The 144,179-nt window shown below is 44.6% G+C and overlaps 2 protein-coding genes and 1 long non-coding RNA gene across 5 annotated transcripts; 1 reads left to right on the top strand and 2 right to left on the bottom strand.

The window, feature by feature from the left end:
* Nucleotides 1-31,741: 31,741 nt before the first annotated feature.
* Nucleotides 31,742-81,332, bottom strand: Adar (Adenosine deaminase acting on RNA). 2 transcript variants are annotated; one of them, XM_075693061.1, is made up of 6 exons: nucleotides 80,907-81,332; nucleotides 78,721-79,912; nucleotides 76,810-76,977; nucleotides 68,753-69,053; nucleotides 44,846-44,866; nucleotides 31,742-35,200 (listed from the first exon to the last, which is right to left on the bottom strand). In XM_075693061.1, the coding sequence occupies exons 1-6, from the start codon at nucleotides 80,980-80,982 to the stop codon at nucleotides 34,868-34,870; spliced, it is 2,091 nt and encodes a 696-aa protein (XP_075549176.1). In that variant the 5' UTR covers nucleotides 80,983-81,332; the 3' UTR covers nucleotides 31,742-34,867. The 2 variants fall into 2 exon arrangements, with proteins under 2 accessions (XP_075549176.1, XP_075549177.1); XM_075693062.1 differs by lacking the exon at nucleotides 44,846-44,866 and having other exon boundaries at nucleotides 80,907-81,330.
* A 57-nt stretch (nucleotides 81,333-81,389) lies between these two features.
* On the top strand, nucleotides 81,390-139,977 carry Med (Smad/Smad4 homolog Medea). 2 transcript variants are annotated; one of them, XM_075693063.1, is made up of 13 exons: nucleotides 81,390-81,806; nucleotides 81,892-82,066; nucleotides 82,373-82,402; nucleotides 85,830-86,009; nucleotides 96,817-97,086; nucleotides 114,384-114,452; nucleotides 117,194-117,289; nucleotides 118,505-118,657; nucleotides 124,079-124,141; nucleotides 125,931-126,114; nucleotides 134,010-134,178; nucleotides 134,836-134,974; nucleotides 139,665-139,977. In XM_075693063.1, the coding sequence occupies exons 1-13, from the start codon at nucleotides 81,561-81,563 to the stop codon at nucleotides 139,874-139,876; spliced, it is 1,986 nt and encodes a 661-aa protein (XP_075549178.1). In that variant the 5' UTR covers nucleotides 81,390-81,560; the 3' UTR covers nucleotides 139,877-139,977. The 2 variants fall into 2 exon arrangements, with proteins under 2 accessions (XP_075549178.1, XP_075549179.1); XM_075693064.1 differs by lacking the exon at nucleotides 114,384-114,452.
* LOC142582928 (uncharacterized) lies at nucleotides 97,080-108,605 on the bottom strand. The gene is made up of 3 exons (XR_012828521.1): nucleotides 108,468-108,605; nucleotides 107,309-107,360; nucleotides 97,080-97,314 (listed from the first exon to the last, which is right to left on the bottom strand). It is a non-coding gene; the product is annotated as an uncharacterized LOC142582928 (long non-coding RNA).
* Nucleotides 139,978-144,179: the final 4,202 nt, after the last annotated feature.

The following is a 144,179-nucleotide window of genomic DNA, read 5'->3' as shown; positions in this document are numbered from 1 at the left end:
CCCTGCAGCGTAAAACGTCACGTATGCCTCGTACGTGTATCTATAGACGACACCGCGAGGACTATAATCGAAGGTTTATTTATTTATTTATTTATTTATTTATTTATTTATTTATTTATTTATTTGTGATACCCTCAAGGTACATAGTTGTACATTGCAGAGGGTAGGGGCGAGAATGCATTCCAAGAGTAAAAAATGCAGGATTAGTTCTAGGAATTCACAGTGCAGGGAACAAAAGAGCTATGAAAAAATGTATTCATAACAACCGAAAAAGAGACTTAAATAATATGAAAATACAGAGAGAGTACACTTTACCAAGCAGACAATGTTCACGAATAAGTACATAATTATGCCAATTGCCACCATACATTATTTTATGTTGATTAGGGCATTCTTAAAAAGAGTGCGATCACTGATGCTTACTAGTGATGTAGGTAGATTATTTCAGTTGATTGAAGTCCTAGGAAGGAATGATTGTTAGCACGCGACGGTGTTATGACAGGGTACGTTAACTTTATGTACGTGATCACGACGAGCCGAATGATAAGGCGCAGGGTGGATCCAAAGAGGGCGAAGAGATGCGTTGTGGTAGTAGATTTTATGAAAAAGGGAAATGCGTGATCCCCTTCTGCGAAGAGATAATAATGGGATTTGAAGAGTGCTCTTCAATAATGTAACACTAACAGTGCGATGGTCGTTATCTAAGATGAAACGAACAGAGCGATTTTGCACTGATTCGATTTTGTTAATTAGTGTGATCTGATGAGGCTCCCAAACGGATGAGGTATATTCTAATTGGGGTAGGACGTATGTTGTGTACAACAGCCGCTTTAGTAAAACAGGCGCAAGCCAAAAATTTCTTTTCAACTATCCTAAGGAACGGTTAGCTTTAGATATTAGATGTTGTACATGCTGCTTCTGAGAAAGATCGCTAGTTATATGAATGCCAAGATAATGGTAGCATGTAACGGACTGAAGGGGGCAGTCATTGAGGGCGTAGGTAGGGCAAGTTGTGTTAGAAGGAGAAATCCGTATAGGTTAAGTTCCATGCACCAAGTGACACACCAATTACATGTGATATTTAAATCAGATTGAAGGGTAGTTATCTCAGAGGTATTAGTTATTTTTCGATCTATAACACAGTCGTCAGCGAATAAACAAATTTGCGAGAAAATGTTATCAGATAAATCGTTAATATATATTAACAATAAAAGAGGACTAAGGACAGACCCTTGTCGAACACGGGATTCCACTGGAGCCGCGTTTGATGTGGAGTCATTAGTTTCAACAAATCGGGAACGATACGAAAGGAATGATTGGACCCAGCTAAGTACTCCCGGGTCAATTTTGAGTGCGCTTAGTTTGTGCAGTAGCAATACATGTTTGACCTTGTCAAAAGCTTTCGAAAAATCCAAAAATATGCAATCAGTCAAAAAACCGCTATCAAGATATACATGTAAGTCATTAGTGAAAGTTAAGACGCACAAGAAAAGAATTTGCGAAAGCCATGTTGTGGTTGCCGAAACAATCCGACCCTCGGGCAAGGCGATCAGCTAGCCGCGTTGCCGCTAAGTCCAAAATCGGACTATATTCCATTTGGCAGCAGAGCATTTGGTAAGCAGGAATTTCGCAAGGAGTTAACTTGTCGTTGAGAAAGCCGCGCGGCAGGCGTCGCATTTCTGAGTGACCATTCGTGAGCATAATCTGTAACACCGCCTTAGGAATTCCCATGTGACAAGATGTCTTTCATCAGTAAACCAGCGAAGCACAAAAGAACACGAGACGAGAAGACGACACCACAAACAGCAGGATGCAAAACCAACAAGCCCAAGCTGCTATTGGGGGCGAGGACTTACGGAGTCGCCATCTGTCGGAAGCGCCGCCCTTGCGTATAGGATGAGGGAAAACGCGGCGCGCTCCTCATAGGTTCGGTTTACGGCGCTCAATAAAAACACCCCGCGGCAGCCCTCCTGGACATTTCTGTAAGTACTCTCAAAACGAGGGAAGTGTTTTACTGTCAAAATAATAATTTTGGTCAAACTGAAAGCACAGAATCGTTGACAGACGCTATCTCTTTACCGAATACGTACAGTGAACGCCACTGCGCGCGTTCGCCGCGATGCAGTCTCCCAAACCGGCTTCTTGCGTGAAAGGTAGGCAAACGCTGAGAGTAAACTACGTGAAATATGTTCTTATAGTGGGCTGTCTGTATAACCAAATGGGGCATAGCAGGATGAAGCCTTAATGCAGCGATCGGACGGGTTCGCAGCGACCGACTGCGCGTATGCAAGTATGTCCGCGCACAATGTTTTGCTTTAGCTGTAAGCGCGTTTTCCCATCGTGCCGTGAGCTTTAGGCCACAGCATATGAGCATTTGACAGTGCAGTAGCAACCACTGTTGCGTGCACGCCATCAAAACTGTTCAAAAATAATCTCGTTTTAGACTTCGACGCTTACGGCGACTGTGATGTGCTGTCGCGCCGATTCAATCTTTTTTTGTCCTCTAAATTCTTGCACATTTCAATATTATTTCTCAAGTTGCGTCGCAATGTATGTTTATCGGTCTTCTCAGTGTGCGATTTCCCTCTGCTTCTTTTTCGTAATCCCGTGCATTAATTCATAACACAAACATGATCATATGGCATGCCTTTCTTTAATGTGCGTCTTACCACTCCCTTTCCGTTCCAGTGAACTTGCCAGTAACTTGCATCAACAAGTTCATAGACCAGACCGTCATGACATTAACGAGCAGCGGGCGCGCGCGAGCGCCTCAGTGCGCGTTTTCTGCTACTCACCGAACATCGCGCAGTCCCGGCGCCGTAGCAGGAATCTTCCTCGCATCTGTGCTTGCTGCATACCCGAGCTGTAGCCGATGGCTGTATGCCGGTTCTAAGTTTCACCAGCCAAGCTTCACGCAGCTCCTTGCCCTGCGGCTACGTGTGAATAAGGCTGACACCGGGCTCCGTTGCGTACGCCCGGCACTGCGGCACCGAGCAGTAGCTTACCATGCTGCATGCCCCCAATGGCAGACACTACCTATTATAGTACTTTCAAATGTTGTCAAGCAGACACCCAAGGCGGTAGACCTCACCACTTAATCAGAACCGCGGCGCAGGTGGGACATTAAACTTTCGTTTTCAGCTCGCTTCGGCGCTTCCGGAGCAGCCGACGCGGCCGCTGTGCCCACTTGATTCCTAATCCAGCTTTTCCAGTGGTGGAGCTCGCCCCCTCACGTTGCACCTCACGTTGGCAGTGCAACCGCATCATTTGTTCGTGTCGTGTCATCGTGCCATGGTATTTGCAACACTGCGATCAGAAAACATTTTAATGGCACCTTCGGCTCGCTGTTTCGCAGCACTCTAGACGGCTCTCGCGAGCGGCGTTATCTTCGGCTAGTTGAAAGGAGGTGCGCGCCTTTCGTGCGCCTGTCTTTTCGATCGCTGTCCTCCATCTTCGAGCGCTCTCATTCGCTTCGAGCCTTGTCGTCGGAGCAGTCATCAAGACTGAAGCGTTTTCCGCAACGTCATCATAGCACAGCGTCGCCGTTGTCGGCGACGATCCACCGTAACCTAGGCAACCTAGGCCACTGCCTGCTGGCGTCTCGGCGAACGCTCGTCCCACCGGCGCAACGCATCCACCGGTTTTCCCGGCAGCGCCGGCGGCTTTGGATAGGCGAAACATCGGACGTTGGGAGTAGTCCCGTGGTTTCGTATCTGCCATTTCCTCCTCCGAGAGCGAGGCACACGTTCGGCTTGCGTGCTTGTCCTCTACTTCTGAGTTCGTGGAACGCCGGATCTGCCCGAATCTGCTTCGGGGGATAGAGGCGACCAGTTGAAGATACCATAAGCTAACTCGTGCTCGTGCATAGGAGTGCTCGGTACATCAATTTCTCTTCGTACCTCGGGACCGAACCCAAGTTTTCGACATGGTATTCGCATGACGCCTCTCTAAGTCGATGCATGTTCATTCTACGCTGTGCGATAGCCGTGCTTCAACACTATATATATACTCATATGTAATCGCCGATTAAGACAAGTGCTCCGTGGTACGAATTTCATTATTAATTGTACATTCGACTGGTCGCTTTCGAGCATTCTAGAACGCTCTCGTGAACGATTTACATTCGGCTGCCCGAAATCGAGTGCTCGGAACACGTTCGCCGGTTCCATTCACGGCACCGACCTCCTCCAGATCAGAGCGCTCGGAGGCGTTCTCGCCTTTGAGCTGGAAGGGCGACCGAGACTCGACAGAATCTCGATCACGTGGCTACTCCGATTGTTCCGGGAGCATCCAGCACGTTTGGCTGGTGCAGGATTTATCTGGCTCCAATCTCGAGAGGGCTACGCGTCGCTGTAAACCTATAGTTCGAGCAACCAGTAGGATGTATTATAAGAGTGCGAATGCACAGCGTTACCGCTACCACTGCCCCACCAACCACGCATGCGCGGCAAAACCCGCATACGCAGGCGCAGCAGGTGGTATCGGTAACGGTAGTGCTAAGCTAAAATTAAATTAAAATTAAAGTACCATACTAAAGCAAAGTTTGCTTACTTTACCCAATTTAGCGCGTCGTGTATATCTGCGCACGGAGGAACCAGCAAAGTATATAGTGCCATTGAGTGCACCGCGGTTCTGTTTTAAAGAATCAGCGCATCCCACGCTTACATGCGAAGCAGTGTTAAGCGAAACTTCCCTTGATGTTTCCGTGAATGTTAATTTACATCTTATGCAAACGTAACGCTACTGCCAGAAATATTTGTATAAAATGACAAATGAAATGTTATTTTACGCAAATACAATGCAAACAAAAATATGTTTATCGAAACGAATTGCGATCAGCCAAACATAACGAATCAATTGTTTCTCAAACACAGATTAACCTTGATTTTCTTCGCGTTAAGCCCAGTCGGGAATATCAGTGTTCGTAATCGCCCAATGCGCGTTCAAATAGCACCATTTTACTCGGTTGCACGGGCGTTCTGTCATGACTGCAGGGGAAGCACCGAACGAACACGTGGCTTGCGTCTCTTCTAGTCAGTCCTTGTTATTGGTGTTGTTGACCTTGCACAGAAAGTGAGAAGTGGCGCGTGCATCGAGAAATACTATGCATAGATGCACCAACAAACGTTCAAACTCTCGATTCCCATGGTTAACACGTTGTCAGACGTGCCACGCAAGGAGCAATGACTGGCTGAGGTGACAGCTGACGAGACGGACACCGAAGATGTCTTCCATGAAGGCAGATCATTACCGATTTTCCAGTTTTCATAGGTCACCATTAAAGCATCCCGTGAATACAAACGGAGGCGCGTCTCGTCGTGTTTGTTGCCGTAGCTGAGGATCACTGCCTTGGGCGCATACTTAACAAATCCAAGGCGAAGAAACTTTTGAGTTCCTTTTGCGTTGCCGATAGACTGACATAAAGGAAGGCCAACGCAATTTCCACATCCCCACACCTCGGCCGACGCAAGGCGCGGGCTGATTACTACGCCCAACGTTATCATAAACGCGACCACGTCCTCTGTGTCGACGCCGCTGTCGGTCAGCTCGAAGGAACGGTCACGGCTGCTGCCATGACGGAGGATGGACGCATTAACATCTCTGCCTCGATTAAAGCACAGTGCCCCCACGTGGCTGAGGGGGTCGCATTAGCCCTAGCAGTGGCGCATGCGGCTGCGGATTCTACCATTACAGAAATCTGCACCGATTCCCAAAGTGCATACTGTTACTTCCTTCAAGGCGCAGCACCTAAGACGGTCACACGTTTTTACAAAACCTCCCTTCGCTTCCCCACCCGGTGACCATCCCCTGGGTGCCTGGGCATGAATGTGTCCCCGTGAACGAGCGCGTTAATGCGCATGTTCGAGGTCTTTCCCTCCGGACCCTGGACGACCACTCACCCAGCCTCATGGAAAAACCAGGAGAGGGGATCTGCACCTTACACCAGATTACCACGTATTACAGGTAAGATAGACGAGATTTACCTCCCCCTCACCATTCCCTTACCGCCCATCAGAGTTCAATCTGGCGCCAGATCCAGACCAAAGCATTTATTTAATTCTCCCTATCTGGCACATTCATTTTACTCTGGTCTCCATAATCCACAATGTACCACCTGCCGAGCGCCCTGGGCAGATCTTTTCCACTATTTGTGGAGCTGCCCCAAGCCCACGGTGGTAGAGTCTATTCCCAATCTTTCCTTTTCCTCGTGGGAGGCCACTCTACGGGCCTCCCACGAGGAAAAGCCTCAAAAATGTTTAGCGGGGACCTCCTCCTAGAACTAAATGACAAAGATCAAGCGGAAAAGCTCTCAGAACTTACCAGTATTGGTGACGCTACAATGACAATTTCACCACACAGAACACTAAATACAAGCAGGGGTGTGATATTTGAGGAAGACTTTATTGGCTTAAGCGATGAGGAGCTGCTGGAAAGTTTCCAGGAACAAAATGTTACCAAAGTCCGAAGAATTTTCATCCGCAGGAACGACCAAGAAATACCAACAAAACATGTTATACTCACTTTCGGAACAAATGTAATGCCTACCTCGCTGGATGCTGGGTATGTAAATGTAAACGTGAGACCATATAACCCGAACCCCAGACAATGTTTCACGTGCCAAAGGTTTGGACATGCCTCACATGCATGCCGAGGCCAAACAACCTGTACGTGCTAAATGCAGCTCCAACGATCATCAATCTGACTACTGCACTTCTTCCCACATTGCATTAACTGCAAAGGAGATCACCCACCTTACTCGTGGTCTTGCCCTTGCTGGAAAAACGAAAAAGAGGTAATTGAATTAACTGTTAAAGAAAAAATCTCGTTCTTTGAAGCAAAAAAGCGATTGTCATACCTTTCGCGAAGAAGTTATGCCGATGTGACGCAGGCAGGGGCAGCGTCACAGAGGCCTCCGGAGTCCTCCGAGCCCAGGCGCAGTGGTGCCGCAGTGACCCGTCTCGCCCCCGTGGTGAAAGCAGCCAGTACTGCTCCACCCTGCATGACACCAGTCCCGCAGGGCCCTAAAATCAAATGAACCCCAAGGCCCGAGACACGTGCCCAACTCTCGGTCCTCCAGCGCATCAGACAGAGCGATGGAGGTCGACGCAAAAACCCCGGAGTCATCGACGCCGAAGGACAAGTGCTCTCTCGAGCGCGGAAAGAGGGACAAAGTCCCAATAACCACTTTAAATAAGAAAGCGATAACATAAAGGTTATCGCTCCTTCGTATCAACCTTCTTTAGATCTGTGTCACCTAACATCTTTCTTATTCTTATTCACTTTTAATGCCATTTTTTACCTTTCAATTTCATAATGGCTTTTATTATCCACTGGAATTGTAGAGGTCTCTTATATAACTTAGGTGACATCAAAGACCAGTTATTTAACCTCTCTCCTGTGGCCCTGTGCTTACAGGGAACAAACTTAGGCGAAAAGCACAAAACATTTTAAAAGGCTTCACTGTTGTACGGCGCGACCGCACTCAGGCGAATCGGCTCTCAGGTGGTGCAGCCATTGTTCTGCAGAGCGGTATAGCAGCTAGAGAAGTTGCCATTAATAGCACATAGAAGCCTTTGCTGTCACTGTTTTAGCACAAAAAACTATCAACATTCGCAATATACATTCCACCACATTCACATTTTACTGTAAGAGATCTGGAGGTAATTTTATACCAGCTACCTGAACTTTTCGTAATAGCAGGTGATGTTAAGGCACATAACACGTTATGGGGTAGCAGAACAATTGATACCAGGGGACAAACACTTGAAGATGTTATACTTACAAATGACATATGCCTTCTAAACACTGGTGCTGCAACATACTGCTCCCCAAGCACAGGAGCAATGAGCTGTCTAGATCTGGCGCTGTGCTCCCCATCTCTCCTTATCGATGTTAAATGGGGTGTTATCGAGAATCCATGTGGTAGCGACCATATGCCTGGTATTATTAAAAGATTATCTCCTTTCCAGACAATACCGTCGAGATCACCTCTTTGGAAATTTCATCCACCAGACTGACCTCTCTTCAGCGAAAAGGCCAGTCCGGATAATATATCTGCCGATCTAACAATAGATGAAATGAACGAAAAGATTACTGCCTCTATACTTGCTGCAGCAGAACAGACTATCCCGCAAACCTCCGCCTTCTTAGGAAAAAAATTAAAACCCTGGTTGACATATGAATGCGCGAACACTAAGAAATTTCAAAACAAAGCGTGGGGTATGTTTCGGCGATACCGCCAACGCAAGACAATCTACTGTCTTTCAAAAAAGTAAAAGCCAAAGCCAGGTACACACGCAGACAAGCCGAAAGACAGTCGTGGAAAAACTATGTATCGTCAATAAATAGCTCGATAACATCCAAAAGAATGTGGGGTCAGCGCCGTAAGTTTAGAGGTGACTACGGTTCTTACACTATCCCCATACTCTCACCTCCAGGCACACAAACAAACGTAGAAGAGCAAGCAGACATATAAGGGCAGCATTTTCATAACATATTAAACTCAGTAAACTATTCCGCTACATTCCTAAAATATAAGCAATCAGCAGAAGAACTAAAGCTTCCGACCACAGGAAGTTCAGAGAGATCGTACAATGCCCCGTTAACACTACCGGAAATGAATAGAGTACTCACCACTTAAAAAAACCGCACCTTGTCCGGACAGAGTACATTATGCAATGTTCGCTCATCTATCTCCTAATGCAGTTGAAACCTTGCTTCGCTTTTTTAATATAATCTGGCAAACGGGGTAAATGCCGAATGAGTGGAAGCAAGCCATCATAATCCCTTTCTTGAAAACTGGAAAAACTCCCACAACAGCAACCAACTACAGACCTATAGCACTGACAAGTTGTTTTGCAAAGTCTTATGAAGCCATTATAAATGTAAGATTGACACACGTCCTTCAAACGGAGAACCTGCTAGATAACCATCAGTGTGGGTACAAGAAAGGTTGCTCTACAACGGACCACATAGTCCGGCTAGAACACGAGATACGTGCGGCCTTTCTACACAAGCAATATTGTCTCACTGTTTTCTTTGATCTATAAAAGGCGTACTACACAACATGGAGGTTTGGCATTTTAGGGACTTAGCAGATTTAGGAATCCGTGGTAGAATGCTCAAATGTCTAGCCGATTTCATGTGCGACCGAACATCCCAATTGTTTAGGAACGACGCTGTCACGTGCATTCATTCAAGAAAATGGTGTGCCACGAGGATGCGTATTAAGCACAACACTGTTCGTGGTGAAAATGAACTCGGTCCGTAATGTAATTGCATCCTTTGTAATGCACTCATTATATGTGGATGACCTACAAATTGCGTGTCGGGCATCGAACCTGGCAACCTGCGAACGGCAAATTCAAATTATGTTAAATAAACTGACGCAGTGGGCATCTGAAAACGGTTTTCGCTTCTCAAGTGAAAAAAAAAAAACTATTATGGTTAGCTTTACACAAAAAAGAGGCCTACAACCAGATCCCGTCCTTTAGCTACAGGAAGCCATACTACCGGTAAAACAAACACACAAATTTCTGGGTGTTCTGTTTGATAAAAGTTGAACTTTCTCGCGCACATAAATAGCCTTAAAATTAAAGCGAACAATGCATTTAACATCCTCAAAGTCCTGTCCCGGAAGCGCTGGGGCTCTGACCGTAAATGTCTGCTACACATCTACCGCACTTTAGTACGTAGCATATCAGACTATGGCAGCATCATACATGATTCAGCCAGACATTCTTACCTCCGTCGACTTGATCCAGTTCATAACCTAGGACTACGACTGGCAAGTGATGCTTACTGAACATCACCTGTCCAGAGTTTATACGTCGATTGTAATGAGCCTCCTTTACAGCATCGCAAAACGCTGCTAACTTTTTCCTACATACTCAAAATCCAGTCCTCCCCACAACACGTATGCTACAACATCGTCACACAGTGCAATTCACGATTACACTACACAAATAAACTGAACATGATTGGACCTCTTCTTCTGCGATATGAGGGATACTGTCGTGATTACGACATTCCTGATGAGCTCCTACAGGTTGCTAAACGGCCACGACTACCTCGGTGGGGGGAATTCATGCAGTTATGCGACTGTGAATTCGTACCTTTAAAGAAAAATGACATCCCGCACGAACACATCATACAAGAATTCTGCGCTCTTCAAGAGAAATGCAAAAATTGCGTGGAATATTACACTAATGGCTCTAAAACAAAAGAACACGTGGGCGTGGGGGCCGTGACAAAAGACTGGGAAAGAAGTATTCATTTGCCACAGCACGCCTCTGTATACACAGCTGAAGTCTATGCAATATGGAATGTGGTTAAAAAGATCATCGCTGAAAAACACGAAAACTCAATCATATAGACTGGTTCACTAAGCACACTGAAGGCTCTTCACATGAAATCCGAATGTGAGCCCCTGATAGGGGATATTTTAAACGTGGTAACACTAAACAAATACGGCAGGTCAATTAGGTTTTTCTGGGTACCAAGCAATGTTGGTATACCGGGTAATGAAGCAGCGGATAGGTGTGCATCAATGGCAGCGCACAAATACAAACAAACACAACGCTTTGATATAAGGATAGTTTCACTGCGATTAGGAAGGCCTTGATGTCAAAATGGCAACAAGAATGGGACCATTGTATAAGCAACAAGCTACATCTTACTAAACCCGTAATTGGTGAGTGGAAATCGTGCACTCATCAGCAGCGGTTCTATGAGGTGATCCTGTGTCGATTTCGGATTGGACACACACACATCTAACACACAACTTTCTCCTCCGAAAAGGAAACCCGCCGACTTGCGAAAAATGCAATGAACCTCTTACAGTAATACATATCCTTAAAACATGTCCACACTTTGAAATACAGTGACGGAAGCTTTCACACGACCTCCTATATAATTTACATATACCTTTACACCCTGCCCTATTACTGGCAGATGACCCGCTAGTGCCATTTACTAACCTGTTCCACCTTTTAGAGACAACTAGTTATTTACAAGCACTATAGTGCAATGCAGGTTTACCTGCTCTAACTTTGCGTTTCCTTTTGTCTTGTGACTGGCGCAGCATGGCCTTTGTGCCATTAAGCCCAAATTAACTAACACCTGGCGCAATCACGGTTCTAGTGACACACTCGCTGGAAATCAATCGACCCCTGATCCGCATTCCACGTATGCGACAGTGGACATCACATCCGTCTTGGACATCACATGATCAGCTTCGATGTCGGGAGCGTGAAGACTCCGGACGTTATAGAAGATGATGAATACGTGTCGGTTTCGAGCTAGATCCACAGTGTCGATGCACTGGCCGAAGCACATAATCAGTTTGCGTTGCTTTAGCACCCATGTCGTCTCCTAGGGCTCGGTCAGTGGCACCGTTAGTGTAGAACACAAAGTCGTCATTTGCGTTGCTGAGTTATGATCCTTCGAGAGAAGGTCTATGCGAGGGTGCGAAAGCTTAAGGGCCAAGCTCCTAGGCCACTCCCATTGATATATAATCTAGGCAACACACTGGAACAACCAGCTGGCACATTAGGTTAGCATTTTGAAAACATTTCTTGTTCACTTCACTATACGAAAGAGTTTTTAGCGCACAAGAGACAGGCTGAACGCAGACCACTTCTTTCCTGTAAATAAACAAGGGCTCTAACAGCGCTATAACAATACACCAACTAAACATCGCTCTAAACAGCTGCTGAAGTTCAGCTCCGGGTAAGGAACTGATCAGTTACGACGTACTAAAGAAACTGTGATGATGATGATGATGATGATGATGATGATGATGATGATGATGATGATGATGATGATGATGATGATGATGGAAAGAGGCAATCGTTATACCGATCCTCAAACAAGGCAAAGATCCCTCCATGGTTGCAAATTATTGGCCAATAGCTTTAACTAGTTGTTTATGCAAAGTGTTTGAAAAAATCATGAATCGCCGCATTACACACTCTTTAGAACACAATGGTATACTAGATCCGCTACAAGCCGGTTTTCGTGCAGGTAGAACAACAACTGACAACATGGTCCTCCTCGTATCGTACATACAAGATGCCTTTGTCCATAATCACTACTGTATTTCTGTATTCCATGACCTCGAAAAGTCATACGACGCAGCATGACGGTATGGCATAGTGCAAGACTTGACCGCATATGGGATAAGCGGAAACATGCCAAAATCATACGAAGCTACACCTCCGATCGAAATTTTCGAGTCAGGATAGGTAACAGACTATCTCGAATCTTTGTGCAGGAAAATGGTGTTGCCCAGGGAGGTGTACTTAGTTGTACGCTGTTCATTGTAAAAATGAATTCGATTCGAACTTTTTACCGCCAAAAATTGCCTATTCAGTCTACGTATACGATCTGCAAGTGGACTTTAAATCTTGCAATTTATGCATATGTGAGCGTCAAGCTCAGCTTAGTGTAAATAGACTATCGAAATGGGCAAATGAGAATGGTTTCCGCTTTAATACAGAAAGAACAACATTTGTACTATTTACAAGAAAGAAAGACATGCACACTGATCCATCCATTGAAACAAATGGACACAAATTGACAGTCAAAAGCGAACACAAATTTCTAGGCATCATTTTCGATAGCAAACTTACATTTACTCCACACAACAAGAATTTGATACTAAAGTGCCTAAAACCGATAAAAGTCATGAAGAACCTTGCTCATTATTCCTGGGGAACTGACACGCGATGTCTCCTATCACTCTTCAATAGCCTTGTGAGGTCCGAAATGGACTATGGCAGCGTAGTATTTCAGTCAGCGTTTAAAACAACGTTAAAGATGATTGACCCCATATACCACTTAGGCATTCGGCTAGCCACTGGTGCTTTTCGGACCAGCCCTGTTCAAAGCCTCTATGCAGAGTCCAATCAATGTATCTTGGAGTATCAGAGGACGTACTTAGGAATACTTTGTTAAGCGCAAAAAGACAGACACAAGAAAGACGACAGGACTTAGCGCCTTGTCCTGTCGTCTTTCTTGTGTCTGGTTTTTTGCGCTTAACAAAGTATTCATGGATTCGCACCAACTAGCCCGCCAACGCATTGTGCTGAACGTACTTAGGAATTGCATATGCCCTCAACACAACAGCTCAGAGGGAACACCCGTGCAGAACACTAATGGATGATCGAACATCGGAACATCTGTACGCGAATAGGCCATCACTAGCTCAGCCGTTTCCTTTGGCTGTCATAACTGTTGCCGAAAAACTTGGGCTTAGTTTCTCAGATCTCCACACAACTGGACCTAGTTCTCCTTGGTGCTCCATTGCTCCTTGGTGCCTCCACCCAGTTCTGCGTGACATGTCCTTAAAGCGCTTGACAAGAAAAATGTGCCAGGCGAGGCTATTATGCAACATTTCTTATCACTGGAATACAAGTACAATGCAACGTCCTTTTTTTTACGGACACTTCAAAGATGGTTAAGGCAGTCTCATGTGCTGCACATAGTCACTGCTATAATATTTGAAAAACTCTCAACAGAAACTGCGGAATAATTATTGCCGAAGTATATGGTATTCGACTGGCCGTAAATCATATACGACAATATAGCATACAAACACACACAGATGCACACAGATGCACTAATTGTCACAACTTCATTAGCCGTGGGAAAGCTCGGGCATAACTCTGTTTAAATCACCTGCTGAAATCCATTTTTGATGCTTACAATGAAGAACTTTCCCTCGTGGTGTGCTGGGTACCGGGGCATTGCGGCATAACAGAAAACGAGGTGGCAGACAGAATGCTAGAGAAGCTGGTCTACGTGATGACATTGAAGTTACTAAGGTCCCTAGTCGAGATATTGAACCTTACGTCCGTAACCGGCTACGTCAGCACTGGCAACACCAGTGGGATAAAAAAAACAGAAAACAAATCACATGAAATAAAACTACAACTAGGCACATTTTTCCAGCAATAAGTCACTAACAGAAACCACACTGTGCAGGCTACGTATAGGACGCACATACGTAACACACATTTACCTATTAAAAGGCACACAACCAGCCATATGCGCAAAATATGGAGAAGAACTCACAGTCCGGCACATCTTAATTCCATGTCCAAGACTTCCCCAAGCAAGAGTACATTTTCAAAAACTTTATATACATAATACACCATCTCACCTTGCATTATTTTTATCCCATGACCCTATGTTTAGTGCCAGAAAAGTTTTTAAATACCTCGCCAATGTCAATTTTTTCAACAGTGTATACTACAACCCAAACCGCCATGCTCCATCACAAACGTGAGGAGCCTGGGATATTGAATGCCTATGATATGCCTATATGATATTGAAGCATATGAGATACACAATGGACAGCATCATCCATAATTTTACATCATGGATTTCCAAAAACTCTTGGTAAATAAAACAATGATAAGTACAGTGATGATAACATTACTTAGTCGTTGCTGACAGTACTGTTTGGCCAGCAAGTTCAACAAATTTGTCAAGTGGGCTGTACGGCTACCGTCTGGGTTAAATCATTCCAGTCGCGAACAGCTCGCGCGAAGAACGAAAAACTAAATGTATTGTTAGCGCAAGAATATTCTTGGAGTGTAAGGTGATGCTTGTGACGGGTTTCTCTGGATGTGTTATAGGAAATATATGTGTTAGAATCCACATGAACCTTATTATGCAGGATGAGATACAAAAACTTCAGTCGGTACAGCATCGCACGACTGCTTAGTGTATGGAGGCCGATTTCGTATGGCATCTGAGTAGGCAAGTCGGTGCGCTTATATCTGTTACAGATAAAACGCGCGGCTTTTCGCTAGACAGCCTCAAGAGTAGCTACTTGATTTTGGGCAAAGGGAAACGACACCACGTTCGCATATTCTAACACACGACGTATGATTGTCACATAGGCCAAAAGCATGGCTGCCTTCGTAGAGTATCGCAGGGCCCGGTTTAAGAACATAAGCTTTCGCATCTCTTTGCTTGCTACGTGCGCCACATGAACCGACCATCCTAAGTCTTATGTGATAACGCCCAAGTACTTATACTGAGTGACAGTGTTAAGTATAGCGTTATCATAGCCGTATATAAAAGTAAGCTTGGATTTCTTTTTTGTTACTGACATTGAAATTGGTTTATCAAAGTTGATGGCCATTTGCCAGTTTTCACACCATTGGGCTATCAACTAAATATCCTTATTAAACTAATTTGATCTTGTCGGTTTAGTACTTGTCTATATGGGACGCAGTCGTCTGCAGATAACCTAATATTGGATTCAACCTGATTAGTTATGTCGTACGTTTATGAACAAAAGGAACAGGATAGGGGCCAAAACGGAACCCTGGGATACACCAGAAAGTACTGGCACATTTTCATAAGTGTGGGAGCCTAACTGAACAAACTGACGGCGGTCAGATAAGTTATTGCTAATCCAACGAAAAATTGGCCCATCTCCTAGTATATGTTTAAGCTTTAGAAGTAGTTTAGCATGGAAGACACGATCAAAGGCCTTTGAGAAGTCTAGGTAAATTACATATATTTGTTTCTGGTCGTTAACTGCTTTGGCGAAATCGTGTAGGATCTCAACAAGTTGGGTAACGCTAGACAGACCAGTCCTGAAGCCATGTTGGTAGGGATGCAGGACATTATTTACCTCAATGAACTCTGTAACGGATTTTAACATAATATGTTCCAAGACTCTACAGCCTGTACATGTGACAGATATAGGCCTATAATTTGACTGACAAGAGATATTACCCGATTTGTAGACGGGCACTATTTTAGCAATTTTCGATTCTGCTGGAAGGCATTCTTCGGTGATTTATTTATTGTACATAAGGCATAAATATTTGCTTACCAGGCTCGGCGTAACATTTCAGAAAACAGTTCGCGATTGATATCTTTGTCACTAGGAAATATTTGCCCCTTTATATAGCACACTTCAACATGCTGACCATTTTGGTCTCATTCTTGTATCTATATTATAAATCGTTGAATATATCCATTTCTATTGTATATTACTAATCACTGATGTTCAGTGCTCTTTTTATGCTTTTCCGTGTATTGTATTTTCCCACTGCTGCGATAGCCATTCGGGGCTGCAGAATGTTGAAATAAAAATAAATAAATAGATTTGGCGCTCTTTGGACAAAGATGCCCTTGCGCCACTAAAACCCATCAATTATTAGCGCGCGAGAGTACCATGCAAACGAGGCGCAGTGGGTACTTCTTGCCATTGTCATAAGACTGTATAACTGTGCGTATCAAGCGCCTCGCGACTTGTGTACAGTCACCAAACTGACCTGAAGACCGGGAAGCACAAGACCTCTCGTGAGTCATGTTGTCCCGTTATTGCAGAGCGTGACGGTAACGCTTCGTTTCTCAATGAGCAGTTGGGCACACACTCGAGATGTAGTCGGGATGGCGCAGTCTCGCATCCTTTGACTTCACCTTTGCGACGATTCTAACCAACACATTGGGAAACTTAAACCAGAGCCTCTGTCGACCTTCGTTTTTGATGGTCGATATGTATCCGAGCAAACCAATGTCGCCAGTGATCAAGCCATCGGACACATCTATGTTTGCGGAGATCATGCAAGGGTTCCCGACGCTCAATTCGATTTCGCTGGGTACACCTCAAAATTCGACGAGCTTAATTTTCGTGAATTGTGTCTCGTCGCATCTTTCCGTTATTACTTCCCACGTATCTACCAACGGTGGAGCACGACGTCCATCACCAGCTAAGCACAAGCTCCAATAGCAGTCGATGTCCGCGTTGCTGCAGAAGAGGCGAACGCCATCCGGACCGTGAAAGTCGCGCCGCCACTGCTCGCGTAACGGAACGACTCTCGATCGATCATTTGCCAATGACAGCTGTGGAACTTTAGTAAGCCTCTGAGCTAATCCTCCTGTGTGCAGGAGCCTGCAGCTATAAGGGAAAAACTCCGCTGCACGGCCATTTCGCAACCGCACGTGACAGCGCAGTTCTCAAGGGAGGGGGGAGGGGATATTCTGTAAGTATCCACCTAGTGGACATGTCCATTTCGCCTGCTGCTGAAGTGCTGATCAGCTGGGGACGCCTGTCTCCATCTGACGCGCACCCCAACCCAGCCAATCATAACTTCTGCAGCAGACGAAATGGATGTGCCCACTAGATTACAGCATACCCACTCCTCTCCTCCCCACTAGACACGTGTGCTCAAATCGATGCTTTGTGGATTGCCAGCTAGTTTCTACAACGATCTGTGCCGCATCGAAGTGGACCACGTGTTGACGGTGCAAGCGACTAGGGCCTCTAGGACCGGTAGCGACCAGGCATCATTTGGCAACGACAGCTTTGGAATGTTCAAGCCTCGAGCTGTTCTTTCTCCTGCGTGCAGGTTTGCTTTTTTTCTTGTCAATCTTTTGTTATTTCTTCATTTTCGCCACATTTCCGCTGGCAAGGGTTGTTGTGACTGCAGTTTCTTGCTACCATACATTAAAATACTGAACTGTCTCGCCAAAAAAAAAAAAAGAAAACGAAATGCACCGAAGGGTCGAGCAAATGCGAAACCGTGTTTCATTTTTCAACACTTTGTACGACGAAATGAAAAATAATCAGGACTTCTTGGCACCTGAAAATAAACCGCTGAAGAAAGCAAACGGACAACTGTCAAAGAAAGTGGCTGACCTTGAGCGATATTCAAGGCAAAACAATATATAAATTAAGGTTGCGTCTTGCACTGAAGACAAGGACTGTGCCACAGTCGATCAAAAAATCGCCAAGAACATTATCATGTCCCTTTATTCCCAGCGATATTGATGTTGTCCACCGCGTTACTTCAAAGCAGGGCAAAAATGTTCTCGCCTGTCTGTGCTCGCGGCTGAAAAAAAAAAAAGGAAGGAAAAAGGTGACTCTGTACAAGGCCAGGCGAGCCCGGCTGACAGCCACAACACTCGGTTTTCCTGAGTCTCAAGAGGGGCAAAGCTTTTCTAAACAAGCCCATCATCACTCAAATAGGCATCTGTTTGTGCGAGTCGTCACTCTACAAAAAAGGAAAGAAATATAAGTGCATTTGGACCGAGAACTGCCGAATCAAGGCTAAAAACACTGAGAACGGTCAAGTGCACATAATACATGATGACCATGACCTCGCTGTCATTTTTGAGTCCTCGCTCTTTGTACATGGATTTTGACAACTTATGGTACTATAAGACCTCTAAATTCACCCAGAGGAATCAAGTACTTTAACCCATCGTCTGAATCTGTCATACGCATGAACGCGCACTCCGCTTTAAAATAAGAGATGACATCTCACATTTCTTCAATCAATTTTCTTTTGAATTTGATATTTTACTGCTTTCTTAAACATAGTAAACAGCCGTTTGTAGAATGTTTAAAACCCATGATTACGGAAACCTCTTTCCTAACCGCTCCAACGCGGTGGTAGCATAGCGCTTCTTGTGACTAGACATAAAGGTTGAGAAGTTGATTAAGTATTTAAGACTAATTATATAATTAGGCGGAATGCAAAAAAATAATTCGAGTATCTCCAAGTGAGTACAGCTGTTAAACAGATGACTATGAGGTATTGACAATGCAGTATAATAAGCAGAATATTTATGCTGCCTATCGTTCTCCTGGTGGCAAGTTAATGCGTTTCATGAAATTCTACGAGTTCTTTCTAAAGTGTCTGCAAGCGTTAATATAGGCTGATATGCGGTGGCGACTTATATATTAATGTTTTAGACGAAAATAGCTCTCAGAACTTTTCTACCACACTTATCAGGTTGGTAGAATACATGCAAAATTGCCGCGTGACTGGCCACTCGAGGCACTGCGTTTATTCGCGGCCTTCTTTCACGCTCAGAAAAACACTTTTATGTAGCACGTATTGACCAACAGAAAACTGTATCGGGAGTTTCTTATGTTGCTCTACGATTTTCTCATTGACACTTTTCAACAATTTAGAATAATTGAGAAGTTTATTCATGAAGACTAATTATATAATTAGGCGGAATGCAAAAAAAAAATAATCCGAGTACCTCCAAGCGACGGCAAACAACATTACCTTAGTTCTGTCCAGCTACGTAGCATTTGCATATAATTTTTTCAGTTTGGGGGAATGGTAAGTGAAACACCCTATATGTCTTTCACTTTACGCGAGTCACCCACCATTAAGATTTCCTCCCAAACGGCAAGTCGAACTGCTGCGTGATCTGACGAAGTCTATTGTCTAGATTCAAAAGCAACTTGGATTTCCTCATGCTGATATCATGCACGGCGAGAGACGAACTTGCTGAAGGCGCACTGGTAGTAGAAGTAGAGCCTAGACGCTACAGGCACATACCCACTCTGAGGGACTGGGCGCGCTGGTAAATACGTGTTGAAATCGCTGTATCGGAGCTCATCGTCTTCTTTCATCGTAAATGTAGATGCAGAGCCTACTAGTTAGTGGCACATACTCACTTGAGGCTGGTCAAGAATTAGGAAGTTCAAAATGAAACAAGAAAAACTAAAAACAAGCCATACAGAATGAAAACACATAGGATGATTACGATCAAGGGGATAGACTGTGGATAGAGATTTTATGAAAAGGAAAGATTAAATGAAAGCAAAGAATAGAACTACTCGACCTGAATTTAGTCTGAAGATAATCAAATTTTATGGTCTGAACTTATAGAAATCGCATTGACTCCACACAGAAAATCCTAGATAACAGCGGAAACCTTCCCGTTGCTGTGCCCAAAGGTCAATGCTCCCAAGGATAATAATTTTGAAACAGTTAAATCTAATTCAATAAGGCGGAACTGTGTTCCTAAGGTTGTTTTAACAAGTGAGAATGTTGTTGGCATCGAAATCTTCAGCAACGAATGACGGGGCGATTTATCGTCTTTTTTCGCTGCCAGGCGTCGAGTATAATTTTATTTATTTATTTACAATACTGCTGCTCTCGTTTGAGAGCGTGGCAGTTGGGCAATACAGTATATCAGTATGCAGGATTTAAACATAAGACATGGTTAAAGAATATCTAGGCAGAACAGTTAACAACAACAACAAAAAAAATCGTCCAAGGGCAGTAATATAGAAAGGACGCCGAGTTCAGGAACACAAATGCATGTTTCCACATGACAATTAACATGATACTAAAAAAAGAGCATTGAGGAACACGTAGGTAACCAGCTATACATGAAATAGGAACGAACAGAAGTATAACACTTAATACGCCAACAAATTATACAGTCGGTTGAAGAGGTGCGCTTATAACACATAACACTTAGAGAGAGAGAGAAGAAATTATTATGGAAGGGAAAAATCTAGGCAAGGAATCAGCAGGAAAAATGGCAGTTACAACAATGATCTCAGGACTTGAAATAAAAATTGGAGGACGCTTAAGCTTCGCCTTCAAGAGTGGAACGCGACAGCGTTGCCGTCGACCCGCCAAGGGGTGAGACAATGCGCTCAGACAGTGATCACTTACGAGGCGCCCCGCATCGGACTCTGCGCCCACCTATCACGCGGTGAGCGTCGAGCAACGCAGCGTTCGGCGCGGCAACGAAACGCGCGCCTGAACAAACGGAACGAAGCAAAGAACTCGGTGTCTCGGAGGGGGAAACGATCTACGCCAGCCAAACGTCGTGATCGGCACGGGCAGAGAGATAGATAGATAGTAATCTAAAGAAAGGAACGGCGCTTGATTCTGCAACCCGTGTGGGAGCACGGCGAAGCGTCGTCAGGGGAGAGGGAGTCGGGTACGCGAGGCGCCTGGCACCGGTCCGCGCACAGCCCCAATGCGCGCGCGGCGCGCCACCTGTCGGGGCAGCGCCGTACATTGAGAGGAGGGGGTCTATTGTTTGCCGCAAGATGGCTCTGCGTGTGTGGTAAGCGCAGAAGAAATGTAGCGGAAACGTACTTCGCTATTCGTGTAAATGCGACTTCTGTAAGTTACATGCTCATAATTACCGATATACACCGCAGTATAACTTTCTACGGCTCGTTTCTAAGGCAACACCGCATTCACTAGACGCGCTTTTGTACCGCTTTCAAGCATCGAACTCGTGGCTGAGTGGTAGCGTCTCCGTCTCACACTCCGGAGACCCTGGTTCGATTCCCACCCAGCCCATCTTGGAAGTTGCTTTTCATTTATGAAGTGCCTGCCATGATTTATCGCTCACGGCCAACGCCGCGGACGCCGACGCCGACACCCGACACCGACGCCGACGACACCGGCTTTTCTGCGACACGAGCTCCTTAACGCTATCGCGTTAATACAGTGATAAATAATAATTCATTCTGGGAACCGAGCATGGCATATGTCTACACAACGGCAACCAAATAAAAAAGGGAAAAAAAGTGATGTACAATGTATACCAACACAATGTATAATTTGTGACGATGATTCATGCGATGATTCATGCGATGATAAGTGATTTTATTTATGCACTGCTGGTTCTACTTGTGAGGTAAATTCTGATAACGATTCGATGTTGGTTTAGCAGGAACAAGTCGGCTCCATTCGGCTACTGTGTGTGGGGCGAAGGAATACTTAAAACTGTCGTTGTTACATTTGTATTCTGTTAAAGTGTACGCATGTTTATTACGTGTTTTTAGTGCCTCAGAAAATGAAATGTACTTGGACACATCTATCTTATAGTATTTTTTTAGTAACTGCAACAAGAACTTCAGGCGAACCTCTTTTGCTCTGGTAGATAGCGTTTGCAATCCAGACTGCGTTAGATTAGTCGGTGAGTCAGCGCGCTTATATTCATTGCGAATGAACCTTCTGACTTTTCTTTGTATTGCTTCTGGTGTTGATGAATGTGGTGTTTTGTGGCGCAAGGGCCAAATGTAACCAAAGAGCGCCAGGTCGGTGTATTGCTTCTATTTTTTATGTTAGTCATTGAATGAGAAAACTAGACTGTGTTTGCGCATTCGAGAACTAGCCTAAGGACCGTTGTGCAGGCTAGTAGCTTCGTTGATGTGGTAGAAAGCGCAAAGTTTCTTTTGAGGAACAATTATTTGCGTAACGCTCCTGCGGTGATATTTGTAATATGTTTGTCCCACCTGAGGCCTGAGGTTAGTGTAACACTCAGGTATTTATGTTGTTCTGCTTTAGTTGGCGACATGCCGTTAATCGCATATATAAAGTTAGATGGCCTTGTTTTCCTAGTTATGGTCATGGTCACATATTTCTTAATGTTCATTAACATCTGCCAATTAGAACAACAAAATAGTAAGTAGCTAGAGTCTTGAGTGATGTATAAAGTGCGATGTGGTCGCTATAATGAGTGATTTCGCTATAAATAACGCAGTCGTCGGCGAACAGCTTTATATTGCAATCAATGTTAGCTGTGATCTAATTAATATAGATAAAGAAGAGTATTCGCCCAAGAACTCAGCCTTGGGGAACTCTGGAAATAACTGCGACAGTGTTAGATAACATTTTTTCGTAGATAACAAATTGTGAAAGATTGGCTAGAAATTCTTCTATCCAGGCGTAAAGGGGCCCTTTTGCAACACTTTCCACTTTAGCGATTAGTTTATTATGGGCATACACAATCGAATGCTTTAGATAGGTCAAGTAAAATCATGTCAGCCTGACCGCGGTGATTGACTGTAAATGCAAGAGCGTGGACTAATTCTGTTAGTTGGGCTACTGTTGATAAACCACTGCGAAAGCCATGTTGGTAGGGAGACAGAAAGTCAATACTCCCTAGAAGAACCGTGATGTACTTTAAAGATCATGTGCTCAAGTTTACAGGACGCACTAGTTAATGAAATGGGTCTAAAATTTGAAATTTCTGCTGTGTCACCTGATTTATGTATCGATATTTTCAATTTTCCAGTCGTTTGGTAGCTGTGAAGTCGTGACTGATTTGCGAAAAATTATGCCAAAGTATCTACTGCCCCATTCCGCATACCTTTTCAGAAAGTCATTAGGTATGTCATCGGGACCGCTGCCTTTTTTAGAGTCAAGATTAAACAGTAGATTAGGTATGCCGTAATGTCTAATTTGCTCATGCTTACACCCTGTCTGGTTAGGATAGGGGGAGTAATGTTATTGCCTGTAGTAAATACTGATTGAAAAAAAATGTTATGCTTATAATTATCTAATAAGGCGCAATACAAAAAGAAAATAAACCGAGTATCTCCAAGCGACGGCAAACAACATTACCTTGGTTCTGTCCAGCTACGTAGCCTTTGCACATTTTTAAAGGGCCCGCTTGAGATGCCACAAGTGTAACCGTTTTGCCAAACCTTGCAGCATAGGCGTAGCCGAGGCGAGGGGGAGTGGGGGGAGAGGTTAATAAGGACGTGCTTTCCTCCGACATTTCTGCGTACCAGGATGCCGCTTGCCCAGCCCCCTCCATCCCCGAAAAAAAATTCGGGTTACACCACTGCCTTGCAGTTTCAGTAAGGAGAAAATTTACGAACTGTAACCGGTGAGATTGCAAGACGTGTCCACTTCAAATGTATTTTCAGAACAACACCAGTTTCGAGGTATTCACCAAAGTGTGGGACTAGGTACACCGTCGTTCCAGTTAATTTTGTTGTCCAATGCATAAAAGAGAATTTTGTCAAAAAAGTCAGCGGAACATCAGTGCATTTTTGCGGCGAGTTTCATACACACATCTACAATCCGGTGTCATTCTGGAAATTCATTCCCGAGTTGATACGCCTTGCAAGCTCACTAGCTACAATTCGTAAATTGCAATATGTGCTGTAACGTAATTAATTTAAAGCTAATTAGTCATTTTTATAATTCGTTGAATATGTGTTGATTTCTCGTGCAAGTAATGCCCGCCTATCTGAGTAATCCATCTCAATGATTGGAATTATGTTTTCTGCAACAGGCGATTTTTAAAAATTCCGGAAAACTTATTGAACATGCCGTATATGTGGCAACAAGCATTCCCTTTCTGTTAGTGAGATGTGTCACTGCTTCTCTTGCTCAAATTGCTGTGCTCATCACAGGTCGTTGCATAACATAACTATGGCAAATGTGTTTTAAAGCGAAGGATTACTAACCGCGACTAGCCGAGTTTCGCTGTCGCTACCTATTTGACCTTCATTTGACCGCAGCTGCGCCGTAGCCTTGGCAACGGATCACGTGGTTCGCCGCGCCGATCTCCGCCGCCGGCTTGGCGCATGCACTCTCCGCAGCTGGGTCGGCGCCTCACCACGTGACTCCCGGCGCGCCTCAACGTAACGTTGGCGCGCCTGGCTAAAAGGAGCGCCGCGCTCGCCTAGTAAGCGCGAGCTTGTCCATGGACGAGAGCAAAGCCGAGCCGTCTACTCTGAGCGTTGCGCGGGAGGCTTTGAGCCGTCGTCGCCAAGCGGCGTCTGACCAAGCTTCACTGGAGAGGGTCCGGAATGCACTAGGCGTCCCACTGTCGAGATCGATGTAGCAACCGCGTTCGCGCCCTGTGCGTTTGTGCTTCGACACCGCGCATATTCGCGGCGTCTCTTTCCATTTCGCACAACAGGCGTCGCACCATCGAACGATGCGTCTCTACCGAAGCCTAATCTTAGACATGTCTAGCCACCGACCTAGGCACAGCCGTCATACCTGGCCTAACGATGATTGCATACCTAAGTATAATTAAAGCTGAATTAAAGGTTAAACAAGTGAGACAAAGATTTAACCAGGCTAAACCAAGCTTTCGCTTTGCATATCCAGGGTTATAATATATATATATATATATATATATATATATATATATATATATATATATAGCTGAGCTAAGCCGCAGCCAATTTTTCCGGCAAAATATTTAGGCACTACAGCTACAGTGCTTTTGCTTTTTAAAGGGGCCTAGAACCACTTTTCATCGAAGTGGAGAAAGGCATTTCAAGTGAAAACAGGCTATATCAGAATTACTTTGCCGCAAAAAAAAAAAAAAAAAAGAAAAGAGAAAAATGGCACTCGCGCTTCGGTACTGGTGTTCTATAGCTTAAATTCAGGCGAACGCAACGCACGAATCGAATTCGGAGGCAACTGTTTTCCATTAATTAACCAGTTAAATATCCTGCCACCTTCATGTTTGTGAAGTCATTACTTCCATTTTCCAAATCTAGGTTTTCAGGAATTTCGCCAAAGTCGTGCTCACGTGGCGAATCTATAAAGTCTACGATTCTGTGCTTTGGTGTGCGGTAATCAGTGATTTCTAATTACTTCTAATTATTTCTGACACTTCAGTAACTCCACTTTAAACGTATGCTCTGGTACCTATAATGAAACCCATGAATGTTGCACTGTACTATTATGTTTTTTCTGATTTATTTTGAATTTCTTCCCCAGTCGTCTCAGTGATTTATTCTATTCATTCCAGACACTGCAATAACTCAACTTGTAACTAAACTTATGCTCCAATATCATATCTGTAATGAAACCCATGAATATTGTACTGTACTATTCTTTCAATTTTTTACTGACTTATTTTGAATTTTCTCCCCGGTCGTCTCAGGAGGTGAACAGGAAGTGCTGCGCAAAGAGCAAGTGTCACTCGATGCTCGTGCCAGTAAAAAATAAATAAATAATAACAATAAAAAATAAGCTTCAATGCGTTCAGCAGAAGCGGAGTTATTGGCAAACACGACCTTCGTTGTGCTCCCGTTCTCTCTTCAATGACTTGCGCTTGCCACGGCGCAGTGGGGCGTCCCGAATAACGCTCCGCCATCCGTCACCGTGGCGCGCAGTTAAAGTTTCATTTGAGATGTTAACGTAGACGTCACGACTTCCGACTTTGGTGCCTACGATGCCCTAAACATAAGCCAAACGCGGTTGTCCTAAGCGAGCCGCAGCGCTCTTGGCCAATGGACTCGTGGCGGCACACCGCGGCGGCCGCGGTATCTACGCTATGTAGCCGACCGCAGTTCCGCTTTATTACGCAATAAAGCGTAACAACGCATGCCTCCTACAAAGGAGGCAAGCGTCTGTTGAAGTGAGTCTGAGAAAGACTTCGCGATCCGCTTGTGAGCTCCATGCACGGCGTACGACAGCAAAATTTAGCCGAGATGTTCACGCTACCCGCAGACTATATTATTTCACCAAGACCGAAAGGTGGTTCAGGGCCCCATTAAAATTTCGTGGTTTTACAAGCCACAACAACGTTTCGATTATGCATAGTGAGGGGCTTCAAAATAATTTTACCATCTGGGGTTCTTCACCATGCACCTAAACATAAGTGCACAAGCGGTGTTGGATTTTGCCGCTTTTGAAACTTGGTAGCCACAGTCGTGATCGAAAGCGCTACCTCCAACTTGCTTTTTGACGCTCACATAGTGTGTCTCTGCTAATGTAAGACTTTCTGATCACGTGCTCTTTATCATTCTTACCTTTCACACGCAAGACTTGTATCTCGACGGCTACAGTAATTTCAGCTATTCGTAACACTGCAGTACTTATTCATCTTGTTCTGTCCCATATCTTTTCATGGCAAGATGCAGCTAAGGTTTTAAGGACAAAAGATGCCTCAGTCCGTTCGAAGGACCTCTAAAACCTTCAGTGTACGCCATATGCATCAACTTTGTTTGAAACGAATTTGTTAGCGTAAGCGAAACTGCGGCAGAAATGACCAGTTATCTGCTGGGCTCGAAACTCATTCTAGTATTGCTTTACTATAAGCGTTCAACCTCCGTTTTTAAGGTGATATAGAAATATTGCAATGCACATAAGCATACAAACTGCAAAAAATATAAATGCTTACAATGTCACCGAGCGCGTAACCTAAATTCCTGCTGTTAGTCATAGCGTGCCTTTAAATGTTCCGACACAATATGGCGGTGCATCCAGACGCATCGCCATCCCGTCTGGAGGAGCCTGGAATCAAGGTCCCCTAAAGTCCCTAGGGGCTTTAAGGCTCTCTAGATGCTAGCATTACCTGACGGCGTGGATATTCAGATGCAAGAAAGGCTAGCTTCCTCCTCTTTGGCTTGGAAATGGCGTTGCGCACGGTTGGTCCGCACGTTCGTCGGCATGCTTTGGATCGCACAAACGCGCCTCTGTTCACATGACTGCACCCGCGAATGACTCCAACATGAGGCAAGCATATTTGCTCAATATCCTGGTTGCGTGAATCAAATTTCCTTGATTTGTCAGCATCCATCGGCATGTCCCATTCGTAGCATTATTTGGCTAGCTACTTAGTGTATTGGAAAGTGGAATAAATGACCTTTTATTGTTTGAACTACTGCGTGTTGGCATTCCTTTGTCCCAGGAGCACGATTGAGATTCCACAAATGTAAACGTTCTGCCAAACCTTGCAGCACGGGCGTAGACAAGGCAGGAGGGTGAGGAGGCAATTAAGCACCTGCCTTCCCCATTATTTCTGCATACTAGGATGCTGCTTCCCCAGCCCCCTCCACCCAGGAAAAAAATTCGGTCTATGCCATTCCCTTGCAGGTCCAATATGAAACACTTGCAACGGTTTGGCTTTGGGCAGTATGTGCGATGAATGACTTGAGTATGGCGATTGCTACTGTCTGTCAGACGCATGACAACAAATGCAGTAGTCATTTACACTCATGACATCATTATCAAACACCCTCACAGCAACGCGTGTGGTACAGCACTGCGCATCACATCCTGTCGACTATCTCTCTGTTCACTTGCTCAACGTGGACCACAACTTTCCTTCTTATGAGTTGTTGCTGTTCATTGTTCACGACGGTCCACATTGAGCAGTTCGCAATGCATGTCTTCGAGGACGTCGCTCAATATGTGTCTCTAATAATACTTCTTTGTCATGACGCTTTCCACTTGCATCTCGCATAGCACATCGATTTCATCCAAGATATTATGTTCATGTAGAATGAGACAGAAGGTGAGCATTTCCCTGTTAAAATTGGTCTCATCATTATGCCCCCTTCAACGTGGCTGTTTGCAACGGCGATATGCTTTCGGTGGCTGTTGCTTTTCCATGTAACATGCGACAAAGTCAGCGACACACCTGTGTTCCAAGCCATCTGGTTTGTCTTCGTACCTATCCATTATGTTCGTTTTCCACACTTCCGCCAACTCATCTTAAGAGTGCCTCATCGCCTTCATCATCTTGCAGATTCATGTTTTCTCGTCTCTGTCCATGGCAGGCATTAAGACCATCTGACGGCTGCACTCGGGACATTACCATGCTGAGCAACACCCAAGCAGCCCCTTGATTGTTATATCTCAACTCCGTTGAGCAAGTGGTTACCGAGTTCCACGATGAGCTTGCCAATGATGAGGTCTGGTCGTGGCTCTTGCAACTTCTTCAGGCTTTGGTGAAGATTTGACAGGCCGCAACTGCTCTTGTTCATCTAGTCAACGACCTATGCCGTGCATGAGTCAACGATGAGTTGGAGATACGTTTGGGTAGAGGTTAAAGCGCTGAGGCAAATGGATTTGCAAACTTTGGCGCCAGACATTCTCTGAGAAGTGCGCTTGGGTCGGATTAGCCACAACTTCGGGGCAGGCAGTGCTGTTCTCCTCACACTGTGCTGTGAGCCCAAAACTCAAATGACTCGACCGTCATCTCCTAGAGTTTCCGGTGCATCGCGGTTAACTTAGGGTGCCTCGACAGCAGCACCTCCATGTTTGCTTGTATCGTGCAATGCTCTTACGTTGTGCTCATTAATGTTGTCCTTGAGCGTTGGTGTGAGGATCCAGGTCTCTTTCACAAGCCAAAACGGTACTTTGAAATGAACCTTCTTGCAGCATGTGAATGTGTGTTCGTGAATCTGGCACTGCAACTGTTTGAAGCTGCGGGTGTCCAGTGATGCGAGAAAGTCAACGAGTGTGACAGAATCAGGCATGTTGTCGCAGAGCTGTTTGTCTGGGGCATCCTTCAATCACAGCAGCAAATGCGTATACTTGCTGTCTCTCTGTTACAGGATTCAACGCACTTGAAGAAACGACTACAGTCAACGACCGATTTTTCAGACCCTCTAGGGAACGTAAAAACGTCCGAAAATTCAGGCAGTCCGAAAACATGAATGCATGCAAAAAACGCACTTTTTTTTTCTTTTTTTCTCAAATCTAGAGGTAAAGGGCGAAGTACCAGGTTTCCGAAACCCTGCCAAAGCATCAGTGAAGTGGCTATAAAAAAGCGCATTCAAAAACTCTGTATGCAGCCCACTGCTGGTTTATTATGTATGTACATGTGCATCGTTGGGCAGCCGGTTTTATTGCTGCAGTGGCTTGAAGAACTTGTTGATTGTTGTTTGGACGGCGTCCCGGTTGCATGCGATCATATTCACCTCGATCTGAGGTCATGTCAGCACTATACACCAATGAAAGAGTCAACAGTGCTCGCGTCAACTCGGCGCTTGTAGGCGGCGCAGGCATTGGCCCTTCATTTTCAACATCGGAGTCTTCTGAATCCCCCACAACCTGACTCTTTGCTCCATGCCGAACTCCTTGCTCACGTCAGCCTGCGATGAGCCGCTCACGGCTTGCTTAATAATGGCGGCTTTCTTCATCGTTAACCGACGGTACTGCTTTCCGTGCTTCGATGCCATCGGCGAGGACGACGAAGACGGAGTGGGGGCCATCGAAGGCAAGCGAAATCCTCAAGTAGCGAACAGTGGAGTTCGCAGACGAGCGTCGAAGCACCTAGGCCTAGCGTCGCAGAGCACACTTGAGCACAACCACACACTACGGGTTGGAACGTGGCCTACCCAAACAAATGAAATGGCACCGCTCCGGAAACTCCGCCGGAGGCGGAAGCGGAAGTGCGGCGATGAACAGAGCCAGCGTGGCCAGACCAAATCGGCGTGTGACGGCTAGATTTGGCTAGTTGTGGTTCAAAGCGGTGATATGCTTCGGCTGCAAGTCGATTTCCTGCGCAAGGGCGCTGCGCGAGGAGCCAAAGGACCTTCCGTCGTGTCAAAAAGTCCGGAAAATTGGACGGCAGGGGGTTCGAGCGTCCGAAACTTCAGATGTCCTTATACATTGATTCTATGGGGCTCGTGGCGGTGCCGCGAAGACGTCCGAAATATCAGGCATGTCCGAAAATTCAGTCGTTGACTGTACATGGTGTGCGCCTAAGGGAGAAATCTTGTGGCGTTGCAGTAGTTTCATAATGCCTTAAACCAGTTTCTCAAATACAAGGCACAAACTACCGAGTCGTTAGTGAACAACTCCACCTTTGTAGATGGAGTGCATGTAACAAACTTCGCAGTGAAGGATTGGGTCTCGTTGCTGTTTAAGATCAGATGCTGGCATCAGTGACATGATAATGTGAAGAGCATGCCACTCCAAAGAGCCTGCCTACTTAGAGATTACGGAGGCAGGCTTCTGTTGAAAAGAATGTTTGAGAGAAAGGTGACTTCGCAACCCACTTGCAAGCTCCCCGCACTGCGTGCAGCAGCAAAACTTGGCCGAGACGCGCACAGCAATGTATGCTACATGCAGACTATGTTATTTCATCAAGCCCGAGGGGTGGTTCAGGGCCCCTTTAAGAAGTTGTGTAAAATTCCATTAAAAACCTGCAGGCTTAAGAATGGTCCTTGTAATGACAAGCATTTGAGCAAAACGACTAGTTGGCAAACAGCCCTTTGGTCACCATCGTCTGCTAGTAGGCGTTGATGTCGGGAAGCATAGGGTGAAAATAAATTTTCATGTTGGGAGCATGCATGACAGCCTTTATAAAATTAATTTTAAGGGAACCAGATAACTTTCGGTCATACCACTTGGCGCAGATCATGAGAGTGCCAAAGCAAACACATATGTAAATTTGGTACAGATCCACTGGCATAGAAAAGTTCTCAAAGTTGCCCTTTAACACTTTCAGGGTCAATTTTGTTCGCCATATGCAACCGCCCTCGGCCGATTTTATTATTGCATATTTAAATTTTTCAGAGGAATCTGTTCCGAAAAAATTTATCGTAATTTTTCTAGGGGTGACCGTAAAGTGAGAAAAATATATCTTGCGCTGGTATATGCGTACTGTTTATTCATGAATAACAACACTAAATAAAGGAAATAAACTTAAAAAGAATTTAAAATTTGATACATTGTTATATACATAGCTCAAGGCTTAGAAAATGCGTGCACGAGAATATTTCCCAAGTCTCAAATATTCCTGCTCTTACACTAATATTTACGTCCATAGCGTAATCGAACTGCATAGGTGAGCGCACTCAAGAAAACTGTGTGGTTGTGTGCCCGTCAAAAAAGTCAAACATGTGACAAACTTCCGCTAATCTTCATCTTATCGCCAACCAGAGGCGATTAGATTTCGAAAGTCTCAAAAAAAAAAAAAAAAAAGCGGGGGGGGGGGGGGAGCGCATGCACGGTGGCATCCTTCGTATGCGCACCCCTGTGAGCAATAAATGAGCACCTTTGAGCAATTAGTAACGAGAGAGCCATCAGTTTTGCGAGTGCAAGAAGCCGAAACCGCCCGTGGGTTAAAGACCCAAACTAACCATCGCCCGCCCGCGCGCCAATGCGCGAGCGGTAGTATATAGACGTGGCGGAGCAAACATACTAGTAGCTCTAAAACAAACCATGCAACGAAAACCGAGTGAGGGAGGCACGAAAAAAAAATTCCCTGTATTCCTGCATAGTGGCAGATCGCCAGGAAAGAAAAAATTAGGGAAATTGGCGCGCTTAGTAAACATCCAGAAGGCACCGTAAATATATGGCTTCAACCATTTTGGACTTGTTCGCGGCGTCGCATGTTTACGTCATTGACCCTGAAAGGGTTAACCGGATTCATGGTCAATATCCCACTGTGTTTACGCACCACAGGCATTCAATACAGCAACCACAATAAGACATGCTTAGATGACTTGAAGAAACTTTATCGTTGGTTCTAATGTGATAAAGTGAATTTTACAGCATGAGTACAGCCAAGCATTCCCAATATCTTCAGAATAAGACCAGAAAATTGCTGCGTGCATGCACGGCACCAGTGCCACAGTTCACAGCTTTTTTTGAGTCGATACACAAGTTTGGGAAGTTTACTGATTTGATTATGTGTTTCCTCAAAGTTATAAAATTGCCTGTCAGTCATGTAACCCACGCAACCAATTTTAATAACGCAGGCAAGCACACTATGATGAAATTTTACACACCCTTTTAGCAGTACATATGTACACAGTCGTATGCAGGAAGAACTTGGGGGGAAAAAAAAAAGAAAGCATGTTGAGCCCATTCTTATGTACACAAAAGTCGAAGGTCAAGCCACTTCGTCATCGCAATGACTGGACAAAAAACATGCACTCAAAAACAACAGGTATACTCCAATCTGTGCCCAATACAAACACTACAAAGCCAACAGTGTGCTGCTTTCTATACACACTGTGTTATGCAGATGACCACAAAGGGGGGAAAATGTATGTGCATAATGTAAACGAGTCTCAAAGCGGAGATACCTTTAACAAGACAGATTATGACAGCGCAAAAACAAGCGACTATAATAAAATAACAAAAATAACATCTTGCGAAAGAAAGAATGATTTTTTTTCCCCGGCTGTTCATAACAAAGCAGGAAAAATGCTGAGTGAGAGAGATCTACGCTACCTTACGTGTGTAAGTTTTTTTTTTTAAATATAGAGGCTACAAATGTGAAGACCATGACTATGGGCATCAGAGAAAGGCATCACTGTATGACAGCCTTGCAAACACTTTAGAAATGAGAATGTATTAGGGGCAAACTCCTCTTTCAACTAAGGTGTTTTAGATGCAATAGGGTTGCTCTATGAATGCATGTAAAATAGAAGGAAGCAGCCTTTATAACCAAGACGTGAAGGTTCAACTTTCAGAAGACACAGTCTGTGCTAATATTAGGATATATATATAAGCAGCAGGCAAACACACTTAAATGAAACTTGAACGAACATGCTTTAGCACCTCGCATACTAGAAATACAGAAACAAGAAGCTTCAGGGAACATTAGACCAAGTGATAAGTGACCATATGATACAAAAACATATCAGAAGAATCAGTAAGACACCAGCAGTTATTACCAATATTTGTTTTACACTAACGCATTACAGAGCCTTGCTGACCTGCAGAGAAGAAAGAAATATACTTTAAAACTGCAGAATATACAATACATGCCAGAGATGGCAACAGGAAACCTTTTATAAACAAACCATTTAGCCTGATGTGTTTATTTTGCTAGTTAAAAAAAAACAGTAGAAAGTGGACAAGAGTGGCAGTGACCTCTTCGGCACCCTGTCCAACTAACTACTTACTGCAGTTAACTATGCTTACTTGGGAGCTGATGTAGAGAGCCATTGGCAGTGACACAATCTCTATGAAAGCCCGTTTGGCTCTTTTTTTTGTCTTTTCCCCTTTGACGAGAGCATTTGCACGATGCAAAACCGTTTGCAATTCGTTCAGGCTGAGGACAAGCGTTGGAGCATGCTGCAACCAGTGCTGCCGTTCCAAGTGCACACCTGTGTTCAAAAGTATGCATCCCAGCGGTATGCGAAAAGATCCAACTCCCTCAATGTCTTGGCATGCAACCTGAAAGTGAAGGCCGCAGTTCTGACTTAGCATGGCAAACACTGCAGTAAATTCGTCAGGTTCAGGTGGTCTGGCTGAGTTGCCAAGAAAGTCATTTCTTTTGGCAGAACCACTGGCCTGCACATTTTTGATCATGTGTGTTAAGCCTGGCTAAATGTTTGTAACAAAGCGCAGCATAAGCGTCTCTCAACTGTTTCTCCCTACCCCACTTCTTTTTCTTGCAGTAGTGAATGGAATGATTTAATCAGTGCTGGAAAAATGAAAGGAAATGGGAAAAAAGGGAAAAAGCTTCCCAAGGTGGTATCATTGTGCGACAATTTGTGAAGGTGCAGAAGTCACTGTTGATGGCTGCATAAAATAAAAACAGACACAGAGAAATGAACTTCACAATGCTGCACCCTTCATACCTAAAACCTAAAACTCCATTTGCAAGGGTTCTACGCGCAAGTATGTGAATTTTCAGAGCTCAATCTCATGCACAGGGAGGCAAGGGATTTCCAACAAGGAAGCCAGTCACACCAAGCTCGCACAGTAAGTGCAATGCAGATCTTAGCCAAGGATGTGCGTGAGAAAGCAGTCTTTTTAAGACTTAGATTTTCCTGGCATCTAGGTTTCTACATGAGGTGACTGACCCCCACCACTTATTGAGAGTTATGTTCAATGACAAATAGAAACTACTGTAACATGGTTTCAAAACACCAAATGCAGTATGTATGACCAAGAAAGTAGTTGGACTTTGTAAGGTGACAATGATAATGGATGAGGCAGCCTTACAAACCCACATAAAACACGAGAACAGTGGTGAGAATGTGTGACATGTGTTGCCCGAAAAGCCCCAGGCAAGAAAAGAAAAAGGGAAATGGAAGTATGCAATTGAACAGCAAAAGAAAAAAAAAAGAGTGGTGCACGGTAATTCAATGTTCCAAGGCTGTACCTAGTAAGAAATAACTTTGTCAATGGCTCCTTGCACAAAGGTGTGGCAGCTGGCATGGGCCCACCTTGCGAAGCCCTCGACACTGATGCACTAGCCTTGTCTGCGAGTAAACTATATTAGTTGTGAATGCCTCTAGCCATAAGGTGAACTGTCAAACCTATAAAATGCCTACCCAGAACTGTCCTGCAAGAAAAATATAACTGAACGATTGAGATGACGTTAAAAAAAAAAAAAAAAAAAAAAAAAAAAAAAAAAACTCAGGGGAAAAGAATGGTAGAAATATGCTAGAAGAAGACAGACCAGGGGAAAATAACTGCACAAAAAACTTCTATGATAAAACCGAAGCAGAGGAAGCATGTGTACGATGAGTCCAAAATAATAAACAAAAGGTGACAAAATGGCCACTGTAACAGAAAAGGGTGGAGAAAAGAAAAAAAAAACGCTCAGCGTTTTCATGTGCAGCGAGGCACCTGCTTGATGGGCCACTCCTCCTTGTCGCTTAAAAGTCGAGCTCAAACTCGTCGGCCTCAATGGGCTTGGAGACCCAGGTGCCGAGGCCTCCGGCGCTGAAGGCATCGGTGACGCGCGTCTTCGCCTCCTGGTACAAGCCAGCAGACTTCTTGGCTTCTGCATAGAGCCGGGGCTTCTGGCTGGGGTCCTGATGTTCGATGGAGGGCACTTGGCCCCACAGATGACAAAAGCGGTCAAAGAGTGAGCGCTTGGACAGGCGAGACACCTGGCCTTCCTCCGTCTTGCCTGTGCTCGCATTGACCACTTCAGGGCCCTCACAACCAGCCGTCCAGTTGATGCTGAAGTTTGGAGACTTGTTTACCTGCGTGGGCAAATGAGGAGGAACAGAGGGAGGGAGGAAGAGGTTAATAGTTGAAGAAGAAAAAGAAAAACAAGAAAACAGCCTCTGCCAGGACTACAGTCTGACACATCTAGACTGACCTACGCTCATCTTATCAAGACAGAGGATTACAGTAAGTTGGAAGCATGAAGTGGTCAACAGTGGTGAAATAGGGGATACTGCTGCAGCCACCACTCGCACAGCAGGACCTGTTCATGCCAGGACAAAGATAAGTGTTGAAATATTGGCTCTTGCAAAGTCCCTTGTTTGGCCAGAGTTGATCACAGCAAGTCACATGTTGGCTAACCAATCTTTAGACCTTCAGTTTGAATTAAGAAAGATGGGGTCGGTGTTGAAACTGCCTTTAAATGTCAGCACGATAAGATAACAAGTGAACAAAAAAAATTAATTTGAACACTGTCCCCTCTTCCTCGCCCACTCCTGATGCTTGCTACTAGTGGCTTGCATTTACATTTAGTTTCTCTCTTTTTTTTTTTGTGTGTGTGTGTGTGTGTGTGTGTGTGTGTGTGTGTGTGTGTGTGTGTGTGTGTGTGTGTGTGTGTGTGTGTGTTTTTTTTACTGGATCTTCCACCTGTTATGTGCTGAACTACCAACCAGCATGGTTCCACCAGCACTTCTGACATAGTCCTATGATATGTAAAGTTCCAAAGAAAAAAGAGTGAATTAGAGCATTGAAATCTGACTAAGGGTACCACAAAGATGCGACTTGTGGCTCTGAGGGGCTTGCGGGATGGTGATACAGCTTGTCATTGGTCATTTTAATCAGAATGTGCAAACCAACCCGTCTCGTCCAAGGCACAAAGGGGTTAACAGGCAAGATGTGGTGATACAGAACACTTGCACCAAGTGTTGCAAAGAGTTAGTGAGAGGTGTTTTCAAACACTAGATTAATGCCAACATGATGAACGTGTTAGTGCATGGGTGTACTGGTATGGTCGCCTGAGAAAGGCTGTTTTCCTTCTGGTCTCATGGTACCAAGGCAGCCCATCGTCCCATAGGTGCCTGTCACAGGAGCTTACAACTAACTGCCACTTTCTTTCTGAAGACATTTTGTTGTAAAAACATTCAAGTCTTGCATAATACTGCACAGTGAACACAAACTAATTACGAAATATTAATGGCTGACATAATGTCCATGACAAGGGTGCTTTTACTTCAAACAAAATAAAGGTGAAGTCAAAAGCTAATGTCAATGCCTGTGCCTGAGAAGCTAGCCAAAAAGAGTTCACTGCTAGTGCGCTCTTGGTCCCTGCCCAAAATTAAGTGGCAGAACTACAGCTACAATGTCAGCAACATGACAAAGACAGAGTAAAAGAGCACTACTGCCCTTGGTTATATTTTGTTGAGAGCACTTTGGATGCATGTCAACAACCCGAGCTTCTTAACATGTACAAAGATAATGGCACAAAATATTTTTTTTGCATAGAGCCTTTGCACTCAGATCAACGAAGGCACACTTTTGTTTCTATGTTTGTTCTATGTTTCTATGTGGAAGTTTCTATGGTTCAGCAGAACTAAAAGCTACTTCACAGGTTCCTACAGAAGTCTTGGTAGATAAGCACCCTCTCACAAAGCCCTTATGAAAAAAATTCAGCAAGAGAGGTTTGGCAATTACAGAATCAAAATCAATTGGTAGAGATTACGTGGAGAGAAAGAGACTTTGGCAGAAACTGTACTTGGTGCTACCACCCATTGTCAAATAGCATCAGACATGCATGTTTAAGAAATTAGGAGTGTTCGAAAAGCAAAATTTCAGAATCAAATTAAATACATATTAGAGGAAAACAACCTCCAAATATCGAATTGAACATTTTCTTATTTCTAAACACAAGTGTAAACATAACAATTGTGTGGAGTTCATCTAGTAAAAATAGGGGATTAGATGCATTATTCCATATGTACATATTGCCGTTCACAAGTGGCTTTCCCGTCAACCAAGGAGCACGTAAGTGAGAAAAAACTGCTTCATGTTACCTAGTACACAATAATGAAACAAGGGACAGTAATGGTAGTAATGAAGCATGTGAACTGCACGTCACATAGAAAATTTTGTTCATTAAAGGAGGAAAGTGTGATACTACAGCACGGCACACTGCCTTAAAGGTATAAAATGTGGTGAGACTAGAGAAATAATAAATTGCTTTGCTTAAATTGGGCTATAGATTTCCAAACAGGCTATCTAAAGGCTGGGTATTATTTAATGCCTAGAAATTATTAAGCACAAGTTATCTGCCTCATGGTTTCGCTCAGGAACTGGTGCTTCTTGCACAACACCATGATACTCCTGCATCAAAATCATGAAAAACAGGCCTCCCTTGCATTGTCAGCCCCTCAAGAACCCAAAAGTGTCGTTATAGCTTATATTCACTAACATTTGACAATTTGGAATAGTCAATTCTCAAATCAAACAGCAATGAATATTCTCATAGTTGTATTTTCAAATACAGTTAAACTTTGATATAACGAACTTCGATATAATGAAATTCTCGATATTTATTTTTATTTACAAATACTGCAGGCCCTATTCGGGCCCAAGCAGGAATGGTTACATCAATAGTAACAAAACAAGGCTGGAAATAATAATTAAAAAAATAGAATACAGAACAATAATAAAGATATATAAAATATAATATACAGGAACATCAGCCTTTGAAATTTAAACTTATCAACATAAATACGATATAGGAACAACAGTTGTAGTTTGCAACTCAACAACAAGTACTGACAAACCATGTACACACAACAGGTCACTCAATTCAGCATTTTCACCTAATTTTATTACAAAACACAGACAATGATTAATTAATTGCTTTCCCTATGTGCATGCTATTAATCAAAAGAAAAATCATTCACAAGATGAACGATATAACAATGTATTTAACTTTTTATAACTTCTTGTCCATAGAACACCAGGTATTTCTTAGAACCCCAATGTAACAAAGTGTGCTTATACACGATTTCAATATAATGAAAATTCACTGCCGCCGCAAAGGCATGCTGGGACAATAAACGAAAACTTGATGGTCAAACGGTTGAATTACAAGCAGCCGCTTGTGAACACACCTCTCAAATCATGTGACCGTTTAAGCGACACAGCATTACGTTCTGTATAACATCTAAGTGCGATAAGGCACGCATTGTATGCTTTGGGTACGAGTGAAAGCATGCGAGGTTGAGCCAAGAAGAATGGTGGCTCTATGATCGCAGTCTTTTCATGCAAGCAAGCGGAAAGGGCAGGGGTAGAGGCAGGTTGCCACACCTGTCTTTTTCTAGTGCAGCAATGACTTCGCATGGCTGGCCACATAATGCGGCCAGCACACCCTGCTTTAGAGCTGTTCTGCTGCATGTGCAAAGAGTGGGCGAGATGGTGTGGCATTATGTGCACTGTCTCTCCGTGCATTTAGCATTGAAGGTTGTGTAATCTTGCGTATCGGAGATGCATATGCATTAAGGTGAGCGAGAGGCAGACCAAGCATTCACTTCCTGCTGCCGGCGCTTTTTATTATATAGTGTTGTCCCACTGCGAGCGACACTATCAGCCACAGGGGTAGAGCGAATGCCGATGGGAAGATATCGTCCACACGACATCAAACCGCATCTTTTGTTACCGACTCTCAAATTCAACAAAAGGTTTTTTTTTTAAATATGAAAATTTGCTCTATCCGAATGCCCGATAATTCTGAAAATTTTGCGAGCCCCATCGGTGTAAGAGAACTCCATCGGCGACTATACTTATACGAAAGAAAAGGTCATGTTTCAATATAACAAAATTTCAATATGAAGAATTGCCAATTTTACTGACCTCGTTTTGTCGAGGTTTAACTGTATTAGCATACTCGAAATAACTAACACCACAGCCCGCCAACACTACGCCGCCATCTTGTTTGTTTACAACAGAGTAGTGTTTCACACAGCTAAGATCCCTGTAATGTCCTGCAATACTAATTTGTAATAACGATGGGGCAGTGAGATGGTACAACATCAATACAATGCTGAGTTACCTGGTATCACTTTCATTTGTCACGAATGTTGTCATTGATTCACTTGCAAATAAGTGTAGTTCACTCCCGGGTGGTACTTTCTTATAATGATGCGCCCCTGATGTGTTTGGGAGCATATCTACAAACATGACAGTTGATGCAGCAGTTCATTCTGTCCTTTGCTAGACAGTCAGCGTATTTTGCTGTTTGCTGAGAACATTTGCATGTGAAAGGAGAAATGATTAAGTTTGTATCAGGCAAGGGTTTTCTTTTTTTGTCACAAAAGATCTAGGCTTTCCACATAAACTTTGTTAAATCGAAACTGCTGAAAAAAGTTATTTCACTAAATCACGGGAGAAGATGCATGGGGGCTTTAACTCCATTGGTATTGGGTTTTTTTTTTTTGGAGGCGACAAACTTTCAGCAAGTTTTTTTTTCTCACATACTGAAAGCAAAAACAATGGTTTGTTTCTTGGTTATGCAGAAGGGAAGAAAATGACACACACTGACAAATGCACTCATGGTATGGGCTGCACATTCCAATCTTCCGTTTATCCGCCACCTAGCATAATTTTGATGCGCGTGCTTCCGCGATGGCACCACAGCACCAGTGTCAGAATCTGACACAGTCGAAGTTGCCACGAAGTTCGGATGACATGATGTCATCTTCTGAGCCCGAGCTTGGCTCGTATTTGGATTTGAAAGAGCTACTGCTCCAATCAACAGCTGAAGGTTGTTGCTTCTGCTTCAAAGAGACTGTACAGCCATATTCAAGGAAGGAGCACTTTTCCCTTCCATTAGCGAACATGCATGCTGTGCAACCATCCTCATAAAGGGGTGCGTAAAACCGGAGGGAGACCAAATATGCTTCTTTTTTAGAAATACACAAAAGATGGTGGAACTACGTTGGAATTTGCCAACTTCGTGTTACTGCACGCATCGTGTCACTAATGTACCGGTACATACGGGTACATTAGTGACATGGTGAGACAGAAATGCAAAATGCAGGTAGGCAAATGACACTGAACGGGTTAGCAGAACTCATCATGGGGAAAATTAGAATGTTAAAACTGTGTAACAACGCTACCCAACACCTTGAGCATACAGCTGCAGCTACTAAAATGGAGAGAGAAAGAATGCACCCTAGCAACTAGCAGAACAGCGAGCAACATCTAGAATTACCTAAAGGTAAGTCTGCTTTGCGTTCTTCCATTATGTAGTAAGTGTTGCTCTATGGAGCTCTTATTGCCAGTTATGTTCTGCCATTGCAGAACAACACAAAGCTCTACTATTACTTGTTTGCAACTCCTTTTAGTGATTGAGCATATTGCTGAGGCATCCTTATTTACATTAGGAAGCATACTCATGAACCCAGATATATTAAACCCGGTTATATAAAATTGCCCACATTGAACAGTTGTAACATCCCCCTTGGAAATCCCATGGCAGTGAAATACCACAACATGAAAGGACATGAAACTAGTGTCTTTATAGTCTGCTAATGTCTCTCGCTTATACTATTGCTAATATTGGACTGCATTTTGCAGCATGCTGTTTAACACTTGCCCTAGTTTTGCGCAACAGCTCTGTGTACTATATTTCAGTGAGAATATGGTCTGTGCAATGAGAAAGGTTGACCCGTTTAACCAAGTTTTATGCTGAAAAGTGGCAGCAAATCAACAAGCTAGTAGAGGTCTCCACATGTGTCTACAGCCGTAAAGGTTAATAATGGGAACTTAAGAAAAATAATTAAAACAGAAAGGTCATGAAGCTTTCAATAGCTGTATGCTCACTGGGTGCTAATTTAGCAGAAAATTTTCAGGGATACTGTGCAATCAGGTACCAGCCATGCTGGAAGGTCAACTGTACTGACTTCAGATACGTTAACAGGAATGCGTGAGGACGTGTCTAAGCTTAACTGAAGGTACAGTGTGAGGATGCTTGCTCCACTGTGATAATTTTGCTTGTTTTCTTTTATTTCAAAATGAGAAAACAAAAATCATAGAAAAGGGAAGCAATACTATTGCTGTAGGATGAGCATTTTTGCAGCCTGCCAGTACGGACAGGCTGTACATACCAGTCTTTGGAGACGACTGGCCATTTGTGTGCACTGTATTTTCATTTATGCTTTGGCCACACATTCACACATTCCTATTAACATGTCTCAGCTTAGTATAGAGTAGCGAATGACCTAGAGAACTAAAATACTTATGAAGTCTGATGTATAGCCTAAAATAGATAAAAGTAGCAATATTAATTATTAATACAGTCGAATTCCGTTAATTAGACACTGACAGGAATGACGAAACTGGTCGAATGAAATAAAAGAGAGAAAAAACACAGAAACATGCTGTTGATTCACTTCGTAGTGTTTGCCTTTAAAGTTAGCTTCGTTACGCTAAAGCTGCGTTTTGTGGAGAAGCATACTAAGGAAGGAAAGGTGCTACTGTTAAACGGGCCCTGAACCACTATTTATCGAAGTGGAAAAAGTAATTTGAAGCGAAGATAGGCTATTTCAGAACCACTTTGCCGCAAAGAGTACTTCAATGCGTTCAGCAGAAGCGGAGCTATCGGCAATCAAACATGGCCTCAGCTGTGCTCCCCTTCCTCCTCCAATGCCTTGCACTACAAAGGCTACGGCAGAGACGTCACCGTGGCGCGTAGTTCAAATTTCCGATTTGGTGCGTGTGCCGCGCTAAACGTAAGCCAACGCGGCTGTCCTCAGAGAGCCGCAGTGCGCTAAGCCCTACAGTTTCATGCGCTTAGCCACTGGACTCGTGGCGGTCGCGGTGTAGCCGAGCGCAGCGATCAATAGCAGCCGCGTATTGGAGTGTGCTTTATGACGAAATAGAGCACACAGAAAAGAGCGAGGGGCATGGGGTTTTTGAAAAGAGTGTTTGAGAAAAAGGCGACTTCGCGCTCCGCTTGCGAGCTCCACGGACCGCGTACAACAGCAGAACTTGGCTGAGATGTTCACAACAGCGTACGCTACCAGCGGACTATGTTATTTCACCAAGCCTGAGGGGTGGTTCAGGGCCCCTTTAAGGGACATAGCACATGTTCCTTAATTTACACATGCACATGCGCCATCTCTAGTCAGTGTACGACCACCGAGACGCCTAATAATATTACTGGCAGGTCTTCATAGTTTTAGATAGCCCCCCACTAAATGTTGGCCCTAAACGTCCCCTCAACTTTCAGAGTTTTTAGACTTACCGCTTTCTTTTCCACTAGCTTTTCCAAAACATTGTTTTTATTCGCTTCTCAGTACACGGCATGTGCGCGCGCGTGTAATTAAGGAATGCATACTAGGCCACATTGACGGTCTCGCTTACAGACACGCATGGTGGGCGAAATGAGGGCTCAAATCACCACAGAAATGTCAGAAACAGCACTGAATGGCTGCCAGTATGCTTACTTAGTGTCTAGGTGCTCCTACTGTGGCCGAGGACGGCACGTGCACGCGTGTATAACTAAGAAATGCGTATTATGTCCCGTGAAAGTAGCCCCTTGACATTCTTGGTATGCTTCCTCAGATAACAGGTCTTTATCGCCGTCAAGCTGACCAGCCAAGTTTGAATAATCCGTCGAAGGCAAACTTTGAGACCGAAATAATGCAAGTTTGGGCCCACAGAAATGTATGGATGCCTGTCAGGACTTTTGCCCAGGATCGAAATAACCGAGTCGAATTAACGGAAGTCTACTGTTATAATATTACGTGGTTTGATGTCCTGAAGCTGCACCAGACAATGAGGTGTGCAGTAGCAGAAGACCCAAATTAATTTTGACCACCTGGGGTTGCCTAGCACACGTACGAGTACTAAACATGACCTTTTCTTTTGCACGCAGCTTCCATTAGAATGTAGCTGCCATAAATGGGAATCAAATGCATGACCAAGCTCAGCAGCAGGATGTCATATTGGTATCCATAGCAGATGAAGTAGCCAAACTAGGTAGAATGAACACTCTAAAAGCAAGGTTTAGGATAAAGAAGTCTGAGGAACATTCAACAGCAGATGCAACAGCCAATGAGAACAAATGCTTCTTCCGACACATGAGATCACAAAGGCAGGAACCACACCAGTGAGAAAGCAATGAACACTACACTGTAAAAAAGAAGCAAGACAAATCTTCAAGAAAATTTGCAAGAGGATAATCTCAAAGAACTCAAAATGACAATTTGGAATAATGGGAGAAATTTGGCAAGAAGGTGAAATTAGGGTACATGAAAAGGAGAAACAAACAATAAAAATAAGAAATCCCAGTCGCAAGTAAAATGAGGCAAGGCCAAGTCGATGCCTCTTACTGTGATATAGTTGTGATTACAAGTCAGAAAAAAAGAAATTAATGCACCATGAGCAGCAGCAGACTGTTTTATCCTTGACAGACCTCTAATAAATTTAATTGCCAATCATGAATATACTGCTTTACAAAAACATAGATTGCAGCATGCACTGCTCCTGCACCTCAAAGCCTTTTTAGATGGCACATTCCTAAGGAAGCCACATAAGATGACCCGGAATTCCAGGACACAAATACTACAGGATTGTCGATGAGGACGAGTATGCAAACCACTGTTCTAGTTGGCCAAGCTTTTGGCACAGGCATGCTTTTTCCTCCAATAAGCTTTACAACCATTAGTATAAAAGTGGCAAAGTAATCATAGCAGTCAGAAACTTATGAAAAATGTAAAGTATATGACAAAGAAGCATTCATTTATATAGACTCACTCTTAAGTGACTACACACAGCGTTGCTACTGGTAAAAAGGAGATTCTCCCTGCTTGAGCTATTGTTTGTGTGATCCACAACTAATAGATATCAGCGAAATTCATTTGGGGAATCTAAAGTGAATATACAAATGTCGCAAGGGCAAAAAAAAAAAAAAATGATTCTGATAATGCTGACGGAATGGCGTATTTTTTCAAAACGCCATGCATTAAGGTGCGACAAAAAAAAATGTAGTTAGTTGCCAGTAGTTCACTTGATTATATGCCCAGATGAAACAAAATCATTACATGTGTTTGCCACTGTTCTATTGCCCCTGAGCCTGAGCTGGCAATTTGTACAGAGAACATGCAATGCATCTTAAGAAGAGAGGGGGTATCTAAGATTCAACAAAATATGACAGGACCGTTTGTTGTGAAACAGAAGTAGTGGATTAACAAGAGACAGGCCAGCAAATATCCCGGTTGTATCAAATGAAGAAGAGATGATATGGTAACTGGATTTCCTGATGACAAGGACCTAAAGAGGAAAAGCAGTCACGATGCAGACAGAGACACAGAACAAGAAATGTACGACTGAGAGCAGTGCAAATGAAATATCATTTAATGCCTACGTCTATTTCATGATATGAAAAGGAAGACCACATTTCTGTTATGCTATACTTTGCAACTTCTGCACCCACACAAGATTTCTTTAACAAGTACACAGTTTCCTATTCTCTATATAAGGTGAAAATAACCAAAAGGGCTAGATACAGAACACAGCAGTGCATACGCATGCAAGCAAACCCAGCTTTAAAGCCGATGCTCTCATCTTTTAGTGAACATCCCTCACCCCGAGCAACAACAAAAAGAAAAGGGTTACAATGACACATTCATTGTTGGATATGCTGTACTTACCCTGTAACGAGCAATATTGCCCTGTAAAGACCAATAGCCACTCATGTAGTTCAAACAGTCAGACTCTGGCTGCAGCTTAGTATAACGACACACAAATATTTTTGAGGTTTCACACTTGAAAGAGAAGCTCAGAAAACATCTAACACTTTTAGTGCTTTCAAGCAACCGTAGCATTAAAATGCTTAAACATAAAACATGCCACACTCGGAAACAATTTAAAAAGCTTTTTGGCTTCAAGCGCTTGAGTTAAACTAAAAAAGAAATATGTACAGCATACTGGACACAATAGAGGGATTAGCGTAGACATACAGTTGCTGACTGATAATTCAGACTTGGTGAAGACCGCCTAGAGGTCATAATAATGAAGAGGCCGAAGTAATGGAGTCGCCAAAAAGGAAAGATTCTTATTCCAGACGCAGTCAAAAAAGCATGTCATCAGGTTGCTGCACGCATATATGCTTGCATGCAAGTTGAAGCCAGTATGTACAGCAGAACCTCGCTCATACGTTTTGGGAAAAAGAAACAGGAGAAAAATGTACTAACTGGGAAAATGTACGATCTGAAGTAACTAGAAAAATTTGAAAGACTCGACCATTCTTGACATCAACGTAATGCGAAGTGTCGCGCAGATCGTTGCGGCACGAAACGCTAACGCGCGTCGAGCTGGCGGTGCTCCAGCGGCCCGAGACACGTTTTGTTTTCCTATTGTGTGGTGTTTTAAGAGTGCGATGGGAAACCGAAACGAAATCGAGCTGGTGGGTGACGCCAGATTGTGCCAAAGCAAAACAGGATGCTCACATCGTACCACCTGCTGCAGGGAATGGCGTGCATTTGGATTATCGCTTACTCAAAGTGTGCGGCACGCTACAAATGGCACTAGGCACCACGCGCTGTAAAACTGATAGGTGAAGATGCTTATCGCAATAGGTTTGGCAGTGATAGCTGTGAATGTTGCGTGCGATGACCCTGGTGGAGATTGGCTGGTACCTAAATAAGAAACTGTGCACGCCATCGTTCTCACGTGACCCGGGCACCTACATACTGTTCTCGATCGCGTGCGCCTCGCGCCTTTTCTAGTTCAGATGGGATCTAGCGGCCGGAAAACATATACAATCGCAGCTACAGCAGGGAACGGTGGCGCGTTTTGGTTATTGCCCAGTAAAAGCGTGCGCTAGGCTTCCGAAGGCACCATGCACTGTGAAACAGATAGGCGAAGATGCTTATCGCAATAGGATTGGCGGTGAAAGCTGTGAATGCTGTGTACGATAACTCCAGAGAAGATTTGCCGGTACTGAAATTAGAAAATGAGTGCGCAGTGGAGTTTTCACGTGAGGCGGGCGGGCGAGTATTGCGGCGAAGCTGCCCCGGCGGGCAGCTACAGACTGTTCTTGATCGCGTGCGCCTCACGCATTTTCTGGTTTACATGGGATCTAGTGGCCAGAAAACATATCACACGATCGCAGTTTGGCAACGTACTGAACACTGGTGCCGAAAAGTTGTGTTTTCTGGGAACGTATGAACCGATGAAAAATGGGCGTAACTCTATTGGATCATTTTTGCGTTCTCAATTGCCAACGTTGGTACCGGGAAAATGTACATAATGGGCACGTATTAACAAGGTTCTACTGTATTTCTCCTGCTGTCACTACAGATACACAAAGGTACAGTTAAAATAGGTCAACGGTGCCCTGACAGCCAAGTGCTCACTAATGTCTTCACAACAATGTCTGGCACTTCTTTAGTTTAATTGCCAACCTCATTGCCGCCGCCATTTAGGATAGAGTTCAAATGTGTTATCTGAAGGTATTTTACGATTCCGAGCACCAAAAAATTTATAACAGTGGTCAACGAAGTTGCCTGATACCGTGTAGTTATTAGCGGCTTTGCTTGTCCTGTCATTTGGGCGCAGTCAGTGAGTACACCGGCCAGGCTTTGCTACTTTTCGTTTTGGAGAGGCACCTCCATCATATTGAGACAAGAACATTGCTTTTCTGCTCTTCTCAGTGGCCGAATTGGCACACGGTCATGCAGGAGGAGTCCAAATTTTGGCCATCCCCGTATATTACGTCTTTGGGGCTGGTGCCGGTTCTGCAAAGTCGTCTGTAAAGTAAAGCATGTCTGAATAATCGTTCAGCGACTGTATACCGTAATATCAGGGGGCATTAACAGGAGCACAAGAACAGGCAGTGACACACTACAATGATTGCATTTGAAAGGCCAACTGCAATAAAAGTTCAATTTGCCCAAATTGGTAACAAATTTGCAGTATACATTACAACTGAGGCACTCTTGACAAAGCTGCAAGGCTCGCAACTGCCTAATTTTCTTTTTAGCAAGTTTTAAACAGCAATTAAGCAAATGATGTCGACACATACTGATTAGAGGATATGAGGTAAGTCTCAAAACGTCCTCTCTGGGGAATTTTCAGCATGCTGCAGGCAGCATCTAATCTTGGGAGAGGTGCTGAGGAGCTGTGCATCACTTAGGGTGAGCGGTAAATCCTGGTAATGGCAGTGTTTTTTTCCTTCTTTCAGTTTCGGTATAAAAAATATCCACCTTAGCAAGCTTTTTATGACGTGTCCACTCGTACTTCCAACGTAAAATTTTGCACAGAGGCTACACTACATATTTAACAAACTAGACTTTCCACAGAGCTCAAGATTTTCTTGCAGTTGGCCTGTAACCAATGACGGACGTAGACAGACTGGCTTGATTGACAGGTGGGGTTAAATGTCCTCGGCAAATATCCTAGTAAAGGGCTTCAGATTAATTTTAACCATGTGTGAATGCACAAAAAATGTGATCAAAAGCCCTGGCTTATGCAGGAGGTTATGTCAAGGGCAAAACTTCCACGAACACCTTGCCTACTGCTTGCAGCTGCCATTGTGTAGTGCAATATGTTTGTGTTTCATAATCACCATGGCCTGGCAATTATTGCAGCCATTCTGTTTGTTTCCATTGGTGAATTGTTTTGTGCAGCAAAGACTATCATAATGCGATTAGCCATATTTGTCTGCAAATAGAATAAAATAGTATGTTCAAATCGAGACTTTGTGAATTCGTCTTGAAGCTCTGGAGGCACTCATAAGCACACTTCCAGCTCACACTATCCCATTCAAACTGCCTGATGGCATGTTCGAAACCACAAGCGTGAAAGGCACATAGAGTGCAGCTTCCGTAATAGCACAACGAATGGTGAGAAGATGTGAATAATGTTCTGTACCAAACGGTCTACGTTTTGTGCTGCTTGTCAGCGAAGACTGGATGCATGCAAATCCTTAATTTACTGTTAGGTGATTTTACTGCTAAGCGATTTTTCTGCATTCTTTTGATTGTAACAAAGGCTGCAGGTATATGTGTGTGCTGGACCTCATTCAATGAAAACTGTAAAACTATACTGCAGGAAATTGAGGGGAGGGAGAACAAAACCACTGAACACTGAACAAAATCACGGCAACACAAAATACAGGCATGTCAAGCAACAGGTTGCTAGTTTTTCACCCAGTAGCTTCTTACTGAAGTCTCTGCATGTCATAAAACAGTTTGCTCTCAACCCACCCACATTTCTCTACATAGTAGGTTGCCACGATAAAGAGTTACGAGGAGGTATCATTGCTACCATCAACTGCAAGGATGAAAGCACAACCTTTCAGGCTCTCCATCATCACACACTGCAGCTCTGTGGCCATTTCTCCTACAATGGCACATGGTTTGGCTAATCCGTAGCACTCCATACCGTCACACTTCGGGGACATCTAGTGCAAAAGTGGCCCAACATGATCCCTAACACACAGTGGCAAGTTGTACTCAATAAGAAATCCAGTGAAAACGCATTCAGCACAGACTATTGATTGCTATTGGTGAAGAAATGGTACATGGCCCTCTGCTTCTCAGTGACAGAACGGAGTTCTGGTGCATAGTTGATGCCAAATGCAGTTTTATATTGGCTCTACCAGAGTGGACCACATTGAAATCATATGCACAAGTCATGCAAAATCTGAACTGCTTGCCTTTCCTGGATGGCACGAAACACAAGCATTTCGAAATGCAATACTTCAAGAACACCTGCAAGCACCTCTTCATGGGCTTCAACAAGACCTTGGTAACAATGTAGCTGTGAAAGTTGAAACACTATTTTGCGCCCTCCTCAAAAATATGTCTCTATCTGGAGTGAATGGAGCCACGACTACACTACCTACACACAAATACTTTGGATTTAAATCAGACTTTGTTCCTAACATGTAATGACGATTAGGATATGGCTGTGCTGCATGACTTTTTTTTTTTAAACTGGAGAAGTTTCTCAGGAGATTCACGGCCATGCCTGTGCAAGTGGGAGAGTTGGCAGGCATGCCAATCAAATTGGATGGTCAAAGCTACGTCGTAACAGGTACTGCACTTAAACTGCAGCCTCAGTTATCAGCAGATCATCGAATGAACACGAATGCACTGACGGGGAAAGCTCTACAAGTCAATACATTGTCTGCTCTGCAACTGTGCTCCACACTAAAGTTTCATAACGCTGCTTAGTATCACCGGCTCTCTAGACTACCACATGGTCGTGCAAAAGAACAAGAACTGTATTTCACTGCTTTGGAAAAAAAAAAGATCTCTTGGTCTGCATTTCAAGTAACATTTACTGTAGTATGTCATTCTTTTTGTTTATGGCAGTGTAGGTAAAGATAAAAAAATTGCACTTGCCAGTTGGTGTATATTATTGTTCACTACACAGTTATGCCACATTCCCACCAGTTATGTATCAATTTGGTTCCACTGTACATAATGGTCAATGAAGCTAACATTAGGGAGAAAAAAAGGAACTTTATACCACAGATTTTGCTCAAACAAAGTTTGACAGATCAATGTTCAATGTATGCGTACGGAGCTCAGAATGCGATAAGTCAGTCAGTCAGTCAAGAACTTTATTGAAGTCCTGAGGAGTTTCAAGCCGTTGGAGATACCATGCAGGGAACTTCACCGGCCGAAACTGTAGGCGACGCCCAAGTCGGGACGGGAACGTGGTGATGCTCCGCCAGTTCTTGGGCCCCCTGGACGGCCTTGAGTTGAGGAGTTTGAGGTCCGGGCTTTTGAGGGCTTCTTCCCATTCGGGCTCACTGGAGAGAGGGCCCTTTGGTAACGCAGTACATTGCCATAACATGTGCGAGAGTGAGCAATAAAGTTCTGGGTAGTCTGGGCAATTTGCCGGGATTTCTGAGTTGTAGTGGCTTAGTAGGCCTCGTGACGGATACAAGTCCGTTTGTAGCATTCGAAACGTGGCCGCCTGCGCGCGTCCGAGTTTGGCGTGCAGGAGCGGGAATTTGGTTCTGCATTTTCAATAGTGTGAGGTGATTTCTTGATAAGTGAGTAGCGGGTCATTAAAGTGAATGTCCAGCCCCTCGGAGGCAGTGGGAATGTCGTGGCGGGCAAGTTCTCGCGCAGCGCACGGTCGTGGGCCGTTTCATTGAGGTAAGCTTTCCCCATGTGAGCGGGGAACCAGGAGAGGCACCGTTTGCTCTCTTTTGAGCTCGCTAGTAGTATACGCGCTACTTCTTTAGATACGTTGCCGCATTCGTAGGCCCAAATTGCGGCACGCGAGTCCGTGAAGACATGAGTAAATGTGGTGCCTGCCATGGCGATGGCTACGGCTATTTGTTTTGCTTTAGCGCTGGTGCTCGTTTTAATTGATGCGGATGATCGTAGCGTTCCGTTGCCGTCCATGACTGCTATTGCGAAAGTGGATGTGTTGCCGCACTGAGCCACGTCTACAAATGTGGTGGCTTCACGATCCGCGCCGATGGGGTCGAGAATTGCGTGGGCGCAGGCTCGGCGCCTACCCACGTTGTGTTGTGGGTGGACGTTTCTGGGAAACGGTCAGACTTTGTAGTTGTCTCTAATTTCGCTCGGTAAGGTAACCGCACGCTCGAGATATGGAGAAGGGGAGACATTGGCTTCGTCTAGGATTAGCTTACCGGCTTTGGATGAGGATAGGCTGAGTATCTGCGCCATAGTCTGAGCCTCGATCACTTTGTCGATGTTGTCTTGCATGCCTAGCTGAACTACCTTTGCTGTACTTGCTCTTTGTGGAATGCCCAAGACCTGTTTGATGCTCCTGCACATGAGTGTGTTTAGTTTCATCTTTTCTATTTTTGTCCAGTTGTGGGCAGAGGTGACGTAATTAATGTGGCTCATAAGGCACGCATGGTATACGCGCAGAAGGTTATCTTCGCAGAGACCCTTCCTGCGCCCCGAGACTCTGTGGATGAGTCTGATCATGTTTTCGGTTTTTGCGGTTAAGTGTTTGATCTTGTGTCCGTGGCATCCGGTGGCTTCGATTAGGAGCCCAAGAATGCGTATGTTGTTGGCTCACGGAATCTGTTGTCTGTTTCTTGTGTGTAGTGCGATCGGAAGTTTGTCTAGAGGAGTTAGGTAGCAGACTCCTTGGCAAGACTTGCGAAATAGTAAGAGTTCTGATTTCTTGGAGGATAGTTTCATTCCTGTGTCTAGTAGGTACTCTTTCGTGGCATCTAGGGCAGACTGTAATGCCTGCTCCATGTCTGCCAGGGAGCCTCCCGGGCTCCAGATGGTAATGTCATCTGCGTATAGAGCACAGTTTATGTTTGGGATGTTTCGTAGTTTGTCTGCCAGTCCCTTCATCACTATATTAAATAGTAATGAAGCCTTGCAGTGTTTCGACTGAGCCCAGCATGTAGGGGTCCGACTTAAGTTGTGCGACTCACAGTCGGGCTTCTCTGTCTTTTAGGAAGGAGTGTACATACTCCTGAAATCTCTGGCCGAGGCCGACGCCTGCCACAGACTCCAGTTTGAAGCGGTGTCGAACGCTTTCGTGAGATCGAGATCGAGGATGCCTCGAACGTCTCTTGTTTTAACGTCGAAGATCTATCTCTTTAGGAGCAACATGACATCTTAAGTGGATAGGTGGGGTCGAAACCCTACCATGTTGTGTAGGAGGAGTTCGTGTTCCATAATGTAGCGTGACACTCAGTTTTGAATTACGTGCTCGGCTACTTTACCACGCATGAAGTAAAGGAGATGGAGCGTGAATTGTCGAGATTAAGTGGTTTGCCGGATTTTGGGATGAGGACCACCGTGGGAGTGCGCGACTGCGTTGGTACCTCTCCTGTTTCCCACACGTGGTTGGTGTCTTTCTTGAGTAATGTAATGGCATGGTCGTCTAATTAACGTAATAGTCAGTTGGTTACCCCGTCGGGTCATGAAGCCGACCTGCTGTTTAGGTTGCGTACCGCCTCTCGGACTTTTGCTTCCAAGGCAGCGTCTAGTTCGGAAGTGGTTTCGCACTTTATGCTCGGGTCATCGTTGGGGTGAGCGGAAGGTATCATTTGGCAATTTCTTCTAGGAAGGACACTTCCGTTTCCCCTTTCTCTTTATGTGACTGTAGAAGTCGGTCTAGCGTGTGGCTTTGATTATCCTTCGTTTGGCTGTCGTCTAATCTGCGTTTCAGGAGGTTCCACTTACCTCCTGTCCGCATGCGGCCGTCGACTGCCGACCCGAGTTTGTGCCATTGGAGTCTTGTGAGCTCCGTATAGTATTGGTCTATGCCTCGGTTGAGGATCCAATGCGTTTGCGCAGGTGTCTGTTAAGACGTTGCTTTCTCCATCGCGCAAGTATCGAAGCCTTGGCCTCAAGTACGTGTGCGAGGTGAGGGTCAACCCTCAAGACCACCAGTTCTGTTTGTATGGTTTTCGTGGCTCTGGTTACATCGCCCTTTATCGCCGAGAGGAGTTCCGCGAAGGAGTCATAGGTGTTCGTATCTTCCTTCCGTAACTTACGGAAGGTATCCCAGTCTGTGAGGGTGAAAGATCGGGGTGGGGCTGTCGTGTTTGGTATTTCTGTGCGTATGACGAAGTGATCGCTGCCCAGGTTCTCTTGTGTGTTCGTCCATGTGCAGTTTGCAACGTTTCGGAGTAATGTGAGGTCCGGCGTAGTGTCGCGCAGCGTCAACGTACCCAATCTGGTGGGGAAACCGTGGTCCGTCACCAGGATGAGGGACAGGTCGTCTATTGTGCGCGCGACGTTGTTGCCGCTAGGCTTGATTGTTGGGTAACCCCATGACGGGTGGTGGGCGTTGAAATCACCTGCGATAATGAGTGGTGAGTTTAGTGCCAATGATGTGGCTTTAGTAAGGATTGCGTGGAAGGATTGTTTGTAGTGTGCAGGGGAGCTGTAGACGTTTAGTACAAAAACACTTTGTTTTAAGAGTCGGTTAAGTACGAGCTCGATTAGGATCACCTCAATACGACTGTTTTTCGGTAGGACGTTGTGAACGATGAGCGCGAATTTTCTACTAATGAGCGTGGCGATGCCTCTCCTGGCGTCCCCTCCTCTTTGGGAGACGGTACATTACCGTGAGAGCGTAAGGGTTTCGCATAGGGTTTCCTGTAATAGTATTACGTGCGGCTTTTTGAGTTGAATTTTGAGGTACTGTTGCAGTGAGGATTTGCGTTTCGCGTGGCTAGCGCAATTCCACTGCCAAATTTCTAAAGTACCCCGTGTCGTGTTAGCCATGATGATTTTGTGAGGAATTTATTGGCGTCGAAGGGTGCGTCGTCGTGTCCATCTGTTGTGGCTGACTAGCTTTGTTTTTAATTTTTATCGCGACTTTGTTTTTGGCAAACTCTACACGATTCGCTAGGGTACGAATACTTTCTAGGTTCTCTCGCGTGAGGCACAGAATTTCATCTAGGGTGTCTTGTGGTGCATTACTCTCTTCTTCCGTCTCTGGCAGCGGAGGGGGTTTGCGTTTGGCTGCGCTTATTTTTACGTTTGTCTCTTGGGGTGATGCTTGTTTAGGAGCTTTAAGGTTTTGAATTTGCTGTTTCGTGTCATTAAGCTGCGCTGTAGGCATTTGTATGGTGGCTCGGAGACAAACTAGTTCCTGTCGTAGGGCTGTGACTATCTCGCTCTCATGCTCGGGCAATGAAGACCGTGTTACCTGTTTGGTAGATGTGGCGTCCCGTTGCTGCTGTTGGTGGTGTTTCCCTCGCACGCGGTCCGCCCACGTCAGTTCGGTGTGGCCGGATGTAGGGCGACCCCTGGAACGGGAGTGGCTGTTGCGGAGGGCGCTGTGGCTTTGCGTGTCGGCGTGACTGAGCGACTCCTTGTGGTCGCTACAAAAATTCTCGAGGTGGCGTTCGAATCGCGGTGATTGGCGCCACTCGGTCCTCGGTTGCGTCTGCGGCCGAGTGGGTTGCATCTGCGGTGGCATCTCTGTCGCCCGATGTAAGGGACTTGAAACTTGTGTTTGCAGTCCTTGTCGGCGGTGCGGTGTGGCCCGCCGCACAGGGTGCAGTGCGCGAATACACTGGTGATCTTCTGGTGGCATTTTGAGCTGTAGGAAACTTCAGTGTGTATGCGAAAGAGCGTGCATCAAACAATGCTTGCTCCGCAGTAGATGCAACTTGGTACTTGCATTCCTTGGAAAAGGATTGTCACGGCCGTGGTGTTCTTGATTCTCTTCACCTCCAAAGCGTTGGGGTTGCGTTTTGTGACGATCAATTCTCGGAGTTATGAGTCGTTGAGCTTGAGGTCAATGCCTCAGACTACGCCTTTGCAGGTATTATCGGGTGGGACCAGGTATACCGCGACCGATACGTAGTGTCTTTCATGAGAATCTGTTCCACCATGGCGTATGCTCTTGATTTCGTTCGCTGGAGGTGCAAATGATGAAGATATGCTGAGTTACGTTGGGGCATATGGAGTCTTCCATGAGGTCTTGAGGAGCCAGGGCTGCTGCCATTGCCAGGGCTTGCTCCACCTGCACTGGTGTGGATTTGGCCACGTTGAGACCGTCTCGGGGTCTCGCGATGATACGGAACGTATCCCTTGGTAGCTGGGGGAGTCTCGAGGTAGCGACGAGGTGCTGGTATGCACTGTTCGGTCTGGCGGTGCGATCACCGTCCCTTCGTCTGCCACGTGTACTTGACGAACTTGCTCCTTGGGGTTGACTGGCCTTGCTCTTACGTGGTTTGCAGTTATATATGCTGCGATCCAGCCCGGGTCATTCGAGTCTTCCGGTGATATCGTCCCACCGGTGACGATTTCCATGGCGGTAGTGAGTGACTTGCGGTGTTAGCCCTAGGCATACCTGCCTTTGCACATCGAGGTTGAAAATTCGAACGCAGAAAATGTTGAGAAAGGGCCCACCCACCAAATAAATCCGGTATCCACGGAATCCATGTAACTTGCTGCTTTCGTTGATACACAATTCACTTTGATTTGGGGTGAATGACCTCATGAAATCATTGATGATATCGGATGTCTGCTCGTCCACACTAGTCGGCGCCCCCCTACTCTAATGTGAGAAGAAAAAAATAACATTTCTATGGTCGCTTTACCAGATCGTGTACATTATTGCACACCTCTGTACTTGGCCTAATTTTTGTGTTGGTCAACTGCATCACTCATGATCACTGCAGCACTCTGAAGCATATACAAATTTACTGATGCATAGCTGAGTCAGTCAAATCTCGATATAACGAATCACGCGGGACTGCCGAAAATAGTTCCATTACTCCAAAAGGTTGTTACAGTAAAAGCTCGTTAATTCGAAATTTCACACAATTTGAAGTAGTTGCCGCAGTCCGTCCAACAATGTATTGAAAGAAATGTGTAACACATCCTGCTTATTCACACTGAAATCCGCACCGCCACCGATAATTCGAACTCCGCATTATCGTGGATGGGGAGAGTGCTAGTGTGCGAGAGCATGCTGGCGTTGTCACGCGGGTCGCGCAGCTTTGCTTTTTCGATCAGCGGCAAGGACGATAACACCGTCGCCGCGCGCCGTGTTCTTTAAGTACGAGCGAGCGAGGGTGAGCCGGCGAACGCGGCTCAATCCTGTGTGCGCGAGAGGGGAAGGTGGGGCAGAGCGCGCCCTCTCTTGTCGTGCGCGAGGCAGGGGGGTGAGGCGAGGGAGGACGATCGGCGGCGGCTTCTGCTTACGGCGCGGCCATGCGGGAGCCGCATCTTGAAAGCGATATGTGACGTGGCCAAAGTGCGCGCATGCGTGGGCCTCATCTTCAAAGCGATCTGTGATGTTTGCAGAGTGCGCGTAGTGCCGGTAGCTTCATATGCGATGTGCTTTCTACGTTTCGTTCGCGTTGAAGCGAGAGCAGTACGAACGTCCATTCGCTCGCTGCTACTGCTGCATGTCCTCACTCCAGCGTTTTTCAGCTAGTTTCCACGGTCATCGAGCAAGATGCGCTCATGCTTACTTGTGCACGTGTGACATAGTGCTTGTTAATTTATTTAGTAAGCAAATGCTTACAAGTTTATACGGCCGATAAAACTATTATCCTTACTTCATATAGCTATCTACTAATTTTCTATTGCAATCGATGCTTCGCTTTTCGCGCGAGTGTGCAACATTTTTTTTCTCCGCCCCAGCCAGCGTGACGAACGCGCGGATGGAGCAAGAGCCATCTCGACGTCGGGCGCGTCGGACCGCGCTGGCCGTGTCCGGTTACGTTGGCTGCGCCAGTGCTTCGAAGTATAGACGTTGTTCACGCCAACGTGACGTAGCATGTGCGTGCGTGCTCATGCCACGTCAGACTATATACGCGCCTTAACCGAGTGATTTTTTCTCTGACTTTCATTAGTTCGAATTTTCATAGCATCCCTGTGGAATTCAAATTAATGAGCTTTTACTGTATAGTGAAAGCCCCAAAATGAACCATTCCGCCCATCAACCCATCAAACCATAAGTTGTCACCGTTTGAGCTCTCCACAATAATGTCGCTGTTGGCGGTCAGCCAACACTGTTGCTAATTTACATAGATTCTGCTGCCACGCACTACCGAAACAACGTAAAAGAAGGATGATGCGCGAAAAGCAGATGCTGAGGAAACTACTGACAAAAAGGAAGCTTCATGCTGCCTCCAAAGCACAATGTTTCTTGTTTGTTTGTCATTCACATTCCTTGCTGTGGACACCGCAATTCACCCACTCGAGGCGGACATCTGAACTATTCTAAAGTGCAAGTGCGCGTAAACGGCACCGTCCGAAAAGTGCAAAGTGCGACCATGTGGCTTCCCAGCGAGTACAGAGATTGGTACATTTCTCCGCATGCATAGCTAGTACGGCTGCAGAAAGAAGGGCGAAAGAAGGAAGATAAGCGCTTCCATTGCTAGGCGACACTAGCCTGGGCGGAGCATGCGCTTTCCAAAGAATGATGCTTTCTGTGTCCTTGTCCACTTTCTGCACCTTGTCATCTGCTAGCTTACCGCGTCGCCTGCTGTGAAGAACACACGGAAATCTAAGAATCCCCTGATTTCGGAATATTAGTTTGTAGTATGAGGCATTGTTAGTATGACACCGAAACTTAGATCATTATTCTTAAAACTTTGGTATGCTGAAGTTCATAGCACAGAAATATTTCACACTGAAACCATAAGAATTCAGCAGGGGATTTCTGAAGAGTTTGTTATATTGGTGTTTATAGTGACGAGGTTTCACTGCTTTGATAATATGAATTATCTTAACAAAAAGAGTGTGTACATGAGCTTCTACAGTACTACCAAGGCTACACCACTCACAGGAAAAATAATTAAAACAAGGACTTATTGTTATCAGTCCTTGACTTCTAACTGGTAAAAATTATTTGTTCCACTTGCACCAACATGAACACCAGCAAGCCATGCAGAACTTTTCTGAGCTGCCAAACCTAGATATTTCTGTTTGCAGACTTTTAACAATATCCTTCTCTTTCTGACAGCAACCACGATTCCTTTGAAAATATTTTCAGCGTTGTGGAATTTGCTTCGATTTCATCAATCTAGCCTCTCATGGTATACCGTTCACTCTCGTTACAACAGACCCTGATAATCTGACAGAAAACGTCTGTTTTATCCGAAACGCCTCATGTCCGAAACTTTCGTCGCATTGTCTAAAATTATTGCAAGGAGTGAGTGACGAACGTCTAAAAAAAATAATAAAGAATTGCAGTTTCGCCCAAAAGGTGAAGCATCGAATGCGATAGCAAATTAAGCAAGATAAGAGTGCAACAGCAGCGATCGAATTGACCACCGTGCTGTCTGTCGCTTCAACGCGAACTAAACATCGAAAGCACAGTGCATACAAAGCTACCAGCACTGGGCACACTTAGTCTACATTGCAGATCGCTTTCAAGATACGGCGGCCACACCGTAAGCAGCAGCCACCGGAGTAGAACCACCCCACCTAACTTTCTCACATTTGAGATTCTCTCTCAACAGCGCGTAAATGAACCTCAACTGTCCTACATATATGTCAGGACAGTTGAGGTATACTCTCAGCCCGCGCACGACGCCTCAGTGTTGTTTTACTGCTTTAAAGAGTTTGGGTTTGGATGAGGGACACCTGCATCTCGGCATCAGCCAACACTGTTTTTTGAGCTCAAGCTCCTTCAAAACGGCGGCATCATGCTTCATTTCCCGTTCATTCCTCAATGCGTAGGTCCTTTTTGTTCTTGTCCTCCTTCTGCCCCTCATTCGCCCCACGGACCATTTGAAGTATTTTCTTGGTCAGTTGCACAGTCCATGTCTGATTTTTCAAGCTCCCTCAGGGCCACAAAAACGTTCGAAAAATCGGCCAGTTGGAAAAAATAATTCCATGTCATTTACTGCCATTAGGGGCTCAAACCGCCAAAGGCATATCGAAAACGCTCTGAAGGCCTATAGGTACATGTATTAGGCATATCGGTGCTCGTACTGTGACAGGAAATACTGGGTGCACATGGTATAATTAAGGAATACATACTGTGTCCCGTGGCAATGGCCCCTCCCACTATTGTTATGCTTCACTGCAATACTTTTGCATATGCTTCACCAAGTAACATTTCTGTACAGAGGCGAAGCTGACTTTCGGGAGCCGGCATTATGCAACGCATTGTGCTTTCCAAGCTTCTAAGTCAATCGCTAGGACCACAAAGGCAGAGTCCGTGCCATTGCTGACAGCAGCGAATTCTTTCAATAAAAAACACAGTACCCAACAGCAAGGAGCTTCATAGCGAACGTCGAAGCAGCTAGGCCTAGCGTTGCCGCAGTGGTAGCTACGACTGCCAGCAGAACTGCATGCTGGAGCGCCGGTTCGAGGCGGCGAGGTAATCAAAATGGCAGCAGTGGTGGCTTTGATTAATGCCGTTTCAGACCTGCGGTCACAGCAAAACGTCTGGAAAACTGGACGGCGAAGAGTTCTTGTGTCCGAAATTTCAGGCGTTCTGATACATTGATCTATGGGGTATGTGGTGGTGCCGCGAAGCCGTCCAAATTATCGGGAATCCAGAAAGTCGGTCATTGAGTTTACACTGGCAACTCCTCTGGCCGACGACAGGGCGTCAAAGACGATTGATTACGATTCCCGTCTGTTACTCGAGCCAGCATTACCGAGACTTTCGACCCTTTAAATAAAATTACGGCTAATTTTCCCTAATGGAGGCACAAATTCCCTGAGTTTTTCCAGACTACTCAAAATCCCTGAGAATTCCCAGTTTTCCTGGTTGGCAGACACCCTGCGCAGATGTTTCCTCTGGAGGCACTACACTACAATGCCACACCTTTGTTTTCTCAAGTAAGATAGTAGTACAGTAAAGCCTAGTTAATTTGGATTTCACGAGACCAAAAAAATACATTCAAAATTAATTGAATGTTGAATTATCAAGAGTGTCAAATAATAAGCAAATGCTTACTGCTTGAACTAACCTTTATACACTGAATGAATTGGCAAATCCCGTTTCTGATTACCACTTATAGCAGCGAAGGCCCTTGCCTCACGACTTCCTTTACAGCGATTCTGTAAAGGAAGTCCGTTCTGTTCTGATTGTACTTCCTTTACAAAGATAGCGACCGTGAACAATTTCTATACCCTCGCTTTTATTTGCGAGGCAGTTTGTTGCGCAGCTTCTGTGAATACATCTGCATCACTTCGGCACCAAACCATAACTTTAGTCGCAGACGCACAATGAAACAGTGCCAATTAGGCCTAATGGACTAGGCAGTGTTCGTTGCAACTTCGGCTGACTCACGCACGCACTTCCACCATTGGCATGGCATATCTATAATGGTGGAAGTGCGTGCGTGAGTCAGCCTTCGATTACTTCACATAAGGAAGAGATTAAGTACCTTAACAGTTATCTCTCACGTAGGCCGGCACGTTTACCCGATTGACACGTGGTGTTGCCATTCCTGAGCATGCGCAGATGAGTTTTGTGCCTTCTTTCTTTTTTCGCCTCAGTGCCCCCTTCAATTGATAGTCGGCGTTCGTGTTGTCCACTTCTCTACTCTTGTGTCCTGTCTGCACGCCTCACTTCTATTTTGCATAATGCCAACAGCGTTCTGTGGGTGTACACTGCGATACCAGGCTCGGTCTGGCAGTGAAAATGGTGGTCATGCACTACTCCAGACGGCTCAAGAAAAGGATAAAGAACACCTGAAGAAGGCATCCAAAGCCCACCAAACAAAGAGGCAAAGGTGTAAGAAGATGCTTGACAGCAATGATTCAAAATATTACAGCCCTGGTGCTTTTTAATAAGTTTGCAGTGCTTTTAAAACTTTGCAGCCAGTTTTCTCAACTGCGTTTTTTTTTTTGTCAATCACCTCGCTCGTGGAAAGCATAGCACTACAATGGCTGGACCGATTTTGGTCCAGTTTGTTTTGCTGTGATCCATAAGCTGTGCTGTACTTAAAAACAGTTTTGAAATGTTTCTTTATCTTTCCATTATTTAATTATTTCACAATAACTACAAGGTTCCATGCAGTGAAGCACAGTCATGTGCATGTTATGTTGAGCAAAACATTATTAGCACATAAAAAAAAAAGTCGAACATTGTCTTGGTGTAGATTGGACATTTGGCCAAACATGCAAAGTATTCCCAGCTCCCTATCGCGTTTTGTTACTGTGCCAGGCTTTCCACAAGCAAGGAACTTATAAATTCTTATAAAACAAAAGCTAATGAAGATACCTTTATGAAATTTTAGATTTGTTTCTTTATTGCAATGTGCAGTGCATGTGCCAAATTTCAGCCCTTTCTGTCAAGAAACAAGAAAGTTAGTTCTGATCCCCTCCTCCTCCTTTAATACGTACCCCCGCTTAATGTGCAATTGCGGTTTAAACGTAGTCACGAAGATTCCTCCCCCCCCCACCCAATCCCCACTGAACCCCATGTATTGGCTGACCTTTTAAGCCGTAGTCACTCAGTGCCCACCAAATGGTTAGTGCGTACTATTTTCTTACTTGTTCTACACGCACAGACACAAAATCGATAAAACCTCATGAGTGCAGACATTCGTTTGCCCCCGATGACAGCCACTAGAGATAGTGACGTTTAAACATGGCCACCATGAAGTAGTTCCTACTCCTACAGCTGTTGCCGACTGCAGCACATAAAAGCATGGCCTTCGAGATTCGCTTCCGGTAACGCAAAGAAGGTGCCGGTAGGGGGTGCGAATTTGCTGTCGCCGTCGAACCAAATCCAATCCAATTCAAGTAGCAACCGCACAGAATGAGCACCGAATGAGAAAAATCTCTCCATCCGTCTGTCCCATAAGACGACTGCTTTGAAGACAAAGCCTGCAGCAGCGAACGACTGTACCATCATGCTGCTTGTCATTTCAACGCAAACAAGGCGGCGAGAACACAGCGCTCATGAAGCTCTCGGCACAAGCCGCACCCTGCCCCTTTCGCAGGTCGCTTTCAAGATGTGAGCCCGCGCGTCTCTCTTCAGCGCGCAACGGCGGAAACACAGCGCACGGAGCTATTAGCAGTCAGCACACTCTGTCCACATCGTAGATCGTTTCGAAGATACGGTCTGCTTGGCCGTATATGCAGGCACCGCCGGTGTAGGTTTGATCACGGTTCATAATGGTTCAATGCGGATGGGTAAGGCGCTAATGAACGATAATGGCTTATAATGATCGAAATGTCACCAGCGCACTGGGCATCGCCAGCTGCAGTACTTAGCTTGCGTTATTAATGCACCTTGTGCCACCATGCACACCAGTTTGTGTCGCTGCAGCGCTGTCATTTGTTTGTACTGGCCGTACCAAATTTCCTAACATTGATAATGACACCGGGCTGCGTGAAGATGAGCAAGGGGCACAACGCTTACGCATACTTAGCCATCTCCCAGAGAAGTTCCTGCATGAATTTTTTTTCTTCGTTCCACCAGTGTGTTTGCAGTCGTGGTGTTGTCGTGGTGTTCAATAGTCTTTGCTGCAGCATGTCGTGTTTATGTTATCGAGAAATCGACGTTGTTACATCCACAGAGTTCTTGGATAGTGACATTGTTGCCGCTGTCGCACCTCGCCCATCTTCAAGCAAAAGCGATGACGATGTGGAAGTGGACGACAGCCCTTCATTATCTGACGCGGAGTGTTCTTTTGAGCGTCATGCGAGCTTTCGCAAAGAAGCGGGGCCTCGTGGACAAACTCGCTCGCAGCCTTACCGAGTTTGAAGATGTCATGGCAAGGCCACCATGGCGGCAAGTGAAGATCGCCTATTTTTTGCTGCCTGACCATAAATAAAGCCTGTCTGAGTGTGTGTATTTGAGAGCATTGTGACATAGTTCTTATCCAGCCAGTAAGCATCTTCTAAACTGGCATTGGCACTTAGTGCGTACCTAAACGTCGTTCCCGGCCGACTACGTGTTAACAAGGTTTGACTGTACTCTGAAGTTGACTTATTGTTGCAACCGATATATCGTTATATGGGGTATTGTTATAAGTGGACTGCAGTGTACAGTCGAACCCACTTATAACAGTACTCAAGTGACACGACAATTCCACTGTTAAACCGGTAACTGTTATAACCGGGTTGCATGAGAAATGAAAAAATCAAAACGGAGGATGGCCTAGCTGTTCCGAGAAAACTGCCGTATTTACTTGCGTAATGATCACAATCGCGTAATGATCGCACCCCGAACTTGCCACAGCGATATGTCGTGTGCCAAGTCTAGCTAATGATGATCGCGCTTGGCATCTGTCGAATGCTGCCAAATGCTACGCGAACGACTCTTCAAGACATACCAAGCGGTCTGCAAGCACCGAACATTCTCGAGCAGATGCCCCAATTTCATTCCTTTCATCACTTTCCGCACTTCCACGAAAAAAAGCTACAACCAAACTCGCCTTGGCTTTATTATTTGTAGGCTTTATAATGGTTGTGGTCCACAACAACAAAAAAGGTGCCTTTCGATTCTTCTCGCCTGCACTCGTGGGCATGTAACTAATTGCGAACGGAACAATAGTAGCCACGTTTACACTGATACGTTAAAAGTGTACCTTATTCATACGCCGACGCTTGAAACACAGCTAAGATATTCGTCCACCCTTAGCGGAAATGTGCCGTATTAGGGTAGTAGTGAAGATAAATGCCGAAGTTTCCGCAGCGGGCCCGTCATGTATTTCTATGTCACTGGCAGCTAAGTGCGCTCATCCCTGTTTCTGTCCCCTTCAAGTGGTCATGGCTAAGTTAGTGTGGCAAACTTGCTGATAGTAACTATATTATTCATTACTACTATGGAAGACAGTGTTTCAATGCGCATAACATATTTACGAGAAGAAAAGAAATCGTGTTTGACGCATTCAGCTTGCTCCCCCGGCCGCTAGTTTTGTTTTGGTGTCCCGCACTGTTACAGTGGGAGCCGCCTATTTGTTGACCTGTTGTCATCCCGCAGCAAACGCAGGATGAGAAAAAAAAAAGTTTTCTTTTCGTGGGAAATTTGAACCGCGCAATGATCGCACCCCTGAATTTGCGTCAATTTCTTTTACAAAAAAGTGCTATCATTATGCAAGTAAACCCGGTATAATGGTGAGGAGGCAAGTTCTGTGCCCCACCACTTTCCTCCACTGGCTTCTGATTGTGTGGACTCAGAAGGTTCCTCCGAAAAATGAAGCACCGGAGGGACTGAATCATCTGCAGGGCTTCCTGTGAGGACAACGTCAAGGCAGCCCGCCCTATCATGTCATCACTGCTGTCATCGACGTCGCTATTCCATGCAAGCACGTCCGTAACAATTGCCTCATCGGCTAGAAGCACTTAGTTTCCAAATCTATAGCAGTGTGCTTGCTTTTCACCAGCAACACTGTGCATTGCCGATGGTCAGCAGGCGGATCAGCCATCTTCCGTTTCGGCGGCAAGTTAAACGAGGCTGAGAAACCACGTGGCCAGAAATGATTTTGACGCAACCAACAACGGCCATGCGGCCACATCTTGAGAGTGATCTGCATTGGGGGCAGAGTCTAAGTGCGGCGGCGGCTCGTAGCTTTGTGCGTGCTGTGATTTCTTGGCTCACTTTTCGTTGAAGTGATAGAAAGCATGAATGTCATTTCGCTCGCTGCTGCTGCTGCATTTGCTCATGCCAGCGTCTTGACAGCGAGTTTCCACGGTGATCAAGCGAGATGTGTTCATGTTTGCTTGTGTGCATGTGACACCATGCTTGTTAATTTAGTTAGTTTGCCTATGTTTACAAGTTTATATGGCTGATAAAACTACTAACCTTGCTTTGTATAGCTGCCCATTAATTTGCTATCGCAATCGATGCTTTGCCTTTCGAGTGAAACTGTGACTTTCTTTACAATGAGGACTCTAAACTGAGACGTCCCGATGGAAAGGTCGTCGGAGACAGTGCACCACATCTGATTCTGTATAACAAGACGGACCTTGAATACAAGGACACGAAGGCGCCACCCAGTACCTCATTCTCTCTTGCACATGGCGACACCGTAACAGAAGGGAGCACACCTACGATTATGACCAGTGGCAACGACTTCATCATGTTCTTAAGACATGACACGTTAAGAACGCAGGACGAAGCACGTAACTGCAGCGCTGATCTGTCAGCAGACGAAGGATAAAGCTTGCGAGCATGCAGAGAGAAGCAGCGGCGGAGGCCCAGTCCAGCCTCGGCAACTCCACTGTAGCAGCCTTAGGTGGCAGACGTAATCAGCGTCATCCATCAAGCTGGCGGAAAAGTAAATCTGCTTCCCTCCCACCCCTCCCTGCAAGTTTGCTTCCCTCGCCCTGCTTCTCATCATCATCATCATCATCATCCTAGTTACGCCCACTGCAGGGCAAAGGCTTCTCCCATATTTCTCCAACAACCCCAGTCATGTACTAATTGTGGCCATGTTGTCCCTGCAAACTTCTTAATCTCATCCGCCCACCTAACTTTCTGCCGTCCCCTGCTACACTTCCCTTCCCTTGGAATCCAGACCGTAACCATTAATGACCATCGGTTATCTTCCCTCCTCATTACATGTCCTGCCCATGCCCATTTATTTTTCTTGATTTCAACTAAGATGTCATTAACTCGCGTTTGTTCCCTCACCCCAATCTGCTCTTTTCTTATCCCTTAATGTTACACCCATCATTCTTCTTTCCATAGCTCATTGTGTCGTCCTCAATTTAAGTAGAACCCTTTTCGTAAGCCTCCACGTTTCTGCCCCGTAGGTGAGTCCCTTGCAAATTCCTCGCCTTCAATGGTCTCCGCACGCGCCCGCCTCAGCGTTGGCTGGCGCAGGCAGTTTCGTAGTCCTCACTCGGTGCGCGCTTGTGTGCCACAATATTTTACAACTCACACCGTTTGTGCACCGTGCTAAGGTACATGAGTACGTCAAGAACAAGTCCTTCTTTTAATTCAAACTTCTTTTAATTCAAGCAAATTTTCTGGCCCTTTCGAGTTCGAAATATAGAGATTCGACTGCATTGTTGGAAGCACCTTGCAAATTTGGCCTCTTTTATGCCTGCCAGCGCCGCCGTGACATTGCGTTTTGACTTTGTCTGCATCGGCAAAACGCTTGCCTTTCAAGTTTCTTTTGTTCCGACCAAACAGAAAGAAGTCTGCGAGAGCCAAATGTGGTGATTAGGGCATGTTAGTCTAAGTAGTCATCTGCGTTGTGGCCAAGAACTGGCAAAGGAGCATTGTCATGATGTAGGAACCACTCGGCAGAATTACACAAGGCCGGGTATTGTGTAATTCTGTAATAACACCTCCACGTAATCTTGTTGGTTGATGGTTTGGTTCTGGGGCTCGAATTCTGAGTGTAAAATACCTTTGATGTCAAAAAAACAGGTAAGCATCATTCTTGAATTCGATTTAACCCGATGAGCTTATTTTATTTTGGACAAGGTGAGTTGGTGACTTTCATTGACTTGTATGTTGTTTACTTTCGGGATCGTACCCATAGCACCATGACTTGTCGCCTGCAACTGTGCCCTTCATTGCACGACAGGCTACCACGAGACGATCCCTTTGCTTTTTGGTGAGAAGTCTCGGCACAAACCTAGCAGCTACTCATCGCATTCCCAAATTGTCATGCAAAATGTGCTGAATGGAGCTGAATGGAAGTCTTCGAGCTAGGCGATTGTTCTGCATCAATATTACCTGATGAGATCACACATTTGGGCGACGTTGCCCTCAATTCATGCACTTGAAGGATGACCATAACGGGGCTGATCTTCAATGGTCATTTCCCCCTTTTTAAACCAAGCAAACCATTCGTACACTTGCGTTTTACTGGGAGCATGTTCTTTGTAAGCTGTTTGCATCATCACAACAGCTTCTGCTGCGTTCTTGTCAAGTGAAAAAGAAAACTTCACAGTTTATGTTGTAATTGACAATTTGCCATTTCTTCGTGTCACAAGTGCACTACAGACACACAGGCACACAGAACTGCAAGTGAAACTACACACACTGTCGACAGTTGAAACCACTTGGCATACTGACTTGGGAGAAGTCCTCCCACAGCATCCTACCGTCACAACCACGTACTGAAGTAGGCAATGTGCAGGAGCACGATTCCAGTTATTTTTAGGTTCCTCCTCATACAGCTACCCAGCGTCCCTTACATGGCGGTCCATCTGCGTCTCCGCCCGCCAGCGGCGGCTTCTCCAAGATGCATCATGCAGTGTGAACGGCATTACAGGGACCCAGATACAGATGGCAACACAGGTACCAACCAGCAATGGAAAATTTATTTCCTAAAAGGCAGGGCACAAGCGAGTGCACAAACTAAAAGCATACAGAAAATAAAAATAAAACTTTTAAAAATTGCTGACTTCAGCTTGGCACATAACGGCTGTCGGCGTCTGTGAAGAAAAAGGGACACTCGAAGATAGCACGCAGAGGGACAACTGACACTACAACGTACTAAAAGCCTAATGAAATACATGAGGGGACGGGGCAAGCAGATATGTCAAGAGGTGAACGGGAGACGAAGCTAGCAGGACGCACATGGGGATGGCACCGTTGTGCACAGGGTCGAGTGCAGAGAATGTAGAAATCCACAGGGCACTGTCGAATTTGAATGTCGGTACGAAGCGAAACCACTATCTCTAGCACAAAGCACAGCTGGCACGATGCAGACATGGCTTGGCAGTAAAAAGGCATGGAGAGATACGGCATACTCCACAGCCAGAACTATTTTTTCCAGTGTTGCTTGTCGCCACGATTACACTTCAGCTACTGCAGTTTATGCTATGGTTGTAGTAGTTGTAGCCTACTAGACTGCATTGCAACAATTTTTGTTTGCACGACCCTCCTGGAGATGTATATAACACAACCGACACCAGCAGTTAGCCTTCTGATATCATCAATGGTGAGCAGGACCAGTCATGCCAATTGCGGTGAGTAATGTTTGGTTCTCTATCTTGACATCATGGCGAGTAACTTGTATCATGGCCTCCTAGGATGCTATGTTGGTACCGCTCTCCTCAAACCACCACATCCTTATAAATCAAATGCAGCTGCTCATCAAGTAGCAGCGAAAGACATCCTCAACGTAGCAGACTACTTCTAATCCCTGAACAAGGCTTGCTGGTACGCGGTGACTTCAGCATCACGGTACGATTCATCCCTACACTGTTCAAACTTGAGCTTTCACATTAAGAGCTTTCGCTTCCAAGCAGCGCAAGCAAACGCACACGGTGCAATATAGCAACAACCATTGCATCCGTCGATATTCGCATAAACAGAGGCCTAGAGGCATGTTGGAAAGAAACAGGAAATACTTCGGGTGAGAATTCTGGTCCACTCAGCCAATTTTGGCAGAGCAGCTTTGCTTGCTCCATGGAGTGATCTCGCCTCTACGAGTGCTCTTGATCTGCCATTGAAACACTCATCTGGTGCTCCCCTATCTGCGATTGGAACAGCCGTGTTCTAAAAAGAGCAAGAAATTTTACTCCGGCTCCTAATTTGCCATTGGAACTCGCTATTAGAATCAGGTAAATACAGTTATCAGACATTGCAAGCTGTGGTAATTGCTTGAAAATCATCCTGGGGCTAGCCGAAAATAGGCATTTTTGATACATGACGATGAGTGTTCGATGCACTTATTGTTCCCTAACCTCCGCCAAGACAGACACGGCCACTAAGGGGTTGCTATTGAGGTCACCATAGGGGTCAGGCACATGCCAGGCCAATTTCTAATTATCTGGTGAGGGATCGAAATAACGAAAGTTTGGCCCCGTAGAGATGCATGGGCGCCAGCCAGCACCTTTGGTAGGGATTGAATTAACCGAAGCATCAAATTAAATGAAATCGAATTAACAGAACATTACTGTATTGCAATCAAGCACAGGACAAAACAAAATTCCACGAGAAATGCTTTTTTTTCAGTGTGAAGTTGAAAAAAAAGAAATAAGCATCGATTGTAGCATCAAAATTCATTTTTTTTTGGACTGCCAGATTATTCTGACATTTTTGGGGCTCCCCGGTCTTTCTGAAAAATCAGTTATAAACTCTGTCAACAAGGGCACTGAGGTTGGCTGCGTGCGCAACAAGATGGAGTAATAGAGTACTCCACAAATGGAGTGCATTTACACAAATTTACTCCACAAATGGAGTAACAACCCTGTAATGAGTCTTGTACAGGTATTCACTGCGGAACCTTCACGTACCTGTCGGGACTCGGGACTGGAGATGGCGCCAAGCCTAGGCCGGTGCAGCTGAAAGGGGCTCTCGGCCTCCAGGTGCAGGGTGCCCTCTAGGCGGCCCCACATGGCCCGCTGCATGTGCCACGGGTGGTACAGGGAGCCCAGCACCACGCTCTCCAGGTAGACGGGTTCGATGAAGAGCGAGAGGAGCGAACCCTGCAGGCCCAGCACGTTCCAGCGGGCCAGCTTGTCAGAGCACGACATGGTCAGCAGCCGCTGCTGCCCGTGCAGCACTCCATCCCATGTTTGCAGCACGGGGCCCAGCCTGCACGGCGGGTGAACAAACGGGCACATAACATGGAGCGAACTGATGAACTCGGTTCTGCACAAACAAGCGAGGTGAAGGGAGGTTTGCCAAAAGGTCAGCTGGCATCCAACACATAGTAGCTTGAAGGTGCATAGCAAACTCGTAGAGCTTCCTCAGAAAGAAAGCCTCGCAAGTGATGAAAAATCTTTTCTTTTAGTATGAATCTTTCTCCAGCTTGCAAGTTTTTGCAGAATTCAGTTCCTCCATGTGCCCACACTTCAAGTTGTTGGTAATTTGCCTTTGTGCCATGAACTGATAGTGTCGTGAAGCCATAGTCACTTTCAGGGTGTGGATAACTTTCGGAGATACTTCCCCATGATGCACCATTTGCCATGACATCTTGGCATGTTGACATCAGGGGGCTTAAAGAGACTAACAACTGGCTAGAATATGTTGTGAGACGTTCATGGAAACGAAATGACCATAATTTATGGCGACAGAATCCAGCAAGCTATTCGTGATTTAAGTAGGAATTATAATTTTAAATTGGCAAAGAAAGCTTTAAAAACCAGTAAGTGGTTTTGAGGCCAGGCGGTGAAATCTTGGTGCTTCGGATGTAGTCAATGAGATTACTGTACATAAGTTGCTGGTAAGTACAACATAATTACTTAAAATTGCAGTTGCTATATTATTGGACACTTGCGCTTTATTCTATGCTTTGGAAATCAAAAGCGCATGCATGCCTACGGCAATGCTCTGAACTGTGTATCATGTGTAAAACTGTTGCTTCCTTTTCAATCTAAGTAATTTCGTTTTGACTGGTTAAATACCAAAGCAGTTGGACAGGAAACCACGAGAACATGTTGCTATTATCACACAAATACTTTAGCACTTCGGAAAACATGAATCGCAGGAACATCGACCTAATAAAAAAAAATAATACCTTCTCGCAGTTACGGCCGCACCTGTCATTGGCCTCCCACTAATGCCGTCGTATAATCACTATCATACTCACCTATCACCGTTTTCAGCATGATTCTAGTGAATGACTATATCCTCACTGTAGATAAAAAAATTCCAATAACAAATGTTCCCGGGAGTTTTCCGCTATTACCAGTTCATGATCAGACAACCTGACCGGCAAGCGCTCCACAGGGCGTCTACCAAGTTGACATATCCAAATACCCTGAGCTATCCAGGTTTTGCCCGAGTGCCTTTGCAAAATTCCATGAGTGACACAGAACCTTGTTTTATGTCAAGACGGGCTGACACCATGTTACCCGTTGCTGTCACTCTCTAAGTGAGCATGTTAAAAAAATTTTAAAAAAAATGACTTAATCCAGTTTGAATAGTAAGGAGTAATGTTTATTTTATTCAAAATAGAAAACTGAAGGGAGGGGTAGTAAAATGCACAGCGAATAAGATATGTTAAAAAAAATGGTAACACCCATCGGAAATAAAGTCGAACATCTTCAAATATGAATAAAAAGAGATGCACACAGAAGCAATTATTTTTGAAAATGAGCTATTTCCATCAACTGATAGCAAGCTCGTTGGTATTAGGCTCGAATTTTGTCACAGGTGAGATTCTCTCAGCAGCTGGAAAGTCAACCTGAACTGTCCTGACATACTATTAGCCCACGCACAATGCCTGAGTGTTGCGTTTGACTGCTTTAAAGAGTTTATTTTGGTTTGGATGAGGGTCACCTGCACCTCGGCATCAGCCAACACTTTCCTTTTTGAATTCAAGCTCCTTCAAAGTGGCAGCAGCACGCTACCTTTCCTGCTCATTCTTCAACGCGTAGGTTCTTTCTGTTCTCGCCCTCATTCTGCCGTGTATTTGCTCCACGGACTATTTGAAGCATCTTCTTGATCAGTTGTACAGTCAACGTACGGTTTATTGGGCTCCCTAGAGGCCACTAGAACTTCCGAAAAAATTGGGCAGTCCGAAAAAATGCATGTATGTCTTTTACTGCCCTTCAGGGCTCAAATTACCACAGGCACGCCTGAAAAAGCTGCGAAGGCCTGCCAGTACACTTATTAGGCATATTTGTGCTTGTACTGTGACAGCAGATGGCAGGTGCACGCGTGTATAATAAGAGAATATGTGCTGTGTCCCGTGACAATTGCCCCTTCCCACGCTTGTTACGATTCACCGCAATAATTTCGTGTATGCTTCACCACGTAAAATTACTGTATTAAGGCGAAGCTAATTGTGAGGACCGCCAAGGAGGAGTCACATTGCTGACAGCAGCGAATTCTTTCAATGAAAAACACAGCACCTAACGGCAAGAACCTTAATAGTGAACGTCGAAGCAGCTGGGCTTCGTGTTGCTGTGGTGGTGGTTAGCTGCCAGCGGATCTGCATGCGAGAGTGCCGTTTCGAGGTGGCGAGATAATCAAAATGGCAGTGTTGGCGTTGATTAGTGCAGTTTCGGATCTGCGGTCGCGGCAAAATGTTTCGAAAATCGGACGGCGAAGGGTTCTTGCGTCCGAAATTCCAGACATCCTTATACATTGACTCTACGGGGTACGTGGTGGTGTCCGCCTTATTGGGCATGTCCCAAAAATCGGGTGCCCGGAAAATCGGTCATTGACTGTACACTGGCAACTCCTTCAACCGACGACATGGCGTCAAAGACAACTCGTTACGATTCCTCGCTTTTATACTCGAGCCAGCATTAGGACGACTTTCATCCGCTTTCAATAAAATGACAGCTAATTTTCCATGATAGAAGCACAAATTCCCTGAGTTTTCCCTGAGTATTTCCAGTTTTCCGGGTTGTTAGACACCCTGGGTCCATTGCATTAAGAATAGGTACTATGAAAGTTGGCTGTCAGTTCCTTTAAAGTATGCCCGCAGGCTTATCCCATGAATTCACGCAGTAAGTGATAGCCTCAAAATGGGGCAACCTTGAACATGGCCCTTGGTTTACTAGATGCAGTGACTGCAACAGTGGGGCAATGATAACCTACTGGGGTATCACTATATTGTAGTAGCCATAACTGGCATGAACCATGTGACCTTGTGTTGACAGTGAAACACTGTAATAATGCTAAGCATTTCTAGAGCTGTCGGTGCTTCTCCTGCACATACTGAACACCTTTTCCTAATAAAGGCTCTCTTTAAAAGGTCCATGACAGGCAGTTATGGATCTTGAGAAATGCCTTGTAGTGTACACACTACTCACTGAGATGAAAATTTTCAAAGAGGTCAAATATCTGCAAAGAGATTACCGCATTTTCTGAATTATAACTTGCCCATTAGTAGACAGTCACCGACTGATTTCTCGGACTCCAAAAATTCGGACATGTTCAATTATTCGGTCTGCTTCGCGGCACCGCCATTTTCACCATAGACCATAATGTATAACAAGTGCCAAAAGTTTGGACACCTTGCAACCTCTAGTCTAATTTTTCGGACACTCCTTGAGCCAACTCGATCGAGAGCACCCTGCACAGACTGTGACCGGTGCATGATTCGACTTGCTGAACGCCATTTTTGTTTTGAACGGAGCTTCCTTGCTGCCCCGCGAAGTGGCGCTACTGCAAATCCCAGCTCATCATCATCGTTTCTGCCTGTTTTGATAGAGCGGCTACAGCAGTTCCTGTCTCAGCTTAGTAAGCCAAGTCAAGACAAGGCAGTTGATTTGTTTCTTCTTGGTGCATGACACTGCGAATAGGCCACGTTTTTTGTTTGTGCGACTGGTGTTGGCGTGACGACGTGGTGGTGTTTGCTTTGTGTGCTGTGTCGAGGTTGTGGTGATCCAACGCAGCATACGGAAACATTGCGTCGTGTCTAATGGCACCGACAGTGCCCGCACAGACTGCGCTGGCGGATGCCGGCAAGCGGGTGCCGGGAGGCCAAGGATTTGTCGCCTTCCGATGTGCTCCCTACTGACGCTGAAAATGTTCTGCCGAGACCTGCGCAATGGTTGCGTTGCAATTCCAGACACCACCTCATTTGACAGTTTCACAGGTGCTGACCCTTCTGCACTGACATGTGCAGAACTCGATGATGGCGAGATCATTTGTCAGGTTTCTGCTACACCGCCGGACGACGACTCTGAGTCAGCTCTGATGACTCCGAGTACAAGCAGTGACTGTGCTTTCAGCCGCCTATAGTGACCGTATGACCCTCTCCGAGATTCAGGCTTATCTGATTGTGCGTAAACGAAACAGCGTGCAATGGCGCATTCACGACTTCTTCAAGCCTACTGCCGAGCCCGAATAAGCGCGTGGAAATAAAGGACTTTTTTGTCTTAATCTGCTTTTTCAGACATTTCCTCAGTCCCCGTGAGGTCCAAATAAACGGTCGGCGACTGTAATCCCCCCCCTCGCAAGTTTCGAAGGAAAGATTGGAATATAAGTCGCACCTATTTTAATTCGGTCTGCATAATGAAATGATACACGTATGTACTACACTCACTGCAACATGCAAAACTTACCCCGTTTCAGGGCACTAAATTTCTGTAAACGAAATTTTTATGAGCTGTGAATTATAGCAGGAAAAGCTCTTCAACCAACCCTTCCTCTCGGGCGCAGTCAACCAATGTTTGCTGTACATCACTCTAAGCCATCGAAGGCCTTGTGTTCAGATGCACTGTCCATAACTTCAGCTACTTTGGCTGGCAGCATCACTGAGTAACTTTTGTCGGCCTCTAACATCAATGTAGCATTGTAGGCAAACTATTGCTGGAATTGCCTCTGTGGAGTGGCAAGCACGAGATGAACACACAAACAATTACAACAGAAAAGTGTCGTTCTCCTTTCTTGGTCTGCGTGTGCATGCACTGGGTGTCCACTATGTGATGACAACATGCCTGAGCCAGCCTGAATACATGCATTAAAAAAGCAAAATGGTGACCAGTAGGTGGAAATACTAATGACTTCTTGCACAGGCAACTGATGCTGATAGTAACCAAGTGGTGCTTTTTGTAATTGGTAGATCTTGAGCACTACAATGTAAGAGTAAAAAAAAATTGAGGCACCCTTTAGTTATCTACTGCAACAAGTGGAAAATTGTTACGGTAAATCTACTTTTTGGGAAAAAGAACATGCAATTTATACTTTCGAATATAGGGTAGGCGTTTCATTTTACAACTCCCCCCACCCCACTTTTAGCAATTCCTCCTTTCACTATTATTGGGAACAGAGCATGGATGAATGCCTTGCACACGGCACTACTTTGTTTTGCTGTCTCTCTTTTAGCCCCTTCGATACCTGGGACAGCTGAATTCATTCATGCATATCTGGTAAAATGGCCAAGGACAAACTATGCTCATCCATGGTACCTTTAATTTTTTATTAATGCCATGAATCAGCTGGTTTTGTCTTAGTGCTTTGTCATGCTTCATGTATATGGCAGCACACAATATATGGGGCAGTGCAATTAGGAGTGAGTTTGTTCTTGCAGGAAGTATGAATCATTTGTAAAACAAGTTTGCAGCTGGTTTTTTAGAAATGGTGGCATCGGCAGCTCAAGCTTCGTTGGCTTCTCCACAAGAAAGATAAGCAGACTTCAGCGACTGATCAAGTGATTCCAAAGATGAGGTGTACTGCTCTTCAAGTGAAGAAAACATCCGAGATTCCCTATGCACTTGTCTTACGAGTGTGACACTTCTGGTGACATTGACGTCACAGGGTAGTGGTGCAAACTTAATGTAAACAAAGCCCCTTGCATACCCGCCTCACCTTCCACTGTTGCAGTCTTTGGGTAAGATGTTTGGTGTGGAGGACACAGGGAACCCATTGGAAGTATTTCAAAGTGTACCCTACCGGTGAACATGAAGTTTCATGTTCACTTAATATACCTGTCATACGGGATTTGGTACAGCCCTGTTAAGCTTCAGTTTTGCGAGTTTTGTTTGGATTATGAAAAATGAATCACTTAGAACATTGTCTGCAGTGTTTTGTAAAAAATTACAAAACAAAGAAATTTTGCCATCTTTTTGTCAGAATTTTAGACAGCAGCATGGCACGAAACGGGTTAATGTGATTGGCATTCTTTGGGAGCTTCACCCAGTTTGAGGTACGTCTCTCTGCATCTAATCTATTTCATGCCAGCTTGGGTTACTGGGTAGTCCATGGTCTAATGGACAGCGTATCGGGCTGCTTGCTGAGGGAACCAGGATTGAAACCAATCGCCGGAAATTTTTTAATGCTCTTGGTATTCTTTAGGAACTTCACCCAGTTTGTGGTATGCATGTGTGTATCTAACCTCTTTCAGGTAAACTTGGGTCACTGGGTATGTGCCGCTCTTTAATGAATCACTTTCATGCAAACTGGTATTAATGGATACGTGCCACTGCATACCATATTTTTGCATGTATAACCTGCAACAAAATTTCAAAAATCTAACAGTAAAGTGGGGGCGCGAATCATATGCGAACTTCGCCTTGAAATGTGGCTTCACAGCAGTGCTGCGCGCGCTGCTGTGAAGCCACACCTCAAGGCAAGAGTCTTTGCCATTCAAAGTTTTATCTCCTAGGGAACCCCACCTTCTCTCCTCCCCTCTTTCCCAGTTGCCCATTTTCCTCCGCTTTGTGAGTCGCCAATTTCCATTTAGTAGTTAGCGAAGAGAGCACACGGTGAAAGCAAACTCATATGTCACCCGTTCCCATGACGCTCCCTCGTTCTGCGCAAAGCGCTTCGCGATATGGTGGCGAGTCAAATCGCCGTCTGGATTTTCAGCTTGGTTGCGTTTACTCCATTGCCATTGAGAGGGCTTTTTTCATCTGCACCATTATCCTCATTTGTGTGTGTGCTAGCTGCGAAGTGATCCAATTCACATCACATATCATGTGACTGATCCGTCTGCAATAACGTCGGGCGTGTGAACCTAGCTTTGTCAGCATCGCCGAAGAATGGGGGGACAGAGCCGCTGGCCGAAGATACAATGTAGCAAGTTGCGCATCTGTGAATGGAAACTGCTTTTGCAAAGATCTGAGCAGTGTTGTATGCAGTTACTTCCGTGGATTATATGCGGGGATAATTTTCTTTCTTTCTGGTTTGTTGTATTCAGGGCACAGATTATACAAAGTGGCAGGTTATGAGCGCAAAACTACAGCATGCACTTTCATGCCTACTTGGGTCGTAGGTATGTGACACTGGGCATGTGCCGCTCTTAAATAAATGAAAGAAAAAAAATAAAAAAATTAAAGGTGTGTCTGGTGTTGGACAGAAGCTAACCAACATCATATATATTCAGGCAATCTTGTCCGATAGTTGTCTGTATCTTCCGACACAAAGCCAGCCGTATGCATCTGGAATTCCTTGAACTTGGAGGCAGAGGACAAGCATGCAAGCTGAACATGCGACTTGCTCTCGGAGAACAAATGGCAGAAGCGAAAAGAATATAACAGCAAACATCCAATTTTGCCTATGTTCCCTGCACCAGTGAGACGAGCGTTCATTGGGACTTAAGCATTCAGTGGCCTGCACTACAGCGAACAGTTGTTAACAGCAACAACATTGCCGTGATGCTGTGGCAGGAAACGCTTTCAATCGCGAAAAAAATTGAAATTTGAACACGTAAAGTGAACGCCTTCACTCAAGCAGATGAGGCTCTGCAGACAGTTGTGTCATCGAAAATCATGCTCTCATAATTTTTACACACCGTGTGATAATGTGCTAAGCCGCAATGCGAAGTTGGCTGCCCTTGTGACACTTCTGCCTGTACACCAAAAATACAAAAGAGAATAAACTGCTGGTATCTACAATAACAATGAAGGTCCCATATGTGTTTTCATTGGCCTACAAAATTGTGACAAACCTCAGTGGAATGGTCCCTTCCCCAGCTTCAATCTTCGTTCTCAGCAGCCCTCGCACTCGCCGGTTTGGGTGTTTGTCAGCATTCAGGGATGCAGAGTCGGCCATCAGCTCATGAGGGGAAAAAATGCGACCATCTCCACAAGGCGACGTACTTATGTACAAGTGAAACCTGCAGGCAGGAGGCAAAGAACACTTATGTTAGTATAACCTTAGTGCATTAAGAAAGAACTAAAAGTGTTGAATAGTGTAATTTTCAATTATTACTGAAGTGCAATACATATCTATATCATTAGAAAACGGAAAATTAATATTATCTGCAATGCAATAGAAAAAAGGACGTTAAAAAATAATTATGCAAAGCAGTGTCAAGTTGACGCATTTATGCAGTGCTAATAAACGTGCATAATCATATGCCAAATTATGCATAACTATTTTTTCGTAAACAGTAGCTTTAACATGATATAATTTAGGAATAAATTGAAGCTTTCTTTATTCACTGAAAATTATTTCCGTGACATTACAGCACAGACACACTATATTCAATATTGGCACCTCCCAAGAACTATGTGCTGAAGCAGACAGGCACAGCAGGCAGGCGATGCATGTATTGAATTTTTAGGCCGTCACCCTGCTTAAAAGGGTACTGAACTACCCTTAAAGCTTGGTGAAAAACACAGTCCGCGGATCGCATATGTTGCTGTGAACATCTCAGCCATGTTTTGCAGCTGTGTGCGGCATGTGATGCTTGCAAGGGAAGCGTGAGGTCACTTTTTTTCCAATGCTCTCTTTCCAACGGAAGCCTGCTTCTCACACTTTTTGGGCTGCTTTATTTTGTAATATAGCAGATTCCCATACACAGCTGCTATTGGCCAATAGTTGACGTCTATCAAGAAGGGTGTTTGGATCAGTGCACTTCTTTCTACCGTTACTGTGTATATTTATTGATGCAGTTTAATAAACAGGCTGAAGTAAGAAAAAATCTGCTTTCGTATTTTGATAAATATTGCATACTTTCAGAAGAAAGTGGGCGTCATCTGCTCACGCTCGGTCACGGCTGCTTTTGCAGGCATTAAACTTTGGCCATCTTGCCTATCGGTGTCGTAGAAGTCCAGTCCCACTAATTTCAGCTAGTTCTGAACACTCAACTAGCATCAAACCACGCGTAACTTAAGGTCAGACCACACACTCTGCCCTCACTCCTAGCCACTCTTGTTAGACACCTTGGCAGACTTCACTTTGTATTGAGCTATTGACAGTGAGTCAAAATACGCAAGTTGGATGTGGCTACCATTTATTCGTCGGTCAAGCTGGTACAGAACAAAGCCGGTCCACACCACACAGCCAGACTGGAGCATATGAGCACAAGTGCCCAATCAAGCCCAGTCATGCACAAAGCAAACACTGTGCATACACATTACAGTTGCATGTGACTGCAGTCTGTTACGTAGAGTAGATATTGCAGCTGCCGTAGGGTGCCACGACGAGACCGCTGGATGAGCACACCGTGGCTCACTGAGGACAACCGCGTTTGGCCCATCGTGGGCGCCAAAACTGCAAGTAGTGGCACCTATGTGAACATCCAAAATCAAATTTGAAGTGTGTGCACCGGTGACGATCAGCAGGCATTAGTAGCGCAGTTGACACACCCCGCTCTGCCACAGCCTTTGCAGTGCAAGGCACTGAAGAAAGAACAGGGGCACCACAAAGGGGATCATACGTGACCTTTGATTGCCAATAACTCCCCTATTGCTGAATGCATTAAACTACTTTTTGCATAAAAGTATTTTTGAAATAATCTATTTCAATCTCAAGTGCATTTATCAACTTCGGTAAAATGTGGTTCAAGGCCCCTTTAAGCAATGAGACTTCACTGTTGCTTCCTGTGACAAGTAAAAAAACAAGTCTGCCTTACTTGATGTCTGGCTTCACACGGAACCCTTGCTTGTCTGGCCTCTGCTCAAGGATGGATTCTTCTTCTTTGCCATTCTTCCAGAGCTCGAGCTGCCCATACAGGAAGTCCTTGAAACAACGCCGGGACACAACCTCGGCGTGGCAGTCCTGCAGCACTGCCCCATTCATGCTGATGTACTCCCCGTTGATGCACTTTGTGCCCGTGGCCACTGTCAAGACCTTTACATCATCCTCCTTGTCTTTCTCAGATGCCGGCATGGTCATGATGATGCCTGCAAGCACTTTCCATTTGGCGCTCTCTGCCCGGTCAGCCATCACCTTCTGCAATGTCTCATTGACCGTGTTGCCCAGTCGATCAGCCAGAGCCTGCGGCAGGGTGTCTACAATTGGACCTTTTTCGTCGCGCTTGAGTGCTCCGGAAGGATGGGCCATGATGTTGTACAACTTGAGCAGTGCTGCACGTGCTGCTGCTGCCTTGGCCAGCCTCTTGTTGGACCCGCATCCTTCGTAAACATCGCCGTTGGTTGTTGTAACTGCCATGGTAAAGCGCTGTGTGGGCACTGCCGCGTTCTCCGAAACGAGCGTGTACTCTAGTCCTGGCTGCAGCTCATTGAGCAGCATCACTGGGTTTTTCTTGTCTGCCTCTTCGGCAGCTTTTGTAGCCTTCTTCTCTGCATCTCCATCCTTGCCACCCGAGAAACGCTTCAGCTGGTCTCGGTGAAACTCTTCAATGGGGTTTTCAGCAGTGAATCCACTGAAGATGCCACTGCTTTCGTCTTGTTCTACGTCATCACTGGTGAAGTCCCCAGAATGGACCATTGAGCGGCTCATGGCCCAGTAAGCTTCGGGCACATTACGGAACTGCACGAAAGACTTCAAAGCAGCCTGTGCTGCTGCATGCTTTGCCAACTGCTTGGACTGGCCACGGCCCGTGAAACGCTGGCCGTCAACCTCAACAGAGACAACAAAGCTGGGCTGGTGAGCTGGCCCTTCTTGAGAGTCTACGGAGTACTTCAGGCCTGGTTTGAGCTCGTTCAGCTGCATGAGCGCATTTTTCGGCTGCACCATTTTAGGTGAAATGCTGTTCTTTTTCTGCTTTTTGCGGGCACTGCCCTGCGAGCTCCCAGATTTGCGCTTAGTTCCTGGTGTGATGCTTTCATCCCCCTCTTCTGCTTTGCCATTTGGCTCTTGCCCTGTAACAAGAGGAAGCAACTTTTTAAGACAAGCAACTGCTGTGTAACAGACGCTGATGGGATGTGCACTAAACACCTGGCAAACCTTAAGTTTCAGTTGCATCCCTGTAACTGTGAATGCAGCTATTTCCTAAAACATTACTTAATTGAAATCACATAGTACCACAATATCTGAAACACAGAAAACGCACAAAGCTGCCTCGCCGTTCATATATCAGTGTAAACGTCGTATGCAAGTTTTTTTTTTTTTTTCTCCCTCTCTATTTAAGTCTTACCCCACTCTCCCCAGCTTTCTGAATTCGGTTTAAAAACAGACAATGCATGCTATCACCCAAACAATGGAGCATGATAGCTTTCTCGTGCATGTAAAAAACGAAACCATTAAAACGGCAACATCACCAAAAGCGATGAGTGCAATCTCATAGGAAGCCAAGTGTTATGAAAACTGCACCAGCAGTTAATTCAGGGGAATTTTGCCACATGCAACGACAAATTTCCACGCAGGGAAACAGAGAGAGATCATCTAAGCCTGCTTCAGCTCATCGATTCTGAAAGCGATCGGCACGTACAGTTAAAGAGAATTACACGCAACTTTACGCACAACACTGCAGCCCCGACTGCCGCATGCTTCCGACTGCGCGCAGTTAACTCGCTCTGCATTGCACGATCCAAAAAGAAAAAAAAATATCATCAGCAGTATCCTCTCACAAATTAATATTTTCGCCCACGTCCAAGATGAGGTATCCGGGAAACAGTACGGTAAAAAAATGATTTGTTTACAGGTCGCGATAGGGGCAAACGATCGCAAGCACGCAAGTGTGTTAAAGCTAGGCCTAAAGCCGGTAACGGATTAACCACGCTGATCTTCACAGACACACTCAACGTAAATTACCGACTCTTCGCATGCCCGGCTTTAAAGACTGTCCTATTCACTATTCAAACGATAAACCGTACTAAACAAGCACAAACACACAACAGCGCATAGCCAACGTACCGTGCCCATCTTTTGTCTTCTGGGGAGTCTGGACCATTGTTACGTCTTCTTTGGAGCTCGCCGTTACCGTCGACATTTAGAGCAAATACACGAAGTAAGCTGCGTTTTCACTAAATTGACTTCGATTCGGTATCCACAAATTATTGGATCCTTATAATGCACAAGGCAAACGCCAAAGAAAACTGAAGCTGGCAAAGCAGCTAACAGCGTAGCCAGACTTACTCGATTTACACGCCGTGGGATAAAATAATTACATCATACATAGCAAAGCGAAGCAACCAAGTTGCTTTAATAAATTACTAAAGAAAGTGCAATTTAAACTGGTAGCAGGCTATTCACTTTTACCTACTGGTGTACGTATTTAAACACAAAGCATATTTACAGTTCGGACTAATTTTAAGAAAGTACCTTCAAACCCCCAGATCGTAGGAAATGCGCTCGTCCATCCTCATCAAATTCTCGAGGTATCTCGCCGCTAGAGTGTCGTTGTGTCGACAAGCTGAGAGGTGCTAGTGGAGCGGTGATCGCTGCGGCGTTATTGTTCATCAATGGGATTAGTAGACCCGATGTGTTGTGTTTGTGTTTTAGTCGTGTATTAGTCAGGGCCAAGTGGCCCTTCCAAGACCTCTGACTTACGTTGCGCGTTTCGCAGCAATGGCAACGATATCCACGGCCGCACCGACGTCCGCGGATGCCTGCCTGAGCATCGTGCACAGCCTAATGTGTCACAGGCAGGGTGGTGAATCTGAAAGCTTTGCCAAACGCGCCATCGAAAGCTTGGTCAAGAAGCTTAAGGAGAAAAGGGACGAACTTGACAGCCTCATCACAGCTATCACGACAAACGGTGCCCATCCGAGCAAATGTGTGACCATTCAGCGAACTTTAGATGGTAGGCTTCAGGTATGTAGTACTACACAACATCGAGCGTGCTGAACTGCGAACCACTAAGCAGAGCATGGAATGCTGTGTCACATATCTTGTGCAGGTCGCAGGAAGAAAAGGTTTTCCGCACGTTATTTATGCTCGCATCTGGAGGTGGCCTGATCTCCACAAGAACGAGCTGAAGCATGTGAAGTACTGTCAGTACGCATTCGACCTGAAGTGTGACAGTGTCTGCGTCAACCCATACCATTACGAAAGGGTCGTATCTCCTGGCATCGGTATGGTTGTTTCTTTCTTCAGTATGCTGCATGTATACTGGTTTCAAACTAAGCATAAGTCGCCACGCTATTCAACGCGCGGAGCATGCCGTAAAACGGTAGTCACGCCTTTGCCGTGACATATGCGTCGCGTGTGACGCCCGGTTCATGTCGCGTAGTCACATTTGTCCGGTGATATTGTGTTCTGGTGGCACAGTAAAGCGGCAAGAGCTGTCATCTTTTAGGTCGTGTTCTCAAAAGCATGTGTGCAGTGTGCGTATATGAACTGAGCCTGTACTAATAATTCCTTTTCTTTCTGATCCGCAGATCTCTCTGGGCTGACTCTCCAGCATTCAGGTATGACATTTTGCGTTTGTGTGTGTGCACAGCTTAATGTGTCTCAGGCAGGGTAGTTTAAAAAGTGTGTGTTTGTTGATATTATTGCTACGCTACCAACTCTTGTTTCATTTTAGCATGGGTGCATTTACACATATCTGCAAATGCTTTAAACAGAATGCACACTGGGCTATAAAGAGCCTCAGTCATAACACATGGGAAACAGTCAAGTGCAGTAACAATAGCACAACCAGCCAAAATAATATTTAAAAGAGTAACACAAGTTGACCCTGTAAAGCACTGTTCTAAGCAAATTATTTAGAAGTCAATTTTGTTACAAGTGTACTACATTGAGGTATTGGCTTAGCAGTAAAGATGACATAAAGCTGTTTGTGTCCCCTGTTTTGTGCACTTTAACAGGGCCACCAACAATTCACAAAAATATGTTGCAAACTTTAGAAGGAAATTACTAGATTGTAGTATCGTTGATTTAATCAAACAAAATATTAGCAGTTGGATGAGAAATTTTAGTTCTTGAATCTGCATAGAAAGCAACATAAATTGAGATGTGACACTCCACAGTAAGGGTTTGTTACTAACCTTGCTGTCTCCTCACATGATCGCTAGGCAATGCACATAACCTAGCCACCATTAAACACATTGTGCCAATTATTTAAAAGGGCACCCACCGTGTTTTAGCATTTGCCCTCTTTTCAGTGGATATTATGACAACCTTTTATTGACAAGTGTTACCTAGAAGCAACATACCAGAAAAAAAAAAATTCTTGCTGAGTTTTGGTATTGAGTATAAAGTTTCTGACTAAATAGAGAGTTTTAGAATTGGGGGCCCAAGCGGCTTGGGGACCCAAGAAAATTGCGCGCCACAAGTACGCATGCGCAGAACCCAAGCCAGTCTTGGGTTCTTGCGTTCACGTTAACCCAAGACCCAAGAATCGAAAACTAGCGTGGGCCCCCAAGCCGTCTTGGGCCGCCCTCGCGGGTGACAGCGATGGCGTACAGCAGATGGTCGCAGAGCAAACTTTATTTACTTCGACTGATTTTCGCCATTTCACGCGGGTGAACTCGCAGTTTTTTCGCAGCGCGTCACAAGAAAACACCAACTAAGAGCACTTGGCTTCGATTGGCTTTGCTTGGCTTAGAATCGCACACTTAATTCGTAATGCTAACCGGTACTAACACAGTTTCTTACATTTTATTGTTCGTTCTTTTTGCTCAAAAATGCATTCTGTTCGTTTTCACTTGTAAGAAAAGAGGTTCATTTTGTTTTTGTTTTTTTTCTTTCAAACAACTTTCTATTTTCCACACTGCGGCGCCCCGAGCGCTCAACCCAACGCTGTCTGCGTTCAACCCAATCCTCAAACTCTGCTGCTCACCTAGACCCAAGAGCAACCGACGCAACGCGGCTTGGGGGCCCAGAGCCTTGCGCCCCCAATTCTAAAACTCTCTAATGTCTTTGGCCAACACTGAATGATGGGCAGCAAGTATCATTTGTTGGTTTAGAGCAGGAGGAGAGGATGAGGAAGAAGTTTGGCGTGCGACTCGCTTTCTTTTGAAAGCACGATCAGAGGAGACAGACCGATGCAAGCTCTCTGGCCTCTCTGGTGTCCCGTATATGATGTAAAGCAAATGAAATGTACACCTATAGTGCACACAGGACGAGAGCTGTCTAAAAGTTCCGAAGTCATAGATGGCTTGGGGTGAAGCCCACTGCCAGTAGTCTGCCTGGAGTTTCCCTCCTATTGCTGAAAAAGTTTCTGCGAAATATTTTTTCTTTTTGTTGATTATGCTTATTCTCTATTTGTTTTGCACATTTAGGGAGCAAATAAGTATATGGTTTAGGCAATTATATGTGATGTGAAGAGTTAATAGATGCCTTCCGCATCAAGAATTGTCATGGGACAGTGACAGCCATCGTTGCATGGTAGCATGTACAAGTGCTTTTGTTTGTGTGCAAATTTTCCTAGTTTCTCAGTGTGCTGTAGCCTTCCTGCATGCTACAATAGGTTAACGCCTCATTATGGCTGAAGGAGTGTCAGCATTGCTCATGTAGTGACCATAGTTACGTGAAACAGTCATTTTGTGTTTGAAGGTCTTACCTAAGTAATGGACACCAGACTGTCAAAGGCACATTAAATGGACATGAAAAGAGCATGTTTATATCATTATACTGAAGGCATGCAGAATGGGATGATTGCCTCGATAATATAAAGGCTAATGTGCATGGCTTAGGTGCACTTGTTTTCAACTTCTTATTTATGCCGCCATGGAATCACTATTGTGCTGGCTTACCCGCTGTGGTTGCTTAGTGGCTTTGGTGTTGGGCTGCTTAGCATAAGGTCGCCGGATCGAATCCCGACCCTGGTGGCCACATTTCAATGGGGGCAAAATGCGAAAACACCCGTGTGCTTAGATTTAGGTTCACGTTAAAAAACCCCAGGTGGTCCAAATTATTCCGGAATTCCCCCACTACAGCATGTCTCATAATCAGATCGTATTTTTGACACATAAACCCCCTCAGTTGTCTTTCTCTCTCTTGTGTGCGCATCTTTGAAGGCTGGGTTTCGTCATTTGTTTGTGAAACCCATAATTTAAACCTATTGTGCTGTCTTATCACACTTTTCAGTACAGGTCTACATGTTACCACATAGTATTTAAACGAAGCATTTTCCTAAGAATCTTTTCTTGAGTGTTTTTCGTGTAACTGCTGAGGTATTGGGCACTGCAGATAGTAAGCTTTTGGCTTCATTCAGAAAGAGAGAGAGAGAAAAAAGTTGGTTCCTTAAAAGTCTACAGTTGGTCCATGATAAAGGATCAACAAGTTCTGTCCATTTTTACGTTCTGCTTGCTCTTTTCTCTCTGATTTCTTTATGCTCGTATTTGCAAAATTTTGTCAACTACTGCTTGCAGAAAGTAAGTTTATTCATCTGCAGTGTTAACTTCTGCCACAGTACAATTTGAAACCAGTAGATTGGTATGAAGTAATCAACAAAACTAAGTTCTGTCTACATCATTTTATGCAGGCTTCAGTGATCATGATCACTGTAGCGGCCATGTGCATAGTGTTTACAATCACTTTTCTTTACACATGGTGTTCAGTGTTCACAGTGTCCAGCTAATACCTAATGACAGACCTTGTGGAATGCCAGCTACTGCCTTCCCTTGCAAGACCTTGTACATCTGTAGCTTGAAGCATATTTTGGCTGGCTGTTCGACAGCAGTATTACATATGAAAGTTGCATGAAAATGACTGTGATAGGTCAGTAGTAGCCTTGGGTACAGTGTTTCCATGTTTCATTAATATCAGTTTACAATGTCCCATGAAATTCTACAGTGTTCCATCTACTGAGATATCTAATGTAAATAACTGATTAATGATGCATGGTTACTTTGCTCTATTTTGTCTCCTCTATCCTTTAATTTCTGGTAGATGTATTTGGTGGTGGTGATGGCCATTACGTCAAAAATGAATATGGAGACCTGGATTGTGGCCCCAGTGGCCTGCAGCATGTACCACAGACCATCCAGCATCATCCCTCACAGACGTCATCACAGGCGTCATCGACAGATCCCTATGGACGGCCGATGCTGCTGTCTCCTTCAAGTACAGGTGAGAACTAAGCAAAGGCTTCTGTGCTCCTCTTCTAATGCACCTCTGGTATCATAAAATCTGTTCTCATCCGCTGTATTAATTATATTCCTAACTCATTCCAGATGTCAGATTGATTTACACACTACATATTTGAGTACAGCCTACACACCCAGTTACAAACATCTCAGAGTGTCTTAGTTTGGGACAAAAGACAGCTACTTTGCCCTGCCCAAAGGACAACAGCTATGTTAATTCCGGCTTCAACCTACGCATAGGCATCAAAGAGGGGGGTACCAAATTCTAAAACATTGCATGGCACAGGGAGCAGATGACAACGCTGAGTGGTGTAGTAACAAGCTGCCAAATGATGCTGGGACACGCGAGTGGCAATCAGCCAGGCACCACTGTGTTCAAGGCCCTTTGGCATTCCCAAGAATTCAAATGCAAGTGTTGTTTATGCAAGAGGTGTCTGTGTTTCTTGAAAAAAATCTGGTACATCACATAAGTTTTCGAGCCGTGCAGATGCTTAGATTGTCCAGTCTATAGCCGGTTTATGAGTTCTTATCTTAAAAATCACTTAGGTGCTTTATTGAAAAGCAGTAAATGTCTCTGTCAGGGCCTGATTGTAAATATGAGGTACAGACCTGGTGACTTGGGAATATGAAAGATAGTAAAGTTGGAAGCCAAAAAATACTGGAATCTGGTGAATAATATTAAGAATTCCTTACTACTGAACTAATGAATACGTTGTTGTGCTAACAGGAAGATAAAGGAAAACAAGAAACAACCTATTGTTTCCTGCTTGTCTTCTGAAGTCTTTATTTTCCTGTTAGCACAACAATATATTCATAGATCTCAACCAACTCGCCCAGGAACAAGTTCTACTCAACTTTTTTACTGAAGATGTGAACTGTTTATTAAAAACAAAAGCTTTGTTTTTTATGGATGCTGTAAACAGTCCCTTTGCTTTAGCTAGAGCGAGAATGATCTGCATCACAGACAAACTGAAATTTTCGTGGGGTTTATTCATGAAACCAGTTGTGTAATAATAAAGCCTAAGGATCGCCTGGTGGGATACTTTATTCTAGCAGTGTGAGAATATTTGAACATCTTGAATAACGAATTGAATAGTCACTACACTCGAACCCACTTATAGTGATACCAGTTTATATGTGTATAAGTTACCACTTTATAAGTGATACCGGTGATACCGGTATCACTTATAATGATACGAGTGAACGCAATAGGCAGCCGGATGGGGGAAGGTGATGGGGAAGGGCACTGGCCTCCTCGCCATTATAGTTTTCTCACAACGGCTGTGCCATCCCCCTATTCTGATTTTTTTCATGCAACCCGGAAATAGGATTTATCGATTATAACAATGGAATTTTTGTAACAGTTGAATATTGTTATAAGTGGGTTCGACTGTATTTGTAAACACAAATATTTTTCTGATAATTCCTGAATATTGGAAATCGCCAACTGTGCATGCTAAGATATAATATTAGGTTGAAAGTGGGACATATTTTATCTTGGATCAGCCATAGTAAACTTAGAACATAGCCATAGTACATAGAATATAGAACATAGTACATAGCCATAGTAAACTCAAGAACTTACATAATAGTAGAGCACACTACGTCGTTATGGGAGCCAGGATATTACAGCTAACAGCGATCATTTGCACTTAGTCTAGAGTATGCGAACAAACTACCATATTTACACGACTGTAAGTCGACTCGAATGTAAGTCGACCCCGCCTGTATCGCATGGCAGGGGAAAAAAATTAGCATGCCCGAGAGCGCGTTCGATAACGAAAATTTATTAGTGGCTGACATGGTCACTGGACTACTCGTCTTCACTAGTGCTGCCATCGTCATCGTCATCGCTGCTACGGTCCCGCAGCATGTCGTCGTCCAGCGAAATTCCACATTTGGCAAACGAAAGCACCACTACATCTTGTGGAACAGCAGCCCACGCCGAATGCACCCAACCACACGCAGCCGTCTTTTGACAGGTCCGGTTGGCGTAAGTTCGTGGTCTTCTGCTGCCAGCCACTCGTTGTACTCACGGCAGAGCAGGCCCTTAAAAGGTGAAGATCCGGGCTTGTTTCATGACCATGTCGCACTTTACTGGCAGGGACCGATCACGCATTTTAGCAACATACGCTGCAAGCTTGGCCTACAGCTCCGGAAAGCGTCCAGACTTTGGCACGTAAGAAATTCGCACTTGCGGCCAGCTGCGCAGTGATTTGTTTCATCAGTGTGAAGGATGGCAGCCCTCTTGAACACTGCTGTGAACAAGTGCCAAATGATGAGTGGGCCTGGAGCACTCATGACGACTGAGGAAGCATGGAAGTAACACCTAGCCGGCAGTCAAGTCGAATGCGTCAAACCAGTGCCTTTGGTCATACTATAGAGAAAGCTAAGTGGAACAGGGAAAGAGAAACCCGTGACCTATGAGCGGTCTCTGCTCACCCACGAGTGGTGTCTGCTCTTCCATGAACTACCGATACTCCCTGCAAGTGCCGCCGTTCTGAGGGTGCCGCCGTGAATGGAACAGCAGCGATTCCATCAACTATCGAACACCCCCCCCCCCCCCCCCCCGACAAGTGTTGCACGCACTGTAAAACTCTCAAAAACCTTGAAAAACCCTTCCGAAAAGCGAACAAACACGTGGAATAGCGAAAAGCTACGGGTAAGGCCATAGAGCAAACATAAACTTGTAATTAAGTTGTAGCTCCCATTGGTCTCGCTTTTTTGGCGGTGCCATGTTTTGGTTTCGATTGTAAGTCGACCCCCTCCCCCCTTCCCGCTTCAGATTTTCAAGTTTTAATATACTATGGGTCGACTTACAATCGTGTAAATATGGTATATTTTTTTGTGCCTAATGCTGTACTTATGCTTTTAGTAAACAGTGCTTCATGACACTCAGTGTACAGTCGAACCCGGATATATCGAATTCGACGGGGATCGGAAAATAGTTCGATATAGCGAAAATTCGATATACAGATGTAGGCCAAAAAAGCGCTCGCGATCATAAAAAATTGTGGCTTACCGATTGGAACAGCCGCGAATCACATAGCATGTGCACACAATATGAAAGCGCTTTATTTCACGGAAAAAAAAATCACTAATTTTGGGCTGCTTTTTTCTCTGGGAAATGAAGTTAAAAACACTAGTCTCAATCTTGTCGAGACTGTCCAGGTGCGAGAGCCCAGTGCCTTCCATTTTGCCGCAACGGCGCCGAATCAGGCTGAACGCTGACGCCAGTTCAGTGGCTGTGCACGGACGCGTTTCTTCGAAAACACAGTTACCCTCGTTGTTGCTGGAATCGCCGTCTTGAACGCCAGCTATTCCGGCCACAATGTCCTCACCAGCGAGGTCGGCTACCGCTTGAACTTCGCTGTCAGCGTTAATGAAGTAATCAACAGTAACTTCGGACGGGACGGTGCCGGGAAAATTGGACAAGTCGCGGAACGCGTCCTCCAAGCACTCATCATCATCTAAAGCTTCCGGACATTCATCTCCGGCCACTTCAAGGCCTGCCTTGCCAAAACAGTTGACTACTGTGGCCTGCTTCACATCGCCCCAAGTGCCGGTAATCATCTGGATCGCGCCGAGCAGGTCAATCTTGAGATCGGTTCCCATGCGTAGGTTTATGAGGAGCCCTGGTCAAGGGGCTGCAGTCTCGCTGTGGTGTTCGGCGGGAGAAACTTCAATTCGATGTGCTGTAGCTTGCAAGTCGTTTGATGGGCTGAACAGTTGTCTACCAGAAGGCAAACTCGGTGGTCCGACTTGCCCAACTCAGCGTCCCAAGACTGCAGCCATTCAACAAAAAGTTGACGTGTCATCCAAGCCTTCTTATTACAGCCGTAGCGGACGGGAAGCTGTTTACAGTTCTTGAAGCAGCACGGTGACTTGCTCTTCCCGATCACAAATGGCCGTAGCTTGCACGAGCCGTCCATGTTGGCTGCAAGCAGCACCGACGCACGCACTTTGCTCATTTTACCACCGTGGCATGAGGTTCCACAAAGAGCGAGTGTCTTATTCTGCAACATTTGCCAAAAGAGACCAGTTTCGTCTGCATTGAAGATTTCTGCACGAGAAAACTTCTCAGTGATCTTCGGCCACTCCTCAGAAAGCCACTGCTGCATCTCCTGGCTGCTGACAGCCCCACTTTCGCCTGAAATGGCCTTTCCTACAATGCCGTGGCGGTTTTTAAACCGTTGCAGCCATCCAGTGCCACCGCAAAAGTTCTCTTCGCCAAGAGCCGTAGTAAACCATTTGGCCTTTTCGATTAACATCGGTCCATCCACGGGAATATTTTTCGCTCGGATTTCAAGAAACCACGTATAGAGTGCCTTCTCCACTTTGTCAAAAGCTGCAGGGCGCACACGACACGCTCCCGAGCGACTTTTCTCACCTGCTTTAAGCTTGATGTCCTGCTTGTTTTTTGACAACGTACTTAAAGTACTCCGCGGAATGCCGAATGTGTCTGCCACGGAGGACTTCTTTTCTCCATTCTCAACACGCCGGATTACTTCAAGCTTTCTTGCAAAGTCCAGATTCTTCCTCTTTTTTATGTCCGCGGATGCCATAGCTCACCACATGACCGCAATCACACACGCTACACATGGCACGTTGAAACAGAGGTACGCACAACAAAACACGCGATGCGCAGATGGAGCAGTCCGAGCGAAGCCTGTTCAAGCGGCAGTCAGCGGGGCTGCGAAGGAACGACAAAGGGAAAAGAAAGAAGAGAGCGGGGAAAAAGATCAGCGGAATATGCCGTCGAAGGCGCTGTGTTCGTTTTTTTAGCCCTCTCTAGCTCTCTTGTCTCCCCTGGCCCACGAGCGACCGTGCCGACCCCTCACTCTCTCTCTCTCTCTCCCTTTTCCCACGAAGCGTGGCTTGGAAACGTCGCCGCGTCTCCATGCTGCGCACTCTCTTCGCTGAGCTCCAATGTCCTTGCCCAATGCACACGCCAGCGGTAGAGGAGGAGCGAGAGAGCTCGCGCCAGTGGGGCGCAAGAACGGGGGAAAGGCTCTGCGTCTCCGTCACTAGGCGACGGCCGTGCATGCGCAGAGGAGGAGCCTGCTGACTGACTCTGCGGAAATGTTTTCCCCTGAGGAATGGACACGAATATCTTTGGGGAATACCTTCCAGGGGCGCGGCGTTCGATATATCGAATGTCCGACGAAAATGGAATTTGATATACTACGCAATTGTCCTATACTTTTACATAGTATTTTCGAGGGGGTAATCTGTGTGTTCGATATAGCCAATAATTCGAAATATGCGGGTTCGATATATCAGGGTTCGACTGTAATCGAAAAAACTTGCTAACATTGTTAATACTTCGGTGTGAACAAGATTTTATAATAATGGTGAACATCAATATTTGAAAAACTATTTTAAATATTTTCGCTATTCGATTCAGTTCACTTTTGACGCTACTCGATTTGGTACCAAAAATTATTTGCGCACCCCTAACTGATTCTACAAGCTGGTACATTGCTGTTTGAGTAGGTTCATATACAATAGAGCCTCGTCAATATGTCCCTGTTACTGAATTTTTTGGGCTATTTCGCTCGAAAACACTGGCCTTGTTTAGTTCTCATAGGGTCAGTGTATTAGCTTCACAATTGTTATGTTTTGATTCCTGGTTGTTATGTCTATAAGCTATGATGGTGCTTACATTTCTTTTTCCTCAAAAAGTACCAGGAATGTTCAAGACATTGACGGTGCTATCTAGCACGCTGAAGGAGTGCAGGAACTTGAGGATGCTCTGACATTAAAGGGTCCCAGAAACAATTTTTGCACATAGTAAGAAAACATTGCTGATCTGTCATTATTGCTGTGAACATGGGTGCCAAATATCGCTGCACTGCTTGCAGCAGGGGATTTACAACCTACTGTCAGACACAGCAAAAAAAAAATTGCTTGCTCTTGTTTCCGCAATCTCGTCGTGCAGCATCATCAAAAGCAGCTCGACCAACCAATGCTATTGGCTGATTTTGTGATCACGAGAGCATTTGCAGTAATACGTAAATGGTAATGGGGAAACCACGTGTGTAGCGTTAAAGGGTATTTCGCACTTGCATTTGAACACTCTTGACCAGAAATATCCATTCGCAACCGTAATCACTCAAATTGCATTCCAGCTACTCTACGTTCTGCACAATCACACCATATAAAATCACAGTTTTGCGGCCGTAATACACGAACCGAGGATTTAAAGTTTCGGTTTTAGTCTACCATAGTGGCCAAATGGCAGTCGTAAAGGGTCAGAGAATATGCGAACAACAGAAATTGCGTTCACGGCAATGGTGTTCATGACGCGATTTGCACAGATGGAGTGCGAAAATTTTAAAAAACCATTGTTTGACATTCAAAATATTGGTTGCTGTTTTAAATTGACTTTATAGGGCAGCTGTAATAATCGAGCTTGGGCAAAATATTGCTCGGTAACGCCGATTGTAAAGCCACTGAGCGTTCTTTTCCCTTTATTCTTTTCTTAAATGTCAGTTTTTTTCTTCTCACCAAGTTATGTGGAATACCGTTAAACATGCAGTGACCAACAAAGTAACTTCGTATTTGTTCTGTGATACTCTGTTATGCCAACTGAATGCCGCCAAGAAGTAATAAGATAACGGAGGGCATAACGCGAACGGCATATGCTGTTCGTTGATGGATGTTGTTCATAGTTGTCACAGTGAGTATTTCTTGTTGGTCTGCACGAATACGTCTAATCAGCTGACTTTATAAGCTTACCTAATCGACGAGATGTGAATGAAAAAGTTGGGGAGGATGTCGAAACATGAGTGATCAAACCTAGGATTTGCAGTATCCAATATCCTTATCCAATAAATGAGGCAGTCAACGTCAGCTAATTGAACTTAAATATTAGTTGCTTGTGCATAATGGAAAAAAAAAGAACTCTTGACTACCATTAACAATAATATGCAGATCCCATGTACTATGGGAACCGATGTAAATTAAGCTTTGTATGCTGCTTGCTTTGATTCACAATAATTAGTGCCAATGTTGGCGGCAAATCTGTAATTTTTTCAGCGTTTAGTCCAATACAAGAGTGGTGAGCTGATGTTAAATGTTACCTTGCATGCACCACTGCTGCTTCTGTAGTTCGCAGAACACACAGGGAAATGTGTTTGCTTGAGGCATTGTTGTGCGACATGGTTAATAATTTCTGAGAGTTCAGCATTATCACTGCCTCACATAGCATGTGACGTCATGGCAGAAGTGTTAAACTTTAATTGAAATATGGGGCTCTGTGTAATTCAAATAATTATTATATAATTGTATGTATACATTGTACAGATACATTCGCAGTCTGAACCACGTTTTATTGCGCTGCGAAGACGCTCTTGTTCCATGCGACTCTTCTTTTGGGCCTAGGTGTCCTCGACCCTGAGTATGCGCTTCGTAGCCATTTAGCTGCCACGCGTTTACGTGCTCCTTGTGCACATGTGAGCAGCACACTGTAGAGATGCCAGCTCCAAGTGCTCCTTTTCAGGCTATGGGTGGTTGCAATTTTTGCGCTATCACAGCTCGGCACGTGACCTCCATAGCCCAGCACATGCATTTTTTGTCGCATAAGAAAGCAAACACAGCATGTGCCATAGGCACAAACTACGCATCCCAGCCTGCGGCGGTGCCGCCCGGGATGCGCGGAGGCGAGTGCCATCTGGTGTTGTTGCAAGAAGCCCAGTTATCATACAATTGGCGCTGTTTGCATAAATCTCTCGGTTATTTCTTTTGGCCGCATTTAGTTGGCATGTCTGTTATGTAACTTAAAGGGACACTAAAGGTTACCAGAAACTCAAGTTAAAGTGGTATAGCAATGTTCTAGAACGTCTAAGGCGTCAATATAATCGCGAACAGAGCTTTAGTAACTGAGAAATTGAGGTAAATGCATGACATGATTTGAGACCCCCCAGCGACATTCCAGTACTAGCCCAATGACGAAAGCACTCCTCATAATTTGTGTTACTAGTACTCAACTACTCGTATTAAAAATATAATTTCATTCGATTATAAGAAGGAAAAAAATGCTACTTGTCTACGTCTATTCGATTCTAATAAAAAATAACATTTTGTCGTTACCCTTCAGTAATATGGGTGGTCGAAAGGTTTCGTTTTCGCTCGACTCTGCGCTGCGCACGCTTTGGAGTTTCAGTAGTTTCGTTATCGCGTCGTGCTGTGAGGGTTCTGCTGGCTCGCGAAACTTTCATTTGGAACAAACAGCGAGAATGCCACGTCCATGTGTTGTCGTGGGAAGCCCTCGTTGCTTTCCCGCTCCGGAGAGCTGGTGTCGAGGCCGCCGTTGTAGTACGCAACGGCGCCGGCAGCGCGAGCCCTCAGCAGCAGGTCGCACTCGTCAGTGGTCAAATCGCTGAAGTTGAGCCCACCATCGCGAGCCAATCCGTCGTTGTCAGGGTCCATTGCGACGAGCGTCGAAGTTTGCGTCATAGAATGAAGTACCAGTTCATGGTCGCGCGTTTCTCCTTCCGCTAGCCACCATACTCCCGCTTTCGCTCTGCTGTCGGCTCTATCTTGGCTATGTTTCTGGCCGCGCGTTTGCGTTTTGCGCAGAAAAGCCGTAGCGCCGTCTGCGGACGCTGTTCTACTCACCGATGGCGCAACGTCACTATGAGACCATGATGTCAGTACTCCTCGATCGGTGGGCGGGCGATTTGAACTGCACTAGAGGTACGCGGACGTTTCAGAACGCATTTTCTCTTAAAGTAAGTCTCTCCTTGGCACGAAACAAGCGTTTCGAGGTTTCTGGGATGGTATTTCAACAGTCCACGTTGACTTAATAGTAACCTTTAGTGTCCCTTTAAAAGTTATTTCCCAGAAACATATATATAAGTTTCCTTTGCCAGGTGTATGACATTTTTTTCCTGTAGTGAACTTTCTTCCACCTTGTGGGCTTCTGAAGAACTGATTTGCCTATTGGTGCTCTGTAAAGTCAAATATAAAACATCTTTTCTTGATTCGTCTGTATTTCGCTCACGTTCAGCCCTACTTAGCATGCTCCAAACCTGCTCCAATGTGCCAAATTTGCCGCTCCCAGAGATGCTCCAGAACTCCCTTGGCTGCTTCCATCCCTTACATAGCGACACTCAACTTCTTGCCGGGGCTTTCCCCACTTGGCTTCGTTGTGTAGCTTCCAGCACACTAGAGGCATGAAAAGAGAGAGAAAGCTGGGTATTGGTGTGACAACTGCACTTATAGTTAGACGATTGAGAAAATATTTGTGGCATGAGATTCGTGAGATGTCTCCTTTTTTTTAGTGAGGCCATTCTATGATTAGTTAAAGTGTTTAAGGGCCCCTTTAATAGGAGCCCATGTCACTTATTGTGAACACATTTTTTGCGATAATGGCATCAGGACGTTGTAACCACTGATTGTCGCCGAGCTCAGCACGGCTGACAAAACTGAATGTGAAAAAGAGGGACAAAGATGTACAGACAAACGTGTAAGTGGTTGACCCACACCCCCATTTGTCAATGTTGTTACGGCCTTCGGTACCTTCTGCAGTTCTTCCATACACACGGTTCCACAGAAACTGAAAAAGGGCCACGAGTGCTCAAAGAGAGGCTATCATTATCAAATAACTTCAACTCAAATGCCAAATGAAGATCGCAGCCTTCGTTTACTGTGATTCACTGCCTCAACCACTCCAAAAAAATTTTAATGTTCAGTCTAACCACTAGGCAGCAATAGCGAGCTTTATTTACCAAGTTTTGAATAGTTTGTTGGTTTTCTATAAACATTAAATAAAGTTTTGTAGGAGAGAAGCTTTTTTATAATTTGTACTGCTGCTGCATGCATAATGGGATGGGATGCTTTCCCAGATCATATAATATTTTTCTATGGCCTCCTAAGGAACACATCAGTGGGGTTCTACTGTAATGAAGAAGTCCGGAAAATTGGGCTATGAAAAGTCACTCAGCGACTCTATCTGTATTCTCTTGAAATCCGTTTTGCCCTAACCTTACACACTTAAAAAATTATTGTTGTCAATACAACAATCTCAAACAAACTTTGAAAATTAAGTATTCTACTATAAAATTGTTAAAATTAGCAGGTAAGTATTCTGCCTCACAAAGACCTCAACCATAGATTTCGGTTAGCCCCTACCTGTATCTACCAAGGCAGCAATTATGCAATGATTCTACACCAGACTCCATTCATTTTTACGCTTTGTTGTTGTTTTCAACTCCACACCACGTCCATTATCACCAGGCTCAGCCGGTTGTGAGCAACGGGTAATAAGAAATTAGTAGACCTGCTGTGGTGGCTTAGCAGCTATGGTGTTGTGCTGCCAAGCACGAGATCGCGGGATCAAATCCCAGCCGCGGCTGTTGTGTTTTGATGGGGAGAAATGCAAAAACGCACGTGTCCCGTGCATTGGGGGCATGTTAAAGATCCTCAGGTAATCAAAGTAATCCAGAGTCCCCTACTACGGCGTGGCTCATAATTAGATAGCAGTTTTGGCACGTAAAAACCCAGAATCTAATTTTTAATTTTGAGAAAGTAGTAGAACAAGGGGAAAGGAATCGTCACTGTATACCAGTCCGTACAAGAAGCTCATTGTTGCTATTTGGTTTTGTTTATGTGAGAGCAGAAAGCGTAGTGTGCTGAGGACAAAGCTAAACAAAAGATGCAAACTGATGCACAGGGCAAATTTTTTCTTGCCGTGCATTGGGAGAACAAGCAGTGTGAGTATTGCATGGCGGAACTTAATGGCTGAGAAAATGTTTGTTCCATTTTCTTTATGTGCCCTTTTGCAGGGCCTGGGGCCGCATCTCCAAATGGCAGCCTCACAAGTCAGTCAAGCCAGTCGGCCATCAATCCGGCTGCGGCTGTGCCACAAGCTTCACCTTCTGCCGTGCTTCCTCAACAGCCAGTCCCGGGGGTAGTGGCAACTGCGCCTTCCCAACAGCAGCCACCACCACAGGCTGGAACTGCCAACCCCGTCACGCAGCCGCCGTCCAGTTCAGCACAAGGGAGCACAGCGCAGCAAGGATATTTTGCTTCTGTCTTGGACAGCCCATCTTTGAGTAAGCACAACATTTCATTTCTTCTGTGATGTGTTTTGGTAACCACATAGCTACACATATGTTTTGTCATGCCAGATACCACTTTTAGTGTCGTATCAATTATGCGGGTGCCCGAGGCACATTCTCACTGTTGGTGGCACTGCTGCTGTCCTGTCCTGCTTTCTACAATGCATGTGCGGGTTGCGTACGAAGGGTTGGAAAGTTTCCAGAGGTGCGGGCTGCACTTGTCTGCAAAAACAACAAAACGAAATGGGTGCACGGTCAACGCTTCGCTCAGTCGGCTCGGTGGCAAAGCCAGGACATTGCTCTGCCTTTTGCTGCTGGCATGAGCATTGTGTACACGTACATCATAAGCACACTACGTGTTCTTGTTGAGTTGCTGTATTCGTGCGCTGGTCGGAGTGGAATGGATGGTAAATGTGAAGCTATCATTATCTAAAAGAGTCAAACCTCATTATAACGAAGTCGTGCTTCTAATAAATGTAATTACTGTAGGCTCTCGATAATTCAATCTCGAGGGCACCCCAGGATTTTGTTTGAATTACCACATAAATATGACTCGGGGCAACATACCAACTTGTATTGTAATGAAACATTCACATATATTCAATAACATAACAATCACACACATTTAAATACTATGCACATTTTGGAAAAAAGAATCACGATTCGATGATTGCTTTGTTGCTGCATGAGACTTCAAAACAAAATTTTCTATGCTAGCAAGAGCAGCCAGTTCTTTGCGAAAGTTTTCCACAGGGGTCAACGATTTGCAAGAATGGTGTCATGCACGCACACGAAAAGATGAACACACCTCACTCAATGACCGCGGGAACTCGCTGTCAAGACGCTGGAGTGAGAAAGTGCACCAGCAGCAGCAAGTGAATGGACCTTTGTGCTGTCTCGCATCAGTACAAACGGAGCCACGTAAACACAGCATGTGGCGTATTCTGTTCCCGTTTCGGATGGCTTTCAAGATGCAGTGACCTTGGCTGGCGGGCACGGCTACCCTCCAGCCGGAGTAGACCCCTTCCCTTCCTACCCTCCCCACGGAGCCTTGTGCACAATGGAACACTGCGCGCTTCCTCCCTGCTTCCTTCCCACTTCCTTCTCTTGCGTGCGTAACATTGAGCTGCGATCACCGGCTCGCCCTCGCACGTTTTCACTTGCACATAGAGCATACGGCGTGCTCAGGCTCCTCAGTGATCTGCATTTTTTTTTCTCTCTTTTTCTCTGTCAACGTGCAATTCCGTTTGGCGCACGCAGTTTAGCCGCTTTGGCATATGCGCACGCCGAGAGAAGAAGAGAGTGCTGAGGGTCATATGTGTCATTTTCGTGCATGCCACGCCTCCCATCTCTGTTTTTTTTTTTTCTTTCTTCCTTAATCCACTGGTGATTGCTTGTGCGCGTGGTTTGGTTAATTTGTCCGCTTTGACATGTGTAGGCAGAGAATCATCTTTATTTGCGACTGTTTGTAATATATAAGAATGTATATGTTCAGCTAAAAGCTACAAAGGCGGCTGATATTTTCCAGCGTGGACAAGCAAAACGTTTGAATTAAGCGGTTTTAAAATACATTAAAAACATAGCTGGCCAACCAAAATTTGAAATTTGTTTGAGTTTACTGAACGTTACAGGGTTTAAGTTATTGCGAGTCTACCGTAAATCTTTGTTTGTTCGGTCGAGGTTTTAATATTTGAGCAATAAAAATAATTTAACACTTTACCGGAGCATTAGCACCTCGTTAGTCAGCAATTATAAACGAATTACTGCAAGAAGGTTGCGTCGTCATTGCGTGATTACGAGTGCTGGCGTGTGCGGTGCAATCGCGCCGAGAGAAGTGCATTAGCATGGCTAATAGCGTCCGAGATTTGCGTGTGGCGCTTCACGCAATTCTGTAAAGGTTTTACGCTATGGTTGACCACGCTCAGTGTGTGTAGCCGTCTTCAGATGGTGCCTACAACTTCAAAACAAAAGTCTAAAAAAATACGGAGATTCGTCCTTCCTGAGAGAAAACAAAAAGTCACAGTTCTGCTCGAAAGGCGAAACCATTGATGGCGATAGCCATTGATTGCAGTAGCGCCACTTCGTGGGGCAGCAAGGAGCTCCATTCAAAACAAAAATGGCGTTCAGCAAGTCGAATCATGCACCGGACAGAGTCGGTGCATGGTGCTCTCAATCGGGTTGGCTCAAGGAGTGTCTGAAAAATCTGATGAGAGGTTGCAAGGTGCCCGAACTATCAGCAGTTGTTATACATTATGGTCTATGGGGAGAATGGCAGTGTCGCAAAGCAGACCAAATAATCAAGCATGTCCGAATTTTTGGAGTCCGAAAAATCAGTAGGCAACTATAATTGCAGTAAACATTCGCTTACTGATTAGGTTAACAAGCGTGGTGTCGTGTGTACAGACAAACATGAACAATCTTGCTCAATGACCACGAACACTCGCTGTCACAATGCTGGCGTGGTGAAGAGCACCGGCAACGGAGAAAACGCTTAGTGCTGCCTCTAGTATAGGCTAAAAAATAGGGGAAAGACATTCAAACATTACTGGTTTTAACAATAGCCTGGTGTAATAATGAGCAGCTCTCATACCATGAATGTATATGCATGTTCCATGGTAAAATAACTTACAGCAATGTTCCCCACTACAGTGTGAATATTGAGATTCAGAGTATGGGTCCAATTTACGGTAGCCTAGAAGATTCTAAAGAAATAAACAAACCAATTCACGAAAAAAAACTAGTAAACACATGTTTTTAATAATAATAATAGTGCTTTATTTGTCGTATTTGTTGTAATTTGACATAAAATAAGCGGAGAACATGATAAACAGGATGCAGTCATGCATATAATGCATCATACAAAACCTCAGTGGGGGTGAAAATGCACTTATAAAGTGTTAGCATGTGACGATCAGTAACAAAGCAGAGTAAATAAATCAAAGCTGTAAGGCGAGCAGATGTTTTTTTACTGAACTATCAAATCTATCTAATGAGGAGCTGTTACTAGTGGACTCGCTCAGATTATTCCAGTCTCTTATCGCTAAAGGAATGAATGAATTCTTAAACCACTTGCTACAGAAAGAATGCTCATTGAGCGTTTGTATATGTTTATGTCGCGTTCACTGTGTTTCAGTGCTGGAGATGTTCCTAGAGGTATCAGTGTTAAAGTGGTTGTGTAGAAGCTAGAAGAAAGGGGATTAACCAAGGGGCCCGATTTTTATTAATCATATCATAAGAAGCCAACAAACATTGATACCAAGGACAACGTAGGGGAAATTACTTGTACTTACTAAATGGACTAAAGAAATTATCAGTTAATGTAAACGAAAGTGGATGAAAGAACAACTTGCCACAGGTGGGGAACGATCCCACGTCCTCGCATTACGTGTGCGATGCTCTACATAAGCGGGTACATAAGCTTAAAATGGGCTAGTACTGCTCGGTCTTGTACTTTTCAGACTCTGGTGATGTTACCTAAGTAGTTTGGTGGGAAAGTCGGTGATCTCCCCGTTGCTGTTCAATATAGCGATGAGGGGATTGCCGAACCTCTTGGAGAACATCAGGGGTATCCGTCACGCAATGTATGCAGACGACCTGACCATGTGGACGTGCACGGGATCGGCGGGCGAACAACAAGACGCCCTGCAGGAAGCCATCGACAGGACCGAGCATTATCTGCACCGCTGCGGTCTTTCATGCGCGCCGGAAAAGTCGGAGCTCCTGATCCTCAAAAAGAGGACAAGAGGGCGGCCTCCGCAGGAGACACCTGACCCAACGTTGACACTAAATGGAGTCAACATACCCAAGGTGGACACACTCTGTATTCTGGGCCTCACTCTCCAGAAGGACGGTGCCGGTCTCGCCACAATTAAAAAACTGCAAGCGACAGTTACCCAAGTCGCGCACTTGGTGCGAAGATTGACAAACAAAAAGCACGGCCTGAAAGAGCAGGACACAATCAGATTAATACAAGCCCTGGTAATCAGCAGAGTCACTTACGGCACCCCGTACCTGGGTCTCAAGAACAGCGAGAGAGACAAATTGAACACCCTAATACGAAAGACCTACAAGCTGGCACTGGGGCTTCCACCGACGACGTCGACGGAGAAGCTACTCAGCCTAGGCATCCACAACACTTGGGAGGAACTAGTAGAGGCCCACAAGACGAGCCAGATAGAGCGACTCAAGCTCACCAGCACGGGTAGGGACACGCTAATAAGACTGGGCTACCCAGTCGAATATGAGTCCAGAAAACAGCGGGTTCCTCTACCCCTCAGGGAGAAGATCACGGTGGCCAGCATCCCGAGAAACATGCACCCTGAATACCACAGAGAAAGGAGGCGAGCGAGAGTGAAAGCTCTGCGTAAGGCCTACGAAGGACCAAAACAAGGAGAAGTCCGATACACCGACGCGGCGAAGTACAAGAACAGAGCGGCCCACGCTATCAGCGTGATCAACGGCCAAGGACAAGAGGTAGCAGCGGCCTCGGTAAGCACTCCAGACATCGACTGCGCGGAAGAAACGGCGATAGCCCTGGCGGCCACTACGGGCCAGCGGGAGGAAGATCTAATCACGATCATCACCGACTCACAAACAGCATGTAGAAATTACCAAAAGGGCCGCATTTCCAAGCAAGCCCTGAGCATCCTCGAAAAGCGAGACAATTTTCCAGAGGTGTACATTGTCTGGGCCCCGGGACACGAGTCCCTGGCGGGTAATGTAGCGGCTAATGCCGCTGCCCGAGATCACATTCTCCGGGCTATCCCACCAGGTTCAGGAGCACCGGTGGACCAACAAGATAGCGTCCCGAAAAGATACGCCGATATCCTGAGCCACTACAGACTGGGTAGAAGGATCTATCCACCCCCGCATCCCCAGCTGACAAGAGAAGAGGCGGTGATCTTCCGAAAACTACAGACCGGCACATTCCCGCACGGCACCCTGCTTCACGCAATGTACCCTACGACCTATACTCACAAATGCGCCTTCTGCTCTACGCTTAATACCCTCTACCACATGGTATGGGAATGTCAACAAAATCCATCGACACCGCCCATCACCGGACCAACCGTCGAGCAGTGGGAGGCCCAACTGATAAGCTCGAGCCCTGAAGACCAGCATCGCCTGGTGAGCAGGGCCAAGCTATCAGCTCAAGCCCACGGCATCCTGGACTAGGGACGCCGCCCACCTCGGACGATTTTACCGTCGGCTCATTTCAACTAATAAAGTTTATTCCTCCTCCTCCTCCTATAAGTATGCCACAGGTTCCAATAGGAACGTTGAGTGATAAGGAAGGAAGTACAACAAAATTACATAAAGCATAAACAGGAACAAACACTACTTTACGAGAAGTGTCCGAGTTCTCACAGAATGTTTCATGGTTAGTGATGGAGACAAGGCTATCAGGAAGATCATTCCAGAGTGCAATGGCTTGTGACAATCCTGAGAAATAAATAGCTTTCATCCTACCAAGCATTCGCTTTGGCTGAAATCATTATGAAGACACCTAGAATTACATAGTGGAGTAACAAGAGGCAATTTGTGTGGTGTTATGCCCTGAATGTATGTGTGTCAGACATAACAGTGTGATTCTTCTACAGTTACATAATGCTTGAAGGGATAAGTTTGCTTTAATTTGAGTGACACTAGAGTTTATTGTATATACAGTTGACTCTCGTTACAACAGATCCTGATAATCTGACAAAAAACGTCCGTTTATCCAAAGTCTGTAATATCTGAAACACCTCACTTCCAAAAGTGTCATCGTGATGTCTAACAACTTTATTGCAAAGAGTGAGTGATGAACTTCCAGCCTAAAAAACCAAGAAGAAATCGCAGTTTCGCCCGAAAGACGAAGCATCGATTGCAATAGCAAATTAAGCAAGATAAGTGCGGTAGCAGCAGTGAGCAAATTGTCTTTCGTGCTCTCTCGGTTCAACGTGAACTAAACAACGAGAGCACAGCACGTACGAAGCTGCCGGCACTGGGTGCACTTTGTCCAGATCACAGATCACTTTGAAGAAGAGGCCCGAGCGGACACGCACTTTGTTCACGTCACAGATTGCTTTCAAGATACGGCACATGTCCACCCTGCTTTCCTTCCTCCTCCCTCGCACGCAAGATATTAAGCCGTGATCATCGGCTGACCCTCGCACGTGAGTTGCCAGCCCGTGTCAACATGGCAGAAGTTCGTTTTATACGCTGATTTTGACAAAAAATTGTCGCTAATTTTGTCTGCTGTAGCCGATAATCCGTTTTAGCGCAGTCCATTAAAAAGCGAACTTCATTGCATTAACCCTTCCAGGGTCAATGACTTAAATATATGGCACTGTGAACAAGTCCAAAATGGTCGATGGTGTATATTTACGGCGCCGTCTGTACATAAAAAAAGCATGCCAATTTCCAAACTTCTTGCCTGGCATGTGCTGCCACTGTGCGGGAATACGGGGAATTTTTTTTCTCACAACTCTTTCTCTCGGTTTTCGTTGCATGGTTTGTTTGCTCTGGCGATTTACTATCGCTCGTGCATTGAAGGGCACACGGGTGCGTAGAGGTTGGTTTGGGTTTCGTTCCGCGGGTGGTTTCGGCTTCTTGCACTCACAAAACTGATGGCCATCTCCTTACTAATCGCTCAAAGGGTGACCGCCTGTTAGTCGCTCGTTTATTGCTCACAGGGGTGCACATACGAAGGATGCCACCGTGCACGCATTTCCTTTTTTTGGAGACTCGCGAGGACTGATTGCCTCTGGTTGGAAATAAGGTGAAGGATGAGTGGGAGTTTGTCACATGTTTTTCTTCTCTGACGGGCACGCAACCACAGTTTTCTTGAGTGTGCTTACCTATGCAGTTCAATTACGCCACGGATTGAAATATTAGTGTTAGAGCAGGGACATTTGAGACTTGTGAAATATTCGCATGTGCACATTTTTCTAAGCCTTTGAAATATGTGTATAATAATTCATAAATTTTTTTATTCTTAAATGTTCATTTCCTATTTTTATTGTTGTTATTAATGAATAAACAGTACATATATACCAATGCAAAATAATTTTTTCTCACTTTACGATCATCATAGAAAAATTACGGTGATTTTACGGAAATTACCGTAACTACGGTAATTACGGAAGAATTACTGTAGTTTAATGTCTCTGAAGAATTTAAATCTGCAATAAAAAAGATTGATCCTGGGTGGTTGCATGTGACAAAAAATGTGGACCCTGAAAAAGTTAATAAAATAGGTAGAACAAACAAAGGCTGAAATATGGTCTGTTATATCTGAAACTCTCTTGTACACAGGTCTGTTGTAACGAGCGTATAGTATTGTATACCCTGGTGCTTTCTTTTGTAAATCTTCTAGTTTTTACAGCACAGCTCTTAGGTGCCCGTTCTAGAAACACAGTTCTATGTCTTGATATGATGTGTTCAAAAAGTTTGCATGCGGTGCTCGTTAGTGAAATTGGCTGAAAGTTGGACAGGTCATTTTTGCTGCCTGATTTATGTACTGGGACAACTTTTGCAGATTTCTAATCCTTTGGAAAAACAGATGATGATAATGACTTGTTAAATATTATCTAAGGTACTTCACCACCTATTCTGCAGATCATTTAAAAAAAATGTTTGGTATTTTGTCCGGGCCTGGCCCTTTTTTCGTGTCCAGGTATAAATGAAGGTTCAGTACTATGACCTCAGTGACCATATGAGGGCTTAGTCTGCTGTTAACGGTGATGTCAATTTGAGGTAGTTTCCCATTGTTAGTTGTGACGATAGATGAAAAAAGGTTATTTTGTGACTTGGTTGTGAATTCCACTGTTTCAGGCGACACTAAGGGATCACTGTATGCCTTAGGTTTACGGTACTGGTTCTAGAACTTGCTCTGAGAGTTTCTTATGAATGCTGGAAGTGTTTTGAGTAAAAGTTTGACTTGGCTGTCTTTATTTTAGATTTCACATCTTGGATAGCTAGGACAAGATTACTTTGACTTGAAGGCTTAACTGCAACCTTCATCGATTTTCTTAGGTTTGGCTGGAATGATGTCATGTGAGATTCAGAGGTTGTTCTTCCTTGCTTCTTTACATATTTGGAAACAGTGAAACATAGTAACCTTTAAACTATTCCTCAACATTTCAATGTTTGTGGTGGGACATAAGGAAAGTTCTTCAAAGGTGGTTCGTTACCTAAGTAGTCAATAATACTGGTATCGTCCGCTCTACTAAAGTCCAGGCAAGTGATGCGTAATTGGGTAGAAAATGTAGTATTCTGAGCAGGTGCTACACACAAAGTAATCCTAAGATCAGATATTCCATCGATGAATGCAAGCTTTGTTTAGTCTAACGAGAAATGATGGCTCAGAAAACCTAAATCGAGTGTGTTGGAAGTAGTTCTTTGAAAGCATGCGGTTTCTGTTATGATTTGGCTGAGATTCAGTAAAAGCATGACATCAAAAAGTATGTCGCCACTTGCCGTGTGGTGTTGAAATGTTTGCTAGTTCACATCAGGCAGGTTTAAATCCCCTATAAGTATTAGCCTGGCCCCCAGGGCATTATTCTGCACATACATGCGCAGTCTTTCCGTCACATTGACGTCACGGGAGGGAATGCAATAAATGTGACAAAAAATTCCCTTCCACTCCTGTGACATCAGGTAGTACGATACAGTAAAAGCTCGTTAATTTGAATTCCGCAGGGATGCTACGAAAATTCTAATTATACAAAATTCTAACTAATGAAAGTCGGAGAAAAAAATTGCTTGGTTAAAGCGTGTATATAGTCGGACAAAGCGTGACGGCGCACGCGCACACTCTACATCACGTTGGCGAGAACAACGTCTGTAGTTCGAAGCACTTGCGCAGCCAATGGCAGTCCGACGTGCCCAATGTCGAGATGGCTCTTGCTCCATCCGTGCATTCTTCGCGCTGACTGCGCTGACCCATAATGCATGGCCCGGAGAGAAAGGTGCCCACGCTGCTTCGCCGACGGTCGCAGACAACTGTTCAAAGCAGCGCGCGGGTTGGGGGCTGTTCTGCGCATTCTTCGAATAAAGCAGCCAACGGCACGCGTGTGTCGAAGTATGGTCGAAGTCTAGAGAGGATATCATTTTGGCTGGCGCAGCACAAGTGACGCATGCCGAAATTGTTGGGACTAAAAGCACGCCTTTGGGTCATTGACGCTCGCTGCTGAAACAAGAGCTGCGCTCTAAAATGCACTTCCGAAATGCACGACAACCTCCTGCGTCGTTGGTCTACACTGTACTTTTGTAGCTGTGCCGCATCCACGCTGCTGAGTTCCACTATACGTATAGGTGGCATCTAAACACGTATCCTAGCGTTGCTTTCCTTTGAGTAATATTCATGAATCTCAAAGGCTATGCTTTTTCGTACTGCGAGCACCGATAGATGTCATGGCCGCCATGCTTCAGGCGTTACTTGGTGCCAATTCTTAGCAGAACACCTCGTAGAGAAAGAGCACAGCCTCCAAAATGTAACATGGAAAGTGAAAGAAGAAAAAAAATAAGTGGGTTCGACTGTATCCAGCAAACTTCATTGACATACGAAGACCTTGAAAAATCTTTGAGGTTGCCCAGACAAGTTAAGACAATTTTGTCTTGTTATCTAGTTATCTTGTATGGGCAATCTTGTCTGGACAAGACATTTGCGATGACACTGTTCTTGTTTAGTGAGCATTTGCAAGTATAGAAGGCACAATGAAGTTGACACACATTCACCGGGAAACACCTTGCCTCACTTAACGTAAACTTGTGGTGCTCCAACTCTGCAGATATACCTGATGGAAACAAGAGCCTGTCGCGCACAGTGCACGCAGAACCGAATTTGTCTTACAGGAATTGCTTCTCAAAATAGTTATTTGCAACTGCAAGTGATACAATCTGGCTCTGAAGCTGTCACTTCAGTGCAAATTGAAGATGCCAAGCTTCCCATTTATAAACAAGTGTGCACTTTGCTTCGCCCTTCTGGGTGAAATGTTAACTATGTTCCTCGCTGATAATGACTGCAAAGCGTTGTTTCACTGTGCATTATCTAGCCAGCGTAAGTGTAAGCTAAGTGTAAGCTTGCTTTAATGGTTCTGCTGAACATTTATTTTTTAGCTTTTTCCTTTTTCACACTTCCATTTTGTAATTACATTGAAGTACACGATGTCCACCTGACATCCATGCTTTGGCTTCATTTTATTGTGTTGTATATTGACTTCTTGCAGCTGACCTGCACACTGTTACAGAATTCCTCTTCACCTTTCTGCTGTCACTTAGAATGACTGAAAGTTGAACAAGTTGGTAGGGGAAAAAAAAGAAAGCCAAGTGAAGGAGGGCCTGCAAATTTTGCACACTTCAGCATCACTCTCAAAAGCGGTTTCAAAGAACCAACACTACTCAATGGCTTACTTGGTGATTTGCATAAAAGCGAAAAAATAACTGCATAGCTGTTGGCTGCTGCTTGCACGTAACTGCTGCTTGCTTTTTGTTTCTTGTTTCTCTCGCTTCGCTTCAATCTTATTTCTTATCGCTGCTCTAAGCTGTTGTGCAATGCTTTAGTAAACAACGTGAAGCGACTGCTTACTCATAGCAACAGCCAACTGGTACACCTTTGACTTGTCACTTTTTCCCGATCACAAAGTCGGTCATTGAGTAATGCTGATTTTTGAAACCCCTTTTGAGAGCACTGCTGTCGTGCAGGCGAAATGCTCTTCCCATCCTGTTATGCATATTGAAATGAGAAAAAAGGAAAGTCAGTCTCGCCTGACAGGCAAAGCAATGATTGCAACAACAAATTATTAAACAGCTATATGTACAAGGTAAGGTTAGTCATTTTATCAGCTGCATAAATTGCTGTAAACATTTGCTTACAAACTAAATTAACAAGCGCGTTGTCGCGCATGCACAGGCAAACATAAACACATCTCGCTCAATGACCGTGGACACTCGCTGTCAGAATTTATTTATTTGTCAGATACTGCCAGCTACCTTTTGAAAGCCATAGCAGGAGTGGGTGCATCGATTTTATAAATAATAAATTGTACACTGCAGCCATTCAAGTCGACAAAATTGATAACAATAATAGTATTGCATACAAATACTCAGAAAGCAGATGTAACTAAACAACGACTGGAGGCGTGAACAAGAAAAGGTACTAAATCATTAGTTCTGCACTAAGTTCATACTCTCACGAAATAGTATTTTTTCTGAGACAATACTGCAGGCAAAAGTGCACCGAATAAAAAGTGTGAAAACATGTGTTTGTTTGTAGCCATAAGCCAAGACACTAAAGAGCTGTTCACAATGAAGATAATAAACAAGACTCCCGAAGTTAACTGCAACCATCAACAAAGGAAATCTAAGAAAAAGGTAAACAAACAGTAGCTTACCAGAAGCTAATACATAAGTATAGAGTTAGATTCCCGGAACCTTTCCGTGAATAGTAGCAGAGAAGTGCCTAGGGAATAAACATTAGTGACACACATTCGATAAAAGCTATATGTACAATGAATTAAAAAAAAACATTTGCGATAAATATAACAGGCAAAGTGGCACGACAGATGTGAAGGTATCGGATGATGATAACCAAACTACGTCACAAGTTCCATTCAGCTATGGTTCGAGGAAAAAAGGAAAAACGGTGTGCATTTGTTTTGGCTTGTGGCATTAGAATCATCTTGCTGTGTTTCCATCTCGTTGGCCTTGCGCTGTTCTACTGCGTAAAATATTAAAGAGTATTTGTAGTTGGTGTAGTTTTCTATGTGATTCTAATGTAGGAAGGCCGCTTAATTGCTTGAGGTCAGTAGCGGACACATGCCTGCTATAGACGTTAAATTTGAATCTTAGCGCTTTTTTCTGGACACGTTCAATGTCATTAATATCATATTTGGTGTGTGGATCCCAAACAGCATCTGCATATTTCAATAACGGTCTAACTAATGTCATGTAGGCCACAAGCTTAGCTTTAGAAGTGCAATGTTTTAGACAGTTTCTTAGCATGTATCGTTTCGCCAAAGCCAATGAAACTGTGTATTTCACATGACTGTTCTAGGTTAGTGTAGAGTTTATATATTATACCAGATATTTAAATTTGTCTACAGCAATTAATGGAACATTGTTGATGTTATAGGTTTAGACGAGCAGTATCTTTTTGCGTGTAGCCCTCATCTGAACACATTTGGAAACATCTAGTCACATTTGCCATAGTAAGCACTAGTTAATTTCTGATCAGAAGTTGTTTAGGATTTGTTGATCTTTATCTGACTCAATGGGCATGTATGCAGCACAATCGTCAGCAAATAAACGACTACGCACTGGAGAGTTAATTTGGAAATCGTTAATATAAATTGAAAGAAGTAGCAGCCCGAGCACCATTCCTTGGGGAACGCCTGAGAGAATGGATACAAATTCCGAGTTTTAGTCACCTATAATGGCATGCGCTCTGTGAGATACATGTCGAGCCACTGTACAATTTGATGGTTGTTTTGTAGGTACCGGACCTTCAACATTAAATTGGCATGTGACTCACGGTTGATATCTTTCTCAAAATCAAAGTCAAGGAAAATTATATCAACCTGTCTGCTTCTGTCTATTATTGCCATTAGATCATTTGTAGTTTGAATGAGCTGTGTCGTAGTTGATAAGCTGCGCCAAAACCCATGCTGGCTGCTTGAAAAAAAAAAAAAAAATGTTGTCTTCTAAGAAGAAAGGTGCTTGAAAACAGAGTGCCCCAAAACTTTGCTGCAACTGCACAGCAGTGAGACCGGTCTATAGCTGGTTACTTTAAGTTTGTCACCCGATTTATAATTTGGCACCACTTTGGCTGTTTTCCATTCCAAAGGTAGTTCCACTTTCCTTAAGCTTTCTTTGAAAATTATATGCAGATCCTTTGCACACCACTCAGTGTATCTAGCATAAACACATTTGGTATGCCACCCGGACTGATGGCGTTTTTGGTGTCTAATTGAAGTAGAGCCCCAAAAATGCCCATTTCGTTTGTCTAGATCCGGGATAGCAAAACTGGTTTTCTGAAAAGATGTGGGCTGCGTCGTGACACGAAGAAACACAGACGAAAAGTAATTATTGAATGTGTTTGCTGCATGGTTAATATCATTAGTGATAGCGTCGTCAAGTCTCAAATTGCTAATAGTTTTGTTTTTTCTTGTTAGGTGCAACGAGAACTTTTTCAGGTTGTTCACAAGAAAAATGTGCATTTTCACGTTAAAAAATATTAAACTTGGACAGCTTTACCTTTGTGTGCAATACATCGCGCAGCAGCTGTAGTGAAACTACAACTCTGTTCACAGCAGAGTGTGATAGGCGTTTGACACTGCACTTCAATTGTATTATCTACGTGAGATCCAAGGATTCTGACGGTTTCCCTTTTTTTGTCTAGTGGGAACATATTTGCTAATGCATTCATTCACAGTAGCCCTGAAGTGAATCTACAAGTCATTGACAGTCAAATTTCTGGCAGCATGCCTATGCTCAAATATATCTGTCTTGTTCCAAGAGGTCCAACATACTCTCATCTTGAGCTCGATTAAAGTCATGAATCTTTTTAATGACTTTTTCGCTTTCAGTTTGCAAGACCCGCATGTGGCCAGTAAAAAGGACAATGTTGTGATCTTACATTCCAGGGAAATAGGACATGTCATAGTTTAGGTCAGTAATCTTATCTGAAACAAAAAAAGAAAGATCAAGGAGTGTGCTAAAGGTAGCTGTTACTTGTGTGGGCTGATCCACAAGTTGCTTCAGACAAAACGAAAAAGCAATATCAAGCAACAACTCACAATGCTGACAAGACGATGAAACACTCAGTAGATTCCAGTTAATTTTCGGCAGGTTGAAATCGCCGCACAGGATAATATTAGCATTTTGTTTACAGTGCTCATGAATGAAGTCATGCAGTGCCTCCAGAACTGAAAGATTGGCATCAGGCCGATCCGTAAAGTGCACCAAGTAGAACATTATAGTGGCACAGGCGAACACTAATCCATAACATTTCAACGTCGGTATTGTGAGGTGTCACCGTATACTCAGTGCTTTTCTTCAGCACAACTGCGACGCCACCGCCCCTAGCTTGCCGATCGTGACGAACAATTTCATGCGAAGAAGGTACTGTGTCCTCATCAGATATCTTATCGTGAAGCCACATCTCAGAAATCACTGTCACGTCTGGGTTATATGCAAAATGAAGGCCCTCAAGATCGTCAAATTTATGCAAAATGCTCCTCGCATTCACATTCATCACAGAAAATGTGTTCCGGGTAGTGTGTGGTGACAGTGGTGTCATGTTGTTCTTTTGAGGCACTTCATCATTATAGTACATGGAAAAATTCTGTCATTCAGAGCATAATGGGACCATCATGTCGCTTCCATCATCCCATTTGAATTGTTTGTTATACATTTTTAGTTTGTCAAGAAGAAGAGCAATCTTTTCAGCCTTATCTCTGTTTTCCTTCATGTTCACCCACAGCTTCCTCTGGATTGTCTGAATGCGTGGTGAGAAATCCTCCGAGATTCTGTAGTTGGCACCTTTGAGCTTGCTGCAATTTTTCAGTATTCTCATCTTATCTCTTCCATCTACTAACTCAAAAATGCTGGCATCAGGAAGAGCGACAGCAGTGGAGAGCGAATTCCCCGTCGTGCTGCCTCTCACCGCGCACTATGCATGCGAGAACACAGCACCATGAAAGGATCAGCTGTATGGCCAGCTAGCTGTCGAACCAGCGCAGATTGCCTCGAAAATAGAATGCGTACAGCAGCACTCAGGCTCCACAGCTGGAGTAGAAGAGGAGATAAACCTGCCCTCACACCTTCCCCTCCTAGTGAACTCACATCTCCCCGCTGCCCCTTTGCGCACAGAATACAGTGTGCATCGTCCCCAGCTTCCTTCCTTACGAGCACATGGAGACACTGCAGCATCAAGCCACAATACCTCTTGGTTCGCCCTCGCAAGCTTTCGCTCACACCTAACGTATACGGTGTGCAGCCGTGATTTTATTGCACTTGGACTTTATGTGGAGCACCACGACGATGGCGGAAATTTGCCTGGAGTCTCGAATACAGTGCACTCTCTTTAAACAGAACCTCAAGGAACCAGGGAAATTTTTTTCCCTGGTTCACCAGGAGTTTCATTTACTGAGAGACAATGCTAAAGGGTTGTATGAATACAAACCACCCAACCATAAGGATGGTGTTCCGTATAAGTGGCAGTTCGATATAACAATGCTCAAGGGTTGTATGGATACGAACTAACCAACCATGAGGATGGTGTTCTGTTTAAGTGGCAGTTCCATATAAGCAGTTTCCGTTTATAGAGATTCCACTGTAATTCCACCGCTATCGCAATAATATAAATGGGGAAAATATAATGGGATAGAAACTCTTGAATGTGATTTTTTTTAATGTGATGCACAATTTGACACTCAAGCTTATGCAATTAAGGAATTAATAATAAATTTATGAATTAGATTAATTTTGAAAACTTATCTAATCAGTGATGACAGAAAAATTCACTAGTGTGAGCAAGGCAATTGTTAACATAACTGTTCGTCCTGTCGTCATATCCCATAGCCCTTTCATTAAACAGCTTGGCCCGTGTTAGCTGGTACACACGATATATTAGCCACCTGTGATTACTGTGGTTCGTGTCTTCGTTAAAGAATGAGAGTCACATTCTGATTGAAGTGTGTATGTATGGTAGAAAACCGGGTGAAGTCCTTGGGAATATTGCTTATCATGGTGCACACCTATTAGTTAGGAATAAAATGTCAGCGCACCAAATCTTGTCAAAAAATGACATAGAGCCATTCTGCTGAACTATAACTGGCAGCAAACTGATGAATTTACATTGTCTCTGGTTTCCTCTTACACCCATTTTCTTTCAAGTTGTAGCTATTTTGGTTTAATCATCATAGTGAGCTGGTACCATTCACATTATGTGGAACGCTAACAAGAATGTGAAATTAGGGATTAAGTCACAAAGTGGTGTGCTTGTTTAGTGATAAGCAATTCTCTTGTGAGCGGTCGCTATACTCAATTTGGGGAGGCGGGAAGGGGATTGCAGCAGATACTGCTGTTGTTGATTAGCGCTGACAGTAAATGCAATATTTTAATAACAGTAGCCACCTTATGCTAGGTTCCTTGTTCACATGGTTGATCGATATGAAGAGAAACTCCCAATTTGTGTTTGAGGCTGTTAAATGATCTTGCTGCTGTTGCACTTCTAAAAATTAATAGTGCCTCACAAGCGTCATTTTAGTTGCATCACTTGCACTCTATAGTAATCGCTGTTTTAATGTCAATTTATCATTTTTCTCATTTGCTTTTTTACACAAAAATCTGATGATTGTGAACGTAACACTGTTGGTCCCGTCATCGTATCCCATAGCCCTTTCTTTAAACAGCTTGGCCCGTGTTAGCTGGGACACACGGTATATTAGCCACCTGCGATTACTATGGTTTGTGCCTTCATTAGAGAATGAGAGTAACATTCTGATTGAAGTGTGTATGTGTGGTAGAAAACCTGGTGAAGTCCATGGGAATTTTGCTTGTCATGGTACACACCTACTAGTTAGGAGTAAAATGTCTTGATGCTGCTTCCGAGCATAGTGAATGTTGAGGACTTCTCACTGTGTTGTTCTATGGCTGTACCGTCTGTTTGGTGTGTGTGTAAAGGGGCCCTACTATAGTTTTTGTAGCGTTGCAAATTTCAAACCAAGATTGCATCCTATGTCATGAAACATAATTAAATGTGAACGAAGTTGTAGTAAAAGTTTATTATTGACAATCTTTTTCACTGCATGCCCCAATCGAAGGTGTCACAAGACATGCTTTTACATACTGTTAAAAATAAATGTGAACTCATGTTTGCACCTAATCTCTGGTCGGCTGTCTCTAGTGACACTTCATATCTTACATGCCAGCACAGAATATTATAGTTACAAGCTAGCACTGTCAGCGACACTTAAAAGGATAACGCGGGCAAACTAAATCATAATAACTTCGGATTTCATTGCCCCCATAGATGCCAAATTGTCTTCTGCCTCAAGCAGAAAATGCAACTTGAGGACAAACAAAACCAATCTGTGATGAGCAAACTGTGTGCGTTCAGTGTGCTTCATAGGAGAGGGCCCCTTTAATGTGGTTGCTACTTAAAAGGAAAGGCAGCACTGCTTTCTTCGCAAACATTTAGCGTGCACTCTAGCACGCTAGATGTCTCTGTTGTGCTTGTTTCATGCTGTATGTCTTCATGTGGTCAGTAGTCCTGTGTCTGTGTGTGTATCTTTTATCTCTGGCAGTCCAAGCACCTGCAAGCTCCACAAGCATAGATACGTTTAGTTCTCGTGACGCCCCATCCACGTCTTCAGGTACGTCCACACAGTGCAACCTGTCGCTGCCCTACTGTTTTGTGTGTGGTGTTGTGCGTGTTTTTAGGTGTGCTTGCTTCTTGTCAAATGTGGTTTTCTTGTGCAGTCTTGGTTAAAAGTTTTATATTCATTCCAAGAGTGACAACGTATAATGCCAGCCTTGGCTCCTGTAGCATGTCATCACCTCAGCAGAGAGAGTGAGGAGTGCTGTCCTTCTAACTCTCCAGGGCTTTGGAGCAATGTGGCTAAGTCTGTACAGTCATGCAAATGAGTACATTGAAACTCCTGACACAAAGTCTGCACATCCTGTTTTACTTCAACATTTCTGTATTCCCTTCTGCCTGCTTTCTTTCTTTGTTATAGTACTCCATTTTGTACTTAGCAGGCAACACTGCTGAGGTCACGTAAATATGGTGTGGTCGTAGAAGTCTTGCTCTTCATGTTTTGCACTGCACTTTATTTTTATCTGCAACTCTTTCTATGGAGCTACTTTATAAATTAGAGCTACAACTTGTGGAAGTCATGTTACGTCAGATCACATATACTTGTGCGCTTTCTTGCTTCCAGTAGGTGACTTGTGATATTTTGGTCACGACCGCAAGTGATGCACTGCGGCTGTTGTTTGCAGAAGTTTGTCACTCTGCTCGTTTGATGGTAAATTGACCCAGATCTACGACACCTTCCATGTCATAATTACAATGAATTACATGACGTCCATCTGTATCTTTCTTTCGTATGGTGATTCATTATCTTTTTGTTGCAAATGTAAGCAGTGAGAGAAGTCTCTCTATTTGTAGCCTGTTGCCTGCTATGTATGAAACAGATTATAGTGTCTTTGTTGTTTAGCTGTTCTGTTTAACGAGAAATTAGTGCATTTTATCTTAAGCTTAAAGGAACCCCATTAACACTTCACAGCTTGTCATGATGGCGCAGTATTGTTATTTTTTGTTTCTTGCATTGAAAACAGACTAACTGAACTCTGTGCTTGAGCCTTTCTAAAAGTTGTATGCAGCATTGGTTCTTGGTTTCATATTCTCCAATGACCTCCTAAAGATTTGATGTAGTCAGCTTAATGTGCAGCATAATTTCCTTTATCTGCCCCTTTTAATGTGTGTTGCTTTTGTTCACACATTTCTTTGTTGTTTTGTTACCATACCTTGTGATATAGCAAACCTGGCAGGGTAAGCAATTTTTGTTCATTTGACTGTGCTCTTGCCAGAATCTACATCTGCTTGACTCTCTCAATGACAAAACTTCATGAACGGCCTTGAAGATATCGATGTTATGAAAGATTCAGCCTAAAAGAAGTGTTCTGAATCTGTGGCAGAACTAAACGAAAATTTCTGAACAGTTCATCTTGTTTGTTAAACAGTTCAGCTTGATCGAGTTTGCATAAAGACAATCTGCTGAGCTTTATCCTTATGTGTAAGTGATGTAATCATTAAACATGGTTCAGATGCTGTATAACAGTGGAAAATTGTTTGATTTTCTTTAAAATTGTGCCATTTCTAAACGGCCATTGCATTGAGCGGTTGTCGACAAGCCCACCCTGTTCATTTTCTTCGGTGATTGTACAGTTGACATCCACATAAGCCACCTGTAAATACGCTTATACCCTGTCGCATCCCATGCATATGGCATTTGGGCTATGTGAAGCAGATAAAAGCTGAAATGCAGTGATATTAAAGGCATACCAAAGACAAATGTTGCTTAGACTTTTAGGTTAGGCTCCCAAGAATATGAATTAAATTAGTTTCATCTTGAACTTTCTATGCCAGCATCCTGTGATAAATGAGCACATTGCACTTGTAAACCAACAAGGGCTCATTTTCAGTCTCTGAAATTTTGCTATCATAAATTGATACTATCATAGTAAACTCATTGGCATTGCCTTTCAGGCTCAAAAATTAAAAAGAGAAAGTTGTTCCTCGATTCGCTCATTAGTAATCACACCATCTGCCAGGGAAATTGAAACAGTTTTTAAAGAGTTATTGTACCAGTCTAAACCAACCTACTCTTTCTGTTTTGTCTTCCTTGAATTGTACTCATTTAATAGACATTATATAAAATTATTTAAAATGCTTCCACTTCTGATTGTCTGTGATTGAGATGCAAGCTTTATGGAATTTCCTTGAAGCCCACAAGCTTGTGTAGGATGATGTTTAGCAGATGTCACAGGACTGGTATGTGAAAGCCTTTTTGTTCTGCAACCCTAATTTCTTTTTAACCACATGTATCATTTCATTCTCCACTGCTAAATTTGGTGTTTTACATGCACTATGGTGCAAGGCTCAGTGAGTGAGCCTATGATTGCAGAAAGCTATGCTACTGAAATTTTCGTTTCCACATGCTGTGCGTTCTTCAAAGACACTTACTCACAACTGCATTACCTAACTCTGATAGCTTGAAGACGTATATAAAATCTGCAACCTGTAGAAATGACCAAAACAATAAAATCCTTGGCCAAATAATATATTTGCTTGAGATTCCTTGCTGGAAATGCTGTTTGCCCAGAAACTCTAGGAGCTGAACATTAAAGGTTATGGAATTAGCTGGATTTAAGGGCTTCCAAAGTTTTACGAAGTATTTCTCTTGTCTGAAAATGCCACGATTGCAGAGTCTATATTACTGCATTATTTAAATGTTGCATCTGCTTCATATGGTGTGTGTACTTTATACTATAACAGATGTACAAAAGGTGGTCGCTCTTTCTTTTCTCTCTCTCTCTCCCTCTCTTTTAGTGGACACAACCATTGCCCCTCTCTCCCCACACTTACCTCAAAATGGAATGAATGGAATGAACCAGCAGCAGTCAATGCAGCCATTTTCAAGCACAGGTTAACACTTTTTTCTTCTTCTTTCTGTTGACCATTGCATTCTGGCTGACCAAGAACATTGCTTTGTGTGTCTCCAAAATGAATGCCTGCTTTTGTGTTGTTGCATAATAATTTATATATTAGTAGCAATAGGTGCAACCAATGTTACAGTTCTGAAAAATATTTGGTCTTTTTGTCATTGTACCTTATTGCTTTCAACAACTGGAAGATATAAATTAAGAAAGGTGTATGGATGAAGGCACTTTAAATATGGCCATTCGTAACCAGGTCAAGTGTAGCAGTGTTGAGGCGGGCCGTTTTGTAAAGTTAGTGCCGTTCTTTCCTTCAGTGTATGCAGTTTCACTAAAGATGCACATAAAAACTGCTGCCATTGCTCGGATTTGTTGTGCAGGCTAACTGGGAAATAATTGATGCTAGGACATATGCTGGAGAAAGCAAAATGTAACTGCTCACCTGCCTCAGCATTGTTGGTGGAGTGTGCTGGTCAGTATTAGCAGCAAAAAAAAATAATTCATTGAGAGCTGGCATCCTGCCAGTGTGTTAGTCGGTTGCTGCTGACAGGCTGAATTTGTTCTGGTTTAGTATGACCAGTGATGTTCATTTGAGCTCACAATGTAGGCACAGTGAATGTGCAAGGAAAAGAAAACTGTCTGGCAACATACCCCTTACAGTGCAAGAAGCGTATGTGATGGGAACAGTGACTGTATCCCTTTAAATTACTTCTTTAAATATAATAATATTTTAATCGAAGTTTATAGCTTCTAATAGAGTATTGGAGGGGAAAGCGTAGGTGTGCTCACCGAGAAAAAAAAATAAGTATAGAATGAGTACGGGGAATTAATCTCGCCTGCGCCCACTAAGCCATACGTGGCAAGGTGTAGGTCGGCGGCTCGTTTTGTCCGTCTCCCATCTTGACGCATCGCTCGTGGCCGACAACCAGACAACAATGCCCGTGCACGTCTTGAACTGCGCACACTCTCGATGCGTCACGCTGCTCTGTCTAGTGAGCTGACGCCCCAGACTAAAGGGAGAGGGTGGTTAGCATGTCTGGGTTTCTCCCGCCAGACGGAGGTGCGAAAGGGCAGGCAGGTGTGTGCTGACACTGCTTTGAATCTGGTTGCTCACCCCCCTCCCTGTGCGTCTGTGTGCGCCTGAATGGCTGCGAGTGTCTGAGAAGACGCCGCCCTGTTTGCCTACATTTGTTCGCTTCACCAGGTGGGGGAACGTGGACGGGGAACAGCACCCTGTCGTACACGCAGACGATGGTTCCCCCCGCCGGCACAGACAACTCGTTACGGCAGCAGCAGCAACAGCAGCAGCAACAGCAACAACAGCAACAACAACAGCAGCAACAACATCCGGCTTTCTGTACGTTGCATTCCTGTATTCCTGTCTCCCTCGCAGGGCTGCTCTTCTCATCGTTGTTTCAAGTTTCATTGGTCGTTTAATTTAATATGCCCCAGAGAGACAATTGTTGGGACCTTGCCTGATTAGTTCTCCCTTAATTTTTTTTTTTTTTTTTTGTCTCTTGTTCTTGATGGGGCAGGTGTCGGGTTCACTTTGTGACTTGTTTGTATCTGCATTGGCACGTCATTCTTCTGGTATTTGCCACCTGAGAGAAAATTGGCAGCTGTCCAGTGGCTGTTCTTCTATTGCATGAGACCATAGCTTTGTTTTAATTTGTATTGTAAGTATACTTACTCTGCTGCATTGGCTAATTGATCTGCTCGTCATACAGACAGGCAAAATCTTGTCAGACTAGTATTTTTTTTTCCTACAGGGTAACAGGGAGGAGGAAACCGTCCATCTCTTTTGATGCGGTGTGTGTTGGGTTCTCATCATGCGTTGTTTATACCTGAAAGGGCTCCGTGTGCTCAATCTTTTCCCCTTGATGGAAACCTGACAGCTGTCATAGATCTTGTATTAATTGTGGCTAAGCTTCCTGTTTTTCTTGCAGAGTCGGCTCTTTCCTTAGATGAACGTGAGGGCATGCTGTTTGGTTTATCAAAAGATAAGCTTAAGAAGTGTGCAAGACACCAGATAGTTCTAGAACCTATGGATGCAATATTTAAGCCCACAAAGCTCAATGTATCATTTTTTGATACGCTGATACACCTAAAAACTCTTATGTCCTGGAAACCCAACGCAATACCCATACTAATGTATTTGATATTCTGGAGGTTGTTTTCAATTATAGATAGCTCAGCAAATTAGTTACTAACCAATTGATTAATTACTGTATAATTAATTTTAATCAATCATGATTTCACTATTCTCTTGGTAACAATATACAATCATGGCCAGAAATAAATGTGAACCAAGTTGTTTTAATTGTCTTATATGTGAAGTCATGTTCGGTGTTCCTATGGCTCTTCGTAGAAAAACTCTTTCAAAAAATTTTTCATAGAACCTCAACATGATTGGGGTGGACCTCTCTTTATGACTCTAACTTTCTTTGTCAAAGGTGGACTTTCTTCTTTGTCCAATGCTTGCAAAAAGCTGCTCGCAATCCTCATGGCTGAAAAGTATATATATATATATATATATATATATATATATATATATATATATATATATATATATATATATATATATATATATATACTTTTCAGCCATGAGGATTGCGAGCAGCTTTTTTGCAAGCATATATATATATATATATATATACACACACAAATACATAAAACTAGCGATACATTTATTGACAGGCACCTGCTTCATGGCAACACCAACATGCCCCTCCCCCTCTCCCTTCTTACATTGAAAGGAAAAGTTAGGTCATGGAAGTTTGGGAGGATTACTACTCATGAAATTGCAGAACTTGTTTTGTTTTTGTTTCTTTTCTTCATTTTCCACTTTTTTATGGTGCCTTTTTTTCTTTGAAGCAACAATGTCAATCCATTGTCAGCACTATGAAGGAGCTCTCTTGATGTGCAGTCTTTTAATGTGCTCAGAGTGTTAGCTTTAATTATTACTACTACAACATTCAAATCTCTGTCATTTGAAATCTTTCATTTTGACTACTGGTAATCTGTTAATCCCAGCACAGTCGCATCTATTTGAATAGGGAAAAACTCCTTCAAATTAGAACTCCTATAATTGCACAACTGCTATTTCAAAAAAATAATAAATTCTTGCTTCCATAGGTCACTATTCCGACAAACTAAAGCCAAGGTCTAGTGGGTCGCTAGCCACCATAACGACATGTACAGCAGAAATTCAGCCTTTTAGCTTTGCATGATATGTTAGGCCCACAGCACATGCATCTTATCTTCACAGAACCAAGAACTACCGTGCGATCAACATTTTAGTATACTGTCATCACAGGCTGTGCTTCAGTGGATAAGCAAATTATTGGTACAGTAACAAATTAGACTTTTAGGCGTTCCACATAGCCAATGAAGGGTGAGTGCTAAACGCTGTGGTGCCATCTGATAGGCATATAGTTCACAGGGCACACCAGCGCAATTATCCTTCTCTTTGCATTCCCAGTTGGAATTAGCCACACTTGCTCAGTGATCCGCAATTTCAGAGACAGCATTTATAAAAGTGCATGGTAAGGCACTATCCTTTGGTGATGCGGTGTAGTCGCTGTTGAGTAATTCGGGCAGTTTTGTGGAAATTTTAGACACCTTGCGGCACACTGCTTGAGAATTTGGACGGCATCCTGCTCTGCCGGCACAACTGCATGACGACTCAACCACCAAACCATGGCACAAGTCCTGCTACTAAGTTTTAAAAGTCTGTGTTTGCGGTTTTTCGTGTGTCCAGATTTGTTCTTTATGTGCCAAATTGTGACATAGTCTTGCAAAACATCTCTGACTGCTCCTGCTAACCTTTTTCATTCGCAATCGTCAAGCACCTTAAAACAGCGCCCTCAGTATCTCTGTTGAAGGGGTTGGAGGGAACTTCCGGACAATGACTCATTGAATGATATTTTCACGGGTCTGTATTATATACACGGGAACATTATGTGTGGGTATATGATGTATATATTTATACAGTGTACTCTCTTTAAACGGAACCTTAAGGGACCAGGAAAATTGGTTCCGTTTATCAGGAGTTCCATTTACTGAGAGACAAAGCTAAATAATATCACATGAATACAGTCTACACTCATTACAACTGACCCGCATACAGCAGACTTTTGGATATAACGGACTGTATTTCAGCTTTGTTTGTTCAACCTACATTATTAATGCAACAAAGTTTGCTTTTATTGAACCACGCTACAACAGACCATCGGCTACAGCGAACGAAATTAGTGGAATTTTTTTTCAATATCGGCCGTGTAAAACGTGCTTTTGCCGTGTCAACATGGGTTGACAACTGACTTGCAAGGGTCAGCTGATATCATGGTTCAATATTGCGCGCATGGTGAAGGAAGGCGGGGCAGAAATGCGCCGTCTTTGTTTGCGCGCAAGGCACACAGAGTTCTGTTTTGGCGGTGGCTGCTTACGGCACGGCCACCGTATCTTGAAATAGATCTGATATGTGGGTAAAGTGCGCACCCACGCAGGCCTCATCTTTAACACGATTTGTGATGTGCAAAAAGTGTGCCCAGTGCCGGTAGCTTCGTGTGTGCTGTGCTTTCGACGTTTAGTTCGTGTTGAAGTGAGACACAGCACGAAGGTCAATTCGCGCGTTGCTGATGCCACGCTTATCTTGCTTAATTTGCTATTGCAATCGATGCTTCGTGCTTCAGGCGAAACTGCGACTTTTTTGTTTGCACATTTGTCGTTGACTCTTTGCATTAAAATTGTTTCGAAAGTTATTCTAAAGTTTTGGAAGCGAGGCGTTTCGGATATTACGAACTTTGGATAAAACAAGCTTTTTTGTCGGATTATTAGGGTCCATTGTAACGAGAGTCGACTGTACAAAATCAACCAACCATGATGATGGTGTTCCGTTTAAGGGCAGTTCCATTTATTGAGATTCCACTGTAGATACACAGGTTGTCCCACATAACTTGAGCCAAGGTTTTAAAAATGAGAGGCACTCTGGATGCTAGTTGAAACGAATGCATAATGTTGGCACCCGCCTAGAGTTACTCAGGCTATTTTTTTATTTTCCCCTTAAAACTAACGGGTTAGTTATGTTTCATTAATCAACTTTTTAAGTATTGGCTGCAGACCCCAATTGTTATATTCAAAGTTGTAGAGCACGTTGAGAAACCTCTCCATACGTTGTTTCCAACACTATATATCTCACGTGGTCCTTTTTCCACATCCCAAAGAAAGCCTGCGAAATATGAAAAAATACCATGTAACTAGGTGCTTGCGCAGTTATTGTACTGCTCTCAAGCATGCGATGGATGAACAAGGTTGGCCGCAGCGAGACTGGCCTGCGACAGGGCATTACGCTTGGTGAGGTATCTGGGCATGCGGCCCTTATCGCGTGACGGTGCAAATGCAGATTTAACTCCCCTCAATTTCTTTCTCGGGGGCTACGTCAAGGATCAAGTATACCGAACGCCAACCACAACCTCAGAGAACCTAAAAGAAAAAAGACAAGTCTGCGACTCATTCCCTGATACCATGATCAAGAACACCTCAGAAAATGTGCCTATGAGATGCCAAATGTCCATTCCAGCAGATGGTGACCTCTTCGAACACGCACTATAATCAAAGGGCGCTTTTCAGATGGAAGGTCATTGGAAAATCATTCTGGCCCTAACGCCACTTCCCCACCCAACCCCATTACACTCCGTCGGCAGGCTGCCAGCTCTTGCCCATTTCAAGCACAAAAAAATAAAGCTATGTTCTTGTTTTCTTTCATCTCTTTAAATGCAAGCGCGGCTGAGAGTGTACGCAGCCGTGCGCTCTGCTTTAGAGGTCATCTTTCACGTGTACAAATAGTGAACGTGGCATCGTGTAAGCTGTCTTCCCACGCATTTAGTATTGAAGGTTGCATACTCTCATATTTCAGTGACCCATTGGAGCAAGAGGCAGACGAAGCATTTGCTCCCCGCTGCCAGCGCTTTTCACGATAGCGTCATTCCAGTGCGGGCGACGCTATCAACCACGAGGACAGAATGCACGTTAAAGTGTGGCTGGCTTCGCATAGTTCGTACCGCCTATGTGAAGATATTGTCGATGTGGCATGAAACCGCATCATTCATTGCCGAGTCCCAAATTCATCAAAATGAATTTTCTCATTCAGATTTGCTTTTTTTCGATTGCCTGATAACTTGGAAAATTCTGCATCCCCTTTCGGTGCAAGAAAAATCTATTGGCGACTACTTATTTGCATTAAAAGGCTGAATTTCGATCCAACGAAATTTCGATGTAATAAAGTAAGTTGCTGATTTTACCTACTTTGTTACTATATTGAGGTTGAGCCATATTCTAGCCGATTCAAACATTAAACAAATTCTTGTCTGACGTGGCTGTGAGCCACGTTGGTAGCAATGAAGCTTGCTCATTGAAACTGAAACTTGATTTTACATCTTCTCAACTTTATATTCGTTTCTTTTCAGTACTTCAGATTTTCACATTCAAGCAGCAGCGAATATGGAGCAGCATAACATTCAATTGAATATTCAAAAGTATTGAATATTCGTATAAGCCTAGACTGGAAACGATACTGAAAGTAGCTGTAGAGAAGACATTATATTGTTTAATGCACTTGGAGGTGTGCCAGTATTTTTACTTAGGGTTTAAAGGTCCTAAACGTTCATTTAATGCAAAAGGAAATGAAGAATCAAAACTATCATGTCAGTACACCTTAAAGCCCTGTTTGAACCCCCCTGCTAAATGGTGTTTCTATTGTTTTGTCATTCTTTTTCAGGGCAGCACCACTCCATGATGCAGCAGGACATACCAGTGCAAGGAACTCTTTCAAACCAACCCGGTAAAGAAATATATTTTTTTAAAGGGGCTCGCTCTAATGAGAAATGTTCAGTAAACAGATTAGTGGATTACACTTCTGCAGTTGCTAATAGTCCCAGTTATAGCATGAACAGCTGGTTGGTACATTCTAGGAAAGAGATAAATACAGAAGATAGGTGTCGAACTTTCTCGGAAATTCCACACCAGTGACCTGCGATGTCAGATGTTGGCGACCTCTGCTTGCTGCATCATTGCAGCTCTGAGAGAGGATTGTATTCCCTTAGAGTGCAAACAAGAACTTAGCGAGGCAACTTTTATGACCTTTTGTTTTTCATAAATAACACAATATGGATGAAAAGACGGGGAATGCGGGAGATGGAAATTCAAGACGATGAGCAAAACGTGAACAAGGTGAATGCAGGAGAATCACAGATTACCGTTTTGACCATAAGTATTGACCATAAGGCCATGACTGCCTTTCTATCGCAATCATGGTCAAGTTTAGGCAATTCAGAGCCTTATGCACATTCTTTTTACCTCGATGCCTCTTTTTCTTAGCACCTTGCTGCATTCTGGCGTAGCTCTCCTTTCGAGCACCTATATTGTCACTATAAAAAAAAAAAAAGCTAAATGTTTTTTAATATTCTTTTCAAGTGCCTGTGAACAGCTGTTTACGAGATTTTGAGAAAAGCTTGCGATGAGGTTTTCTTTTATTTTAATTTTTAAATAGCTTTAATTTTCATCAAAACTTCAGATTTGAGATGAATCGCAAGAATGGTTATTTGTGATAAAGCAACAATATTCAGCACAATTGTTGAATAGGTTGAGGTCTCACAGTACACCAAATTTTAGAAAGCTACATGGATTGGTATAGTTAATAAAAAATCATAAATATAGCAACTTTTGAAAATTATAGCAAATTAAGCAGTTATTCTAAAACACTTCCACTTTGCACAGAATCCTCAAACAGCACTAGCTGACCCTTCTTTATGTCTACGTTTTACAGACAAAAATATATTATTTGTATATATATTGTCACATTGGTTTTGAATTTGCGAGAATGCCTTATGCATGAAATAGGTGCCTCCACACTGAAGAATTTAGCCATTTTTTTCCTCCTAAAATATTCATTTGGCAAAGAAGTCCCATTCACTTTCGGGCTACCAAGTGATATGCGCATGAAATATAAAATATTCAATGCGATCTAAAATATGAATTTTTTGACCCGTGTTGATCTCTCGTGGAATCGCCCAACTTTATTTGCCGACATCCGAAGCCGGCCGCACCGATTAGGCCTAACGAGCTAGACAGTGCGGTTAATCATGTGGCCGTGATGAAAATCTGCCACCGGCTGATGTGATAATGGGCCGCAAATCGTCACGAAAAGCTTGTTACTTATATGTTCCTATGTGTGGCTCATCAGTGATCGTTCACAAAGTCACGCATATGGGTGAGATTGATGGCCGTTGAAGTGGCGTTCAGGGCCGCGGTCGACCATCCAGCAACTACAGCGAACACGCGTGTCAAGTTCATGTGTGTGCTTGCGTGCGGGCAGAGTGCTCCCAGTTGCGCAAATCGGCATGTGTGAACAGTGACCTCGTGTATTCGCTGTGGTCAGTGTGCCTTCTGGTGGCTAATCAGACCGTTCTTCACACATGCTCTTGTGCGATTCGTGAAATGAATTATTTGAACATTCATTACTTGATGTGAAACTGAATGTTCAAGTATTCGCACACCGACACTTACAATGTGTCCTCCCGACCAGATAGTCTTTTGTCAAACTCTTGATTACATTCTTTGTGTATGTGCAGCTCCCGAGTACTGGTGCTCAATCGCCTATTTTGAGCTTGACCAGCAAGTTGGTGAGACATTCAAGGTGCCATCAACCTTTTCCGGTGTCATCATTGACGGCTACGTTGACCCATCCGGTGGAAACCGCTTCTGCCTCGGTGCCCTCTCCAATGTTCATAGAACAGAGAAGAGCGAGAAAGCGAGGTAATCTCATGCAGTCGTCGTTGTCTCTTCTGTTTCCTCTAGCATAGAAGCTGCTTTTGTTTTGTTACGGCAGAATGTTTTATGTGACAAGAACATTTTATCTAGAACGTGTTCCTTTTTTTTAACTTAAAGCCTTCATTTTGTCAGACTTTTTGTTTGACAAGCTCTTCCTCTTACTTGCTCATTTTGGTATTGTTGCACAGTCACATGATAAGTTATGCCAATGTTTAAAAAAAATATCCAGTGAGGGCTACATGCCATTTGCCCTTCACCCATGGAGATGCAGGTCTAAGTAAAGATGACACAAGCAATTTTGAAGGTTGTGGAAAGAATCTTTTGATTCTTGATAAGTTTACAGATTCAAAACTCTTCTGAAAAGTTCTGTTCTGGCAGCAGCTCAGCGCACCAAAATATTCTGTAGCTTCTAGCTATTCAGGGACGATCCAGCATTCTTTAAAATGTGCTAAATAAACAGTGCCGAGCCATTACCATATTTACTTGCATAACGATCGCACTCACATAATGATCGCACCCCTGAACTTTCTCATCAAAATTCTATTTTCTTTTCTTTCCCGTGTAATGATCGCACCCGAACTTGTCACAGCGATATGTCGTGTGCCAAGTCTAGCTAATGATGATCGCGTCGAATCCTGTCAAATGCTATGCGAATGACCCACGAAGACATGCCAAGCGGTCTGCACGCACCAAACATACTTAAGAAAATGCCCCATTCTATTCCTTTCATCACTTTCCACACTTCCATGAAAAAAAAAAAAAAAAAGTTACAACCAAACTTGCCTTGGCTTTATTATTTGTAGGCTTTATAATGGTTGTGGTCAACAACAACAAAAAAGAGGTGCTTTTCGGTTCTTCTCATCTGCACTCGTGGGCACGCAACAAATCGTGAGCAGTGACGATAGTAGCCATGTTTACACTGATAGTGTACCCTATTCACACACCGACACTTGTAACACAGCTAAGATATTCGCCCACCCTTAGCGGAAACATGCCACATTAGGATAGTAGTGAAGACAAATGCCGCAGTTTCCGCACCATACCCGCCATGTGTTTCAATGTCACTGGCAACTAAGCACGCCCATCTCTGTTTCTGCCCTCTCAAAGTGGACATGGCTTCATTGTTGCCACTGACTTGCCGATGTTAGCGATATTATTCATTACTGATACTGAAGAAACTGTTTCAATGCACGTAATGTACTCACGAAAAGAAAAAAATCGCGTTCGGCACGTTCGGCTTGCTCCGCCGGCCGCCATTTTTGTTTTGGTGTCTCATACTGTTGCAGCGGCAGCCGCCTGTTTGTTGACCTGTTGTCATCCTGCAGCAAATGCGCGATGGAAAAAACATTTTCTTTTCGCGGGAAATTTAACCTGCATAATAATCGCACCCTTGAATTTGCGGCAATTTTTTTGACAAATAAGTGCGATCGTTATGCAAGTAGATACAGTAAATGTTCACATTCGTACAGGCTCAGTGTAATTGCAGCTCCAAACGCAACAGCGTCCAGATGTTTTTGTCACACATATATGTCCGAATTGTTTACGAAGTATGCCCCAATTATTTACGAAGTACAGTAAAACCTCGATATAGGTAAAAAAAAAAACTCGAAATAGGTAAAAAGCGGCAATTTGCTTCATTATATCAAAATTTTGTTGTATAGAAATTTGACCTTTTATATAAATACGTACAGTCACCGATCAATTGTTCTTACACAGAAAGGGACCGCAGAACTTACTGACCTAATGGGCTATTGAAAAATTTGAATGAGAAAACTATCTATTTTGATAAATTTGGGAGTAGGCGACGAATGATACGGTTTCATGCCACGTCGACGATATCTTCACATAGGTGGTACAAATTAAGCGAAGCCAGCCACGCTTTCGCGCGCACTCCACCCCTGCGGCTGTGATAGCGTTGCCTGCACTGGGACGACGGCATCACGAAAAGCGTAGGTAGCAGGGAGCGAATGCTTCGTCTGCCTCTCGCTCCAATTGGTCACCAAAACTTGAGATTATGTAACGTTCAATAGTAAACACACTGGAAGACAGCTTACATAGTGCCATGGCAACTCATTGCACATGTGACAGATTACCTCTAGAGCCGAGACCACATGCACGCATGCGGATGCACACAAGCTTGCGTCTACATGCCTTGCGCCTGCCGTGTCTCGCGAGGAATTGTGGTCTGCATCCACAAATACGCACAACAGTGTGCGCTCACTGGGCTCATTCACAGATGTCTTGGAAGACGCCACTTCGTACTTTGTTATTGACAGTGTTCCAAAATGCTTCAATATATATAAAATGTAATTGTTATATTTTTAGTGCTGTTAGATCAGCACAAAAAAGGAAAGGTTAGGTACTATCTTGCATGATATACACCTGCTTTACTGAGAGTTGAATGTACCACGCCGTAGCTGCTTAGCCAGGTGCACTGATAAGAGGCAGCCAAAGCGTGTGATAACAGAGAGGAGCTGTTCACCCAGGTTGCACCACCTTTTGACGTGTGCGAGGCGTACTGTACTTTCTGCGCATGCGTGGGCACACGTCCGCAAGCGTACATGTGGTCTAGGCTTAAAGCAAGGTGTGCGGCTGCGTATGCATGCGCCAGCAATCGTGACTCATGCCAATTACCCAGCCCCTCACACGCGCTTGGTCACATTACCGCGACCTCGCTCCCCTCCCCCTCTTTCCCTTTGGTCGTGTGGGGAGACGGCACTAGTACGAGAAGCCATCATCTTTCTTTCTCACCCTCATGCACTTTCACTCGCACTTAAAGTACAAAGTATGTGGGCCGCAATAGGATCTTAAAGGGCCCCTCACCAGGTCTGGCCATTTTGAGCTGACAAGCGCACAGCATACAATGCGCGCTAACGATCGAATTTGCTAAGAATCACATCGCTACGCACTGTGGAAAGGTCTAAAATTTCAATCTGAACGCCGTCTTCCCTTTCTCTCCTGGCGACTGCGCTCCAAGTTGGACGGTGACGTAGTTGCATGCCTACACCTATGTAGTCGGGTCCGCAGTGTGACATCGCTCGTGGTGACACATGCCTTCGAGAATTATTCAAGGCAACATCTGTTGCCTGAATTGACTAATTGAAGTTTAGAGAAATAATAAAACACACAAACAGAATGTTTGCGTGTTTTTTGTTTTACTTCGCACCGAAGCAAGAGAGATGTACTTTCGCTTCGTCTGCTTGTTCACACAGTCGTGTTGTCATGTGCACAGGTACCAAAACTATGCAATTTTCTATCGTGTTTCGGCATGTGATCATGCTCTGCAATCCGCTTGCTCTGCCTCAGTATTTGTGTAGCACTGAATTATACCGCTAGTCCTGTGTCCTTGTCGACAGCGCGCAAAGTCGTGCGCTGTGCAAAAGCAAACAGTCACAACAGCTCGTGTGCAGTCCCCAAAAAAATATGCTAGGAGGAAAAAAAAGAATGAAGGTGGGACCCATGACATATGCGCCACGCGATCCTCGAAGTACGGTATGGGAGAACGCAGGGAAGGAATTTTGCTTGCAGAGGCTAGACAGGGCGAGTGGAGGGAGTGTCTCTCTATGCAGTGGTGCTCACCTCCTGAAATCATGGGTTCGCGGCACTGAAATATTTCTGTCTCGGCTATTAATTAGCCGATTTGACATACTTTTGCGGCAGAACGCTCCCTAGAGGACACATAACAACTTTCAGCATATAACTGCTATGGGGCCTGGTGAGGAGCCCTTTAACATAGTTGAACTTTATACAGAACATGATGTAGGGCCACTTTGGCCGTCGCTCTCGTTGCGCTGCGCGCGGTTCGAGAGGTGCGTTTTGCTTGTAGGTTAATCATTTGACCATGTGCGGCCATGGAAGTTTCCATTTACAGTTGCCGACTGAATTTCCGGACTTCAAAAATTCGGACATGCTCGATTATTCGTACTGCTTCGGGGCACCGCCATTCTCCATATAGACCATAATGTATAACAACTGCTGAAAATTCGGACACCTTGCAACCTCTCGTCTCATTTTTCGGACACTCCTTGAGCCAACTCGAGCGAGAGCACCATTCACCGACTCTGACTGGTGCATGGTTCAACTTGCTGAATGCCATTTTTGTTTTGAACGGAGCCTCCTTGCTGCCCCACGAAGTAACGCTACTGTAAATCCCCGCACATCATCATCGTTACTGCCTGGTTTGGTAGAGTGGCTCTACAGCAGTTTCGGTTTCAGCTTAGTAAGCCAAGTCAAGACAATCCAGCAGCTGATTTGTTTCATTGCACACGACGCTGCGAGTAGGCCACGTTTTTCGTTTGTGTGACTGGTGTCAGCATGGTGGTGTTTGCTTTGTGTGCAGTGTCGAGGTTCCGATGATCCAGCACGGCATACGGAAACATTGCGCCAAGTGTCTAATGGCGCCGACAGTGCCCGCGCAGACTTCGCTGGGGAATGTCGGCAAGCCGTTGCCGGGAGGCCTAAGATTTGTCGCCTTCCGATGTGCTCCCTACTGACGCGGAAAACGTTCTGCCAAGACCTGCGCAGTGGTTGCATTGCGATTCCGGACACCGTCTCATTTGACAGTTTCACAGATGCTGACACTGACATGTGCAGAACTCGACAACGGCGAGATCATTCGTCAGGTTTCTGCTGCACCGCCGGACGATGACTCTGAGAGTCAGAAGATGAAGCACCATGTGCTATGCTGCCATCGCATGCGTAGTGTGTACAAGCAGTGACTGTGCTTTCAGCCGCCTATAGTGACCGTACGACCCTTTCCGACATTCAGGCCTATTTGATTGCGTGTAAATGGAACAGCATGCAACGGTGCATTCACAATTTCTTCAAGCCTACTGCCGAGCCCGAGTAAGTGCGTGGAAATAAAAGGATTTCATTTTTTTTCTTAATCTGTTTTTTCGGACACCTGTTTATTTGGACATTTCCGCAGTCTGCGTAAGGTCCGAATAAACGGTCGCCGACTGTATTGTCTCGGCATTCCTTTGCAGCAGAAGCGAAATTTCGTTAGACAGTGAAACCTCGTTAAACCATGGTTGGCCGGAGCTCGGAAAAAGTACGTGCTAAACGGTAGTACTGCTTAACCAAAATAGCATTAGATCGTCCACTTACCTGTCAAAAACGGAACTCGGAGAGAGTGCGATGAAAGGGAAAAAAAGCATGCAGTATTTATTCACTTCGCGCAAGAAAAGTGTTTTCTATTGATGGCACGGCAGCCTAGCAGCGACGACAGCGGCCTCAAACTTACTGAATCTGCGAGCCAGCTTTTCAGCCAGCCCCCTCTTCTCGGCAAACACTCGCATGGCGGATTGCTTGTCGGCGTTGCATATTTTCCGTGCACACGGGCGGTAGCACTGCAGGAGTTGCGGGGTGCCTTTTTCATACCGGGGTGCTGTTCTCTTTGCGACGATTGCATTTATGAGGCTGACATAACGCGTAGCTTCTGCCACTGTCGGGCCTGAATCACCCGTGCTGTCGCTTTCTGTGTTGAACTCATCACTGTTGCTAGTCGACACTTCGGTAACAACAGAGGCAACGATGGCAAAAAGTCAAGCCTCATAGCCGACATCTCTTCGTGGTCAGAGCAGCACTGCCTAGCAACTTTTTCACATTCCAAATGCCACACACCGTAGTCAACTGTAGGTCCCTGTCGCGTTCCAGCGCAGTCTTCTTCGTGACACATTCGATAGCACGAACAATGTCTAATTTTTCTTCTATGCTGAGCACCCGGCGTCTTTTTTATCCAAGTTTTGGTATGACGTGAGTCCTTGTTTGCATGACGCCACAGTGCTCTCTGGCACGGCACCGAGATGATGTTGATGTGGCTTCGCACGCAAATGCACAGGGCACTTGGAGGCTGTTCTGATCTCTGAGGCTTGTTGTTTTGCCGGGCGCCCCAATGAAGACGACGCACCGCTGTGTTTGCGCGACGAAAAGTGGAAACACTACACGTGTTAACCGATACGTATGCAATAACCTGGTACGGTGTATACAGATAGAAAACACATTCTGTTCAATGGCCGCTGATTCGGGTATTTCACTTTACTACTTTAAAGCGAAACTACTGTTTGAGCGGGTACGGTTTAACGAGGTTTTACTGTATTGAAATCGCATACAAATACACTTCGTTTATTGAGGTTCTAATTACATGATGTTCTATGGACAAACAGCAAGGAAAAGTTAAATACTTCACTATATTACAAATTTCGTTATACAGTCGCCGACTGATTTTTCGGACTCCAAAAATTCGGACATGCTCGATTATACGGTCTGCTTCGCGACACCGCCATTCTCCCCATAGACCATGATGTATAACAACTGCTGAAAGTTCGGACACCTTGCAACCTCTTGTCTGATTTTTCGGACACTCCTTGAGCCAACTCGATCGAGAACACCATGCACCGGCTCTGATTGGTGCATGGTTCGACTCGCTCAACGCCATTTTTGTTTTGAACGGAGCCTCCTTGCTGCCCCACGAAGTGGCTCTACTGCAAATCCCCGCTCATCATCATCGTTTCTGCCTGGTTCGATAGAGTGACTCCAGCAGTTCCGGTCTCGGCTTAGTAAGCCATGTCAAGACAATCCAGCAGCTGATTTGTTTCTTTCTTCGCGCACGATGCTGTGAGTAGGCCACATTTTGGTTTCTGCGACTGCTGTCAGTGTGACTGCCTGGCGGTGTTTGGTTTGTGTACTGTGTCAAGGTTGCGGTGATCCAACGCAGCATACGGAAACATCACGTCAAGTGCCTAATGGCGCCGACAGTGCCGGCGCAGGCTGTGCTGGGGAAAGCCAGCTAGCGGATGCCGGGGGGCCTAGGATTTGTCGCCTTCCGATGTGCTCCCTACTGATGCCGAAAATGTTCTGCCGAGACCTGCGCAGTGGTTGCATTGCGATTCCGGGCACCATCTCATTTGACAGTTTCACAGGTACTGACACTGCTGTACTGACATGTGCAGAACTCGACGACGGCAAGCTCATTCGTCAGTTTTCTGCTGCACCACCGGACAATGACTCCGAGTCGGAAGATGATGCACCATGTGCTACGCTGCCGCCGCATGCGGAGCATGTACAAGCAGTGACTGTGCTTTCAGCTACCTAAAGTGACCGTACGACTCTCTTTGAGATTCAGGCTTACCTGATTGCGCATAAACGGAACAGCATGCAAGGGCACATTAACAATTTCTTCAAGCCTACTGCTGAGCCCGAATAAGTGCGTGGAAATAATGGATTTTCTTTTTCTTAATCTGCTTTCTTGGGCACCTGTTTATTCAGACATTACCGCAGTCCCCGTGAGGTCCGAATAAATGGTCGGTGACTGTATTGAAGTTCGTTGTATCGAGGTTTAACTGTAGGACCCAATTATTTACGAACTCCTATATTTATGACTACTCCATTTTGTTTTATGAATCACTCAGCGTCTTAATGTTGAAAAGTTCCTTTCGTGGCTTGTTAGACTGATCGCAGTTCACGTTGAAATTAGAGTTTTAGTCCCCTATATAATGTAGTTTACTAAGGTAATGGCTGCACAGCCACTTTTCAAATAGACAGTATTGTGTGCATCAGCTAAATCTTGTGCACTAGCGAAAAACACAGTTTTAACCTGTTCACATGGTAATCACAGCCGTTTCCAGTTCAGAAAGGAAGTACACTGTGGAGGAGAAACATACACATCTGTTGGGAAAACTGTCTGTCATTGCCATCTTGCCAACATAACTCGCATCTCTTTTCATTATGTGGCAGTGTCATCTCAGTCTTCCCCCTCTCAATTTGCCTGTTTTTTTTTTCGCAACCATGGAAACCAGTAGTTTAGGGAAAATTGGCACCAGCAAGCCTCCAGTGCCTACCTGCGTGAGACTGACAGTGCCTGCTGCATTCTCTTTCCCCAGGTTGCACATTGGCAAAGGAGTGCAGCTAGACCTGCGTGGTGAAGGGGACGTCTGGTTGCGCTGCCTCAGCGATCACAGCGTCTTTGTGCAGAGCTACTACCTAGACCGGGAGGCTGGCAGGGCGCCCGGAGATGCCGTGCACAAGATCTACCCAAGTGCCTACATCAAGGTCCATACTGTTCTTGCCTAATCGCAGACAGTTCACAGAGTGGAGAACATGTTTAACTCTTCAAAATTGTTTATAAACGCACTTCATTATGTTGAGGTTCTAAGTGTGTAATGTTCTATGGGCAATAAGTTATAAAGAGGTAAATACTTCATTCATTATATAGAGGTTTAACTGCAGCCAAAGGAATCAGTGGTGCATGCTGGCGTTTTTTCTGCATCTAGTTTACTTCAACCCACCGGACAATTAGATGAATTTCGTTGGTCCCCTCAGGGTCGAACTTGTAGCAGCGTGACTATTGCCACCGAAGCAGGTGAAGATGAGATCATGTGCAGGTAGCACAAGAATAGAACACGCTAGTGTGCTCGACTTGAATGGCCGCATTGTCGGCCGCTCCCGAGATCCCACTGCACCTTGGGTGGCCGGCCCAAACAAACCATGCCCACAGCGACTATTTCCTCGCGCTGCCTCCCACAAATTGGTGGCCCAGACGACCGAGCCCAGCCATGCAAATGTCAATCCACAAATCGGTGGCCCGTATGACTGAACCCAGCCTACCCGCAAAATGGAAATCGAATGTATAAGAATGATGTTGCACATCCTGAATCGGAGCATGTGACTGAGGTCTGTTTCACCATGTCACCTTGGTCTTTTGTGCAGGTTTTTGACCTTCGGCAGTGCCATGGCCAAATGCAGCAGCAGGCACAGACGGCGCAGGCAGCAGCGGCTGCCCAGGCCGCAGCGGTTGCTGGCCACATCCCAGGGCCTGCGTCAGTGGGCGGCATTGCCCCTGCCATTAGTGAGTTTACCCTGATAGTTTTTAGGATGGCACCACTTGGCTCCATCTGGTGGAAATTTTAGTTATTTACGCATCGAAACTTTGCTACAAGTTTTTCAGTACAGCTGCTAAAGAGAGTTTCGCAGCCATTTTCGTGCGGTTAAGGCTGGCGTGCGGCAGCATTCTCGGCATCAGCCGGTAGCAACACAACCTGCACGAAAGTCCCGATTTTTCACTTTGAAACAGTGAATCAAAGATTATAAAATGAATACGTAGGTTACGTTGCATATACCTCACTCGAGTAGACAAGAGATATGTTTGTAGCATTTCCATTTAGCCATTAATGCACAATTTTTTATTGTCATATTGCATTTTGCCCACTCACTGTTGGAGGAGAGCTAGGAGTCTGTACGGCTACAGCAGTAGAAGCTAATGGTATGGTCAGCAACGCTACCTGCATGGGAGCCCCATATGAGTATGACCAGGGTTTTGGGTGATGAATCATCACTAAGAAAATCCAGCAAAGAGACCCCTAGTATTAATTATAATTCACTTATACAGCTTCACTGTCTCTTGTGTACCAATTGCTCAAATTGGCATTCATCTGGGAAGGATTCTTAAAATTTTTTCTGATGCAAAGTGTACCATATTGCACAATATGTTTTCCTGTTTATAACTTCTTGAAACCCAATCTCTCTGGCAAGTAGAGGATGTTTGCTTACAGTCAATTTCCATTAACTCATTATGTGTATGACAATCGAAACCTACAATAACAAAATCGGAGGGGCTAGCGAAAAAATTGTGTTTTGTGAGAATATCATTGTTCCAAAATAAGACTGTACAGATAGGAAATGTGCTTAAAAAGGAAAGTCACTGTCAAAATTTTGTTAGCCTACTTTAGCGAGTTTTGCTCGAGGCTATCCAGGGTCACATTCCCAACAGCACAAATTGTATCCAATGCATCCGTCAGAGATGGTGACACTAGCATGGCGTTTTGTCGGTGACCTTTGAGGATGTGATCGCTTTAGGAAGAGTTTGCATGATTCAGCATTGGACGTGTCAGCGTCTTCAAGCAACAGCGATCCTGCAGTGCTAAGCATGCCCTCTTGGCACCAGGAACACTTGTTTCTTGTGTATGTGGTACTCGCCTGTGGACACCGACATTTCTGATGCCGATGTGTGATACCTCGTAAAAGTGTTCGTATCACTGACAGGGATGTGCCAAGAATATGCGTGCATCTTCTGGCAAATCGCCAGGTTCATATGTGATGCCTGCTGGACGGTACCAAAGCATGCTTGATTCACATTCACAGTGCATATTCTTTCTTAGATTATCACTTTTGGGGACACGAAACAGTCGCTCTTTTCAGTCACGGCCGGAGGGGTGGCAGCCCGCTCAGCGGCCACCATCTGAAGCGCTAGCATTAAAGTCCACATCGGTGGGACATGGACTTCGTTTTCGTTGCACTTTGTTTTTTTTCTGCATACCACGGATTAATGCTCATTGAACCACAGAGTATGCACGTACTGGATGTGGTATGCAAATTGTCCTCAGTACTGGTCGATGGCTATGCGGCTGTGCCAATTGAAATGGATAATTGTCAAATAAGATGGTGGCCACAGCAGGTTCGGCACCAGCGATTGCTTCAGGTACTTTTCTGATCTTGTAAAGAAGTGGTGGCGGAGCCAGTTTGAGTGGCAGAAAATGCGTTTGAGCATTTTTCCAGACTTTGTAGATACTATTCTAGACTCTAAAGGTCATGGGATCAAAATGCGGCCGCAGCAGCTGCATTTTGATGGGTGTGAAGGGCAGAAAATGCAAAAACGCATTGAGGGCAGGTTAAATATCCCCTGGTGGTCAAAATTAAACCAGAGCCCTCCACTACAGTGTGCCTCATAATCAAATCATTGGTTTTGGCACGTAGAACCCCAGAATTCAATTCAATACAAAATTTCTGAACACAGTAAGATAATATGGGGACCAATGTTCTGTCAGATTTCATTCATGAGATTGCAGTTGAGTGGTGTTTGATTTTAGAGCTATACGAAATTCATTGACTCCTATGGGAGTTTGTCGAGGAAACAAAAATATTTAGTTGCAGCCAGACTATTTCCTTGTGTTAGACTTTCCTCATCACTGGCTTCAACTGTATATGGTTTTGTTAAGGTTATATTATATTGCTTTTTTGTTATCCTTAATTCTTCTCAGGCACTCTGTACACTACCTCTTTTTCTTTTTTAAGTAGCGAGTTTTTGTTGCTGTTGCTTTTGATTTTCATGGGGTCTGTCAGGCAGTTGCAAGACTTACTTTTTTGTCGGCATCAATTTTTATCCATGGAAACGTTGATTGACAAAACTTCTAACATGAAAGCCAGCTCAGTAAAATGCAGTATATTTTGGCACAAGAAAGTCTAGCGAAAGTGTTAGAATAGTATGGTGTGCAGTCTGTCCCCCAGGAGTCACAATATGAGCATAAAAGCTGACTCACTGGAGCATGTCAATGTGGTGGATTTTAGGTTCGTATCTTAAAGCACTCTGATTAAATGTCAACAAAGGCGTGCTGACTTAAGATGCAGGCTATGGTCCTGAATTGAACAAAGAAAAAAAAAGTTAGAAAAAATAGTGTGGGTGTTGCACATATTGGCAGCGTCAAAAGCTTACAGGGTACCGAGTCCAAGAAAAACCTTGGCCTGTACAAATCCTAGGGTAGACAGCCTGGAATTTAAAATTACAGCCTGTAGTCATTATCAGGTTGTCTCTACTGTGCAGCAATGATAGCAACAGCCACAAGCTGCAAGTACAGTTACCAACCAATAATTTTGTGATCAAATAATTCAGACATGCTTGGCAAACCGGACTCTGCCTGCCCAACCGTCTGCTGCCACTGGATTGAGTAAGAAAAGTAGAGGTTTTCAAATATTTAAATATACAAATAGAAATCGAATAGCCAACATTCTAATAATTTCATTTGTGAATCAAATACCGAGCGTGCCTCATAATCAGAAAGTGGTTTTGGCACGTAAAACCCCAAATATTATTATTATTATTATTCAAATACCGACTACGGTTGAACTTCGCAATAACGAAATCGAAGGGGAACATAAGGAAATTCGCTTTTGCGAGAATTTCGTTGTTGCGAAATGAGACAGCACAGATAGGTAATGCGTCGCACAACGAAACTTTACTGTCGAAATTCCATTAGCCTACCTTGGCAAGCTTTGCTCGAGGATATAGAACCGCACTGTTGACAGTACAAAGTGTGCCGCATGCATCAACTGGCAGTGGCAGCACTGCCGTGGAGCAGTATTCTCAGTCGATTTCTTTCGGAGATACTATCACTTTTGCGAGATTTTGCAGAACTCGGCACCGGATGCAGAGCAGCAGTGCTCCACGTAAGCAGCCGCATTTCTCCGGCGCAAGCTGTCACCCGTAAACAACGACGTCTCCGGTGCCGAGCACGAAAGTGATTGTATCTCGTATACTCAAAGGCAATCGATTGAGATTACAGCTCCTTTGCGCAAATCTATGTCTGGTGCTGAATCTGCATGTGATACCCGTTGGGTGGCACCGAAACTAGCGTCCTTGAAACAAGGGATGCATATTCCCGGACGATCGCTTATCACGGCCCAATGCGTGGCACTTCATGCTGCGATTGCCATCTCAAGTGCCATAAACAATTCCACGTTGGTGGAATGGGGACTTTCTTTTTGCTGCGTTTTGTTCATTGACCGTGCACATTAAGCACTGAACTAGATGTGCAAAAACCATTTTCACATGCCAGTAGCAACATGCGTGCCACTTCGAACGGGCAATCATGAAACAAGATGGTGGCCACGACGTGTTTCAGGCGCACGTGATTGCTTCTGGCGCTTGGTTGTTTTTGTAAATGAAAATGGCGGCACCCACGCAAGTGTAATGTGGTGGTATTTTACGCAATTTTAGTGCAAAGAAATTGCACTTGAGCACATTTTGGAGCCTGCTAGCCTTGCGCAAGTAGGTATCATGCAGGCTTACGTTCCAGCAAATTTTGTTGACACAGGATTGTAGTACAGCGACATTTCGTTGTCGAGAGGTACGAAATGTATTGAATCCTATGGGTGTTCACCCGGGATATGAAAATATTTTGTTGTCATGAGGATTTCGTTGTTGCGGGGTTTCGTTATTGCGGCTTTCAACTGTATTAGGTTTTTAAAAAATTCTATAGAGTGTTTTTTTGAAAGCCTCGGTCAGGGTCGGTGCCTTGACTTGCGCAGCGCTCCCACAGCACGCGAACTCGGTTTCGGTTTGATCACGTCTATGGGACTGATTGAAACAATTGTGATGCAAACAGAAGGAACAACGAAAACAGCGAGTATGAAAAGCACGAAAGCAGGTGCAAAGGTCAGGCCAGTTAGCCTCCAGAAGGCATGCAGATTGTATCGGATACAGGCATTCAAGCTCACAGATTCGCACAGTTTGGAGTTTTCTGCCCACATGCGAGCTAACCTAGGTATGTGTGCTCGCCGTAGTTGCCGGCTCATTGCCTGCAAACCTGAACACTGCTTCAACGGCTATCAATCTAACCTGTATGTGTGAAGCAATGCAGTGACAAACTTTTTTGGCCAGTTGTGAAGTAAAGTCACTCATTTTCTGACAAACAAGATATTTCAGTTGTGCCACGTTAATAAAGATGACTGGTTCATGCTGCGCCATACGGATGTGTTGTGTGCAGGTCTGTCTGCGGCAGCAGGCATCGGTGTAGACGACCTTCGACGGCTGTGCATTCTGCGGCTGAGCTTCGTCAAGGGCTGGGGCCCTGACTACCCACGACAGAGCATCAAGGAGACGCCGTGCTGGATTGAGGTGCACCTGCACCGCTCGCTGCAACTGCTTGATGAAGTGCTCCACTCCATGCCCATCCACGACCCAAGACCACATGACTAGCCTCCTTACCCCACCCTCCCCTTCACCTCCTGCATCCCATCCTCCCTGTGTCCCCAAATTTTCAATCAAAATAAAAGCGACTGTGAAGAATACAAATGTGTGGATGCCATTTCGCATTCTCATTGTAATCACATGAACACAGATGGAGAGGGGAAACATTGCTTAAAGTGGTCCTGAACCACCCCTCGGCCTTGGTGAAAAGACACACTCCATGGATAGCGTATGCTGCTGTGAACATCTCAGCCAAATTTTGCCGTCATGCGCGGTGCATGGAGCTGACAGCTGGAGTGCAAAGTCACCTTTCTCACAAGCACTCTCTTTTCAACAGAAGCCTACTGCTCACTCTTTTCTGAACGCTTTATTTCGTAATATAGCAGATGCCCATACACAGCTGCTACGTTTTGGCCAACAGCTGACAGTCATGAAGGATGTTTGAATCAGTGCGCTTCTTCCTATTGTTACTGTGTATGTTTATTCATGAAGTTTAATGAACGGGCTGAAGTAAGCGAAAATCTGCTTTCGAATTTCGATAATAATTACGACCTTCCAGAAAAGGCGAACTGTTGTCTGCTGACACTTGGTTCCGGCTGCCCGCATAGCAATTAAACTTTGGCCACCCATGAGTCAGGCTGCTTAGTGGTGCCGTAGCCATCACATCTCGCTAATTTCAACTAGCTTTGACTGCTCAACTAGCCTTGAAGCCCACGAAACTTAAGGCCAGACCACATGCATGCTTGCCAGCACATGTCACACTGGCCACTTCTGGTTAGATGCCTTGGCAGACTTATTGATATTGCTTCAAGTTGTTCAAGTTGGATGTGGCTACTATTCGTTGGTCAAGCTGGCAAAAATAAAAGGCAGGTCCGGTATTCTGAAACGTTCGCCTTCTGCGAAACTAACGCCTTGGCCACGCCTCCGTCAACGGTGTGCACTGATCGGCTGTTTTAGCAAAACTGGAGGACAAACAGCGTCATCTAGTAGTTCCGGCCAATGTCATTTTAACGTCATGATGTCGATGGGTGCTTGGCATATATTGAATAAACGAACACATCTTTTGGTGTTCGGTAGGTGGTGGAGTGTAGTAGAGGTAAGAGAGGTGGTAGTATATAGTAGTCTTTTTGGTGGCGTGTTAAACGCGTTTAGCAGCGATATTTGTTGATTCATTTAAAATAAAACGTTTCACACTTCCTTTCACAATTTATTTTAGCTGAAGCGGCTGTAGCCAACTGCAGTCAGTGTGAAGAACCTGGACTCCGCAAAACTATTAGTCTTCATTGATGTTCACCTTTCATGGTGGACATCATGGTGGACATCATGGTGGCGCGGGAGTAGTGCCGTGCAACTGTGGTACAGCGACTGTCGGCAGTTTTTCGAGTCCTGAGTGATGCCGAGCCGAATGCTTCCCCTCTCCTCCACACGCACCACACATGCCACCATGCTGCCCGAAGCCGGGGGCTTCAAATGACCTTGCATTTCAAGACTTACTATAGGAACCAAGTCATTGATTGTTGTGCCATTCCCAGTGCACTAAAAACATGGCACAGCATGCACGCCAGTCTGGTGCTTAGAACCACAGAATGTTGAGCTAGTTGGCAGGGATTCATTGTGACAACGTAAGCCATGTAGACACGGACAGAAGAGAATGAGATAACAAACATGCCAGCATTTGTGTTGACTCGTTTTCTTATCTTCTGTCCGTGTCTGCATTCCTTACCTTCTGTTGCGGTTTGGAGCATGTAGTCGACATAGTGACTGAGCTCATGTCGGTTGCAGCAAATCTACAGCATACGAGCATCACTCTTGCAGGGTGGTTATGGGGCCAATTCAAAAAGGCTGTCGCTTTCACCCAAACGTCCCAGCCAATTGAAATTACTACGCACTGTAGAAAAGAGCATGCGGTTTAAAATCCGGAACCAGTGCATTTTCCCCTGTGCATTTCCACAAAACTATGAAGGCACTTTTGTCCTTGAAGGCGACTGGCCTATGTGAATGTCTTTGATTCGCTCAGGACCTCCGCGTGCGTGCGCGAGCTCACCGCTGCCTTTCCTCCCCTTCGCCTCCCTCTCTCTATCTTATCTTTCTGTTCCCTCTCCCGTCTCCCAGTGTAGGGTAGCCAAGCAGGCGCATTTCTGTTAACATCCCTGCGTTCTTTATTTCCTTCTCCTCCTTGCATAATTCAGTTGGGCTTCACCTTTCACTTTTTTCATGTTTCTCAGTTCTTGTTTAACGATACTGTGCAGAGATTCACTAGTGCCATGATCTTATTTAATTCTGCACTGAGGGCCATTTTATAACATATATCATTGATATCTTCAAAAGCCACGAGTGCGAGCTATATTTAGTATTTAGTGAGTTAAAGATTGTCCTTTGTCAAAATTTTATACACTTCTGTTTCAAACTTGGTTCTACCTCTCAAACATTAAAATAGGGACCTACAAAAGTAGATAACTGTGTTTCAACCTTTGAAAAAAATGCCCGGAAAAAATTTTGATGGATCAATTAATCGATGAAAAAACCTGCATCGAAAGTGATTAATCGATTAAAGGCTAAAGCAATGAATGATTAGTCGTTAATCGAATACAAAAAAAAAAAAATCCTGGCTCTCGCGTAATCGAGAGTAAATGTAAGCATGAAATGACTACTGGGGAAGCGGATTGGTTGGAGATGACGCTAGCCACAATCTTGGTGCATGTCCGCAACGTCGCACACTGCCACACCGCACCACGCCATATACTGGGCACTGCTCCATATGGACGCAATAGTTTCCTGTCGCAGACAGAACCTCGTTACAAATTTCGTCTCGGTCAAACAGCCATTCGCGGTACTCGCGGACCACTGTTGTTGAAAAGAGCGCTCAGCGCCAAAAGATGACAATCAAGTATATAGTGCCCTGTGTCTGCATTTTGAACATCGCTATTGGAAATGACAAGTAAACCTTAAGCGTACTAGAAGTTACAGCTTAAGTGATATTGTGAACAAACAGGAAGAACTCGGAAGCAATATATATTTTGTAATTTGTTTGAGAACCAGCGTATGGAATGCGGTCTTGTCTGGTTGCCCGAATGATCACGTTTTGTACTCGCAACTTGCCCGAGGGTTCTTGTTTGAGTGCCCGGATAACGGCTCTGGCTTTCGGCTCAAGGTCACTTGAAGGTCGCCGACATTGGGAGCTATAAGCATTTCATGCTTAAAATTAATCGACCATCTCTATCGAGGACAACCGCGTTTAGTTTACGCTTAGCGCGTCCTAGGCGCCAAAATCGGTAGTGGCGTCTGTATTAAAGGGGCACTAACGGCAAATACTAACTCGATGTGGGCGGTTTAAATATTCCAGAAACCTCGCAACGCTTGTTCCGCGCCAAGACTTAGTTTACGAGAAAATTGCATCTCAAGGCTCCGAATACCTCTATCGCAATTCAAATCTCCCCCCACCCAACCGGGGAGTGGTGACGTTGCATACGCCATCACCGCCCTTTGCGGCCGTCGTTGAGTAAAACGGCACCCGACACACGGCGGTACGGTGTTTTTGCACAGAACGCAAATGCCGGGCCATGGAGAAACCGAACTACGAGAGAGCGGGGGATTCGCCGCTGCAGCTGCTTTTGGTCAAGTGGCATGGACCGTTCGGGCGTCCCGTGACATCACATGGAAGTGGAATTCTCAGCTACTTGCAGTTTGTGCGAGTTTCGCGAACCAGCAGAACCAGCGCAGCAATACACGATAACGAAACTATGAAACGTGAAAGCGCGGGCGGAGCAGAGTCGAGCGAAAACGATACTTTTCAACCGTCCGCATCGTTGTCAAGGGTAATGTCTACCAGTTCTTTTAAGCATGAAATGCTTTTAGCTCCCGTCGTAGGCGACCTTCAAATGACAATGAACCAAAAGCCAGAGCCGTTATCCACGGGCATCGTTGCGAGAACAAAACGAGATCGTCCGGGCAACCAGTCAAAACTTAAGAAAATGCAGCCTCTGGGCCCCAACATTTTGTACAGGAACGCATTACATACGCTAGTTGCTGCCCAAACAAGTTACAAAAAATAGCGCTTCCGCGTTCCTAATGTTTGTTTACAATATCACTCAAGCTGTAACTTCTAGTACGCTGAAGTTTTATTTGTCATTTCCAATAGCGACGTTGAAAAGGCAGATACAGGTCACCATACACTTCATTGTCAATTTTTGGCGATGAGCCACGGTTGCTTGTGCTGTTTTGAACGCCAGCAGTCCGTGAGTTCTACAGCGCGGGTTTTGCGTCGCCTCGAGAGATGGCGCCACGAAGCTTTAGGCGCTTTTCTTCTTTCAGC

The sequence above is a fragment of the Dermacentor variabilis genome, chromosome 5, assembly GCF_050947875.1.
Source record: "Dermacentor variabilis isolate Ectoservices chromosome 5, ASM5094787v1, whole genome shotgun sequence".
Lineage (NCBI taxonomy): Eukaryota > Metazoa > Arthropoda > Arachnida > Ixodida > Ixodidae > Dermacentor > Dermacentor variabilis.
Note: the sequence above shows the minus strand (reverse complement) of the source record. Positions and strands in the feature narration are given on the sequence as shown.

Bases quoted from the DNA above. Each gene is read 5' to 3' on its own strand.
- Adar (XM_075693061.1), bottom strand. From the start codon at position 80,982: ATGTCGACGGTAACGGCGAGCTCCAAAGAAGACGTAACAATGGTCCAG. The intron at 44,867-68,752 runs GTACGTGAAGGT...TGGTCTTTACAG, and splicing joins CCAGTCCCGAGTCCCGACAG to GGCAATATTGCTCGTTACAG. The intron at 35,201-44,845 runs GTAAGTACAGCA...TTGCCCACGCAG, and splicing joins GCAATATTGCTCGTTACAGG to GTAAACAAGTCTCCAAACTT.
- Med (XM_075693063.1), top strand. From the start codon at position 81,561: ATGGCAACGATATCCACGGCCGCACCGACGTCCGCGGATGCCTGCCTG. The intron at 97,087-114,383 runs GTAAGCACAACA...TATCTCTGGCAG, and splicing joins CTTGGACAGCCCATCTTTGA to TCCAAGCACCTGCAAGCTCC. The intron at 126,115-134,009 runs GTAATCTCATGC...CTCTTTCCCCAG, and splicing joins GAGAAGAGCGAGAAAGCGAG to GTTGCACATTGGCAAAGGAG.